This window comes from Eurytemora carolleeae, unplaced genomic scaffold, assembly GCF_000591075.1.
Source record: "Eurytemora carolleeae unplaced genomic scaffold, Eaff_2.0 scaffold653, whole genome shotgun sequence".
NCBI classification, from domain to species: Eukaryota; Metazoa; Arthropoda; class Copepoda; order Calanoida; family Temoridae; genus Eurytemora; species Eurytemora carolleeae.
The window spans coordinates 1-144,179 of NW_019396735.1; the positions used below are offsets into that span (position 1 = coordinate 1).

General features: G+C 32.1%; 6 protein-coding genes across 9 annotated transcripts in view; all 6 read right to left on the reverse strand.

Moving 5' to 3' along the window:
* Window positions 1-703: 703 nt before the first annotated feature.
* LOC111707936 (pollen-specific leucine-rich repeat extensin-like protein 2) lies at window positions 704-14,622 on the reverse strand. The gene is made up of 9 exons (XM_023481124.1): window positions 14,550-14,622; window positions 13,292-13,337; window positions 10,395-11,113; window positions 8,591-8,670; window positions 7,514-7,733; window positions 6,008-6,161; window positions 4,647-4,708; window positions 1,302-1,374; window positions 704-749 (listed from the first exon to the last, which is right to left on the reverse strand). Exons 2-9 carry the CDS (start codon window positions 13,318-13,320, stop codon window positions 704-706), a joined length of 1,383 nt encoding a protein of 460 aa, XP_023336892.1. The 5' UTR covers window positions 13,321-13,337; window positions 14,550-14,622.
* A 6,525-nt stretch (window positions 14,623-21,147) lies between these two features.
* LOC111707939 (transient receptor potential cation channel subfamily A member 1 homolog) lies at window positions 21,148-29,130 on the reverse strand. 3 transcript variants are annotated; one of them, XM_023481128.1, is made up of 11 exons: window positions 29,044-29,130; window positions 27,045-27,074; window positions 25,651-25,720; window positions 25,387-25,449; window positions 24,937-24,985; window positions 24,079-24,142; window positions 23,948-24,027; window positions 23,524-23,637; window positions 23,300-23,435; window positions 21,996-22,106; window positions 21,148-21,312 (listed from the first exon to the last, which is right to left on the reverse strand). In XM_023481128.1, exons 1-11 carry the CDS (start codon window positions 29,092-29,094, stop codon window positions 21,226-21,228), a joined length of 855 nt encoding a protein of 284 aa, XP_023336896.1. In that variant the 5' UTR covers window positions 29,095-29,130; the 3' UTR covers window positions 21,148-21,225. The 3 variants fall into 3 exon arrangements, with proteins under 3 accessions (XP_023336896.1, XP_023336895.1, XP_023336897.1); XM_023481127.1 differs by lacking the exon at window positions 29,044-29,130 and adding an exon at window positions 28,262-28,366 and having other exon boundaries at window positions 21,149-21,312; XM_023481129.1 differs by lacking the exons at window positions 27,045-27,074; window positions 29,044-29,130 and adding an exon at window positions 28,262-28,368 and having other exon boundaries at window positions 21,150-21,312.
* A 3,459-nt stretch (window positions 29,131-32,589) lies between these two features.
* Window positions 32,590-61,717, reverse strand: LOC111707937 (transient receptor potential cation channel subfamily A member 1 homolog). Its single transcript, XM_023481125.1, has 29 exons — window positions 61,630-61,717; window positions 60,289-60,375; window positions 57,823-57,947; window positions 57,457-57,542; window positions 57,021-57,085; window positions 56,730-56,832; window positions 56,365-56,485; window positions 55,270-55,336; window positions 55,006-55,064; window positions 54,363-54,465; window positions 53,651-53,749; window positions 53,212-53,282; window positions 52,986-53,048; window positions 50,869-50,943; window positions 50,656-50,732; window positions 50,246-50,286; window positions 50,032-50,088; window positions 49,503-49,539; window positions 47,149-47,221; window positions 45,914-45,981; window positions 45,769-45,847; window positions 45,180-45,255; window positions 40,468-40,583; window positions 39,975-40,031; window positions 39,612-39,685; window positions 39,047-39,097; window positions 38,329-38,426; window positions 35,094-35,189; window positions 32,590-32,601 (listed from the first exon to the last, which is right to left on the reverse strand). Exons 1-29 carry the CDS (start codon window positions 61,651-61,653, stop codon window positions 32,590-32,592), a joined length of 2,160 nt encoding a protein of 719 aa, XP_023336893.1. The 5' UTR covers window positions 61,654-61,717.
* Window positions 61,718-67,702: 5,985 nt separating this feature from the next.
* On the reverse strand, window positions 67,703-81,628 carry LOC111707938 (calcium-activated chloride channel regulator 1). Its single transcript, XM_023481126.1, has 7 exons — window positions 81,624-81,628; window positions 77,996-78,102; window positions 76,868-77,573; window positions 74,984-75,657; window positions 74,209-74,499; window positions 73,662-73,904; window positions 67,703-69,669 (listed from the first exon to the last, which is right to left on the reverse strand). Exons 1-7 carry the CDS (start codon window positions 81,626-81,628, stop codon window positions 68,447-68,449), a joined length of 3,249 nt encoding a protein of 1,082 aa, XP_023336894.1. The 3' UTR covers window positions 67,703-68,446.
* Window positions 81,629-81,805: 177 nt separating this feature from the next.
* Window positions 81,806-102,353, reverse strand: LOC111707940 (calcium-activated chloride channel regulator 2). The gene is made up of 4 exons (XM_023481130.1): window positions 101,894-102,353; window positions 82,576-82,676; window positions 82,208-82,336; window positions 81,806-81,905 (listed from the first exon to the last, which is right to left on the reverse strand). Exons 1-4 carry the CDS (start codon window positions 102,056-102,058, stop codon window positions 81,806-81,808), a joined length of 495 nt encoding a protein of 164 aa, XP_023336898.1. The 5' UTR covers window positions 102,059-102,353.
* Window positions 102,354-138,164: 35,811 nt separating this feature from the next.
* Window positions 138,165-144,179, reverse strand: part of LOC111707941 (DNA-directed RNA polymerase II subunit RPB1) — a 14,188-nt gene continuing 8,173 nt past the window's right edge. For both annotated transcript variants that reach the window (XM_023481131.1, XM_023481132.1), the window contains exons 5-6: window positions 143,067-143,162; window positions 138,165-141,235 (exon numbers count right to left, since the gene is read on the reverse strand). In XM_023481131.1, the coding sequence (XP_023336899.1) occupies window positions 140,278-141,235; window positions 143,067-143,162 (1,054 nt within the window). In that variant the 3' untranslated portion in view covers window positions 138,165-140,277. The remainder of the gene's footprint in view (window positions 141,236-143,066; window positions 143,163-144,179) is intronic.

Consider the following 144,179-nt stretch of genomic DNA (forward strand, 5'->3'; position numbering starts at 1 on the left):
GAGACCTGCACTAAAACTATGGAATAAGAAGACGAGAGCACTAAATATTTCTTCATACCAATTTTCTGACAGGCATTAAACCTAAACATGCATTGGAAACTTTTGTTTTTTAAATAAAATCTTAAATAACATTTTTATAAAAGTTTTTTTTTCAATCTCTAGCTATACAATAGACGCTGACACATATTATTAATTCTTATTTTTTTATTTTAAATGTTTTTTTTTGTACTAAAAGGTTCTTAAGTTCTTAACTATCTTAAATAAAGTCTTTTCGATGTTTAATAATTTTGGCGAAAACCCATCAAATGCATTATATATGTTAGAGAGAAGAAAAATGATTGAAAGAAATCTTCTCTGAAATCTTATGTTCTTATTTACATATTATTTTTAAAATTTAAAACCAACACTGTATAGTGTATGCAAGAATTTTTGCAAGTTTAAAACCAACACAGTATAGTGTATACACGGTTTTTTTGCAAGTTTAAAACCGACACAGTATAGTGTATACACGTTTTTTTGCAAGTTTAAAACCGACACTGTATAGTGTATGCAAGTTTTTTTTGCAAGTTTAAAACCAAAACGGAATAAATATTATTTTTGCAAGTTTAAAACCAAAACGGAATAAATATTATTTTTGCAAGTTAGTTTTGAAATTAGATTGATTGTTAAGTTAATTAAAAGTTAGTTAATTTTTATTTATAAATTATTTATTCTTATCAAATCTACATTCTCGCCCAACCCCGCGGCATCTTTGTGAAATAAAAATAATATTAGATACTTCTTTGAAAAAAGGAATTATTTTTTTGCAATAAAATTAAATTTTCTAATCCCTTTATCTTTCCAACCCAATATCGTAGACTTTTGGTTTTTTTTTAACTTCGAAGTCAGCTTAGAAATATCAAACTTAACTTCAGATTCCAAAGGAATTGAGTCTTTGCCACAAATTCTGCTTTTCTAAATCCTATATCTTCGGATTCCAATGTCGTAGACCTTAGATATTTCAAACTATGAATTCTGTTCAAATAATACAAGTTTGAAATATCAAAGATTTACGACATTGGGTTCCAAAGATATAGGGATTATAAAATCAGAGTTGTGGCAAAGACTCAATTCCTTTGTTGCAAAAAATCGATTCTTTTAACAATTCTTTAAATTAAATACTTCAAACAAAATTTATTTGAATTTTAAATTTTAAATTTTAGGGATTAATGGGATTTCAGGAAAGATTAACCAATTTTATTTTGATAAAAAGTAAAAAAAAAATGTTTTGAAACAATTAAAAAATGGGTAAACTTATTTACCTACTAATTTTGTCTTGGTGTTTGGACGTGACTGCTCTTCTGAAGAAAGCTTTACAAGAATAACAACATAAACCTGAAAAAATATCATGAATTAAAATTTTTAAAAATTATGAAATTAAATAAGAATATAAAAAAATATTCTCTGGAAAGGCATGAATGCAATATACTGATATGTACCAAGTTATACTGATTTAAAATATTATTATCAAATTCTTTTCCTCTGTTTTGAATAAATCGCATTCTTATTATTCATGGCATCAGTTTGCAGCTTTGCAAACTGATGCCATGCAAACTGATGCCATGCAAACTGAGACCTGCACTAAAACTATGGAATAAGAAGACGACAGTGAGACTAAAGATATTTTTACAAATATTCCAATGAACTTGAAATATACAGCAAAGGAATTGAGTCTTTTTTACAAACAAAATTTTTGTGTAAACCTTTGATATTTCACATTTAGATTGTTTGATCTAACATAAATCATGAGTTTGAAATATCTAAGGTCTACGTCATCGGGTTACAGAGATATAGGGATTAAAAAATCATACTTCGTGGCAAAGACTCAATTCCTTTGCAGTTAACACAGGATCTTTTTTATTTAACAATTTCAATCAACTGGTAAAACTATATGTTTTGATAACATCAAATACACATAATCTTAAATGATATAATCCTTTTTACCAATTTAAATGAACTGAATTTACTGTTTACTGAGTGAGAGTAATCGTTCCCTGTCTTGATGTATTTAAGGATTCAATGTTACCAAGTTAAAGTTAACAAACGCAATTACAATATATTTGACGCGCTGTTCAAATGAATAACGTGTTTTACATATCTATATCACATGATTAAGATATCATGTTACGTTTTTACAGCACAGTTAAAATAGATGCAATTTAGATGTCCGTCAATTTACAGCATAGCTAGATAAGAAATGACGTAATTAGGGAATACGTCATTTATATAGCATGATTAAGCTAATCATGCTACGTATTTATTTGAAACAAAGTTCAATTTTGTATTACAACTTTATGTGTAAAAACTTTACATTATATAGTATGGTATAGTTCAGTATATATAGTTTATAGTAAATACATTATACACATTTAATATTTTATTTTTAATACGTGAAGTATACATAATTTGTTTGCAAAAGTGACCAATTAAAAGCATGTACTTTTACTTAATTTCTACATTATGCCTACATATATAAATTAGTAATCTCTGGCTGTCTTTAGCTGTGTGTAAGGGTGTTTATAACACTCAAGAATGCTCTTAGCTTGGAATTCGGAAGAACAAGTTTTGGCAGCCCTCTTTATTGAAGAACTGCAGTCGATGAACTTAACAATAAAAAAATATTGCAAAATTTTTTTCATTAGAGCATGTTTTTTACACATTAATTAAATTAATATATATGTTTTTAATAACGGAGGAACCCCCCTCCCCCCCCCCATTCTTCCATGGTCTGTATTAACTAGGGCGGAAAGGTTTAAGCCTGCGCCTATCTCAGCTTGAAACCTAAGTTTAATATTTATTGGCGTCACACCAGCTCTCCTGGCTCCAGCTAGTGCCTATTGTTTGTTTCAGCGTTGAAATCTCACCATAACGAAACCTTTCAAACTCAAATATGTATAGTCGCTTTTTATTGCTTGGTAACAATATCCACTATATGTATTCTGAAGCAGAAATCCACTAGTCCCTGTATTAAGAAACCACAAATAAAAATCCTCAATTTTCAAAAGAAAATGTGGAAATCTCATTCTATTTTGATTCTTTAAAAAGGAAACTTGAGAGTTTTGTTCAACTTTACTCTCTTAAATACCAGGCTCGGCTGAATATCTTTTGGAAACTTGTAAAGTATTATTGTGTACAGTGTGTATATTGAATAAACTATGTTATTCTTGAACCCTACAGGAAAGGGTAAGAAGCACAGAGTAGATATTTATAGAGATTCAGCATACTGAGTACAGCAGGCGAGCGGGCAAAACTGTAAAATTTTAGAAAAATTTGGGTTTTTTTGTGTACATATTATGGAGTGTGCACGTAGTCGTACATATTAAGCTACATCTATATATATATCTATATATATATATATTTCAGTTTTTAACTTCACATTTTTATTAAAAAAAGAATTATACTAAACATAATGTTTCACGTCTATCATGACGATCCTCAGTAGCTACAATAATTGTAATCTCTGTTTGTTTTTTTCTTGTTTAATTTACAAATGTGTGTACTGTGTAGTGTGTACATGCCACTATCGTAAAATAGTTTTTTGTAAAATCAATATAAACAATTTTGTATACCTTAATATAATCTCGATACGGAGATAATAAATATCTAGATCTTAAAAAAAATCTCTGTTTGTTTGTTTGCTGTGGTTATAGAGATGATTTGGCAAAGGAAGATATCAAAATTATAGCTGAAGGAAACCATGAATGTACGAAAAACGGTTAATAAATTCTATACAGTCATCTTTGAAGTTTATCCTTTGTGGGTAACCCACAGCTATGATAAACTGAAATTAACAATTTGGAATTGTTATTCGAAATTCTTTTTTTTTACATTTTTCATTTCCCAAATTCAGTATAGAACTAGGATTTTTATCAAAATTTGAACTTAACGAAATAAATAATGGTGAGATATAACTTCTATTACAAGTTGCTGCCCTTTCTCACTGTATACAATTTGGGGATATATAAACGCTCATAAACACATATGAGGCTTTCCGGGGGGGTGGGGTGTTTGACTCCCCCTTCCCCCTTTATTTTTTAAACAATATGACCTCGAAATTTCTTTAATTAGAATAGTAACTACCTGAATTGGCCGGCATTGCCCGTTAAATAAAAAAATCGAATATTTTTGACTTTTGAGAAAAAAAATTATAATTGAAAAAAATTGTTTAATCTACTTTACCCCACCACAGGGAACCCACAAAATGTAGCAAATTTGGTCCAATAAGAAAAGTATTCAGATTCATAACGGTAAACTTAAATCTTTGTCTGCAGGTCTACTGCAGCCTGCAGGCAGTTCAGAAACAATGAAAAAAATACTAATATTTAACACTTTTTAAATAAGACCAATATATTTTAAATTGATTAGATGAAGGGTTTAAATGAACTGTTGTAGTAAGGTTGAGTACACAAAAATTGAAAACCATTTAGAATGATTTAGATAGATATTTATGTCGGCTAAAATCCCAAAATATGCGTCTTACATTGTATAATTTATATATAAATGGTATTGGGCCAGGGCTACAATTCTGGCTGTTTTAAATGGCTGGCCCTCCTAAGTTTTAAACATACATTAATTTTTGGAAATGTTTGTTCTTAAAGTTTAGTTACCTCCGTAATGAACATGGTTTATCGCTTTGTCTCCACAAACTGAACATGTAACACACTTCGGCCTAAAACATGCATTCTCTGTTTAATGTTCCAATTTAGAAAATATTTTTATTTATTTTTAATTAATTTACTCTACACTACATGATTTTAAGGTGCCATTTTGACTTAAATGTGTTTATGTGTACTGTACAGCTTGCAATATACTAATTAAAAGTAAGTCGGTGCTTGCAATGGACCAGTGACGACACGTACATGTGTATGAACCAAACTGCCATAAAAACTAATAATATCATAAAAAAAGAAGATATCCCATTGACTATTACAGGGTTATACACAAAGGATGAGACTTTTAAACTTCATAATGTGACGATCTAAAGGTTTGAAAATACTCTTCCGCGACAAACTAATTTGGCAAGGAAAGAAAAAAGATTTGCATAGGAAATAGTGAATATAAGAAAATGAATAAAACAAATTGCTAAACCCCTTGATTTAACTCAGGGAGGGGGGGGGGGTGATGGACTACTGCACCCCCTTCCCTGTAACCAACTATGTTGTGAATGGTATGTATTGTACATTATATTTTAAAGTATACTAGCCTGGGAACCCAACGTTTCACTGATTACCCGCACTTTGTCGTAAACTACGATTTTAACTATTTTTCCCGACAAAAGTCGATTCACTCGACTTAGAATTTCAAAACCGAGCTCAGAACATTCCCGTGCTCTTCCCTAGTTTCCCAATTAAATTTGAGGCGAATCGGTCCAGGAGTTCCTGCGTTATGATCGGACAAACAAACAAACAGACACCCAAACAGAGATTAGAACTTATGGATATATAGATATAGATATAGATATAGATACATAGATATATATTAATAGTATATCATGATTATATATCATATATATATCATGATTATATATCATATATATATCATTATATTAATAATGTCTTTGTAACAAGACATTTATTAACATTCCTAATTTATGATCACACCTTGAACGACATGATAACACCTTGAACAACATGATTACACCTTGAACGACATGATCACATTTTGAACGAAATGATCATATTTTGAACGACATGATCATACCTTGACCGATTCACCTCAAATTTTGAAAAGAGAACTAAGTAGAACCCCAGGGATGCTCTGAGCTTGGTTCGAGAATTGAATTCTTAAAGAAAGTTTAGTTTCCAGACAAAGTTGGGTTCCCAAACTTAGATATGTATAATTAAAATTTATAGGTTAGGTGCAGTAAAAAAGTAATATATAATAAGTAGCTGCTTGAATACAACAGAACTAGGCTGGCTAAAACATATTAAACTATAATGATGGAGTTAATCTATTTAAAAGTATTTACCTATCTTTAAACCTTGCTTTCTTCTTTTCATTCTTGGATGAGTTCCCTTCGTCTTCGTTAACTTCAGTTTCACATTCTTTTTTTAAAGCATTTTTAATTTCTTTTTTTACAACCTTTTCAAATTCTTTGGTTGTTGTCCCCCTTCTTATACACCCTGAAAATACAACTTTAAGGGAATAACATTTGAAGTGACATGAGGTTAGGGTTTCCATTGATTATTTTTATCGCGACCATTTCGTTTCATTTTCGCGAAAAAATGCGAAAATTTCGCAAAAAATAAGGCGAGCATTTCGCGATAAAAATAATGCTAAAATTTCGCGAAAAAATAATGCGAAAATGTCGCGAAAAAATAATGCTAAAATTTCGTATTTTCAAGAAAATCTATGAATTGTCTGATGTCTGTCTCCTAGCCGTTCTTGAATCTATACTTATATTTTGTGATAATCGATCAATTGGGCTCGCGGTTAAATCCCTCTTTGAAAACAAGTCTTGTTTTCTCAAAATTTAGTCTTTTTTAATGCATTTTCGCAACTTTTTCGAAAAACTTTGCATTTGTTTTTAAGAATTATGTTTTTTTTTGTGAAATTTTTATCATTTTTGCACGATTTCCATTTCTTTCGCGAAATTGCCGGATCATTTTTTCGCAAAATTTTCGCATTATTTTTCGTGAAACTTTCGCATTTATTTTCGTGAAACTTTTGAATTATTTGAATTCGAAATTTTCGCATAATTTATTTGCGAATATTGCGCATTCTTCGCGAAATTTTATTTTTTCGCAATCATTTCGCTTCATTTTTGCATTTCGTTCGCTCGCAAGAAATGCAAAAAATTTTCCATTTTTTCGTGAAACGCTTCGTTCGCTGGAAACCCTACATGACGTTCATGTTCCGAATCTCCTTTCAACCCTTGAAGTGCAAATTCACGCATCAATGAAAAGTTATGAAATTTAGATACATTATTTCTTTTGCAAAATAGAACAATGACTATCTGAACGTCCCAAATGTCAATTATTCATATATCATAATTAAAGAGCTAAAGTCGTCTAAAGTCTGAAAGGCATACTGTACACCAGGATAGGGTTTCCAAATTTTCCCTCAATCTCTTTCGCGAAAATTTCATTCATCAAACGAAAATGTGTACAAAAACAAAAATTTTCGTCAAATTTTTTTTACGAAATTCGAGAAATTTGGTCGAAATGTTTGCGAAATTCGTCCGAGACTTTCGAGAAATTCGTTAAAATGTTCGACCTTTCCTTCAAAATAATCTTTTTTTCGCAAAAATACAATCTTCTTGATGCAAAATAGAAAAATTTCAATTTTTATCGAAAGAAAATTGAACAAAAATTTCGCGAAAATGAGGTCGAAAATTTCGTCGAAAATACATTGAAATTCGCAAAACATTTTTAACGAAAATGAACGAATTTTGTGTAGTTCATATAGAGCTCTATAATGTACTTTCCCATTTTGAATCACAAATCGAATTGTTTACATCCGATTTTTTCTTTACCTTTGTATCTTGATGAATCAATAGATAGTTGCTGTAAAGGAGAACAGGGTGGAGACATTGACTGCTTTAGTACGGAAGCCGAATCATACTTTGAAATTTCTCCGCTAGGTGTCTCTGTCACATTTGTTTTAATATTTTGTTTGATAACACTGACGATATTCGGATTGGAGGAGGGGGAGGTAGGTGGCCGATAATGTGATATATCCAACAAATTATCTTCCTAAAAGTAAAAAGTATGGATATTACGGGGCGCAATGAGGAATTTGTCGGGGGGGGGGGCTTAGCATCCGATGGGGCCTGAAATTCCCCTTGGAAACCATAGATTTTATTAATTCAGAGGGGCCTGAGCCCTAATAGCCCCCCCCCCCGAGTAAGTCTGTTTCATGTAAAACATTTTGCTCTGAAACTATATAAAAAACGCTTAATCATTACATAATTTTCGTCTTCCCATTCCAGAGTTTTCTGGTTCTTACTGTATTTGTTCAAAAGTTTGATATAATTAACTAAAAACCATTTTTTCACACATTGTTTTTCGCCTTATCACAATTTTGTTGGGGGGAGGGGGGGGGGTTTTCCACTCAAAATTAAAAATATTACTTTATTTAAAAATATAAGAAATCCTTAAAACCTTCAGTAAAGTATTGGAAGACGACATTAAGAGATTATGAGTATTTAAAAATTCTATAAAGCAAACATTTTGTACCAATAATTTGAAAAGTCAAATTTTTAGTGAAATGGGTCTTTTGTGTACTGTACTGACTTTTGTACAGTGTACACTGCACGATTTTAATGCATTATGTTTTGCAGATTTTCTAAAATATAACTTGACTCTATAATACACAGGGTGTCCCACATCATCTTAGATCATCAATCAGTCTAAAATACGATTTTTGGGACTAATCAGAAAATTTCAGAAGAATAAATCATTTTGAAAAATTAAATAAGGCTAATGTAATAATTTTCTTGCGGGAAATACAAGTTTTTTTGAGTATTTGTTTATTTTGGCGTTAAAGCTTGGAGATCTAATATGATATGGGACGCTGTGTATATTAATAAATCTATAATAAATATAATAACCTGGATATTTGACTGGTTTAGCTCTGAAACTGACAGGATTTTTAAGATCAAATTCGATTGATGAACCTCGGAGAAGGGACCTGACAATATGTACTTTTAAACAAGTGCAAAAATCTTCGAAAAAGTTTTTTTGCATTTGTTGAAAAAAAACAATGAAATGATTTCTCACTATCACTAGGATTCCAAGCTAATTTCTCACTATCACTAGAATTCCAAGCTAATTTCTCACTATCACTAGAATTCTAAGCTAATTTCTCACTATCACTAGGATTCCAAGCTAATTTCTCACTATCACTAGGATTCTAAGCTAATTTCTCACTATCAATAGAATTCCAAGCTAATTTCTCCCTATCACTAGAATTCCAAGCTAATTTCTCACTATCCCTAGAATGCCAAGCTAATTTCTCACTATCACTAGGATTCCAAGCTAATTTCTCACTATCACTAGGATTCTAAGCTAATTTCTCACTATCAATAGAATTCCAAACTAATTTCTCACTATCCCTAGAATACCAAGCTAATTTCTCACTATCACTAGGATTCCAAGCTAATTTCTCACTATCACTAGGATTCCAAGCTAATTTCTCACTATCATAATTAGGATTCTAAGCTAATTTCTCACTATCACTAGGATTCCAAGCTAATTTCTCACTATCACTAGGATTCCAAGCTAATTTCTCACTATCCCTTGGATTCCAAGCTAATTTCTCACTATCACTAAGACTCCAAGCTAATTTCTCACTATCATTAAGACTCCAAGCTAATTTCTCACTATCCCTAGAATTCTAAGCTAATTTCTCACTATCACTAGGATTCCAAGCTAATTTCTCACTATCCCTAGAATTCCAAGCTAATTTCTCACTATCACTAAGACTCCAAGCTAATTTCTCACTATCACTAAGACTCCAAGCTAACTTCTCACTATCCCTAGGATTCCAAGCTAATTTCTCACTATCACTAGGATTCCAAGCTAATTTCTCAACTAGGATTCCAAGCTAATTTCTTACTATCACTAGGATTCCAAGTTAAGTTCTCACTATCACTAGTAGTCCAAGTTAAGTTCTCACTATCACTAGGATTCCAAGCTAATTTCTCACTATCACTAGGATTCCAAGCTAATTGCTCACTATCACTAGGATTCCAAGTTAAGTTCTCACTATCACTAGGATTCCAAGTTAAGTTCTCACTATCACTAGGATTCCAAGTTAAGTTCTCACTATCGCTAGGATTACAAGTTAAGTTCTCATTATCACTAGGATTCCAAGCTAATTTCTTACTATCACTAGGAGTCCAAGTTAAGTTCTCACTATCACTAGGATTCCAAGCTAATTTCTTACTATCACTAGGAGTCCAAGTTAAGTTCTCACTATCACTAGGATTCCAAGCTAATTTTTTTGCTCAAAACTGTAGAGATCTTTTAATTTCTGTCAAAAAAAAGGTTTCATGAATTTGATTATTTACTTGACCGACTGAATAGTCTCAAATTGGACAACTTGAAAAGGACTGACCCTTTAACTTCAATTGACCCCCCGTGTAAGTAGAGTTGTGTGTACCCATTACTGTTTTTTTCTTCAAACGTGTTAAATTCTGCCATCTTTTTAACTCTGCTATATAAAGCCGTGAGAACATATAACAGAGAAACCACAGTTAAAAAAAATGATCAGTATATATCTTTGAAATAGTGTAAACCTCTCACATTTCAAACTATTTGATCGAGAGAATTCATCACGCAAAATATCTAAGACTTCAGGCTGCAAAGATATAAGAATTATGAGTATGGGGAAAGCTATAATTTTCTTTATACCTGATATTGAAATATTTTGATCGTTTGGGTTTCTTGTTTGATTGGGTGGAGAAACAGGACTGGGACTGGGTGGCTGAACAGTAGAACTGTACGCTAGTGGAGAAACATGACTGGGACTGGGTTGTTGAACAGTAGAACTGTACGCTTGTGAAGTATAAACAGGACTGGGACTGGGTGGCTGAACAGTAGAACTGTACGCTAGTGGAGAAACAGGACTGGGACTGGGTGGCTGAACAGTAGAACTGTACGCTAGTGGAGAAACAGGACTGGGACTGGGTGGCTGAACAGTAGAACTGTACGCTAGTGGAGAAACAGGACTGGGACTGGGTGGATGAACAGTAGAACTGTACGCTAGTGGAGAAACAGGACTGGGACTGGGTTGTTGACTTCTATGTGACTGTACAGAAAACGTACTGCAACTCTGTATGGTAGATGGGCGAGGAGCAGGGAAATTATGTACATTGAGTTCATTATATCTTGTAGATATTGATATAACAGGAGTTCTTCCTGATGTCCTAGCTGATAGAGAGCTCTCTGCACTTGCATCGGAATCATCAGTTTCAGATTTCATTAATGGCGAGGGAGGGGGAAATGGATTAGAATAGGAATCAAGGTTGGATGGAGATGATGGTAGGTGATGAGTGCCGCCATCCTCTTTTTGTGTTTCAGATTTAAACCTTGAAATCTGGGTTTGTGGGAGAGAACAAATGACTGATTTCCTGAAGTAAGAAACTCAATTAAAATAAAGATTTAGATAGATTTCTAGAAATATTTCTATGTATATTTAGATATATTTAGATAGATTTCTAAGTAGATTTCTAGACATATTTAGATTAATTTAGATAGATTTCTAAGTAGATTTCTAGACATATTTAGATTAATTTAGATAGATTTCTTAAGAGATTTCTAAAAAGATTTCGTTGGATTTCTAGATAGATTTCTAGATATATTTCTAAATATATTTAAATAGATTTCAAGATAGATAAAATAGATTACTAGATAGATTTCTAAATATATTTCTAAATATATTTAAATAGATTTCTAGATAGATTGAGACAGATTTCTAGATAGATTGAGATATATTTCTAGAAAGATTAAGATAGATTTCTAGATAGATTTCTGTATATTTCTAAACATATTTAGATAGATTTCTGGATAAATTTCTAGATAGATTTAGGTAGATTTCTAGATAATGTCAAATCAACATTGCTCGGATTTATTAAAATCATCAATTAAAGAATGAAAACAGGTTTCAAGAAAAGAAAAATTGAAGATCTAAGTTTAAATGAATTATCAATAAAGGTTCATCTAACCCTCTGTTTAAAAAAAAGAAAGACATGTCCAAATTCACAACAGTACTCAATGAATTCCACTCTACATATAAATGAAATTGTCAAGATTAAAATATGAATTGTCCAATATTATATATTTCTAACATTTGTGCTTATCTAAAATTGGGTCTTTTTAAGCGCCAAGATTAAAAAAAAATTGTTTAATATTTTACATGATTAACACTTGTACGAGTTCATATGTGAAATGTTAAATCATCTTTTTTATTTTTAGTTCAATATAAACATACATTTAAAACCCCTTACCTTTTATTTGCCATAATTGTTAAACATCTGAAACCAACTTAATAATATAATGATCAATTCATAGATATTTCAAGTTCATTTCAGTTATTGATCCAACAAATTTATGTATTTTGTTAAATATGTAGAAAAGGCTTTCAAATCACGCGGTTTAACCGTCCTTATGACAGGAAGCTTTGACTTTCGACCACAATTTGACCTATTAAGCATATATTTTTATTATTTGTTATATTGTCATGACCAAGATAGAAGAAACCAAATATCGCCCTGATTATACTGGGGTGAGGTAGTGCCTCTCCAACCTCTTTCTATAGTTTAAACTTACGATTCTTTAGCACCTCGATAATAACTATGGAAAACAAAAAAACAAATTAAACTAATCCTAGTACAGCGTATTATAAAAGTATTTGAACCATTTGAACTAAGCACTTGAAAATTTGAATTGATTTATATATTTATATATATATATATATTTATATATTTATATATTTATGCTGTTGAAACCGGATCTTTAAAGTTTAGTGTGCACTATGTGATCACTCCAGCGTACTAAGTATCCTACACTGTGCGCGCGCCTAGACTCTACTGGGCCCGCGGTACCTAACTTATTGAGGATGGATGCGAGAAGTACAAAAATTAATTTTATATAAGACTACAAGGATTAACCCTGCATGACCTGGACGGATAGACTGTTGGGCCGGGAAATAAAGTTTACATTTATTTCTTTATTTATGTAATTAAATAAATCGCGTTAATTCCTTACAACTTAATTTTCAAAGTGTTTAACCCTTTACATGCTGGATGGGGGGGGGGGGGGGGCGGCAGAACTTTTCTTTAATTATCTAGATGTCTATTTTGAAATGACTTAACCCTATTTCTAATGACGTCTCCTCTTCGTAAAATTGATTAAATATTAACGTTAACATTACATGCATTAATTGGACTCTACTCTTTGACAATCTGCCAAAAAATGTAACTTTTATTCCAAGTCCAGTTATTTACCAAAAAATGTCAAACAACTAAAAAATGAGTGAAATGAGACAAATAAAATTGTGTTTTTGCAACAAACTTTGGTATTCAAATACTCACAAATTTTTGGCACAATGTCGTTGGCTTTAGATATTTAAAATTATGAATTGTTATCAATAAAATCTAAGTTTGAAATAATTAAGGTTTATAACATTTTAAGTATACACAGTTCGTTCTTTAAGAGGTGTATTTTAGGGTTTCAATGTAAAAAAAAGTCAAAGAATTGATGACCATTGTTAGCTCACATTATTTATCGTTTTAAAATATTGTAAATACATATTCTGTGGATAGCAGTCCTGGTTCATCTTCCTGTCTCATGCGTCTAAAAAAAGGAAACTTAAAAAAGATTTTTTCACTATGTATAAATTTAATTTTTTCTTTCCACGCGTTAGCAAATAAACCAAATATATAATAGCCATAATGTAACAATTTCCATCACCAATGTTTATTAAAAAAAAGTATTTTTGGAACATTTGATGGTAAAATGTGTTTAATGTTGTTAAAACCTAAAATGGGACCACCTTCACACTGACACTACCAACTGTTAAAGTTTACACAGACAGCATTTTTCTTTGTCAAACTAAACACTTTTTTAGATCCAATACAGGTGTCCTGCATGGAGCGGACTCTTGCATGGGGCGGACTCGACCACTAAAGTTTTAACCATTTAAAACACAATGTTAGACATAAGAAGCAATGTTAAAACATAAAAACCTATTTGTTGACATATTTTAATTTCGCATTTAGTTCTTTAAAATGTATTTTAAAGGGGTAAAGGCAATGCAAAAAAGGTTATATCCTCTTGAATATCGCCTTTCTTTCAATTTATCTAACAATTTATATTTAATTGAGACATAACTACTTTTTTATTTGTTTTTAAAATCAAAATACATGAATAAATATCGGAAAATGTCATAACCTTGCTTTTTATGCCTAACATTGTATTGAAATGGTGAAAACTTTAGGGGGAGTCCGCTCCATGCATGAGTCCGCTCTATGCATGAGACCGCACCATTCATGACACCGGAACATGAAAAAAGCAAAACGACATAAAAGTCGTCTTTTATCTTAGAATTTATTTGTGACATTGAGTCGTCTAACCACTTTAACATGTGTGATTCTTAAAACAATAACGACACAACTCTCCTCTGGAATTTCCAAAATGTTGTCTGTCTTTTTTGATCATTCAATATTACCGGAGATATTAAATTTTTGTTCAGATTTCAATTTTGATCAAATCAAAATTGTCGAAATTCGGTAAATCTCAGGAATGTCGACAGCATAAGACCATGTCTTGGAAATGTCAAAACTATGTTTTGTGGTATCTGAATCATGCATTTGCAATTTTATTGTTTTTTTACTATCCGAGTTGAATGTAGCAATTTTTTCAGAATTTGTATGGACGCTACTACGTTCTTCAGTATAAGTCGTTTTCAACAATTTTCTCCTGATAGACGCAACAGAGAAGTATAGCGATCAAAAGCGCTTATTTATACCCCCTTTTGTTTTTCGCAAACAATCCCTTTAATCATACTTAATTGGTTTGAAAGTAAGCTTGTTTAAAGTATGAAAGATGTTTCTCTTGTGCATAAACTCTGCTCACTGAACCACCCAACCAGAGCCTGATAACTTTGTACTTAGCTCAAACTGAGTTTACACGTCTGGGTGCGAACATTTGTGCAAAGTTTTGCAAAATGGGTGGGGGGCCCAGCAAGGAAAAGGGGGGGGCAGGGGAAAACTGTTCCCATGTACTAAATACACCAACGATTTTTTAAAATATATATACTTTGTGATATTTTTCTAGATCATGGCACAACATTTCTGATTTTACCCCCATTTCATAACTTAAAAACAGCTACCAATAAAATGCTCAAAATTGGTTATATTTCTTCATCAAGAAGTTCACAATCTTAGTTTCGGTTCGTTAATGGTTAATGAAATCGACGGCGTTATCTTTCGTTAAAGATTTAATCTCCTGTTCAACGAAATAACCAACCTTAAATTCCCTCCTTTTTTATGATTAAGAGAGTGATAAATGTAAATATAAAATTGAATTAGAGAACTATTTATTTGATAAATCTGTATGGATCACAGAGGGAGGATAAGTAATTATCCTCCCTGTAAAGAGGGAGGATAAGTAATTATTCTCCCTGTAAATAGGGAGGATACGTAATTATCCTCCCTGTAAATAGGGAGGATAAGTAATTATCCTCCCTGTAAATAGGGAGGATAAGTAATTATCCTCCCTGGAATTAAAAAAGGAGGGAATTTAAGGTTGGTTATTTCGTTGAACAGGAACAGGAGATTAAACGATAAATTACTACTTAACCGGGAGTTTTCATGAGGATAATTAAATTGAGGGGAAAAACACTTAGCCGAGGGCCTCCAAGACCTTTTTGGGGTTCTAAACCTCCCGGTTAAGTAGTAATTAATAGTTATAAACATTAACGGGTTTTGCCGTTCGTTAACAGAATCTTCCGTTAATTTTCGAAAACCTCCGTTTCGTTAACGGATCTTTGCCCAGCATTATTCACAATCTTAGTGTCATTGCAAAATTGAGGCACGTGACGATCGTTCTTTAACCAGACTGGCCGGGTCTGAATCTATGTATAGCCTGGGGGGGGGCGTGTGGCGCCACTCCATAGAAAAAGGCCTTAGAGAATATGTATAGGGTTGAAATGCATGTTCATAGCCCAATTTTATATGGCCAGCTCAAAGAAAGAAAAAAATTAGACCGATAGCTTTAATAGTTCATGTGCTAAGCAGGGTGGAAAAGAATGCCTATAAAAAGGGTAAAAAATTATTTTTTTTGTTTTAAACAAATATTAAAATGTGACACATGTTTCTACATGCATTTTTCAAGGGCTTTTCAAAAATATAGTTTTTAGATCTGTAGCTTTAGTCACAACCAAGTTATGGGCTATTTACGATATTTTTTTCACAGATCGTACTTTTTTCCGCCCTGTACCCTAATCTTATAAATTGAAAAACATATTGTTTAACAAAAAATCCTTTAAATTACTATTTTTTAAAAGTCACAAAATTTCACGGTGATAGTGTCAAAAATGAGAGTGATAGGTGAACAAACTACAGGGAGGAGCGCTAAACGCTCCCCCCCCCAGCCTGTTTAGGGTTAAAGGGACTGTTTTCATGATTTTAAATGACACTCCATATAAAGAGAAACACGTCCCGATTAACAAGTCGTGGAAACCTTGATCTGATCGGGAAGATAAAGTCATATTCGCATCAATTTTTCTATTGTAAAATGTATATACTCCCTGTTTTTAAACTCCATGGATTCAAAACTCTATGGTGCTCTTTTTTTCTGTATAGTCCCTGTGTTTCATGCCCCATAAACTGCTGTAGGCATCTGTTTTATTATTCAGCATTTATGTGCATTCGCTAGTCTTATTCTCATAGTTGAACTTTAAGGAAAAATAACATTTTAAGGAACTATAAGACGCAATTTCAAGTTCTTTCCAAAAGTGGTTTATGTCGGATTCTTAACGATACCTGGCCTCAGATCAGATAAAATGAAATTTTAAAGGTCACGTGTGAATCCGGCATTCTCTATAAAGATTTACATGAAATATCAACTACCGCCCCTTTAAATTAATTTAAGAAATGATAATAGAAGTTTTTATTTCCAAGGCCTGATCTAGCTGTTTAAAAGCTAAGTATATATCAGCAATTAAACGTTTATATGACCAACAAATTGCTATCTATTTATCTGTCTGTTCTTATATTTTCATCAAGATAAAAATCAAATCAAAAAAAAATAGAGATTAATTTAAACAAAAATTGAATATGGCAATTGTATTCGAATAAAAGTTAAAGTTCAAAATCTATTCAAATCTTTTAAAATCTTGGCGCGTGAGGTTTTTCAAATATTTGACATTTTCAGAACACTTGCTGTAGGCTTAAATCCAGACTTAAAAACAACTCATAAATGTCAAAATAAACAACATGAAATAGAGGTGAGTCTTTACCACAAACTATTAGTCTTTGCAATTGTAGAATTTAGTTATTTCAAACCATGAATTTAAAATATCAAAGCTTGGTAACCAAAAAAAGTTATCCTCTGTATACTTAAAATGTGTTAATCATGGTAAAAACATTCCAGTGGTTCTACTGAATTCCTCGAGGCAAATCGGTCCAGGGGTTCAAGAGTTATGATCACAGCTAAGCAAACGGTTTTTGTTAAACCCAATATCATAAAATAATTTTTAAGGTTATTTCATAAATTTATTCGTTTAACGTTTAATGCTGAATTTCATTTTATTGCTTTATTAATTCTTTATGTAATTTTTTTCTAAATCACGTTTACGAATTTACAGATAAATGGAGCAAAAGTCACAAAATCATAAAATATAATCTTGTAGACTGAAATTTGGGGAAGGACAAAGTTTCGTTAACGAAACGGAGGTTTTCGAAAAATATCGGAAGATTTCGTTAACGAACGGCAAACACGGTAATTTTTTTAAATCGTTAAACGAAACGGATTAGCCGTTTTTGAAAAAAAATAACGGTTGAAAACGAAAAAGATTGTATTCTAAAATAATATATTTTAATTTGTATGAAGCTTGCAATGAAGAATAGAGATGCATAGAAAATACATAATCTTAACAACGGGGAAATAATTGAAATTGACGAAAAAGTTTATTTTTTTTTATTTTTTTAGATTTCATTTTTTATCATATCGCACATCAATATTTCCAAATAAAAAAGGTATATTAAGTATATTATTTCTTTAAAATCACAGTGCTAGTAAATTCTCAAGTTATTCACTAGTTAGTTTTCTTAACAGCCCCTTCATTTCCAGTATATCCTAAACAAACGTTTTTAATATAATTTAGCACAACAAGATGCTCCATCTACAGGGTAACACAGAAAGGATGAGACTGTAAAGACGACCTTAACTTTTAAAATATGACGATTTCAAGATTAAATTATTTTTTCTACATTGCATGTGGTCTATTCTTTATAGAACTAATTCAATGATTGGGCAAAGAAGGAAAGAAGATTAAAGTTGCCGAGAATCATGAATATTGTATTATTCCGTACAGTCGTCTTTGAAATCTCATCCTTTATGGGTAGCACTGTGCCTCTAGGTTTAAGTAAAGATGAAAGATATCTCATTGTAATATTTGGTAATCCAGAGGCCGAATTTAAAGAATTTGAGTCGCGGCTTAAATTTAAGCAGCGGCTCAAACATGGTTGGTTCCACTTAAAATTGTATTTAATTTTTCAAGATGCCGGAGCTCAATTGAAACCGGTTTTTGGGGGATTTGAGACGCGGCTTAAATTCATTAAATTCGGACACAGACTTCTATAACAGTTTTCAAGAATTCATCGTTAAGTGTCGCTTAAGGCCTTGTCATTTTACTTTACCTTACTTACTCACGAATGTTTTTAAATTAAGAAAACATTTTTTTTTGTGGAACATTAAAATGTTAATTTTTGAACCACAAATGCTTCACAACGATGACTTGAATTATCGAGGAAATTCACTGTCATCTCAGAATGTCATGCATTATGAAAGCTCTACTAAATTCGTACCGGTCTGACCCTATCCTTGAATATACTGGGATTAATTCCGCCCCAAGATTGGATATATTTCCATATTTCATTAAAGTAAGAATAATAAAAAGGTATTTTGCCCATATCCGCTCCCGGCCTGTCCCTGGACTGGGATATAAGGGACTCTAAAGGAAAATGAAAGGGGGTATAGAATGAAACCTGAGAATCTCGGGTGTTAAACGATACATATAAAACATCTGATGTTTCTGTCCCGAGAAATTGATATAAAACTGTGTCAAAATTATACGAAAAATAATATATATGCAATTTTGTATAAATTTTGTAGTATTAAACAGATTCAACAAATATGCAACTAATCTGAAAACGACAATATCCCACAGGAGCCTGAGAATCTCAGGTTCACTCCTATCATAATTTTTTAATTTCTATTTTACATTTTTAATAAATACAATTGATAATAGTATTACATATATTACGTCACCAGAGTTTCATCTACTGGCAAAGCAGTATCATTGTCACGTGATACAGACGGAAATCACGTGACCAGTATAAAATAAAATTTTATAAATAGATGTATAACAATTCAGATTTATAAATAGATATGTAACAATTCAGATTTATAAATTAATTTATAACGATTCAGATTTATAATTAGATGTATAACAATTCAGATTTATGAATAGATTATAACAATTCAGATTTATGAATAGATTATAACAATTCAGATTTATGAATATATGTGTAACAATTCAGATTTATAAATAGATTATAACAATTCAGATTTATGAATAGATTATAACAATTCAGATTTAAGAATAGATGTGTAACAATTCAGATTTATGAATAAATTATAACAATTCAGATTTATAAATAGATGTGTAACAATTCAGATTTATGAATAAATTTATAACAATTCAGATTTATAAACATATGTGTAACAATTCAGATTTATAAATAGATGTGTAACAATTCAGATTTATGAATAGATTATAACAATTCAGATTTATGAATAGATTATAACAATTCAGATTTATACATAGATGTGTAACAATTCAGATTTATGAATAGATTATAACAATTCAGATTTATAAACAGATGTGAAACAATTCAGATTTATGAATAGATTTGTAACGATTCAGATTTATAAATAGATGCATAACAATTCAAATTTTTAAATAGATTTATAACGATTCAGATTTATAAATAGCTGTATAACGATTCAGATTTATAAATAGATGTATAACAATTCAGACTTATAAATATATTTATAACGATTCAGATTTATAAATAGATGTATAGCGATTCAGATTTATAAATAGATTTATAACGACTCAGATTTATAAATAGATGTATAACGATTCAGATTTATAATTAGATGTATAACAATTCAGATTAATGAAAAGATGTATAACGATTCAGATTTATGAATAAATGTATAACGATTCAGATTTATAAATATATGTATAACGATTCAGATTTATAAATTGATGTATAACGATTCAGATTTATAAATAGATGTATAACGATTCAGATTTATAAAAAAATTTATAACGATTCAGAATTGTAAATAGATGTATAACGATTCAGCTTTATAAATAGATGTATAACGATTCAGATTTATAAAAAAATGTATAACGATTCAGATTTATAAATTTATGTATAACGATTCAGCTTTATGAATAAATGTATAACGATTCAGATTTATAAATAGATTTATAGCGATTCAGATTTATAAATAGATGTATAACAATTCAGATTTATAAATAGATGTGTAACAATTCAGATTTATGAATAGATTATAAAAATTCAGATTTATGAATAGATTATAACAATTCAGATTTATGAATAGATTATAACAATTCAGATTTATAAATAGATGTGTAACAATTCAGATTTATGAATAGATATAACAATTCAGATTAATAAATAGATGTGTAACAATTCTGATTTATGAATAGATTTTAACAATTCAGATTTATAAATAGATGTGTAACAATTCAGATTTATGAAAAGATTCATAACAATTCAGATTTATAAACAGATGTATAACAATTCAGATTTATAAATATATTTATGACGATTCATATTTATAAATAGATGTATAACGATTCAGATTTATAATTAGATGTATAACAATTCAGATTTATAAAAATATGTTTAACGATTCAGATTTTGAATAAATTTATAACGATTATTGTTAAATAGATATATAATGATTAAGATAAATAAATAGATTTAGAAACGTTAACAATAAATTCAGGTAAAAAGATTTTACAAATAGATCCTGTGAGCATATTTTTCCACAAAAGTACACTTGAAACCTTTATCAACTCAATAATTAGGAAGATTTAAGGGCATGTGAATCAAGTTTGTCCATTTTTTCCCTGAAAGTTCCTATTAAATCTGAGAAGAAACTCAGACCTTCAAGATAATAAAGTTAGAATTAGAGGCGAGAGTAATTAGTTCATGTGTAATTGCTTGCTCATGTACTATGCTATCTTTTATTTAATTTAGTGAAGCTTCCCTTGAAATATTAATAAAGTCTAAACCTGATTACTGGCCAGTATTTCAGTATCTGATTCCGTCCCTTGAAATGTTTATAAAGTCTAAACCTGATTGCTGGCCAGTATTTCAGTATCTGATTTCGTCCCTTGAAATGTTAATAAAGTCTAAACCTGATTGCTGGCCAGTATTTCAGTATCTGATTCCGTCCCTTCGGTCAAATCATTTGTCAAATTTATTTCATCAGAAAATATCTAAAAGAAATATTCAAATATGAAAAAAACGGTTTATAGAAAGCTTAAAAAGTTCCATAAGTCCAAAAAATATATATGGCTTGTCATTAATCAAAACTTCTTTAAACTAAAAGTAATTTTTTAAATACTTCAACATTGTCCTTTTTTGGAGGAATTGCTCACAGTTTATCCATTTAGATAAAAACATAGTGCAGAGTCCGAATTTGATGAATTTGAGCCGTGCCTCAAATCCTCCAAAACCGGATTCAATCAAGCTGCCGCTTAAATCTTGAAACACGGAATTCTAAGTCGATAAAACCGTATTTTAGCCGCGGGTCAACTTCTTTAAATTAGGCCTCTGATTAACCAAAAAAAATAAAGGACCTGAATTCTGCCCACAAACTCAAATTTCCTATTCCCTACATATCTGCAATCTGATGGTGTAAACCTTTGATATTTCAAACTTATTTGATCTAACAGAATTTATGGTTTGAAATATCAAAGGTCATCGACATCGGTGGCAAGAATTCAATTTCTTTTGGGCTAATTTATACAATTCTGGTGTTCATAAACTAACGCCTTTAATTGTTTTAAAGTTTGATATCATTTAATTTTTCAGCTACTTTTAGCTAGTTTATTAAGATTTGTGGAGAAAAAATGGTCACATTTAAAAATAAAAATTAAGTAGATCTGAATTATTTTACCCTTGATATTATACTTCTTGGTCTATTTGGATAAAATTTCTCAAATCTTCTTAACAATCTTCGTCTTACAAACTCTGGCAGCATTGTCTCAACACTCAGGTTCAATTCAACCTTAAGGAAATTTTTTTTCTAATATATGTGAAGAAAATTTGATAAAAAATTAAATTTTTAGTCCACCCTTGCCTTGCTTTTTTGAGCAATGGTACAGTACAACTTGTTATAAAAAGTGTACTTTTGAAGTTCTTTCGTGGCTACAATATAGGAATGCATAACTATTAATAATCTAATAAAGGAGAGGAATATAATTTTTTTTAGCTTTCAATTTAATGTTGGTAACTTAGCTTCGTAAGTTTTGGACTTTTAAAGGGTTGTCAAAGGTCAGAAAAAGAAATGTTTAAAATGAAGAGTTTTGTAAAATTTCTCAAATTTGTGGAAAATTTGTAAAAACTTTTTAAATGTTCTGGAACCTTTTAAATGCTGTGGTACCTTTTAAAATGCTGTGGTACCTTTTAAAATGCTCTGGCACCTTTTATAATGCTGTGGTTTCTTTTAAAATGCTGTGGTTCCTTTTAAAATGCTGCGGTACCTTTTAAAATGCTGTGGTACCTTTTAAAATGCTGTGGTACCTTTTAAAATGCTGTGATACCTTTTAAAATGCTGTGGTAACTTTCAAAATGCTGTGGTACCTTTCAAAATGCTGTGGCACTTTTTAAAATAATGTGGTTCCTTTTAAAATGCTGTGGTTCCTTTTAAAATGCTGTGGTATCTTTTAAAATGTTGTGGTACCTTTTAAACTGCTGTGGTACATTTTAAAATGATGTGGTTCCTTTTAAAATGCTGTGGTACCTTTTAAAATTCTGTGGTATCTTTTAAAATGTTGTAGTACCTTTTAAAATGCTGTAGTACCTTTTAAAATGCTGTGGTACCTTTTAAAATGCTGTGGTACCTTTTAATATGCTATAGTACCTTTTAAAATAATGTGGTACCTTTTAAAATACTGTGGTACCTTTTAAAATGCTGTGGTACCTTTAAAAAGTCCAGAAACCTTATAAGTCTTAAAAACGAACGAAGCAACTTCAGAAAACGAAGAAATGTTAAATTTTTATCTAACATAATTTGTTTGGAGCACCGCACCGGAGCCAAATAAAACTTGGAAGCATTATTTGTCAAATTTTTTGGATAAAACTTATCATTCATCAACATGTGATGAATGATGCTACCAAGTACAAATTTTGTAAGATGAAAATTCGACATTTCTTAGAGTGCAGATCTGCCCCTAATGTTCAAAAAGAGGTAAATAAAACCTGCATTGCTAGGCGCTGAAGTACTGCATTCTCTTGAACAGATTGTATATCATCAACCGCCAGCCCAACAAGAAGATTTGTAATGATAATTGGCATAATTATTACAAACACAAAAAAGAAAGCAAAAGTAGATAACCTATAATAAACATTTGGTTAAAAACTATTTTTAAGGTTGAAAAATATTTTTTTTTAATTGTTAAATAATAAATCAACAAATATTTTACTCATAGGTAACAGAAGTATTATTGCCGCCACTTTCATCAGCAAAGAATAGATCTGCATATTCTAATTCTCCAATAGTCATCACAAACGTTTTCATTATGGAATACCAACCATTTCTGAAAATATTTTGTAGTTTTTTACTTTATTTTTATCTATAACCTTCATTATGTTAGACATAATTTCCAGTGACCCCCCCCCCCCCCAACTAGTGAGCTGCATGCCCGATTCACAATACAAAATGGAAGATATCGTCGTTTTTCAGTTGGAATTCTTGATTCTAAGTTCTGACAATTTCTTTTGTGTTCCTGCTGCATAAATCTGCAGAGAACACATAACAATAAATAAGAAATTTTCAGATAGAACAAAAAGAAAATCTTCAAGAACGTATTCAGACATTTAAGTTGAAGATTAATAAAAAAAGTTTACCCGAAAGGTGCTTGATCTGCGACTAAAGCATAGAACCCGAAAGAGAAAGCCAGAACAAACAAAGCAATAATTACAGAAACCTAAAACATAAAAGTAAATTTTCGCGCCATTTTTGTTTAATAAAAACAAACCTTGAGGAAAGTCTGAAGTACGTCAGAGAACATGAGAACATAGATTCCAAAAAATGGAAATTTCCTAAAAATTATTTTAATTATTATCTTATTATAATTTACTGTTGCAAAATAAAATCAGTTTAGTTTTTGGGCCATATTTTTTAAATATTTTTCAGGAACGAAGTAAATCCTGTCTATCGATGATTTAAAATTTAGAATTCGTAAAAAATATCATAAAAGACATGTTTTAAATATAAAGTCCAACAAAAAATACAAAACAAAAAAAATTAAAAATCTCTATTCCAAAGTTGAGGCTCATGACCCCTAATTCACCGTAAAAATTGGATTGGCAACGATTTACGAAAAACTTACATAAAGTTAAATCCCTTTAAACCATGACTCAAAAACTAAAAAAGGGATTGTATTCGTATTAAAAAAATTCAGGAAACTAGTTCTGGCGATTAATTTTTAGTATAAAAGGATATTGTTGATATGACAAAGGTACCGTTGTAAATCGGACCGGACAATCAGGTTTCTATAAACTACGTAAACAGTCCCTTTAATAACTATTAACTGTCCTACCTGAGAAGAGAGAGGAAACAGTCCCTTTAATAATTATTAACTGTCCTACCTGAGAAGAGAGAGGAAACAGTCCCTTTAATAACTATTTACTGTCCTACCTGAGAAAAGAGAGGAAACAGTCCCTTTAATAACTATTAACTGTCCTACCTGAGAAGAGAGAGGAAACAGTCCCTTTAATAACTATTTACTGTCCTACCTGAGAAGAGAGAGGAAACAGTCCCTTTAAAAACTATTAACTGTCCTACCTGAGAAGAGAGAGGATACAGTCCCTTTAAAAACTATTAACTGTCCTACCTGAGAAGAGAAAGGAAGTTCAACCAGGCTAATGTTACTGTAAACGCGCCTGTACAAATTTTATTTAAATTATTGCAATTTGACAACATTGATTTTTAATAAATCGGGTTTTTGTATTGTATAAGGAATGTATAAAACACTGGACAGTTTTTTAAATTAAAGCTCTTTGCTTCTCCATGTGTTTTAGCAGCCTATAGCTGGCCAAACGGCTGAACCAAATTGGCTGAAGGTAACATAGGCTAAAAACTCGGGTTTTAAATAGTTTATCCTTCATTTAATAAGCTTGGAAATACTAAAATTCCAAGAAAAATAGTTATCACCATGATGGCGATTTTTTAAAATTCCACTAACAACCCTGGACACTGAAAAAAACCATGGTTTGAGACCAAGCGCGGGTAAATGGCGGGATTAACTATGAGTAGCCAGGCCAATGCCAAAAATAAGAATTACCTAACTGCCACTGCCAGTCTCTTCTTAATCCAGTTAGGCTTTGGCAATCATCGAAATCAAAAACTAAAATACAATGATTTTTAAATTCTTATATTGCTGTTGATTTTGAAATTTTAAATATTTGATAGCAATTACAAACAGTATGTTAAAAAACAATGGCAGAAAAATTCGCAACCCTAGGGTTGCAATCTAGCATTGCAATCCTGGTTTCAGGGTTGCAATGTCATAATGCAATTGTCATAATTGTGTTTAAAAGTTTTTTACCTATTAAGAACCCAGCAATATAACAGAAAATGTCCATTAAATTGTCCCAGCTTAGATAATTCAGTTGCCGCTGAACAAATATATATTGGAATCATTCGTACTGGTAAAGCAATTAAAGAGACTGTTTATCTTCTTAATTCAATGCACTCTGTCTCAAATTTTTAAATAAAGAAAACCATTAAATTTGAAAGTGTCAGAAAGTAACAAATTACTCGTCACAAACTATATTTTCTAATACCTTTGTTTGGAATAAAAAGGCTAGAAAACTAGGAATTTGGAGACATAAATGAATATCAACATTCACTGTGCTAAATTTCAGGGTGTATATTTCTTACAAATAATAAAACCCATTTAAACTGTTCAAGAACTTTTATTTGGTAATTAATATGAAAGAGAAATTTCCATCAGATACGGGGTATACATCAGCTTATTTAGATAGTATATTTGAGACGAAGAAAATACAATGAAAAAATTGTCCTTTATGTCTCCACCTACAGATAACTTGTTATGAGGGTTCAATGCAGGCCATTCGGCACAACCTTTTCAATTTCTATGATATCAGGTTGCAAAGATATCGGAATTTAAAAAAAATTAAGATTGGTACAATTTATCAGTTCCCTCACAAGAAAACTAGGTTTTGAGGATAATATCCTGACAGAAATAATCGATCTTTCAGAAACATCTTTGGGATTAAAAAATTAAAAATGGTTAATTTTGTGTGTTTTTATAAAATGTAAACAATGTAAAGGTAAACATAGAGATTATAGAATAATGCTTCCCGAAATAAAAATCAAAGGGAAAAAATGAATTAGCAAAACAAGCTTAAGGTAAAAAAAAAAAATTTTTTTTAAAGAAAAATATCAATATAATTATGCCTTTTTTAAAAATAGTATGCATTTGACCTATACAGACAGGAAAGGGGTTGGCTTTATTGGATTAAAAAATGTATAAAAATCATGCAAACATTCCATTTTGAATAAAGGAACTGAGTTTTCCTCACACACTCAAATGTTCTCATCCCTCTTTGCAACCTTTTGGCATAAACCTTTGCTATTTTAAACTTAGACTATTTGATCTAACAGAATCGATAATCTGAAATTTCAAGGGTCGACGACTTCGGGTTGCATAGATTTAGGAAATAGAAAATCAGAGCTGGTGGCAAAAATCAGGTCCTTGGCTTCCATACTTAGAGATAACATTTAGAACTTTAATTATTTTTTAATTGTTTTAAAGCATGCTTCAAGAGAGAATGATTTTTTACAGAGTCATAAAAAAAGTCTTATTTTATCATTCTCTAATAATCCATTTTAGATAGATAGCTTTACAATAATGTAATCATTTTCAATTGTTCAAAAAAACTCTGTAAATTTCATCATCTTCCACATCAACCTTACCGGGCTACTATCCGGGTCGCTATCAATGTTCTAAAAAATCACACACAAAAAACTAAATCAACTTTCAAACAACACTTTCATCAGTTTTTACTGAGAAAATGTAAAACATGAACCGTTCAAAAAAATATTTCCTTTTTTAACAAAAAAGGAAAATATTTTTTTTCATACTAAGCATGACATCAATTTTTAAGAAAATAAATCAAAGATATTCTGATGAAATGAAATCAAATTGTAAACAGATTTGGAAATATTTATTGTCCTTTAACGTCTAACAGTAGCATATTACATATTTGAGGAAAGTCAGGCTGAGAAAAAAATTCTTAAAACTTACTCAGATGATAAATGTAAGTAAGTAACTTACTGTAAATGAATTGAGTCTTTGCCATATCCTCAAATTTTCAAATCCTTATATATTTGCAATCTGATATTTCAAACTTAGATTATTTGATCTATCAGACTTCATAGTTTGATATATCTCTGGTCTATCTCATGAGGTTGCAAAAATATAGGAAATTCAAAATCAGAGCTTATGACAAAGAATCAATTCCTTTTAACCCTAAATAGGCTGGCTTTATTTTTTTTTGTTCTAGCACTCTTATTTTTAACACTATCACCGGGAAAATTTTTGTGAAAAAAAACATCAGAAATAGCCCATAACAATTGTTTGTGACTAAAGCTACAGATCTACATTTTTGAAAATCCCTTTAAAATTAATGTGGAAACATGTGTCACACTTTGATATTTGTTAAAAACAAAACAAATATTTTTTTTTATTTTTTACCCTTTTTTAGACATTTTTGTCAACCCTCCCTAGCACCCAAACTATAAAAGTTATGAGTCTAATTTTTTTATAAGCTGGCCTTGAAAAATTGGGCTATAAACAGGCATTTTAATATCTATTCTCTAAGGCCTTTTTCTAGGAGGAGGGGGCACCAAACGCCCCCCCCCCCCCAGGCTATACATAGATTCAGACCCCCCAGCCTTTTTAGGGTTTAAGAGAAAACATTTAACCATATATTTTGAAAGCGTTATCAAAGAAACACAGTTGTTTAGAACGGATAAAGCATTGAATTTCTATACAAATAATTGTGGTTTTGACAACAGAGTCCTTAGTGATTATCACCATTAATTCAAATATCCTTAGATCATTATAAAAGCACAAAATCAGAGAAAAACGTTGCAAAATAAACCTGCAAAAACAAACTTAAAAGTTATACCTGCAAAAATTGCAGAAACTCTTTGACAATCCAGAATATGGCTTGAATCATTACAAGTATCTGAGTAACCCTCAAGTGCTCGGACTTCTAAAGCATCAAACTCGAACTATCTAATACTTTAATATCTAAACCATAGTTAAGCTTTATCTATAATTAATCTTCGGATTAATCTAATCTCAATTTGATATCCGGCTGGGCAGGAATAGCTGAACTGAAGCAATTAAGCATTGATCCTCAATTTAAAAGTGCTAACAGTGGACCTTGATATCAATCCATCAGGATTATGTGATCCAACACAAAAGATTTGGGTTTTGGACCATTAGGATTAGAAAATTTGTTTTAGGAAATATAATCAGATTAATCGTTATATGACAATATATGAAGATTCAGCTGTACGTATAGATCATTCAGGGGATTAAGTCTGAAAGATAATTAAATCTTTAAAAAGAATTAAATTAGTATACGGTTTAAGAGAAAACATTTAACCATATATTTTGAAAGCGTTATCAAAGAAACACAGATGTTTAGAACGGATAAAGCATTGATAATTGTGGTTTTGACATCATAGGCTATGATTTAAAAGTTCCATATCGAGTTTAAAAATTGGCGCGTGGTTCAAAGTTAGAACCCGATCTGGTGAGCTTAGTCAATTTTTCTAAAATTAGTCTCGACTCTGATTATCAACATTAATACAAATATCCTTAGATCTTCACAAAAGCACAAAATCAAAGAAAAACCAACTCTGCAAAATAAACCTGCAAAAACAAACTTAAAAGTTATACCTGCAAAAATTGCAGAAACTCTTTGACAATCCAGAATATGGCTTGAATCATTACAAGTATCTGAGTAACCCTCAAGTGCTCGGACTTCTAAAGCATCAAACTCGAACTATCTAATACTTTAATATCTAAACCATAGTTAAGCTTTATCTATAATTAATCTTCGGATTAATCTAATCTCAATTTGATATCCGGCTGGGCAGGAATAGCTGAACTGAAGCAATTAAGCATTGATCCTCAATTTAAAAGTGCTAACAGTGGACCTTGATATCAATCCATCAGGATTATGTGATCCAACACAAAAGATTTGGGTTTTGGACCATTAGGATTAGAAAATTTGTTTTAGGAAATATAATCAGATTAATCGTTATATGACAATATATGAAGATTCAGCTGTACGTATAGATCATTCAGGGGATTAAGTCTGAAAGATAATTAAATCTTTAAAAAGAATTAAATTAGTAAAAAAAAGGGAAATCAATTGAACGGTAAGAGATTACTAGGATTATAGAAAAAATTTCAAATTAAAAGAAGCTTACATACAAATAGGAAACAATTAACCAAAAAGAGGAAAAGACTGTAAAATACTATTCAAAGAACCTAAAAAAATGTATTTAAAGCAAGGTCTAATGATATTCTACAATTACAGGGACTGTAAGCGTAATTTTATGTGATACTTCCTGTCCAGATAACAATGCCCGATTTACGATTCCCTTTAAACCTTTATCTGATCAAAAATGTAAAAAATGTCGTCGATTTTTTAATTTAAAAGTGTTTAATTCTGATAATTTTCCACTTCTTCTATTATGAGCAAGTCACTTGAAATTACCATTNTATCAAATTAATAAATCCCACACTTTTCTGAATATTTGTATGTTCAACTTATTTATTTGTTTTTTTATTCTTTTTATCCAAATTATTTTAATATAATCATTCATGGTCAGAGAACTACTCCCACAGTTTACCCGCGCTATAGGTATTAAATTAAGATTAAACTAAAATGCCCGACGTTGCCTGTTGAATTTCAAAAGTAAAAATAAAAATATGTCTTCCCTGTGATACCGGCCATGGGTTACCTAAAATATTACAGCTAATTTATTAGCTATCCGTTTACCCGCACTTGGTTGTAAATCACTGGTTGTACCTGAAGTACCCGGCCATGCCAATTGAATTTTGAAAATTTCCCTTTTTTTCCCCCATGTAACCCCCACCTCACCCCAACCATGGATTTCCTCAGCAAATTTTGGAACAAAATCAAACATTTAAACCTCAATATCTTTAGAACTCGATGTTGTAAACATTTGATATTTCAAACTCAGCTTACTTGATCTAACAGAATTCATAGTTTGAAATATCTAAGGTCTGCAACATTTGGTTCCAAAGATATAGTGATTAGAGATTCAGAGTTTGTGGCGAAGACTCAATTCCTTTATATAGCCGTTTAGCCAGCTATAGTGAACTTTCTAAATGAGCGAATAGCTGTATTATATAGCTCAAGAAATAATTTAAATATATGTTAGATTTAATCATCTTTTCTTTTTGTTTATTTTAGCCAAAAAAATTTGTTGAGTCCAATAATCGAAACATATTTTTTGATTATCAGTAAGGTTCTGTAAGTTTCCAATCAAATAATTACTTACTTAGGGTTCTGGCTGTACTCCAAGATATCCTCCAGCTTGTATGGCCTGGGACTTAGCTGCATATATACAGTTAAACAGGCCAGGAATATACTGTAGAACATTACGTTGAAGTAGAATACATAACGTGCAAACTTGTTCCATTTTCTCCTAAACAGAATGTAAATTTTATTCAAAAAATTCCAACGGTACAAACAAATATATCCACAAATAAGATAAGGAAAGAAATGGACAGAATTTATTGTTTTTAAGAAAAACATACAATATCGATTTATTTAAGATTCATTTAATCTTAGTTCTTTTAGATAATTTTAGATAGTTTTGTGCTTAATATATGTTTTGTTGTGGATATATTTCAGCGTTTGATATGTTTTGTCAAGATATTTTTTGTAAGAGATATGTTATGATTTGATAGACTTGATTAGATATGTTTTTCGTTTGGATATGTTTTGTAAATTTATGTTTTGTATATATGCTTTAAAAACAATACAGGATGAAACCGGAAATGTGGGGAAATTTAATTTTTTTCCCATGATAATGACTGCATACAAAAAGTCAAGCACTCTGAAGGAGAAACTTTTGTGGAAATTGCGCTTAAATACATGACGGCTGAACTCGATGTCCATTGCACACACTTTTGTTTTGTGGTTTTACTCCTACAATTCGGTAAAGTTGTCCATTCTCGGCATCAAATTAGACATCAGTATCCTGCGAAGTTGATTTTTATGATCCTAGAATCATGATAAACCTAACCTGACTAATGATAAACATAAAGGATGTTGAAGTAGTCTTGTTCTTTTATNTTTTGGAAAGTTGTATTTTCAAAAATTTATTTAAACAAATTTAAACTACACCATTTATATATGTATTTATATCTTTGTGTGTAAATAAAGCTTTATAATAATAACGAATGCAATGAATGCAAAGGAATATAGTTTTTGTAACACACTTTGAATTTCTAATCCTAATATCTTTGCAACCCTAAGTCGTAGAGCTTAGATATTTCAATCAATAAATTCTGATAGATTAAAATTTAAAGTCCAAATTGAAAAATCAGAGCTTGTCACCATCAAGTTACACAGATATAGGGATGCAAATTTTTTTTTTGTGACTAAAACTGAATTCCTTTTCTATATTATGCTAAATGTATTAATTATTTAAGCTTTCAACCGCACGTTGCTCTGAATTCGCCATATTTTGTTTTAGTCAAAATTGTTAAACTTTGACAGCCTACTGGTTCATCCATTTTGACGTTTTTTTTAAACAGGCAGAAAAACAAGCAAAGTATATACTATCATAATCAGAAAGACCCGGAGTTAATTTGTAATTAATCAGACGACTTTACTTCTAATTTTAAAAATTAATAAAACGATAATAGACCCAGCCCTGCCAATTCCAAATGGGTTTTTCCTTTATTGTGCGTTTAAAATTACCAGATATATATTTATAAACTCCTCTCTGATAATTGATGAACTGTCAATTATTTACGGGTCTTTCTGATTATGACTGTAAATAAAAGAAAGAAGCTAATGCTTTTCAAATTTTATAATCCTTACATCTTTGCAAACTTTTGTTTCACTTTCATAGTTTAAATATTATGCTGCAAAGATTCGAAAACAAGAGTTTGAAAGGAGCGGAACATTAATTATAGTTCAATTTAAATTTTATGTTAAAAAATATGTAATATAATAAATTGCTTAATAATTTATTGCTTTGTAAAGGGCTACAGGGCAACAAAATCCATGAAACAATAATACAAAACTGAAAATGCAATGCACTCCTGTATGACGAGTCTATTAGCACCTGACTGATCCAATCAGGGTTCAGCCATGTGTTTGTTGTCTATTCTGAACCAATAGAAATTGCATGGCGGTAACATCTGTCTTTCTATCTCTATCTCTATGGGATGTTATTAGACTATAATCTGCACAATAAGAAGGGTATAAAATTAAATGTAAATATAGAAATTTATTTTCGGATCTTAGTAAAATGTTAGTTAAGAAACAATTGAAATATTTTTATGTCCCTTTGGAACATGCATGGAAAGTTCCGGTTTTACAAGAACTTTTAAATACAAGAACGAATAATTTATATGTTGAAGGATTCGATGATTACGTAATAACTGAAATGATAAATATGGTTTGTAATGAGTAATGATCAATGTCGTCTCTTTGTGCATAATTTTGCATATTTTTCTCTATTCTTTTGGAAAGCTGTATCTTTAAAAATGTATTTAAATAAATTTAAACTACACCATTTATAAGTGTATTTATATCTTTGTGTGTGAATAAATCTTTATAATAATAATAATGAATGCAATGAATGCAAAGGAATATAGTTTTTGTAATAACCTTTGAATTTCTAATCCTTATATCTTTGCAAGTCTAAGTCGTAGAACTTAGAAATTGCAATAAATAAATTCTGATAGATTAAAGTCCAAATTTGAAACATCAGAGCTTGACACCATCAAGTTAAAATGATATAGGGATGTGAAAAAAAAATTTTGTGGCAAAGACCTAATTCCTTTTCTCTATTATACTAAATGTATTAATAATCTAAGCTTTCAACTGCGCATTGCTCTGAATTCGCCATATTTTGTTTTAGTCAAAATTGTTAAACTTTGACAGCCTACTGGTTCATCCATTTTGACGTTTTTTTAAACAGGCAGAAAAACAAGCAAAGTATACACTGTCATAGCCAGAAAGACCCGGAATTAATTTATAATTAATCAGACGACTTTACAAATAATTTTAAAAATTAATAAAACGATGATAACAAGATAGACCCAGCCCTGCCAATTCCAAAATGGAGTTCTCCTTTATTGTGTGTTTAAAATTATCAGATATATATTTATAAACTCCTCTCTGATATATTTATAAACTCCTCCCTGATATATTTATAAACTCCTCTCTGATGATTGATGAACTGTCAATTACTTACGGGTCTTTCTGATTATGACTGTAAATAAAAGAAGGAAGCTACAGATAATCCTTTTCAAATTTTCTAATCCTTATATCTTTGCAAACTTTCACTTTGATAGCTAAAATATTACGCTATAAAGATTTGAAAACCAGAGTTTGAATTTATTGGATCAAATAACATTTCTTTAGTTATTAATGTTAAAAAAATAAGTAATATAATAAATTGCTTAATCATTTATTGCTTTGTATAAAGTGCTACAGGGCAACAACATCATAAAACAATAATGCAAAACTTAAAATGCAATGCATTGCATTTTCCAATAATGGTATGTTATTAGACTATAATCTGCACAATGATATACGGGTATGAAATTACAGGGAAGTAGCGGTACGCGTACTTTGAAGTGATATCTATACTCAAAGATAAGCCTTTTATCTGGTAAATAATGTGGAAGATATTGACGGTTTTCTAGGTTTAAAAGTATTTAATTCTGATAATTCCAATACATTTTCCTGCAGTATAAATGCGCCATCACTTTTGCAGAGAAACCACAATTGAAAATAAATAGTTTTCAAAATTAAAAACATTGATATCTAATTTATTTTTATTCAGACAAAGCTTTTGATTAAGGGTATTGTTGTGAATCGAGCATTGTTATCTTTGCGTGAAGGGTCACTTTAAATTACGCTGACAGTCCCTTTAAGATGGTGATAATTTGTTTCAGGTTCGAATACATTGAAATAGGGCTGAATGATAATCAAATCAAAAGTACAAAACCTTGAAATGCAATCTTTATCAGACCGTAGCAATTTATTAGCGTTTAGCTTTTAATCTGATGGTACGAAATCAGACAAGTTTTTTTTCTTTGTCATCAATTTTTCGAAAAGGGTGGTCATTTGTAATTGATTAAAACTATTAAGAAAATGGCGTAGGTCGGATTGAAATACGACATTTTTTTATTGTAATCTTCATGTGATGAAAATTTTTGATATAAAAAACATGGATATTCCTATCGTTTTTCTTTGAAGAGGCTGAGAAGGTACTGTTGTGAACTGGACATTGGCAAGATACTCTTCAGATGGAGATAGGGTCACTTAAGTGAACTAGGGTCTATTTGAATTCGAACCGCACGGGCAGCCGTATTACATTTGAATTTCCGGGCCGGGTCAACCTTTCCGTTCCTAGTTTGTACTGTATCGCCGGAAATAAATAAAGCAGACACTCAATATGACTAGCCGGTGCAACAAGGTTGACGCGGTCAGACTTTAGGTAGAATTTATTTTTACTAAAGGATCAGAGGTGCGTGACCGGATTGCACCTTGTGCCGGCCTATGTGACGTACAGCAAGGACTGGGCCAACCCTATCCTATGCAGGCTTGGTTTCAATTTTGATGGCGCGGCCTGACTTTTTACAGTACCCGCCCGGCCTATCTTAGGCCTATTTTACCTACCTCATCTAGCTTAGTTCAGTGTGTATAACATTCTGGAATATACCTTGAAATGTGCTGTATGTGTTTCATCTTGTGATTCATGCTGGTTAAGATGATAAACTGAATATGTATCATCTAAGAACTCATAATTCATCACAACCTTAGAATAAAAATCATGAGATCAAAACTTTTAAATTGTTCTCAACACGCCAAATCGGATTACCTCTCCTGGCATGTCGTATCATGTCAAGCTAAAGTAAACTACACATACGATTGAAATCTTATATAATCATAACTCCGCTTATTTAAATGTTATACTGAGAAAAGTAAACTTGATTTGTTTATCTAATATTTCTCTTACAGTGTAATATCCCAAAAACATCAAAATATCAAATGCCAAATGATCAAATGCCTAATTATGGAGTACAAACGCAGTACGTTTCAATTAGGTCTACAAGCTAGAGATGTAAACAAATCAGAGAAAAATCATAACAACGGATCGTACTGCATTGTTCATGTCAAAACCGGTTAAATGTCAACAACAAAGAGGAGATACGAGTTAAGGGAAGAGATGAAAGAGATAAGAGAACAGAAGAGTAGAGAAGAGAAGAAAATTAAAGAAAAGATGAGAAAAAAGAGAGAAAAAATAGAAGAAAAAATAAGAAAAGAGAAGAAAAAGAAGAGAAGAAAGGAGAAGAAAATAGAAAAGAAGAGTAGAAAATAGAAGAGAAGAGAAAAAAGTCAAAATGGATTGCGTGAAAAAGAGAGTTTGCAGTTTACAGACGTTTAATCATAAATAAATGTTTAAGAATACCTTAAACTTTAAAATTAAGTTAATTGTAAAATTGTATGATATTTTTGAAAAAAAGTTTTCCTAACTGTTTAACGTACATTTTTTTGATCATTTAAAGATTTTTGATCAATTGACTTTTGATATTTTTGCGTAATATCAAAAACAGGGGAGCTACAAGGTCTCAAAGTCGTACCATTAAGTCGCTTAAGTTTGACCTTCTTCTTCATGACTTGTTCACAATGAAGTACAATGTGCAGAAGAGTTTGATATTTGAGCGCAAGGACTCGTGTCTAGCACTACTCAATTAATAGGTCTTGTAGATTTATCAAATTTTATAAAAAATACCAAATATTGGTAAATTCACATTGAGAACTAAATCTAATGTGCATATCCAAGAAAAATAAATGCAACAGCAAAAATTGGCTTGGTTTGCAAGTTATTTAGCTCTAGTTCTATAAAGAAATATATGCAAAAAGCCCATTTAAGTTTCTCCCATGGTCAGATTTAGAGATAGAGTTTTCAAAACATCTATAAATTTTCTTACATTCATGATTAACAAATTTGGTAATTCGTTTATTAAATGCACCTGTTGGATTTTTACTATTTTCTACAAAATCGACCCATAATTGTTAAAATTATGGCCTTTTCAGGCTGAAAATGGGAAAAATAATTTTTATCTTTGCCTCTCATTCAAAAATCCATATAGATATATGCTGATCAAAATGGTGAATTTGTTTATCATGACTTTAAGATAATTTACAAACGTTTTGAAAGATCTAGCACTAAAGCTGACCGTGGGAAAAACTAATTGTACATATTTCTATATGCCCATTAAGCTAAATAATCTGCAAATAAAGCCAATTTTGCTTTTGCATTTATTTTTAATGGATTTACATGTTAGATTTTGTTCTCAATGTGAATTAACCTATATTTGGTAAACTAAAATCATTAAATGATCAGATTTGATATATCTAAAAGAATAATATTTGAGTAGTGCTAGTGAACTTAATCTTCTTAGTTTTTCAATTCCTCATTTTGATATGTATTTTTATTGTAATCTCTGTTTGTCTGTCTGTTTGTCCCATGCTAGTAAACTATAGAATGTCTTAACAAAGTGGTAATAAGTTTATGAAATTCAAAATAAAAATTTCAATGGCGAATATTAAAAAAACCGTTTTCTCTAAATTTTAAGCGTTAATATTTCAAACAAGAACAAGTTTGTGTTGAATGCATTCTGGTCTTAAATTGGTGCAATTGATGTTAAACCGTTTATACGCAATACGTACAATGTACATTAATTTTAAACGACGAACTCAAGGTCTTTTTGACCTTTGAAAGCCGTCAAGTTATAAAGACAAGGTTGCAAGACATAATGGGTTTCTAAAGTGTGATGCAACGTGTTTTAAAACACAAGTTGTCATTAAACAGGGTTACTCACAAAGGATGAAACTTCGAAGACGATTGCACTGAATTTCACTAAAAATGCCACAAAAAAGGCTATATTTAAATCAGAGGATTTAATTTAACCTTGGAATTGTAATGTTTTAAGCGTTTCATATAGTCTCTACAGTTTCATCCTTTTGTGAGTAACACTGGATACATATTTAAGATGTTAAAAACAATCTTTAATTCAATTATCACGTTTAGAAGGATACATGACAAAATTTGGCCATGATTTCAACCAGGACAAAAAGGATTAAAGAAAAATATACAGTTAAAGCGGGTACAGGAGGACGGTGAAAAGATCGTTCTTTTAATATTAGATTTTCTAAAAAGGGGTTTCTAATGAATCTGAGTTTTATGAAAATTATTTTCAATTTTTTTTCTTAAATGTTGTTTTTACTTAGAGAAAAAACGTAAATGTTTTCTGACCTAAGGTTTTCCGGCCAAAAAATATATTTTGTCCTAAAAAGGTTGTCATTGATTAATTTGTTAACGAAGGGTCGTCGATAACGGTCGAAAATGAAGGGTCGTTGTTAACAATCGTTAAAGATTGCTAACGATCGTCAAAAACTAAAAACTACCATCTTTCGTTTACGACCGTTTCGTTTTTCGTTTTTTTCTTTGTCGTTTTAAAACGAAAACAAAAACGATTCATTTCTGTCATTACAAAATAAATAGCATTAAAAATAATTAAACCGTCATTTTGTTTTATTGTCACCGTACTGCAGGCATACAAGATACTTCGGTTGTTAATAGCCTTTAGGGACCAGGAAATCCTTTTAGAAAAAACTATCATAAAAATGATTTTGACATTCAAATCTTAAATCAAATAATGATTTTATTTCACCTTGACAACTTTAAAAGTTTATTTTATAACCTAAAAAAAGAACAATTGTAATTATGATTTTATTATTTTGATGTTCTTCGTATAATATGTGAATAAACTATCTACACTTTTAACTGCTTTTCAGTCCCAAAGAGACTTAAATATTTATATTTAGGAAAACTCGTATATTTCCTATTTCCTTGGTGTTTTCTGTAATCTCTGGTTAAATGGTTTTACCTCTAGTTTTTTATCAACTGCAGAAACAGTTTTTGTGTTCTGAGTAAGCTTTGAATTATGCTGGTTTGTTGTGACACACTTATCAAACACAAGCTTGGCTGAAATAAGTAAAAATCAGTCAGTATATAATATGTACTTTTTCTGCCTTAATTAATTTTTTTGCTTTTTGTCCAAATTTTTTCAAAAAGTTTTACTAGAATTTATGGTACTTGACAGTAAAATTAGAATAGACAGAGAGTAGTTATAAGCTTTTGATGCTTGGGTTTAGCGGAGAGTAATCCATTCTATCCAGGTGTCTTTTGAAAAAAATCTTAACGAATTGAAACTGCTTTTTTGTCCAATAAAAAAACAGGTTCCTTTTTCTTGACATTTTTAATGCTGTTTTAGAACAGAAGCCAAGAAAGAAAGTTGTTTAACGTTCGTCTTTTTAAAGCGTTTTACAGTGTACCCAACAGAATGGTAAAGAAATTGAGTCTTTGTCACAAAATCTGATTTTCTTATCCCTATATCTTTGCAACCCAATGTCATATGATCTTAGATATTTCAAACTATGAATTCTGTTACATCAAATAATCTTATTTGAAATCTCAAGGGTTGACACCACTAGGTTGCAAAGATATAGGAATCAGAAAATTTGAGTTTGGGGCAAATACTCAGTTCCTTTCTCACCTATAAAACCGGTGTTATAACCTTTATTTTTTTAATATTGTATATTTACCTAAGTCTGGGTACTTTTTAATTAATAGCCTCAGAGGTGTTTCCCGTACATCTTGAAATTTTAAAAATTAAAAAATTGTATGAAATGAAAATTGAAAATTCCATTGTTAAAATTAATGTCTGGAAGGTATTCACAAAACAAAATAATACGGATATCAAGAAAATTCTGTGAAACCAGAAAATAAAAATAAATAGAAAATACAAAAATAAAGAAAATTCTGTAGAAACTAGAAAATAAAGCTTTTTGTTAATCCAATATTCTTACGTTTAACTGTATTAAATTGTATAAAAGATTTAGATTTTACGTATTTTCAATTATGACTCCTGATCTCATCTTCTTGAAAAGCTAATATTGAAAATAACAAAAAAAATTTGAATTTCTATTGTGTATTCGGATTAATTTGCTTTTCTTATACTTGTTCAAAGCACAAAACAGAGAAGCTACAAGGTCACAAAGGCGTACCAGTAATGTCGCAACAAATTCTACATTCTCCTTGTGTCAAGTTCACAGTGTTTTAAATTCTATAAATGTTATATTTTAGGATATTTTGAAATGATTAAAATTCCTGCATTTGTGCAGTACTCATTTCTTAGAGCACTCTCCCATTGATTACTCTCCAGTATAACTACAACTACATTTCTAAAAAGAATAAGGAGATTTTTATTAGTCACCCTCCATTAAAAAATAACGTGTTAGATTCACATCAAACCTGTAAGTTATGTAAGTATATAAGATATCCTATTTTTTTCTATTTTAAAATGTTTTGTATTTTGATAAATCTCTTTAATGTCACCGGTGGATTGACATTGAATCCAGAAATAACTTTTATTCCGAACCAACTACTGAAAATTAGAAAAAAGAAGATCTGACAGAATAGTAGAAGGTAAAGATTTTTGTCTATTACGAACTTTATCAAAATTATTTTCACCTGTTGTCATATTGGATTGCTACGTCTAGACCATTTCTACCGGTTATATCTCTTATTCTAAAAATCATAAGAATTGAAATTTTACCAAAGCAAGTTGGAACAAAATGAATTATTAACAAATTCAAGTTTATTTAAAGCATAAAAAGCATAATTCTGGTTTGAACAAGTATATTTACTTTCTGTTTGTTCATGCAAATATAATTATAGCCAGAACAAAGCGGAATACAAATAATCTTTTTCACTTTCCATGTTCCAATCTTTTAGAAAATCAATATTTGAAAATAAGACCATAATATTTAAGAAAAGTCCGAATATGAATCCAAGTTGCAATATTCAGACTAAAATAAGAGTTTGTAAAATTTATATGATAAAGGATCTTATTCAATTTGACACTTAAAACTCACCAAGATTTTGAGGGCATTTTACTTTTCTTTAACGTGGACCTTAGATTTCTTAAAAAATCCGTTTTAAAAAATTTGTCAAATCCACTTACTGAACTGATGCCCCGTGCTCCAATAGGAGTTCTGTGACCTCGGCATGCCCAAATTTGGCGGATAAATGTAGAGGGGTTGTCTTCTTCTTATCCATTGGATCAACTGGAGCTCGGGCCTGAGTAGTATCACATCAATTATAATAAATCTCAAAAGATAATAATTCAAAAAGTACAAAAGCAGCCAAAAATTGTTTCATATAGAAATACCCAAATAACTTTTCTTGGTAAAAAACAACATGGGATCATTTCTCAAGACTCTTGGATCATTACTCCAGACCCTGAGATCATACTATAAACCCTGGGATCATTATTCCATAGTCTGGGATCAGTACTCCATACCCTGGAATCATTAATCTAGACCCTATGATCATTACTCCATATAGCAAATATCGGCAATCCCCATATTTGTTAACCTGAACATACCTGGATATATTACGTTGTACATTGTCTGTAAATCTAAATGTGCTTATCATTGATTACACAAAACTTGTAATGCGATTGACTATAGCCTATATTGTTCCGTAAATATGTCAAACCTGTATTGTGATTAGCTTAACTACGCTTATAGATATATATCTCCGCAAATCTTGTAAATACATAAATTAACTTAACCTCAAACATAGATATCTAAATACACGTCAGTTGTAATAGACTCCGCTTAGATTACAGCAAGAGAAGTAATTGTTCCTCGTTTAGCGCATGAGTTAGAGAGATCGTGTCTGTGTTTGACATTGATAGTTTATGAGATTGTGTTCGTGTTTGACATGGACAGTTAATGAGATTGTGTTTGTGTTTGACATGGATAGTTTATGAGATTGTGTTTGTGTTTGACATGGATAGTTTATGAGATCGTGTCCATGTTTGACATTGATAGGTCATGAGATTGTGTTCGTGTTTGACATGGATAGTTTATGAGATTGTGTTTGTGTTTGACATGGATAGTTTATGAGATTGTGTTTGTGTTTGACATGGATAGTTTATGAGATTGTGTTTGTGTTTGACATGGATAGTTAATGAGATTGTGTTTGTGTTTGACATGGATAGTTAATGAGATTGTGTTGGTGTTGACAATGATAGTGAAGAGTTGTTTAACTGATTAGCTCTTTTGCCTGGTAGACCAACTAGAGGGATTGAGTTGTATCTGGATTCATTACTCTAGACACTTGGATCATTACTCCAGATCCTGAGATCATTACTCCAGATCCTGGGATCATTACTCCAGACCCTGGTATCATTACTCCAGACCCTGGGATCATTACTCTAGAACCTGGTATCATTACTCCAGACCCTGGTATCATTACTCCAGATCCTGGGATCATTACTCCAGACCCTGGTATCATTACTCTAGACACTTGGATCATTACTCCAGACCCTGGTATCATTACTCCAGACCCTGGGATCATTACTCTAGACCCTGGTATCATTACTCCAGACCCTGGATAGACCCTGGAATCATTACTCCAGACCCTGGGATCATTACTCTAGACCCTGGGATCATTACTCCAGACCCTGGTATCATTACTCCAGACCCTGGCATCATTACTCCAGACCCTGGGATCATTACTCCAGACCATGGTATCATTACTCCAGACCCTGGTATCATTACTACAGACCCTGGTATCATTACTCTAGACCCAATTATCATTACTCCAGACCCTGGTATCATTACTCCAGACCCTGGTATCATTACTCCAGACCCTGGCATCATTACTCCAGACCCTGGCATTATTACTCCAGTCCCTGGTAGCATTACTCCAGATCCTTGGATCATTACTCTAGACCCTGGGATCATTACTCCAGACCCTGGGATCATTACTCCAGACCCTGGGATCATTACTCCAGACCCTGGGATCATTCCTCCAGACCCTGGTATCATTACTCCAGACCCTGGGATCATTACTTCAGACCCTGGGATCATTACTCCAGACCTTTGTATCATTACTCCAGCACAAAACCAAAAAAAAAAATATTTCATATTCCTGAAAGTAATTTTACAAAAATCTATTTCTTGACTGAATATTTTAAAGAAAACCAATATCCGATACTACTCTTGTACAATGTACATTTTATGTCAATGTTTTCCAATTTACGCAAAACCACAATTAGATTTTTTTTTTTTAAATAAAAACAGAATTCTCTTGAATTAATTAGATTAAAATAGAAAACTAAAAATTTTGAATTTTTCATTTTTTATTTAGTCGTATTTTTTTTGAAAATGTTCCTTAGATTAAAAAATTTACTTAAACGTGATATTTTTGTCTACACTCAAAGTTGTTGAAAAAATGTAACAATTTTACATCGAACTAAATTACGTCATTTATAATTGTTCATTGTAAGTTTGTTTTACAAGTTTACACTGTGCAAGCTAAACACAGAAAATGTGCAAAAAGAATTTTAAGAAAGCATTAACTTATGAACAAAAATCAATAAAAGCACCAAGTTATAGAGTTTTCTTGTTAATTAGTTTATTATTTTATTATTATTATTCACATTATTATTTTGACAAATTGACTCATTAATCTTCTAAATTAATTGTGAACATGTTCTCTTTGTGTACATCGTAAAACAAAACAAAAATAATTCGCGGATTTTCACAAAAAAATTCGTGGATTTTCAAAATTTTAAAAATTTTAATGAAGATCGAATTTTGATGGAGACAAATCTTTAAAATTTTGATCGTTCATAAACCTTCCCTAGGGTCTCTAGATGTCCCACAAAAAATTTGGGCCCGATCGGTTCAGCCGTTTTGACGTTTATTGGATACAAACAAACAGACGAACAAACAGACAGAAAAACCAAATTTATTTATTGATGTAAAATGCTAATTTTACATAGCATTAAATGTCTAAGAAAGCATATCTTGCTTAAAAAAAGACTTCGTTGTACAGAACAATATTCTAAACTAAAAATAAGCAGAAAAAGATAAATTTCAAACGAAAGATATTTTGTAAAAAAATTTGCTTACCCAAACTTGATTTTATAAACCAATAAATCTATGAAAGTGCAAATTGAAAAGAAAGGTTAATCTTTAAAAAAAAGAGATTACAATTAAAAGATTGATCTTTTTAAAATCAATTGCAAAAGATATATCTAAAATTGTCCGTTGTAGTCCAGATGAGATGTCTACAGAAAACTAATATTCCATAATTACAGATATGTTACAAAGGAATAATAAAATTTTTAAATGACAGTTTAAAAATGGAAAAATTATTTTTAAAAGAACAAATTGAAAAGGGGAAGAATTGATTCATTAATAGATAAATTGCAGATTAAAAGGTTAATCTTTAAAAGTAAAGATTGCAGTTCTCCCACAAGCTTTGATTACCAACCCCTATATCCATGCAACCCAATGCCATAACCTTTGATGTTTCAAACTTTGAATTCAGTTAGATCAAATAAGTTAAGTTTGAAATATAAAAGGTTTACATTGTTAGGTTGCAATATATATGATTAATCTGGAAATATTTCCAGGAGGAAGATTAATATTTAAAGGACAAATTACTGAAGAAGATAAGAAAAGATATATTGCAAAGAGAATATTTATAGCAAAAAACACACTGTAAATAAAAAATTCTCACTGAAAGGTCTGATGCAAAGGGAAAATAAAATGTTTAAAAGACGGTTTGCAATGTTACAAATGACTATGAAAGGAAAGATTACATGGTGCAATGTATTTTAGTTAATTAATTACAAAAGAAAAATTGTTCTTAAAAGGAGAGAAATGGCAAATAAAATTGTTGTTTGAAAGAAAAAGTGGCAAATGTATCTTACTAAGAAAATACATACAAAGGAAAGACAGATTGCAATGAAAAGATTAATATTTGAAAAGACAGATTGCAAAGCGAAGATGGATATTAGAAAAATCAGATTGTAAAGAGTAGATGGATATTGAAATGACAGATTGCAATGGAAAGATTAATATTTGGAAAGTCAGACTTCAAAGAGAATATGGATATTTGAAAAGACAGATTGCAAAGGGAAGATTGATATTTGGAAAGACAGATCGCAAAGAGAATATGGATATTTGAAAAGACAGATTGCAAAGAGAAGATTGATATTTGAAAAGACAGATTGCAAAGGGAAGATTGAAATTTGAAAAGACAGATTGCAAAGGGAAGATTGAAATTTGAAAAGACATATTGCAAAGGGAAGATTAGGTCAAATGTTCCAGAAAAAACTCGCCTTTGAATCCAACCCCTGTTTAAACATAAATGAAGATTCAATACACCCTCTAGGTAGTCCAGTTCGCTACAATTTGACTAAGGTTTATTATCAATATCAAAATATTACTTAATCAAACAAATTTTTAAATAAAAAAATTGGACCATTTAAATCTTTACTAATTCAAATTTTCTTATCTCTTCATCTTTGCAACCTGATGGTGTGAATTTTCGATATGTCAGAATTCAAAGTTTGAAATATCAAAGGTATGCATCATTGGATTGCAAAGATAAAGGGGTTGGAAAATCCATTTTTAACATAAACTTTCTCCAAAATGAATTTTTTTTAAATAATAATAAAGGAGTTTCCACTAAACATGACAATTTCGAGTGGAATTTATTGATCCTTTAGATTTTTTATTCAATTTCCTTTGTAGATTTTTCAATGTATAAATAACCATGCATTTTTAAAAGCTTTTTTTTAACCTAGTTTAACCCTGGAGCTCAACATTAAGATACTTAAAACTAATTAATTATTAAATTAAAACTTACATTGATAAGAAGTTTGGCACACTTGACCCATCCGCTTGCTGCAGCACAGTCTAGTGGTGTCCAAAGATGATAATTCCTACATAACATATTTTCTCAAGGAACATATAGACATATTGTCACGTTACCCAGCTTTATTCACCATCCACTCAGAACCAGCTCAGCACCCGCTATTTCGTCGGTCATTGTAAAGCTAACCACTACAGAACGCACCAAAAACGACGTTTAAAGTGACAATGTCCTTCACCAGGGCGCTATTCAACTACCTTTCTTTGATCAAGGATGAATAAGATATTCACATTATTTTAGCTAAAATTCAACCATTTTAATAGTGGTTTTACTTTAAAGTGATTTGCTGATATATGCTGCAGGAGGAATGAAAAATTAGCCGACTGCAACACGTTTAGAAAAAAAAACGAAATCTTTTCTATTTTACCCAGAGAGGTTGAAAGATATCCGTTGTAAATAAGCATGTCACTTTTGAAATGGAGGATCACTTGAATTATGTATACATTCCCTTTAATATTGCCAAACTGCAACACTTCAAATTCAATCAAATCCAACTTTCAAATAATATTTGATAAAAACTAACCTTGCAACAATATTGGCATCTCCAGATATTAATGTTGAAACTATTTCATAATGTCCATGAATACAGGCAAGATGTAACGCTAAAAATGAAAAAAAAATCCTTATTAGACTTTTTGTGACGTTTAGAATTTTAAGAAATTTTATACCTGTATTAGATTGGCAATCTTCATCATTAACAGCAAACTTATTTAACCCTAGTAACTTGGTGACTAGCCTAAACAAGTTTAATTTAACACTAGTAACTTCGTGACTAACCTAAACAAGTTTTATTTAACCCTAGTAACTTTGGGACTAGCTTAAACAAGTTTTATTTAACCCTAGTAACTTGGTGACTAGCTTAAACAAGTTTTATTTAACCCTAGTATCTTGGTGACTAGCGTTAACAAGTTCTATTTAACCCTAGTAACTTGGTGACTATCGTTAACAAGTTCTATTTAACCCTAGTAACTTGGTGACTAGCCTAAACAAGTTCTATTTAACCTTAGTAACTTGATGACTAACGTAACAAGTTCTATTTAACCCTAGTAACTTGATGACTAGTGTAACAAGTTCTATTTAACCCTAGTAACTTGGTGACTAGCGTTAACAAGTTCTATTTAACCCTAGTAACTTGGTGATTAGCGTTAACAAGTTCTATTTAACCCAAGTGTAACTTGGTGACTAGCGTTAACAAGTTCTATTTAACCCTAGTAACTTGTAGACTAGCCTAAACAAGTTGTATTTAACCCTAGTAACTTAGTGACTAGCCTAAACATGTTTTATTTAACCCTAGTAACTTTGGGACTAGCTTAAACAAGTTCTATTTAACCCTAGTAACTTGATGACTAGCCTAAACAAGTTCTATTTAACCCTCGTTACTTGGTGACTAGCGTTAACAAGTTCTATCTAACCCTAGTAACTTGGTGACTAGCCTAAACATGTTTTATTTAAACCTAGTTACTTGGTGACTAGCCTAAACAAGTTCTATTTAACTCAAGTAACTTGTTGACTAGCCTAAACATGTTGTATTTAACCCTAGTAACTTTGGGACTAGCTTAAACAAGTCTTATTTAACCCTAGTAACTTCGGGACTAGCTTAAACAAGTTTTATTTAACCCTAGTAACTTGATGACTAACGTAACAAGTTCTATTTAACCCTAGTAACTTGGTGACTAGCGTTAACAAGTTTTATTTAACCCTAGTAACTTGATGACTAACGTAACAAGTTCTATTTACCCTAGTAACTTGGTGACTAGCGTTAACAAGTTCTATTTAACCCTAGTAACTTGGTGACTAGCGTTAACAAGTTCTATTTAACCCTAGTAACTTTTTTTTAAACTAGCAAGTTCAGTTTAGTTCAATGGTACCTTTTAAGAAAAAGCATAATAGTTATTAAGATTACCTATTTCTTCCATGAATGGCCGAAACCAATAGTGGTGTTTGCTCATCTTCATTCTTAGCAGATATATCAGCCCCTGGAGCATTGTAAATTTAAAAGAGTGATACCAATATCTAAGTTGTAACCTCTATTTGTTTGTTTGATCATAACTTTGAACCCCATGGACCGATTTGCCTCAAATTTTTTGGGGAACTTGGGTGAGAGCAACGGGAATGTTCAAGGGTTGATTTGAGGTTCTCAGTGAGTGACTTTTATATCGAAATTTTAGTTTCCCGGTAAAAATCGACCAAGTTTGGGTAAACGACGGGATTAACTTTGATCACCATGGGTAGCCCTGGGTTCCCAAGGTAGTTTAAAATAAAGGATTCTAAATGTAAGTACAGTTGTGCAATTGAAAGACCACAGTGAAGCAATCTTTAGGTCACTCGATATTATTTGTATTGCAACAAGAGTTTCAAAATCAATTTTAAAGTGAAAAAGGATAAGGTGCACACTGCACAGTCTCATGATTAGTGATGTCTCAGAATTGTGTGGAACCTCTTAAAAGTTCAAAAACCTTTAAAGTTTTTAAACGCTTCAAACTATGCTCCATTACTACCTGACAATCTCCTTCCTTCCAATCAACTCCTTACCAATCCAAAAACATATCTTGATATGTGTAACCAATTATATTCAGTATCGTTAATTAACTACGGGCCAACCACTCAACAACCAACCAACCCTGGTTAGGCGGGTCCAAACTGCATAGTAAATTGCGATTGCTTATTTGTAATTTCTCATGCTTTGTAGTTGAATAAATATATGAAAAAAATATACTATAATCATTGGACTATTTTTAATTTAGCTGTTCCCTTTCACCCAGTGTTATAAATATTACATCAGAAGGAGTGCCAATGTACGCTTGATTATTTAAAGGTAGAACTTGCGTAATCAATGCATAATATAGCAATTAATAAAGGTAAATTATTCAGTACGTTTAAGCCGAAAATTGAGGTACTATGTACATTGTGAGGTATAAATTATTGGCACGGTACGGTTTTTTCATTTAGATTGTACATTTAAACATACTCATACGATGTTGTATTTTAAACCATAAAAATATGTGCAAAACTAAAGGTACACTTAATTGAACTAAAAGTTTTAAAATTAAAATTTATTTAATTTTAGGTCAATAATATACCATTTTCAAACTAAAAGCTTCAATCAAACCATTACAAGGCTGTAGTGATGGATCCACATCAAACCATTACAAGGCTGTAGGGATTGATCCACATCAAACCATTACAAGGCTGTAGGGATTGATCCACATCAAACCATTACAAGGCTTTAGGGATTGATCCACATCAAACCATTACAAGGCTGTAGGGATAGATCCACATCAAACCATTAACAAGGCTGTAGGGATGGATCCCTTTCTTTTTAGAACGGTTCTTTTCGTTAATAAAGTAAAGAGTACGATATGCAGAAACTTTCATAAGTTTTTTAACGAAATGGTAGTTTGAATTTTTTATTCGTCGTTTAGTTAACGAAGGTATGGTCAATTTGATTTTGAACTATAGGTAACGATCGTTATAGACCGAAACTTTATTAACGATCGTTAACGACACACCTTTTAAAGGCCAAAAATCTTTAAAAAATCAGACGGTCAGTCACAAATATCTTTTTTTTTTAACAATAAACAACCATTTATAAGGGACCATCCATGTTAACAAAAATTGCATACAGTTCTCAAGCAAAATAGTTTTATAGATTTTTGGTGTCTTTTTATTTATATTGACTATTGAGTTGAAAAAAATGTTTATTGCTGTAAAGTTTGTGCTTACAAAGTTTGAAGTGAAAAATGAAGGATAAGAAAGAAAAGTGTAAACCATTAATATACATAGTAGAAAGTTAAAATATGGAGGAGTAAGCTAAACTTTTTCAATGTCGAAAGATATAGAAAACCATACGTGACAATTTAAGGGTAAAAAAGGAACATTTAGGGGTCTTTCAATAACAATATGTTAAGAGAAAAAATTCAGTAGCAATTACATTATGATAAATATATGCACCCTATAAATAAAATTGTGTACAAGTACAAACAAATAGATAAATATATGTACCCTATAAATAAAATTGTGTACAAGTACAAACTATTAGATAAATATATGTACCCTATAAATAAAATTGTGTACAAGTACAAACTATTAGATAAATATATGTACCCTATAAATAAAATTATATACAAGTACAAAAACATAGATAAATACAAATGTAATGTAAAGAAGGACTAAAACTCTTAAAATAGAGTAATTTTAACCCTATTTAGCCGGGGGGGACCAAAAATCGTTCTTTAGGAATATACCCTGTTCACTAACCTGCTTCTATAAGTATTATTGCAATCTCGTAAAAACCCTGAAAATGGTCTGATTTAGATTGAGATAAGATTATTTACAGAATTTGAGCTGCGTTGCTGAACAACCTCCTGCCGATTCAAATTTGAACTACTGATGCAAAGGACTTGAATCGGTGATTCAACTTTGAACCGGCGGTAGGCAGTTGAGCCAGGTTTAGACCTAGCTCAAATTCTTTAAATTCGGTGTAAATATGTGTAATGAAAAGGCCTGGCTAATAATTTATAATTTTTCTACTTAAGCCAATTACATGTTTCCAAAAAATATATCTTAAAAGAAATGTTTGTAAAAAATAAGAAACCATTGTAATTTGTACTTTTAACGTTAGATTTGCAATTTGTCTTTTAAAAGATCAATTTTCCCTTTTCAATATGTCCTTCCTAAAACCATTTGTTTATTCTGTAACCTTTCATTCCAAATATTAATCTTTGCAATTTCTCTTTTCAAATAATAATTTTGTGAGAAAGATCAAATTCCTTGAAATTGTGTATACCTTAATACAAGCAACATGTAAAGGAGTATTGTCCCATCTGTCACAGAGTCCCATCAACTATACAAAGTTAGTACCCTATATTTGATTGGGGGGGGGGGGGGGGGGGGTTTCTGGGTCAAATTTTTCAATGTAGGTATTTTAAACAAAGTAAATTATACATTTTATAAAAGCCTAATCATTATAATTTGACATGTTTTGTAATTAATTGGCTAACCTGCTGAACATCATTGTACTCCAAAAGCAAGTTTACGACATCTAAATGAAAAATATATATTTTTAATATAAAAATTACATAAAAGGTGTAAATTTTACAACGGTACCCTTATAATGTATTGAGATGTGTGTGTATAAACTTATTGAAACCCGCTTGCATTGTGTTAAGTTCGTGGTGTGCAGCTGAATAACATTCGATAAGTTTAAACACACTATTCTCTGTACTAGACGAACACACAATGGTTTTAAGGGTAGAATGGGCATTGAAATGGAGTGTAGGTTGAAATTACACTAACTGTCCCCTCATTGATGTAAGGTATCGAATATTAACGTTTATTACATTTTATACTAAACTTCGTGTACAAATATACATCCTGCAGGGGTTAATAAATCTGTCTTAAATATCTAAACCTGGATGATTTTGTTCAACTGCAAGATAGAAGCAGCTTCGATCTTCTTTATCCACAAGAGTTAGACTTGCTCCATAACTAAATATAAACAGTAGCTAGCTGGATAGATAGATAGATAGATATATAGATAGATAGATAGATACATAGATAGATATATAGATAGATAGATAGATTGTTATATGTATATATAGTCAGCTGTTAAATATCCACTTACTTGACAAGAACCTTTACAGCGTCTGGGTGACCTTTCCTCGCTGCCAGGAGAAGAGGGGTATTATTGCTTTCATCTCTTTATATATGTATTCTAATTAATTTTGGAAATCTAGGGAAACGGAAATGATTATTGACCATAATTGTCTATTCTCTATGTCTTTGTAACCTGATGTTGTAGACCTTATATATTTCAAACCATGAAATCTGCTAGCTTAAATAATCAAAGTTTGAAATAACAAAGGAGTTTACAATTAGGATTCAATGATATTGGATTAAAACGTAAAAAATTGTGGAATTGTCTATTCTCTATATCTTTGTAACCTGATGTTATAGACCTTTTACATTTCAAACCATGAAATCTGCTAGCTCAAATAATCAAAGTTTAAAATAACAAAGGAGTTTACAATTAGGATTAAATGCTATTGGATTAAAACGTTAAAAATTGTGGAATTGTCTATTCTCTATATCTTTGTAACCTGATGTTGTAGACCTTTTATATTTCAAATCATGAAATCGGCTAGCTCAAATAATAAAAGTTTAAAATAACAAAGGAGTTTACAATTAGGATTCAATGCTATTGGATTAAAACGTTAAAAATTGTGGAAACCTCTATATTGGTTCATTTTAAGTATCTGGTGTTAAATGAATAAATTAAGCTAAATGAAGGCTATATACGGAGGCCAATGGGGCTCAGTAACATAATAAAAAAAAAACATTTAAGTTACAAAACATTTAAGTTACAAAATATATAAGTTACAAAATATATAAGTTACAAAATATATAAGTTACATAAGAAGTTACAAAAGATATAAAACAGTTTGTTCATTTGAACATTTCATTTAGACTATTTTTTTGTTCATTTAAACTATAATTTATATTCATTTGAAATACTAGCCTCACCGCTAGGCCCCCTTATTTGTCCTAGCCGCAACGCTTGGCCCAGAAAGTGTCTTTACTTAACCTAACCCTGAAATTATACATAAATTTGAATTATTTTTTGGTTCAGTTGAACTATTATTGGAGGAAGAAATTGTATTATTTTAGGGTTAGGTTAGACAGTTTCTGGACCGAGCGCTGCGGATAGGACAAGCTATGGGGCCGAGCTCTGCGGCTAGGGGGCAGAGCGCTGCGGCAAGGACAAGCTGGGGGTCCGAGCGCTGCGGCTAGGACAGGTTAGGGGGCTGAGTGCTGCGGCTAAGACAGGCTAGGGGGCTGAGCGCTGCGGTTAGGACATGCTAGGGGGCTGAGCGCTGCGGCTAGGAGTTCAAATGAACATAAAAATAGTTTAACTGAACCACAATTGAACTATTTTATGGCCTATTCGAACCCTTTTTGTCATTAAATATATTGGAATATGAGCCAAAATACATATTATATATATATAATACATAATATATAATACATATATATTTTGCAATTTTTGTCTTTCGATAGATTGTATTACTGCATATCTATATCTCTTGTAACTTATATATTATTTGTGCTTTATATCCGAGGCAAAGCTAATTCAATTTATGTATGAATTTTACTACAGGGTTACCCAAAAAGGATCAGACTGTAAAGACTCTATAAATATGAAGCTTGATTTTTGGTTTTTGCGTTAAATTGAATATTTTAATGGTTTAATTTTGGTCTTCAAGGAACCCTGGATACAAGAAAATTGACTTAACAAATTCCTTATACAATAGTCTTTTTCTTTGCGGATAACCCTGTATTTTGTTTAACTGATGTAAATTTATTTAAACACTCATCTAAAACTCTCATTTTCTAATCCCAGTATCTTTTTTTCCTTATGGAAAAAATGTTGAAGCTTCAAACTTTCCCTTTTTGATCAAAATGCATTCATCAGTTATACATCAGTTATATATACCATGAAGACGACTTTCGCTTTCAATTTGTGATATCTACCAAGCTTTCCAACAGCAGAGGTACACGTAACATGGAAAAAAAAAGAAACTATCAGTTTACAGGTTCTCTTTGTTTACTTGTAAACTTGTAATTTGAAAAAAACTTGGTGGAACCTAAGAAAAGTTATAAACTTTGTGCGAGTAATCACGCCCACGCCAAAGTATAAGGTTACAAAAAAATATTTTTTTAAAGTTTTTAAATATATATTTCCTGACGTCTATTTCTGCTCCTTTTCCTATAAGGTATGCGATGATAGCAGGGTTATTGTGAGCACTAACTCAGAAGGTTTTAACAACAAGCAAAAACTTTATAAAAGTAAGAAAGTTTTCAAGTTAGAATCTCCAAAACGACGAAATTCAAAGATTATCAGTGCTAAATGCTTCCTATTCACAGAAAATAGTTTTTAATATAAATAAAAATGTTAAAAATTCAGTTCCTTGCTACGTGCAATGCAGTTTGATTCTTCCTATTCCTGCTTTGAATGTCAGCTTCGTTTTTCAGTAAAATCTAGAAGAAAAAAAAACAATTCAAAATTAGTTTGACTTGAAATATTTACCAGGGGCAAGGTAGTTTCTAACAGTTTTATATCCTCTACTTTTGTATACTTGCCCCCCCCCCCTCCCCTGAAATCTTCGGAACTCTTTTCAGGTATTGTTCTGACTTTGGCTGCTAACGCAAGTTGTACAGTACTCGCTGTATATATCTATCTATCTATATTTACCTTTACAATATCTAGTCTACCAACTGTACAGTACTCGCAGTATATATCTATCTATCTATATTTAGTATTTACCTTTACAATATCTAGGCTACCAACAGTACAAGCTAGGTGGAGAGCATACATGTGCAGTATATATCTATCTATCTATATTTACCTTTACAATATCTAGGCTCCCAACAGTACATGCTAGGTGGAGAGCATACATGTGCTCCTCATTGTGCACACTTGCTTCAGCACCATTTTCAAGAAGGATCTAAAAATTACAATAAAAACATTTTATTATAAAATTCTGAAAGTGTTATCATTATTTGTTACAATGTAGATTTACTAAAAAAAAGAAAAATCTTTAAATTTTAGCATAGTTTAAAATTCTGCACCAACTAAGCCCAAGAAGACGACTGATAGACAAGGGTTACCTATGATTTAAGATAGTCAACTGTTAGTGAACATAAAGCACCAGGAATTGTGCTGATTAAACCAATTTTACTTTTTGCTCAATAAATTCACATAAGACTGCCACTATGGTTTCATTAGATGAGTATAGATAGAAAGACAGATGTTACCACCATGCGATTTCTATTGGTTCAGAATATGCACAAAACACATGACTGAACCCTGATTGGATCAGGCGCTAATGGACTCGGCATACAGGAGTGCTGCTGAAATGTTGTCTCCCTTTTCCAATATATTTTGGGCCACCCTAATATTTACAAATTGCACACCAAAAATAATTCTCATCTATATAAAAGTAGATGAATCCAACATTTTCTTGGAAATATACTCAAAAATTCGAACTTTAAATTTTTTATTTTTACCAAAATATTGTGAAAAAACTAAAGATAGTTTTCTTTATTAAGATATTCAACCTTGACGTTCTCTATGTTCCCAGCTTCTACTGCAACTTGGAGAGGGGTTTGCTGGTTTATATCTGTATAGGAGAGAATTTCATCCACCCCATCCACTCCAACCCTATACATTATCTATATCTGTATAGGAAAGAACTTCATCCACTCCATCCACTCCAACCCTATACATTATCTATATCTGTACAGGAGAGAACTTCATTCAATCCATCCACTCCAACCAAATACATTATCTAAAAATATTTAGCAGAGAACTTCATCCACTCCAAGTTTCCAACTCTAAACACATCATCAAGGACGTAAATAAAGAGACTGTTTACTAAAAAGATCAAAGATTAATCATAAATCAATATCTAGCACAAGGTTTTGCCAAGTCCATGAAAGAAATATAATCTCCAAAATCTTAACTTTGGAGGATCTTTTAACCCTTTCTCTCCTACTTTTATTTTCAATTTCAGCGATAAAGCCCCGCAAAAAGTGATCAATTCCCTTTCCATATGCATGCTTAGCGCATACCCTTACACTTAAATGTGTTTACAACCCCACCCCCTCTCCCCTTCCTTTCCTCCCTCCTCCTCATTTTCCTGGTGGATTTTTTCTGCCTAATGTAAATATCGAAATCCCAAAAATGAGAATAAAAACTTACAATGCTTCCAATGATTTCAACAGTAAACTAACCAACTCTGGTATATCATGAGCACATGCCTAAACACAGCAAAAATTGTCATTGATTGATTGAACCCTAATCGGCGTAATTTGTAAAAGTTCTCTGTAATAGTTTTTAACATTTCTCCAAATAAAAATTGTTAAAACAACTTGAAAATATTAACTTTTTGATTCGTTTCTGTCCAATCAAGTTATGGTTTAAGAAAAAAGTTTTTGTTTCTAAGCAATAAGCTTAAAAAAATACCTTATGTAGTGCAGTACTTTTCCTTTCATCGCAACTGATAATATTTGCTCCAGCTTGTAACAACAAACTATATAAATATATTTAGGTTTTTTCTTAAATAAAAAAAAATATAGAAAGCGCAACTGATTTAAAGGGGTTGTAGGCATAAATTTCTATTTCAATTTCAATTTGTAAAATGGCGTGTCTGTTTCACAACAGTACCTTTGAACCTTTGACTGATTGAGGATTGTCAGACATACAATTTACGGAAAAGAGTGATATTTTTGAACACTTTATTTGCAAGCTGTTTTATTTTATAATTTACTCTCTAAAAATAAATATTTGCACTCGATTGGTTGAAAACCGCTTTGGACATAAATTATTCGAATTTTCGTGGTATCGTCAGCTTGAGCTGAGTTGAGTTCACAAGCTCCCATTTTTCGACAATTCGAAAACTATTTGAGAGATTAACACACAGAGTTCTTTGGTCTCAGTGCTTTTAATATAAAAGATTATCATAATCTATATAATAAAACAAGACATTCATATATATATATATATATGTTGCGTATAGCCGCCCAAACGCTCGACCGATTGGGCTGAAATTTGTTGAGGACACTTAGGGGTGCCCGGGAGGGTGCCTTAAGCTAAAAAATTCGAAATTTGTTTCAACATTTCTAAAATTTTTATTTTAAATATATTTAAATTTTTTTTTTCCTTTCAAGGGCAACGCCGAGAGTGAGACTTTCAACTAGTTACTCTAATAAAACAACGTTGCTATAGGACAAAGCTTGGACCAATAAGAGATTTTTTAACCCTATCCTTGCTGATTTACTTAATATCCTTTTCTTAAACCTTCTTTTCATGCTTCACGATAAATGTATCCAATTAGTGTATTTTTAAAAAGAAATCCTAAGTTTTATGTATGAATTAGGTCTTTGTCACAAATTAAAACTTTCTAATACCATCGCTTTGCAACCAATCTAACATAAGTCATAGCTTGAACTATCTAAGCCAGGCATTCTAAGGTCAACGGCACTAGGTTGCAAAGATATAGGGACTAAAAAATCAGAGTTTGGGGCAAAGACTCAATTCAGTAAAAAATATTTAGTTCACCGTGCGCACTCCTGTTGTCCATATGTACAAGCAAGATGAAGAGGCGTGAGAGCTTGTTCATCAGTAGCTTCGATATTAATGGCAGGGCTCAAAATCAGCTCCTCCGTAGCCTCGATATTCCCTTTACAAAGTATGCGGTGATAATCAGAAAATTGTGGAATATGAAGACAACTTTATAGCAATACTTAAGTATATATAATTTAGTTTTGCAAAAAAAAATTGTGAATGTTGTAGAATTGAAAAATATATTTAATAAAAAAAAACATTTCAAAGAAATTAATTGCAATTTTTAGATTTCTGAAATTGTGTAAATGTTTTTGTCCATGTTCAAAATAAAAATTTTGAAAAATATATTTTTATTATACCTCTCATGCATGCATAATGTAGAGGTGTGAGACCATAGTTATCTTTTTCATTAACTCTAGCTCCAGATTCCAATAGATATCTTATCACTGGATCAGCTGATTTCTGTAGAAGTATAAACATTCTTTAATTAAAACATGATTTTTATATGTCTTTCTGTTTAACATTTACCCCATTCTTTAGCAGAAAATGGGATAAAACCTACAAAAAAAAATAAAATGATTAAAGCATCACCTAAAGAAGTTAAAAAGTAAACTAATTGTTTTATTTGGAGTATTAAAAATAGACACTACCTGATTTTTCTCCGACACGGTTTCAGTTTTATTTTTAACTTCATTCTTGTAGGACACACCCATATCTGAAATAACGTTTAAATTAGGATTTTTTTTAAAATGGAACTGTAAGAGAGGAAAGAATTGTCTTTTTCCTGCTTTATTGATTCTGGCAACTACCTTTGCTTACTGTGAAGTGTAGACGTTTTGAAAAGTGACCCTCCAACATGTCATGTCCGATACACAATGGTACCCTGTAAACCTTGGTCTAGGTAAAAATGAAATGAAGAGGGCAAACGTTAAGAAACCCATGTTATGTTGGAAAAACGCCGATACAACAAGATACAATAAAACCGGACCCGCTGGGAAAAAATGTTGACCTATGAATTAGATGAGACTGAAAGAAGATAAAAACTGTCAAAATATTTGTTTTATTTGATGAAACCTAGTTATTTACCTATTCCTAAAACTTCCTTAATTGAAGAATCAGTGAGATAGGTGGAAACCAGGGCAGGTGTTTTTTCAGACTTTGGTATCTTAAACCTAGATTTAGAAACAAAAAATATTAAAAGTGAAATAATAAAAGTAAGTCCATCCTTGATATTAAAATCAGATTTATATCACCATAGTTTCAGTAGAAGTAAATATTTCCATTTACTGATAGCGCCGATTGAAGGATTCATAACTATAATCGGATAATGAGATAGATAGAAAGATAGATGTTACCGCCTTACTATTCCCATTGGTTCAGAATAGACAATAAACACATGACTGAACCCTGATTGGATCAAGCGCTAATTGACTCAGCATACAGGAGTGATACCTGGCAGCATAGTGGAGAGGAGTAAGTCCATCATCACCCTGGATGTTAACATCAGCTCCGTTTTGAACGAGAACATGCATAACATCAATATGACTGTAGCGAGCAGCATAGTGCAGAGCAGATACCTTAAACAATTAAAAATACAGTATTACCCACTAAGGATAAGACTTCAGAGACGACTGTCAAGAATCTATTTAGCCTTTTTCTGATATGTAGGGTTCTCTACAGCTATACACTTGACGTTCAAGTTGCTCAACTATTAAAAGACGGTGTTAGGTTAGATCCCCAGCGCAACTTCCCCAGTCACAACTTCCCCGAGACATCTTCCCCAACAGCAATTTCCCCAACAACCAATTTCCCCAACACTAACTTCCCCAGTCACTAATTTCCCCAACAACAATTTCCCCAATTATCATCTTCCCCAACAGCAATTTCCCCAACAACCAATTTCCCCAACACTAACTTCCCCAGTCAGTAATTTCCCCACTGCAACTTCCCCAACACTAACTTCCCCAGTCACTAATTTCCCCAACGCAACTTCCCCAACAACAATTTCCCCATGCAGTAAAACAGCAACTTCCCCAACACCAATTTCCCCATGCAGTAAAATATCAAATATTTTCGTTTTTAACCTTACTCCAATGAACAAATGCGCAATTTTAAAATAAAAAAATTCGCAAATTTTTGAATGTGAAAAAATCAGTTGGATTAGAGTCGACAATGTTGGCAGTTTATATACTGTCCTCGAAGAAGAGAAATGTTCTGGTGGATCCTAATAAGTATGAGTACAACCTACAATCAATGTCAAGGGACAAATCTAAATCATTCTGGAACTGTGGGGAGAAAAGGAAACATTCAAAATGTGTAGCAACAGCCGTTGTGAAGTGAAGTTTCTGTTGGGGAAATTAAGAATTTTACTGCATGGGGAAATTGGTGTTGGGGAAGTTGCTGTCGGGGAAATTAGTGACTGGGGAAATTAGCGGTTGGGGAAGTTGCTGTTGGGGAAATGAATGACTGGGGAAGTTAGTGTTGGGGAAATGAGCGGCTGGGGAAGTTGCTGTTGGGGAAGTTGTGACTGGGGAAATTTTGTTGGGGAAGTTGCGCTGGGGAAATGACCTAATGACACCTAAAAGACTATATTTTAACAGAATACAGAATTAAAAGAAGTGTCAAGTATATTAAAAAATTGAGGTTGTCATTAAAGTCTAATCCATTGTGTGTAGTTCTGTATTTCAGAATACTACTATGGCTTGCATATTGTAACATTGTATATCATTCCTTAAAGATGTATAGCTGATGATATAAACTCAGTTTTTGGCTCAATTGATTTGTGAACAATTATACATTGTCTTACAACGTACTTAATGAAATATTTTTTCAGAAATTTGGAAATTTTAACCCCTGAGAGATTAGATGATTTTAAGGGTTCAGTCCTTGGATATGTCCAAGCCATTAAAAGCTGTGATAGGAGAGCTTTTAAAAGCGTCATTAACAAACCTTACCTTAAATATTTCTTTATTTTTGGGCCGAGTTGCCATGTAGGATTTACTTTAATGTAATATAAATAAATTAGAACATTTTTGCCCGCCTATTTTATACACATGCTTTTCTGGAGTGAGGGGGGGGGGTACTTTTCTTAATAGCTACTTATTTTTCTTTACAAAAATAATTTCAATAATTTCTATCCCAAAAAAAAACGTTTAACACCTAGGCTTATTGATTGTGGTTCAGTAAAATACGCATATCTAATTCTCTGGGTGTTTGTGATCAGAAAACTTTTACAGCTTTGAAAAACAATCTATAATTAAGGTTTAGTGGCATTATATAAAAACTAGGCTTTTAGGGCGCTTCGAGACCATCTTCTATTTCAATTGTAAACATTTTCTCTTTGTATACATACATTGTAAAACAACGACTAAAAAGTTCGCCTATTTTATAAAAAAAAATCGTGGATTATTTTAAATTAAAATAAGATCGAATTTTGGTGGAGGCAAATTTTTGAAATTTTATCATCTAAAAACCTTCCCTGTAGTCATGTGAGGTCCCAAACAAAATTTGGGCCAGATCGGTTCATCTGTTTTGACGTTTTTTGGATACAAACAAATAGACACCCAGACAGACAAACGAAGTATATATGTACTAGCCTAAGAGGGCGCTTCGCGCCCATCTTCTAAATTAATTGTGAACATGTTCTCTTTGTGTACATTGTAAAACAAAACAAAAATAATTCGCGGATTTTCACAAAAAATTTCGTGGATTTTCAAAATTTTCAAAAATTTAATGAAGATCGAATTTTGATGGAGACAAATATTTGAAATTTTCATCATTCATAAACCTTTCCTGGGCCCGATTTGGGCCCGATCGGTTCAGCCGTTTTGACGTTTATGGGATACAAAAAAAAAAACACCCCGACAGACAAACAAACAGACAGACAAGCCAAATTTATATATAGATGTATAGGCTAACCTTATTTTCATCTAGTGTATCTAGTTTGACAGTATCCTGGGATTGAAGAACATCTTCTATCCCTCCAACATCTCCACTTCGAGCCAACTAGAAGAATTTTTTTTCTTTAGGTTCGTCAAAGTAAACAATAGTTCAGAATTTCTATTCTATAACTCAATTTAGAAAATTTCTCTACACCATGAGACCCAAGAAATTCCTGAGAAATTCTTGAGAAATGCTACTAAAATATTAACATTTCTTTTATCCTTGAGTTAATTTAGTCTTATACTCTGAAGGGAAATTTAACGGAATTGAGTTTTTGACTCAAATATTCTCCAAACTCAGTTTTTTATAGTTCTAAAAATTATTTGGAGAATTGGTTCAGAGATATTCCAAAAAAAATCCACCATTTTGGTAAATTCTGTTTAAATTCTAGGAAATGGGTCCAGTGGGAAATTTCGGAGAAGTTCTCAGGATTTGGTCACTATTTTGAGAGATGTTTTAGGGGGAACAATACTGGAAACACGGTTTCTAAAAACTTCAGAGAAAATCTGAAAATTGTGTCATTTGTATTGCTTTCATAATGGTTAGAGTTTCAGCTAGAATTAAACTAGAATCAGAAAATAAATAGTGGAATTCAGTGAAGACTTCGAAACCATCAAAAGTAAGAATAAGCATTTTAATATCTAATTTCAAAAGTCAAGATAAAAAAATTTGTTTGGTATTTCATGTTAACGGTTAAAGGCTTTTTTGTCATTATAATGAACATCAGCATTTCTTAATAAAAAAACTGTCTCTAAATTTCCATGTTTATTGGGACACCCTGTGGCAGGATTTCTTTTGTTTTTGCTTTTTACATTTTTAACTAAATTTCAGATTTTAAGATACAGGGTGTCCCACAAAACATGACACATGGTAAATAGTTTGGAATGTCTTCTTCCATATGGTGTATTAGATATCAAAGACTTGTTGCAGTTTATTTTGTTTTAAAAAATCTTTTCCCAAATATATTTCACTTTGAAATCAATTTCAATATGACTGCCATATATTATTTGTATTGCTCTGTTTGGTATCAAACCATGTTTAACAAATTATGAAAGAAGACATTTTAAACTATTCACCTACTGTCATGTTTCGTGGGACACCCTGTACCGCAATTTAGAGCTGAAGACGATTTCCAAGACAATTGCATTTTCATTATCACATAAACATACAGTGCTAGTCATTTTGGAGATTTTATGAGGATGCAAATATGTTTATAATAAAACGAAAATAAGACCTAATGCTTTCGACAATGTTGAAAGACGACGTTTGAAAACAAGTTCAAAGCTAAGACGACATTTATTGAGTTCATTTCTATACCTGATACAGTGATTTCAACGTCATGTTTCCTCTAGGCTAGTTTTTTCTAGGTTTTCAACATGTTCTGTTTTGGAACATTTCGATTTCTTAAAATAAGATTTGATAAATCTTCTCTCCATTGTTAATAAAAACAGTAAAAATCTTAATTTTAAATATAAACATCCTGTGTGTAAAAGAAAAGCATAAGCAATTTATTGCTTAATTTAACCCTAGTAATTGAATGTCTTAAGTTCATTAACAATCTTCCCTCCCCCCAGCCCCCCCGTTATGTTATAGATTAAACCTAGAACGCAAATAGCTGAGGACGTGAATAATATGACAACAAGTTATAATAAGCAGTAAAACATTAATATTATTAATTTTACTCTTTCTTGGAATTAGAAATTTAGAATACTCGACTAATAAAGTTACGATTGAAAACGATCAAGTAATATGAGAGAGCATAAGTGATAAAAACTGATTAGACTATAATAAAAAACTGTAATAAAAAAAGTTTGAACTATAATAAAAACTGTATTAAAAAGCTGCTCGGACTGTAATAAAAACTGTAATAAAAACAACTTGGACTATAATAAAAAATGTTTGGAGTGAAAATAAAAAAATGTGATAAAAACTGCTTGGACTGTAATGCAAAAATGTAATATAAAAAATGTTTGGGCTTTATTAAAAAACTCTAATAAAAAGCTGCTCGGACTGTAATAAAAAACTGAAATAAAAAAATGTTTGAACTGTAATAAAAAAACTGTAATGAAAACAGCTTGGACTATAATAAAACTGTTTAGACTGTAAAAAAATTGCTTAAACTGTAATGAAAAACTGTAATACAAACAGCTTGGACTGTTATAAAAAATGTAATAAAAACTGCTTGGACTATAATACAAAACTATTTGAACTGTAATAAAAACTGCTTGGGTAAAATATTGTTACCTGTAGAGGCTTGTTCACCATTTTGAAAAGTCTACAATAATATTGTGAGAAAGAGATGAATCATTTGGTGTACTGTACCGTTCTGCCATAGATTCCTCAGATGCATACTGTACAATTAGCTCTATCCTGCTTAAAAGTCAGGCCGGTACTTCAAATGAGCCTGAGTTTTCAAGGGGTATTTCACCTATATTTTAAAAAAGGATTGCAGATTCAAAGTTATTCGGTTGGTCGTCTTTTTTACATCATAATGTCTAAGCGGACACATTGTACAATTCTTTGACATCAATTATGTAAAATGTTGCAGTACGGTATTTTTAACCGTAAGCATTAGCTTGTTGGGATAAAATCTTGACAATTAATCATTAAACAAAGCAAAGCAAAAGTTCTTTAAAAGATGCAATACAAAATTTAGAAATGTCGGTCTAATTTCAGTACATGCAGGGTGAGACTGTAAACACGACCAAAAACTCTTTAAATTTGACGATTTCGTGGATAAGTGTTCTACATTGAGTACAATCTTTTTATGGCTTATTCAATTATAATGAAGAAAAAAAGAAATAAGTTTAAAATTGCAAGGAATCATAAAGAAAACGTATACCGCAAATTTTGTACAATCGTGTCTGAAGTCTCGTCCTTTGTGGGTATGCTCAAGTTTAAATATGTATATCAAAAATTATAGTGTATATAACATACATAAATCTTATATCAAGAACAACAAAAAGCCTTATCTTTTTTAATACAAGTTATATTAGTAAATGATATGTTTTGGCAGTTTGTCCATTAAATCTCTAAACATTTTGGAAGACGACATTGAAACTAATCTTAAACTGTAAGGAATACCTGAAAGGTACAGGGTTACCCACAAAGGAAGAGACTTCTTTCTTTCTTTTCCAAAGCATTAAATTAGCCATTGAAAGACTTAGTTCAAGGCAGAAAACCTAAATTAACCTTGGGATCGTCATATCTTTAGAGATTATGGTCGTCTTCACAGTCTCATCTTTTGAGGGTAACCCTGTTTATGAACAGAAAGTGAACAATAGTGTCTATAACTATTCAGCTGGCTCAGTTATAGTCTAGTAATTGTCTTTCTGTGTAATCATTCAGCTGTCCAAGTCTTTGAAGTTTATCAGCTGTCTGACAGCTCGAATGACTATCTCACTATACTTTATAAATATATGTCTAACTGTACACATGGTTAACTGACTAAATGCCTATCTGTCAGCTGTCTAACTGTCTATTTTTTCTAAAAATTTAACTATCTGAGGGTCAATCTTTAAAAATTAACTGTCTAACTTTCTAACTGTCCAACTGTCTAACTGTCTATTTGTCTGACTTTTTAACTGTTCAACTGTCTAACTGTCTAACTGCCTGACTGTTTAACTGTCTAACTGTCTAACAACTGTCTAACTGTTTAACTGTCAAAGTCTCTATCCGTCTATTTTAACTATCTAGGTGTCTAACTATCTGACTGTATAACTGTCTAGCTGTTTATCTGATTAGCTATCTAACTGTATAGCTATCTAACTGTATAGCTGTCTAACTGTCTAACTGTCTGACTGTCTGTCTGCCTATAAGCTGTGGCAGGATAAATCTTCCTTTGATTAAGAGCGTGCAACAAGTCCAGGGCAGGAATATTCATCTTCTGGAAAAGATGTATTTCTTGTCAAATAAAATTGAAAAGCATTTTCTGATGAATTAAGTTGGAGACTTTTTTTGTAATTAAAAAACAGTAAATAAGTGTAAATACTGTTTGCTTAGGCATTGTTTGGATCATTAGGATTTTAGGACTTTCTTAAAGAGAAGCTGCACACAATTCTGAGAAGGTTAAAGTGATTCAAATTGACCTTTGTGAAAGTTTGCTTTTGTCAAAAAATGTTTACCATAGCTGACATAAAAAGTAAAATAAAAAGTTAGCGATAAACAATTTGTAACTGAAAAGAAAAATGTTTTCTGAATTTTTCCTGAAGGGAGCATTGGAAATAAAACGTTTTAAGAATGAGAACTTAACTCCCCTGGAATGAAGATTAGGAGCGTGCACCAAGTGAAATTGATATCTTTGTTTCAAATCATATCTTAATATCCTGACCTTCAGTCCGAGGTAGGTAAATACAAGGGGTTAATTTTACATGGAAAATTGGGAAATTGGGGCGGATTGAGAAATATTTGGGAGAATGGGAAGAATTGGCGCGGATTGGGAAAGATTTTGGAGGATTGGAAAGAATTGGGAAGGGTCGGGAAGGATTGGAAAGGACTGGGGGAGATTTGGGAGGAATTGGGGGTAGATGGGGAAGATTTAGGATTGGGGAAAGTTTAAGAGAATTGAAAAGATTTTGGTATGATAGACAGGAGCATTGGGAAAGATAAGTATAGATAGTAGAAAGGGATAGGTTAGGATAAAGAAAGATTTGAGAGGACTAGAAAGGATTGGAAGAATTGGGGCGGATTGAAAAAAGCTGGAGATACTGAACAGGATTTGGGATTATTGAAAAGGGATTGGAGAAGATTGAGACTGATTGGGTAGGATTGGAAAAGCTGGAGATACTGAACAGGATTCGGGATTATTGAAAAGAATTGGAGAAGATTGAGATTGATTGGGTAGGATTGGAAAAGATAAGGAAGGATTTGGGAGGCTTGGAAAAAGAAGACTTGGGAGGATCGGAAAGGATTTATAGAAGGATTGGGCGGGCTTGGGGATTGGAACAAAATGTGGAAGATTTGAAAGGATTGAGGAGGATTGCATGAAGATTGGGAAAGATTGGAGAGGATTGTAAAGTATCATAAAAGATTGGGAAGAAATGAAAAGGATTGGGGAGGATAAGGGAGGATTGGGGTAGATTGAAAAGGATTGGGAATGAATGGGTTAAGTATTTGGGAATATTGGGGAGAATTGGTAAGAATTGAAGAAAATTGGGAAGAATTAAAAAGCATATGAGGAAGGATTGGGAAGGATTTGCGGGAACTGGGAAAAATCAAATTATACAAGATTAAAAATATTATTAAGAATTACGTGAAAGAGCTGTATGTAAAAATTATGAAACATAAAAAAAATTGGATAAATTAATTATTATCTGTGAACAAAGCAATTGTACATTTTTGACTTATACATTTCAGGTAATATATTAATTTTTAGGCTACCGGTAAAATTATTTTCTTTTAAACACTTTCAAATATACATATAAGATTGTTTCAATGACGTCTGCTCACTTGACTTGAATAAAAACATTTTTAAGTGCAAAAATTGGACAAAGGAATTGTGTTTTTGCCACAAACTCAGATTTTCCAATCCCTATATCTTTTCAACCCAATGTCGGTGACCTTTGATATTTCAAACTATGAATTCTGTTAGATCAAATAATCTAAGTTTGAAATTTCCAAGGTTTAAACCATCCCGATGCAGAGATATAGAAATTAGAACACTTAATTTTATGGTAAAAACTCAGTTCCTTTAACATTAATTGGAATGCAAAAAAAGAAAGAGGAATGAAACAAATGATAAAAGAAATGAGGAAGATGACATAATAGTGTAAGGAGTGGATGGACCCCAAATGATATCTTAAGATTATTTATCAGAGTCCCATATCTCACTTTAATCTGAGAACATGAGAGGGGATCTTCAATATTAGCATTTATATCTCACACAATCGACCTTCAAATATGTCAGACGCTTATTTTAGGTTCAATTTATACAGGGTGTCCCAGAAATATGTTATTTTAGGTTCAATTTAAACAGGGTGTCCCAGAAATATGTCAGACGCTTATTTTAGGTTCAATTTATATAGGGTGTCCCAGAAATATGTTATTTTAGGTTCAATTTATACAGGGTGTCCCAGAAATTCTGGTCTATAATTTAAGACTCAAAGGTGATGTATCTTTATTATTGATATAAATCTGACAAATATTTTTAAAATTACATTTTTTATTGTTTGTACACCCTGTAGGAAAGATGAGAGTAAGATGGATCTAATAGGAAATCTTCAATCAGTATCTAATCATGATGTTGTATATTGCAATATCGTTGATGCAATACAAATATCAAATTCTTTGCTTCCTTCGACCTCTAAATATTAACTAAATATATTTATTTATTTATTTATGGAACCAGATTGTTCTTAAAATTGCACGAAAAACAAGTTTTATATTAAACTAAAATTGAGCTCTAATCTTTCAGGTGTTCAGGTCACAACGGTATTTCTGAAACACTGCGAACTAACCAGGAGGAGAAGCTAGGTCAAATTCAATTTACATTAAAGTTAAGACTTTGAAACTCCATTGTTCCTCTACTTCTGATTTTAAGCCCAAGCGTAAGAAAAGCAAATTTTTTCGGTTACATATTATAAATTAATAGCTGAAGGACCCGGCGTTGCCCGGGGAAAAAAATTGAAAAAAAAACTTTTGAAAAAAAATTCTATTTTTGGTTATAGGCAACATATATATATATATACTAATGTCTTGTTTTATGATTTAGAAAGTATTATTGTTATTTTCAAAAGTCTTTTTTTAAATGAGTTATGAAAAAAAAAACATATAATATTTCAATTTTACGTTAATTTTACTTTAGTTTGACGTGGAAAATCAATTATATTAATTGTTTTTAATCAGTGTATGTTTGTAAGCTGTCTTGGACTTCAGATATTTAAAACTATAAATTGTGTCTCATCAAATAGTTAAAGTTTAAAATGTAAAAACTTTAAACCATCAGGTTACAAAGAAGAAATAGAAAATTTGAGTGTATGGCAAAAACTCAATTCTATTGTCCATTTTGCTTTTTAACGAGTTATATTTTTTAAATTCTAAATTAAAATATGTGTTAAACAATTTGTATCATATATTATTGTAAAATGAATTTGTTAGTGCTCACATTTCTTTAAGACTCAATTAAAATATGTTAAAATAATCAAATATAATTGTAAAATAATGAAATTTGCCAGCTGATGATGTAAATATTTCAAACTTAGATTATTTTATCTAACAGAATTCATGGCTTGAAATATCCAAGGTCTACGACATTAGGTTGCAAAGATATTGGGATTAGAAAATAAGAGTTTGTGGCAAGAACTCAATTCCTTTCTCTTGATGTCACGTTTAACTTAAAACTTGGTTCCTTCAATTATCTCTCTCTCTCTCTCTCTCCTTGTTTCTGACAGTAAAATTTTCAAAATTTTTATAAAATGAATAATATTTAAAAACTAATGAATAAAGGTATATAATGTAACATATACATCACAGTTATGTTTCACAGCCGGGAGGGAGGGGGGCACTGTAAAGGGTTATTAAAAGACCACAGCATCAGTCCTATAAAATAGTGTTCACATGGTCTGTTGTTATTTTAGGAGTTATGTTCTATGATTAACATGAACTATACATATATGGTAGGATCACTTTAATATCATCATCGATCAGATATAATCCTGGGTTTAGCTTTTCAAATTGTCACCGTAGCTAAGATCTATTTTCACCAACATTTATCTAGCTCTACTGCTGGTTTAAAGGGACTGTAAGCGTTATCTTAAGTGAACTTGCATTTGTAGTGAGGCATGTGTCCAATTCACAATTGTACCCTTTAAACCTTTGTCCAGCAGATTGAGTGCAGAGAAACTCGAGATTACTGTGTATACTGTAGTCTCCGCGCTAGTGTACACTGGCGCGGTTTCTTGACACTTAATTTCCCTCTATATAAATAAGAATTTCAAGGAAAAATCATTAATCAAAGGTTTAAAGGATATTGTTGAAAATAGAACACGCCACTCTATAAATGGAAGGTCACTTGAAAATATGCTTACAGTCCCTTTAAGGTACGTATATACAGGGTAACTATAGTTTAGAACAAGGGTTAGATTAGAACATGAAATTAAACTCTCAAGTTTCTCATCCCGTCAAAATAAAATAGTTCCTAGACAAAGGATTCAGTCCGTTTAGTTCTCCTGGTCTGATTTGGATGATGTCTCATGGTTCCATGAATACTATCTTCTGCTAAGACGGGTAGATTACTCCTGTATCCACGTCCTAGTGTAGCTGTGGCGTATACAGGACTATAATCTCGAAAGCTAAAATATCCTGTATTGTGGGACCTACGTAAACTGGCCGTATTGATCACAACTGGGTTGTCAGGTCGGAGGGAGGAGGCGCTAGTATTCGACCTCTTGATCCCAGAGCTTGTTGCCACTTTTAAGGATTTTGACGTAAGTCCAACATTGTTGTGGCTTCCACTGCTTGTGTCTGATCCATTGGAATCATCAAGGGTACTGCTGGTCATTCTAGTTGATCCTTCCTCACTCCCACTCGGTATATCTTTCAAACTTACAAAACTACCGTTAGTGAGGACTTTGTGTCTGTATGGATTAGTCTTGGTTAGAGTATGATTCCTCCTGCTGATGGTGTTAAGAGTGCTATCAAGACTGGTGTTATGAGAGCTAGGGCTGCTGGAGGTTACTCCTACTTTATCATCTGTCTTAGGTAGAGAATCTAACCAGGAGAGGAGGACTTTAGAACTTCCATCCGAGCTAAGTTTAGTAACTTGACCCAGATTAGATTTATCTTCAGGTTCCTTGTATGTAGTTGTAGTATTAGGAGTAGCAGGGATTGGAACCGGTGACATACTACGCTTTCTCCGATTGAGCAGAACTAATGCTATCAATATGATAATGATTACCACTACCACCCCGCTGACAATACCGGTCGCTATATAGATCTCAGAATTTGAGCCTTTTAATTCCACCAGATTCTCGCTTAGTTTTAGAAACTTTTCCCTTAGATGCTTATCATCTAGAGAGTCGTTGGAGTTTAGTTGATGGGATTGAAGGTAGGATAATATGTCGAGAGGATCAATGGGTGCTGGAGAGGAACCACTCTCTGTTGTTGTTGTTGTAGATGATTCTAAAATGAAGACGGATACTAGATTACTGATTGTGCCCCGGTTCCCCCGATCATCAATGGCAACAATAGCATAATAAAAGAGCTGATTAGGCCAAGGAACCCCAACGGTTGATGTCTGGGGGGTCCCGTATACTCCTGGAATAGGAACACTCTCAGAGTGAACCAGGATACCCTTCTCCGAGAAGGTTGAGTCTGCTAGCATACTTGGATCAGTGTGACATCGGATTTCATACTTGTGAGCTGAAATAATAGAAATAATTAGAACCACTGAGTGTGGGACGAAGCGTAGTAATAATTTGCTTGAAATCTATGACAATTCAGCAAAACATTAAAATTGCATGCTTTGATTAAAAATCTGTTTTTCTCTTCTGTCTAGGCCTAGCTAGGGACAGTAAATGCTTTAATGCCTCCAAAGCTAAAGTTTCAAAGACTTAATTAATCGGTGGGAGGAACTGTATACAATAAAAGGTATGGCTTAGATCTGTGGGTAGACGAGGGAGGGGGAGGAGGGAATAAAGGGAGGGTAGGGGGGGGGGGCTCAATTGTTCATGTCTGGAAAAGGTTGTTTAATGCATCTTGTCCAAGTTAGATCTGTGGATACAAAGACAAGGTTCAAATAAAAATCCAATTTGTAAGCACAGTCTTGACTTTTCAGTTCCAACACTAACTCTGCACAATGATTCTCACACTCACACACTTAGATAGAGACAAAGATTGAAGGATAATAGTCTTCTTAAAATGTATATTTCCTAACAATAGAGTTAATAGTAGGAGTTCCTAACCATGGCTCCCTAAGCCTAAAAGGTTCCTAGGCTGAAAATAACAGTATATACTATCCAAGTTATATTTCTTAAGTCCTATAAAATTATAAAATTCTAAGATAAAGATATCGATCGTAAAGTATTTAACCTAAACAAAAGAGTCCTAAGTTTTGCAGTATTACTATAGTTTACAGTTCCTAAATTTTATAGTTCTATAGAGCTTACAGTTCTTAAACTTTACAATTCCTAAATTTTACATATTAAACTTTACAGTTTCTAAACTTTTCAGTTTCTAAACTTAACAGTTTCTAAACTTTACAGTTTCTAAACTTTACAGTTTCTAGACCTTACAGTTTCTGAACTTTACAGGTCCCTAACTTTACAATTCATGAAGTTTAAAGTTTATAAACTTTACAGTTCCTAAACTATACAGATCTTAAACTTTACAGCCCCAACACTTTACAGTTCCTAAACTCTACAGTTCCTAAACTTTACAGTTCCTAAATTTTACAGTTCCTAAACTTTACAGGTCCTGAACTGTACAGATCCATAATTTTACAATTCATGAAGTTTAAAGTTTCTAAACTTTACAGTTCTTAAACTATACAGATCTTAAACTTAAAGTTATAGAAAGTGCACAGTTTTGGAACTGTGTAAAGTTTAGGAACTGTAATGTTTTAAGCTGTAAAGTTTTTGAACTGTAAAGATATAAATAAAGAAATAAGGATAGATAGATAGATAGATAGATAGAAAGATAGATAGATAGAAGGATAGATAGATAAATAGATAGATAAATGTAGAGAAGGATGAGTATGAGATGTTGTATGTAAATCTACTGATTAGACGTGCACCATCTCATATCCTAGTATTCCATACTGTTCATCTATTCATTAATCTCTATACCTGGTTTATAATAAACATATATTCATCTATTTATCTATTTATATATCTTTCTATCTATCAATTTTGTATCTAATGTGTCTATCTGGCTATCTACATATAATATATCTATCTATGAAGAAATATCAACAATTATTTTAAGATTTATTTGCAAGATGTTTCATGCTTTCGTAATCTACATATTTATATAAGTACCTACAAACTTTATTCCTTCCCACCTATAAACTAACTTCCTCCCTACCTATATATGTACATTGTAACGTGTACCTATATATATGTACATTGTAACGTGTACCTATATATATGTACATTGTAACGTTTACCTATATATATGTACATTGTAACGTGTACCTATATATATGTACATTGTAACGTGTACCTGCGTTAATATCTTACTTAATCTTGTACTCATCTGGCTATTTACATATTATCTATGTCTATTCCTTTTATAACTATATATCTATTAATACTTGTCTATCTATTTATACTTATCTATCTATTTATACTTATCTATCTATTTATACTTATCAATATATTTATACTTATTTATCTATTTATACTTATCTATATATTTATACTTATTTATCTATTCATACTAATTATCTATTTATACTTATCTATCTATTTATCTTTATCCATCTATTTATACTTATCTATCTATTTATACTTATCTATCTATTTATAATATAGTAGAGCACAAGTGGAATAAGTTTTTTTACAATATGAAAATTAACAATGTGACTTTAATCAATTATAACTTTCGAAAATCCATCCTTATAGATAAATTTTTTTTTGAAAATTTACTCAAAACATAATGATAAAAAATATATAAAACCCCACTTGAGATTCGAAAATAAAAAGTTAAAAACAAGCTAAAGCCATTTCCTGGTTTAAAGGACTGTACTGTAACTTGAAAGCGTAATTTGAATTGACCCTCCATACAAAGATAACATGCAATGCTCTTATTTACAAAGGTGTACACTGGTAAAAAATCGTGGAAGATAACCTCGTTTTCTCACTCGAAACGTGATTAATTCTGATAATTTCTGCACAGTTTCTTAAAAGCAAGAAATACGCATGGTGACTTGTGCAGAGAACCCACAAATGAAAATAAACAGTTTTAATTAAGAAAAACATGGATATCTAATTCATGCTTGATCAGACAAACCTGTTAAGAGTTAATTGGACATTGCCATCATTACATGAAAGTTCAATTAAAATTACGCTTAAGACCCCTTTACCACACATGTATTTTTATTCGTTGAAAGAATAAACTGTATTATTGATATCCTAAAATGAAACTTCGGAATTGTTTTTGTTTATAAAAGTGGCCGTGTATACCGAAATGAAAGTGTGCGGTTTTGACCATATGCTAGATTTAAGAAAGTTCATAAAACCATACACTACTAATACAACTAGCCTTTGTGTTCGCAGATTTGAGGAAGCAAGCTTCAATTAAAGGTTGATTTTTTCAATGAATTTACAAATTTCCTTTGAACTATTAGAAACAGGACGCTTTGCTTCCTTTTTTCTAGTAATAATTTGAACTTTTAAATGTTGCTTTCTTTTTCGCATCTTCATCTTAAAGCTATTTCTTTTTAGGTCATACACATGGTCCCAATCGGTTCATCCGTTTAGACATCTATAAAAACAAACATGTTGACAGCCTATACAAGACCCCCAACCCCCAACCCTATCTCATTTTTTTTCAATTTCACGGAAACCATGTAAACCCTCTACATATGATCAGCTTTGTAGAGCAAATTACACTTCAATCTTGTAAAATGAGGTAAATTTAGAACTGAAAATTTGGATGCATCAACCTGAAGACTCAATACCGGAAAGTGGGGTAAACGCAATCAAGATAAGAGGTCTCGAGCTTTGCAATAAAATGTGGAACAACGAATAAAATTGTATTTCTAAAAATTACAGGGAAAAATATGTAAAAATGGAATTAAGTCTTTGTCACAAACACAATTTTCAAATCCCTATTTCTTTGAAACCCATTGTCGTAGACCTTACATATTTCAAGCTATAAGTTCTGTAAGATCAAATAATCCAAGTTTTAAATGTCAAAGGTTTCCACCATCAGGTTGCACAGATTTGTTCAGACTAAACTTTAAGGGTACCATGTGAATCGGACGTGCCACTTATTAAATGGAAGTCACTTTTTTGTTAACAGTTTAAGTGGATTAATTAAAAAGAGGATTTATCTACAAGATATACAGAGATGACCAGAAAAATGTGGAATAGGAAGACGATATTATGGCTATCTGTGTATTATGTTTATTGGACTATTTAAAATCATAATTGGAGTCTAAAGTCGTCTTTCCATTCCAGAGTTTGCAGGGTTCTCACTATATTAAAAGTAAAAGTGACAGGTGGGAATTGGATTATTAGCTGGGGGATTAAGGGGAATTAAGGGATTTAACGATGAGAAGCTAGCTATGATATATACCATCAAAAATAGATTGGATTTATATTACTGGGAGGTCCCTGGTTAATTAAAATTAATTGTGACATTTTCGGAAGCTTTAATCAAAGAACAGATATATAAAAAGCTTCTCTCACCTTTTCCAAAATCTAGATCGCCTCCAGGAGCTGTCCAGTCGAGGCGGATGGCGAGTGTTTCGTTGAGTACTTCCGCCATCTGTAGATCAGATATTCGGCAGGGCGGAGAGATGTCTTCTGTTAGCGGGTAACCGTGGGCCAGATAAAAGGATTCCCCGGCAGATATTCGTTGAAAAGTTCCTGTTGGGGCGGAGATATTCCCATATTCAATTCTAGATCCACAACATTCGGACACAGATTCTACTAAATAAATATTATAAAAAATTTGCAAAAAAGACAACTAATTTTACTGTTTGATTTTCTGTGATGTTTTAGTTGCAATAATGTAATAATATAATCATAATTTAATCTGATTTAATTTTGGTTTTGAAATATAATTTTGGTTTTAAAAAGTAAAATTACAAAGCGAAACAATTCCGTAAAGGGATTGAAATGTATTTCAAAATAAAGCTTACAATAGTTAATCTACATGAATGCTTATTGATACTTTTCATTACTTTCTTTCTGGAATTCCTTTTTTATTCGAAATTTACGTGTTATTATCTACCTTGAGCTTGATGTTTAGCTTGTCCAGCTTCGCCGTTGTTATCCGTAACCAGAACCCGGATTGCATAGAAGCCAGGAACCATCCCGTATCCGGGAACATACCCGGAGTAAATTCCATCCCCGGCTGTAATATCCGGGTACCCTAGACCATTGTCATGCAGGTCTAGGGTATACAACGCACCGTCCTGTACACCACCTGGTATGTACAGCTCAGCGGTTGCTTTTGCACCAACTATAGGAAGACCGTTTCTCATGATTTTGCTAAAGACAACAACCGGTTCTTTGGTCGGATCTAGAAAAAAAGATAGTATAAATAATTTGCACAAAATTAGCATGAAGACTGAATATATTTTATGATATAAAAGAAACAGTTCATGTTCTTTCACGTCCTAAGAACATTATTTAGGTATAAATCAAACAGGGGTTCCAAAAAATGTTTTATTAAAGCTATTTGGTTCGTCCCTTAAGTAATATCTAAATTGTTTAAGAACCTCTATTATGTTAAACTTTAAGCGGACAAAAAATATTTTTTGGAAGAGCACTTCGAATTTGAATGACGAAAGCATTAAATTAAAACTATATGAATTCAAACAAATTGATTACTCTCCACAAACACTAATTTGATAGCCTATATATATTTGCACACATATGTTGTAGACCTTTTTAATTCAAAACCAAAAATGCTGTGGAATCAAAGTATTAAAATTCAAAGGTGTTCACCATCAGGTTGCAAAGATGTAGGGTTCAGAAAGTTTTTTTTATGAATTTATACGTACCTGGAGTTTGATTACTGGTGAATATATCCACATAGATCCCGGAGCTTGTCTCCGACCTTGTGATCACATCCACGGACATCTTAGTGTCAGGGAACACGGAGTCATGGTAAAGCTTGGCGTGGTAGGACCAGATACCGGAGGGGAGATGCCCAGAGAACTTGAAGTAAACCATCCCGTCCTCAAACTTGGAAAAGATACGCTTCTTCCCGGACGGATCTTTTACCTCAAAGAATTCAACTTTTTCCTCGTCTGGCACATTCAGTGTGATCATCAGATCTGTAGGGTCCTCCCTGTCGTAGTTGAATGTTCCCGCAAATGCTAAGGAATTGTAATGGGTTTCATGAAGTTTCTCAACGGTCTCACTCTCAGTGTTTGAAATAATACTGGCCAGTATCTCCTGGAGGTGGGTGAGAGGATGAAGTTTAGGACTGTTCTCAACAACGGAGTAAACTCCGCCAAACTCCGCTAGCGGAATGTAGGACGGATGGATGGTGGCAGGGTAGGTTACGATAAAGATCGGTATCTTCTTCTCTCTGACTTGGTTCAACACTCGCGCATAGTTTGGAATCTGATTCTGAACCCCGCTGATCAGTATCACAGCTTCATTGTGTCCGATACTGCTCAGGGTACCCTTTAGAGCACATTCAACACAAGATGTGACGTCATCAAGCACTCTACAGGGATTAGAATATTCAATGAATGTTAGTAATTGTTTGTAATAACGCTTAACTACAAAGTAATACATTTCAAAATGGTTTAAGACGTTTTTTTAAAAGTTCTTTTCCAGATAACAATTACCTAGACAGGACATTTGATACCTGTACCTGTCTATTTAGAAAATAAGACCAAAAATGTATCTTTTCTTTATAAATAATTTTACAACTTTGAATATATTCTGAAACAACTTTCTATTCATGAGTTGTGAGCCCTTGATTTTCAAGTTCAAATATTTCATTAATGCAATAATGAAGTGAATTGCAGATATTACATATATATATTGAAGATAATAGAATATATATATTAAGGATGTACATAAATATCTGAGTAAATGTTAACATTTTGAATTTCAAACTTTATGAGTTTAACGTAAACAAACTGTTCGAATAACCTTTTTTTTATTTTCAGAACATTTGTTTGGGACACCCTGTATATTTAGATTATTCAAAATGACTATTCCTAAACATTAAGCTCTCAATACTATGGGACGTTTCATAATTTATGTTCTAGGTAAATGACAATCAATTAAGAGTTAAGGAGGGGAGTGGGAGGGGGGGGTTAACCCTTAAATTTCTGATATCATGACCTATGGGTTCGACCCCATTCTGTTTTTGATTATTTTGACATCTTGTAAACGCGATTTAAAGGGACTGTGTAAAGGAAAAATGAAAGAGGGTATAGAATGAAACCTGAGAGATTAGAAAATTAGAGTTTGTGGCAAAAAAAAATTTCTCTCATACGTAAAGTTTAAACTAGAGGAGCCACAAAATAACAAGGTCTCAACAGTAATCTCACATAAATATCTAGATTTGAACGAGATTAAAGAACTTTTAAACATGACAACTCAGTTTAGTGTCTCTGGAGTCTGAAATGTTAAAAGAAAATCCCTGGGAAATGCAGTCCATTGGTGTTATACAAATACTCTTAAAATCAATTAATATACCGTTCAACAACTACCAGATGTTCACATTTTTCTAAGATGTGGGGGGAGGGCTGGCAATAATTCATTAATATATTGGGTAAAAAATCTTAGATCTTTACTTTTACAATCTTTGTTTCAAAGAAAAATTAAAATCTTAAAGGACGAAAAACAGCTAAAAATTTGGGTTTCACTTTAAAAAGATGTTTTTTAGATATTTTCATTAATTTTTGAATATTCTAATTTTCCTGCGAGGAATTCTTCCAAACAATCCATCTCTGTTCAGTTCAGTCACTCTTGTAGTTGGTAAAACTTCTTTCACTGAAGATCCAAACGCCAAAATATTTAACCGACTGCCTACCGGAAGTAGATCAATAAACCGGAAGAGGGCACGTTTGACGTAAATCCACCTGTTCCCCTCGGCCATACCGCTAGACTGGTCCAGGAGGATGTTGTACTTTGTTGTTGAGGAGAGAACATATTGAAACTTGATCCTGTATCCCCGGGATGGAAATCCAGACTCAAAACTATCCTCGGAGTCGAACCCGTACTTGAGTGTTGGTTCGGTGAAAAACTCTGGAGAATTAGATCCTTCTGAACCTTGTAAATCCGCACCCAGAGTAAATTCATTCCTGGAACCCGACCCGGGTATTTTATGAGTTTCCTCTCTCCGGGTCCGCCCCAGGGTCTTGGTTTTCTGCTCAGCCTGAGAAATAAGATCGGACGGGTTTACTCCATCTGGTTTCTCCCTTAGAGCACTTCCGTTACTCGGTCTAACACTGCCCGGGGTTGTACTCGGAGATTCAATATAATTTAGTACCTTCTCTTGTTCATTCTTCCACTCCTGTTCCCGGTTCTCCACCTGCTGTTTCTCCTCTATCTCCTGGTCCTGTACCCGGAGTATGGATTCTAATCCGCTTTCACCCCGGCAAAGTAGGTTCTGTTTACTCGGAACTAAATCAAATGGCAAATCATAATTTCGCAATGTTATTAGCATTCAGAATACGGGTTGTGTGTAGGCTGTTAACAAATGGTCTACCCCATAAACTTGAACCGGAATGTAAAACATTTGATTAAGAATGTATTCATGCGGGTGTTTCTGATATTAAGATGAATTCCTTGCATTTAAAGGGATCGCGACGTCATTTTCAGTAACCTTCCATTAAAAGAGTAGCATAAGAAATGATCGAGCATATCGTCATTTTCTTTTGTTGAAAAGTTTTAATGCTGAAAATTTCCTCTATTGTTTCTGATGCTGAATGCGCGAGTCACTTTTAAAGAGAACCCGAAATTTAAAGAAATCAACTGTCGGGCATGCCACTCTTGAAATGGAGGGTGTTTTTAAGTTACGTCTACGATCTCTTTAAGAAAAGTACCTGAGCTATCATAGTCATCTCTCCTGCAGAAAAGAGAGTCGTCCTTGCTCCGACAGGACTTGGAGATATAGCTCTCATTCCCAACCCTATACTCAGCCGGATACATCCTGAAATTAATATTTATTATCATTATTTGTTATTACTATTATATTAAATATGAATCGATGTTTGTCTCCAATTACTGAGTTTGAGCTGGAAAACTGATTTATCTATTTAGGGATTAAAAAGTCAATTGTCACATGGTGTCCTAAAATCCGTAAAATTTGTTGATATATTTGGAGAAAAAAAAAATTTTGTTGTATTTATTATTCTTTTTATACCTATGGATATTTTTCTATGCATATATACATGGCCCGTCTGCTGGTTTGCTTTTACCCAAAAAATATGAAAAGTGCTTAATCTTTCAGTTCCAAATTGTATTGGCCTTTAATGATCCAAGGAAAGGTTTATGGCTTCGATTTTCTCATTTTTAGAAACCTACAAACGATAACAAAAAATCTCATTGTTTAAAAATGGTTTGAAGGAAAATGTTTTCAAACAAAAGATCGTGTTAAATTTAAAAGAATGGCGTTCAAAAACTAATAAAACAAATCTAGAAATTTGAAATGTTGTTAGTCTCCAATTACTGAGTTTAAGCTGGGAAACTGAAATATCTATTTAGGGATTAAAAAGTCAAGTCTCGCATGCTGTCCTAAAATCCGTAAAAAAGAAATATCACATATTTGGAAATGAAAATTTTCTTTGTATTTTTATTTTCATCCGATCCATGGATATATTTGGCTGCTTAGTTTGGTTTGGTTGTTGGTTTTCAAAAAACGTCAAAACTACTTTTTAAAAGGAATGGGGTCCAAAACGCTTTAAAAGTCGATATAGTACCCTAATAAAAAAATATTTAAACTATAAAAAAACCTGATAAAAAAACTATTCTGGACATCTGGTACTTGGGGTCCGGATTATAATCAGAAGAGATAATCCAACTCCATTCCATCTTTAATCCTTAACTTTCTTACACTTTCTCATCATCCTTCCCACATCCTGCCCTTAATCTCTGCCCTGATACAGGGTGTCCAATGTTTAGTTGAGAATCCACAAAAAAACTGTAAATTAATAAATTCTGAAAAGAGAAAACTGTAAAAAATTATCTAATTTCCAATAATTTTTTAGTTTAAATGTTGTAAAACATCGGTTAATCACCCTGTTTATATGCACATCCTATTGTACACCCTGTCCGCAATTGAACTGGATGGATTCTCATCATTAAATCAACTTTTTTCCCCTTCGGATAATCTCTTCCCTTTGAATCTTCAGCACTCTCAATATTTATTTTGTTTTATGACGTTTCTCCTTTTCAACATGTTTTCTATGCTTTCCAAACTGTTGAGAATCATATCGATAATTTTTAGACTTTTTTTTTAATGTTTGAAAAAATTGAGCGTCAAATCTAATGTCATAGTTTTCCCAATAATTTCGATATAGTCCTGTTCACATCTAATAGATTACAGAAAACAATAACATTCAGAAAAAAACAATTTTACGGGGAAAAACTAAAAGATAGATAATGTGTTTGACACAAATTCAAATTTTCCAATCCCTAAATCTGTGCTACCTTTAATATTTTAAACTTATATTATTTGATTTAACAGGATTTATAGTTTGATGTAACAAAGGTGTACAGCATTGGGTTGCAAAGATTTAGGGATTCAAATATTAGAGATTTTGGCAAAAACTCAATTGTTTTGGCCAAAATACATTGAATCAAACTTTCTTCTGAGAAGATAAAAATTTATGTTTTTCAGCCAAATTATCAGTTTTGTGTTAAAGTAAGCTTATCCCTTTCCAAGTTGTCTCTACAATTTCAAGGCTGGTTGGAGGATTCCCACAACAAGCAGCATAATTATAGTAAAGTAGAAATTCTGACAAGTTTTTGCTCTTACAAACATGAATCTCTTAAAGTAAAAAATTATATAATGTTCATAACTTTTTTGCAGATATCGAGATCTCAATCATAATTAACTTTTTACAAATCAACTAAAAATTGTATTTATAAATCTATACTTTTCATTATTGTATCGATCACTATTAAATTGCGCGTAATTTTCTCTTTAAAGAACCTTTTTAATAATTGAACCCCCATTTAAAGAGCAGCATTGTCCAATTCACAAAAGTTTTTTTTCATTCCTAATCTGAGTAAAAATGAGGAAGATATCGCCTCCCTTTTCTCACAAGTTCCTTCATTGCCTCTGCAGCGTAAATCCGCGAGTAATTTGTACAGCTAATAGATAACTACTAGCTGATAAGACCAGCGTTGGCCGAGGGGAGAAAATATTTTGAAGAAAAAAATAAAAATAAAAATGAGCGTCCACACAAAAAATCAGCACATATTTTCCAGCCGTTTGGCCGGCCAGCATAGTATTTACATATGAATGTCTTGTTTTCTTATATAGATTACAAATAAAAAAAGGAATTGAGTCTTTGCCACAAATTAAAATGTTCTAATCGCAATATCTTTGCAACCTAATAGTGTAAACCTTTGATATTTCAAGTTTAATATTATTTGATCTAACATAATTCAAAAGTTGAAATAAGTTCTACAGTATTGGGTTGAAAACATGTAGGGATTTGTATTGCAATCAGAGTTTGTGGCAAAGACTCAATTGGAAAAGCCTCATTAATCTTTATCAAGACAAAGGTTTGAAAGGTACTGTTTTGAATCGAACATTCTCCTCTCTTAAAATGAATGATCACTTGAAATTACGCGTCCAGTCCCTTTAAGATGGTATAAAATGTCCCAACTATCCTCCAGTCCCTTTAAGATGGTATAAAATGTCCCAACTATCCTCCAGTCCCTTTAAGATGGCATAAAATGTCCCAACTATCCTCCAGTCCCTTTAAGATGGTATAAAATGTCCCAACTATCCTCCTGTCCCTTTAAGATGGTATAAAATGTCCCAACTATCCTCATCTTCTTATCCGTCCTGAACCCTTCTCTTCTTATACGTCCTGAACCCTTCTCTTCTTATCCGTCCTGAACCCTTCTCTTCTTATCCGTCCTGAGCCCTTCTCTTCTTATCCATCATGAACCTTTCTCTTCTTATCCGTCCTGAACCTTTCTCTTCTTATCCGTCCTTAACCCTTCTCTTCTTATCCGTCCTGAACCCTTCTCTTCTTATCCGTCATGAACCCTTAAATTCTCATCTGTCCTAAACACGTTATATCTCATCTGTCCTTAAACTTTCTATTCTCTTCTATCCTGAACCCTTCTATTCTCCACCTTCCTGAATCCTTCTCCTTCATTCTGAACCCTATTTTTCTCATCTAACCTGAACCCTTCTCTTCTCATCTAACCTGAACCCTTCTCTTCTCATCTAACCTGAACCCTTCTCTTTACATCTATACTGATTACTGAACCCTTCTCATCTTTTCCGTCCTGAACCCTTCTCGTCTCATCCAGCCTGAACCCTTCTCTTCTCATCCGTTCTGACCCCTTCTCTTTACATCTATACTGAACCCTTCTCTTCTCATCCGTCCTGAACCCTTCTCTTCTAATCCAGCCTGAACCCTTCTCTTTTTATATGTCTCTTCATATCTACTCTAAACCCGCCTCTTTTGATCCATCCTGATTACTTGCCTCATACTCTTATTTTCTAATCCCTATGTATCATGCAACCATATCAAAAAACTGTTGATATTTTAAACAATGAACTTTACAATATCAAATAGTAGAAGTTAACATGTCAAATAGCAAAGGTTACAAAGATATAGAGATAAGAATATAGATTTTGAGGCGAGCATTCAGTTCCCTAACTTTTATTAAAAGTGTCTACCTTTATCTTCTGAATTGAGGATTGTATCCTTGTGTCCAATGAACTCTATAGGCAGATTCACGTATAAACCTCTTCTCCCACAACCCCTACAGTATATTTAATTAAAAGTTTTTTTTAAAAATTATTAGAATAAAAATGTAATATTCCTACAATAGAATGGGAACAAACTAAAAAAAAGCTATTTGAAAAAAAGTGTAAACCTATGTTGCAGAGCCCAGGTGTATTTAAAGTGAATACCAATGTTGCAGAGCCCAAGGTGTATTTAAAGTGTATACCTATGTTGCAGAGCCCAGGTGTATTTAAAGTGTATACCTATGTTGCAGAGCCCAAGGTGTATTTAAAGTGTATACCTATGTTGCAGAACCCAAGGTGTATTTAAAGTATATACCTATGTTGCAGAGCCCAAGGTGTGTTTTGAAATCCAGGATTTGAACTTCCAATGAGAATATCCAAATCTCCAGAACTCTTTCCATAGGTGGTGGTTCTGGGTCCTCTTCCACCATCCTGTAGACTACACCTAAACAGTACAATATTTCATCCCGTCTCTTTAAAGGGACTGTTAAACTTATTTCAACTGATTTTTTTATTTAAAGAGTGTCTTACGACCATTTTCAAATTAGGAATATCTTTGATAACTCGAGTGCATATTGGCATGGGGTTTTCTGTACTTTATTTTAACACTTATAGAAGCAAGGAAATCTACGTCATGATACAACAATGATGAAAAATTATAATAAAGATAAGAATAAACTATACCTTGAGAAATCCCAATGTCTGGGTACAAGGACCTGGACTGAACGAATCGGGACTTGTCTAACAATATCGTCCACATAGCTGACAGCTTTGTCCAGCAAAACCTGAAAACATGGAAAAATTAATGCAAATCAAATATCTAAAGATACATATGTGCAAATATCGAAAGGAATTGAGTCTTTGCCACAAAATCTGTATTTCTACTGTCTTTATCTTTGCGTGCGAATGTCGTAAACCTTAGATATTTCAAACTAAGAATTCTGTTATCAAATGATCTAAGTTTGAAATATTCAAGGTTTACAACAAATTAGGTCGCAAAGATATGGGATTAGAAAATTTGAGTTTGGGGCAAAAGCTCAATTCCTTTAGCAACAAAAAGTACGTTTTTATGCCAATGTTTCTCATCTACATTTATATGTAGTAGTAATCTCTGTTTGGATGTTTGGATGTCCAATTATAACTCAGGAACCCCTCGACCGATTTGCCTCAAAATTTGATGATGTAACACAGCAATTCTAAATTAAGTGGGTCGACTTTTCTAGGGAAAAAAACTCCAGGCAAAGCTGGGTTCGCAAGCTAGTTATATACATTTCTAAGAGTAAAATATTTGATTTTATGATTGTTAGAATACACTACACAGGCGTAGATTGAAGTTAAAGCAGTGTAAAACAGGCAGCGTGCATAGTTAGTGCATATATCGACTGTGTTCCTTATTAGTTATATAGGATCATAATATTGATTACTGCGGCGCCCATAATAGGTGCAAATATATATATATATACGTACACCCTAGTGTGGTTTAAAACTAGCAATTATAACTTTTCAAGTCTTTTTTTGTATTTAAAAATGTATTTTTTCAATTTGTGAACCATTTTCAAACTTTTGAATGCTTAATCTTACTTTTTATGGGACACCCTTTAGTATTATAAAATATACTAAATAAATATTAAATACTAAATAAAGCAAGCTTCACAAAATTTTTAAATTATTCTTAATGTTTATTAAACTTACTTTATTGGTTTGCAGTTTTATATTTAAAGGGAGTGACTGCAAAATCTCACGTGATCCCGAATTTTAAACCGGGGTTTCCAGGATTCAAAAAACGAAGATTTAAAGGGTACCAATGTGAATCGGGCATGCGAAACTCCCCAGTCACTGGAAATTTCGCAAACCGCCCCTTAAATGTGCCTAATAACTGTGACTAAATATTCTAAATTAAAGCTAGATTGAATTTTCGTTTCTTGCAAATATCAACTGTGAATATGCAAAGATTGGCCGAATGCACTTGCATTAAGGAAAATATTGCAATCTAAATTTCAAAAATAAACATTAAAATCTCGTCTAAATCGATTTCTGTAAAATGTTTAAGCCATTTGGCTGGATGTTATAATTTAAGATAAAAAAAATACGCAAAAGAAATCCTTATAATCAAAAAACGTTAAATTGCAATTCAACGTTTCATTGATCAATGGAACGTTGACAAAATCACCGATGAGCAGAAATATATCCTATGGTTTCCAGCGATCGAAATCACTTTTCGCGAAAAAATGCGAAAATTTTCGGTCGTATTTCGTAAACTTTTTTGCTAAATTTCACATTTTTTCGCTAAAATAAATGAAGCGAAAACGAAGCGATATAGCTGCAACAATTAATTGCTGAAAAGAATATTTGAAGTTTTATTATATCATATAAATTATTCTTATTCTTCCCCTTTCACCTAGACAACGGATTGCAGGGTGTAAGGATGTGTCTGTATGAATAGTTGAATGGTAAGATTAGGCTTCATGTTGGTTAGTTTTTGAGCGTATATGTGGTTGAACACGTGTATTAAGCTTGGACCACACTTTAGCCTTTGCGTAATTATATACGCAATACACCTTAAACATGCGTACGCACTAATCCAGAACACAGATAAAAAGGTTGAAAAAAGCTAATTATTTAAATAACGAAACAAGCGCTATTGGGATAACATCTACTTGTTAAAAGATTGTTTTTTGAAATATAAGATTTTTATTGAACAAAATGAGCACAAAGCTTATTTTAGGTGGAATTAGTGGTACGACTTTGCGAGCTCGTGACTTTTAGGCTTTTCATTTTACAACCAAGAGCAAAAAAACTTGAGTAGAGATTTTAAAATTATTGTTATCAATAGCTCTTTAGGAGAGGAGTTTGTCTGAAAACATGCTAGATTTTAAACTAAAAAAATAAATGAGCTTTTGTTTAATGTGGGTTGATTTCTACGTTGTTTTTGCAAGTATGAAGGTATGAAAGAACCACTCTGTATTTAATGGTGTAGCCACATGTTGTATATGTTTATGCAGAAAAATAAAGTATTTGAAAATGTGTACAGGGTGATTATGTGAAAAATATGTACAGGGTGAAAATGTGAAAAATATGTACAGGGTTATTATGTGAAAAGTATAAAGTGACCAAAGAACGTGAGGTGTCTCAAAAAATTCCAATTTTTTTGTGTTTAGAAAGCTTATTTTACTGCATTTTCTTTAGATATTTTTTTCTATAAATTGAATAAAGAGACCGTTAACGCCATTTTGAATGAGCATAAAAAATGACATGCTCGATTAACAACGGTACCTCTACATCTTTATCTGAGCAGAACTTGGGAAGATTTCATTGTTTTTCTTTAAAAAAAAGTCCTCAAAACACTCAGAATAATAAACATTAATTAGAAATTATCAATTTTTAAGAGAAAGACAAAAATATCGTTCTTACTCAGAAGAGGGGTTAAAGGGTGTCGTTGTGAATCATGCATGTTACAATTTCAATTACATCAAAGGCCCCATGTATGGGACACCCTGTTTGCACAGTATGTGCAACAGTATATTCACGGTATATTATATAAATGCAAGCAGTGCTGTATGGGAGACCCTGTTTGCACAGTATGTACAACAGTATATTCACGGTATATAATATAAATGCAAGCAGTGCTGTATGGGACACCCTGTTTGTACAGTATGTACAACAGTATATTTACGGTATATTATATAAATGCAAGCAGTGCTGTATGGGACACCCTGCTTGTACAGTATGTACAACAGTAATAAATCCAAAATCAATAATTTGCTCTTGGTTTCCCAGAGCTAATGCTGAAAAAATCATTAAAGTGTAAAACGTCCCCGGCCAATTATCATTTGGAACCCTCCCCTTCCTTTAGTATCTTTATTTTCCCGCTATTTCGTTCTTCTTTATATCACTTTTTATATTCCCTGTATTTTTTCCGTGTTGTATCTCTTGATTTTTTTCACTTTAAGTTATATTTTCTCTTTTTTCTCTTTTGAATATTTACACTTCTAATTTTGCTTCATCTATTTTTTTCTTTTTTCCCTTTTAAGCTCTTTTCCTTTTTTTCCTTTTTAGCTTTTTTCCTTTTTGGATTTTTTTTAATTAATCACTTTTTCCTTTTTATTTCTGCAACCATTCCTCCATATTTTTGTCTTTAATTTTGAAAAATCTTGATTTTTATTCACGTTTTCATTATAGTAAAATTTGAGAAAGTTGAAAATTGATATAAAAAAATCCTTAAATAGTTTAAAGATACATGGTTATTGTGTAATACCAAAATTGTTTCATAAGAATTGTGAGAGTAAAATTTATTTTTAACAATAAAAAGTGTACTTTATATGTGAGGTAAGAATTTAAAACTTTTAATTTCACTTTCCATGAAAAATGAAAAATTTCTAATAAGAAATGTCAAAGATATGCATATATATACCTACTAGCGAGTAGTCTAGGAAATGGTAGGAGTAAAGATTAGATGATCACAGAACCTGATAGTCAAGTTTAAAAATTTATTTGTTAAAAATATGGACTTAAAAAAGGACATCTAGGGCCATCATGATAAAGGTTGAGCACGTAAATATACTTTTAGAAATCTGGTCACAACTTCAAGCAAGGTTGTATAATAAGGTTGTTTACTCTCGATGTGCTCAAATGTGCGGAAAAAGTCGTCTCCTTAGCATAATCTCCTATATAATCAGTGACGTAATGAGGATTTTATCTATCTATGCTAAGGAGACAACATTTTCCGTACTTTTGAGCGCATTGAGAGTAAGCAACCTTATTATACAACCTTGACTTCAAGACTGAATATGCATGATTTAATCTGCATTGGACTTTTCTTAAACATTGTTTTTAAACATTTTTTTTGTTGTTGCTGTGATAATATTTTTATTTATTCTATGAGATTTCCTCATAGATGAGAATCTTTAGTTTCTCATCGACCTGCCCTCTCAAGAAATTGTCGTGCAACTTCTTTAGAGATGTCGGAACTGATTACTCATAGTGTTATTTTCACATCATTATATCTTTGCAACATGATGAAGTCGATATTCATTTCTTTTTCAAACTATGAATTCTGTCAGATCAATAGTCAAAGTTTGAAATATATCGTACTGAAAATATGTTAGGAGAATATCATCAGAATCAGTTTCTTTCCAGAATGTAGTTAATGAAATCTGATTTGTAAAATTATAGGGCCAAAAATGGCACACATAGCATTCCAATCCTAAAATGGAGAGTCACTTGAAAGTACGTGTACAGTCCCTTTAAAGCTACAGTTGGCCCATCGTGTCTGAGTATGTACAGAGTGTCCCAAAAAACATGGAAATTCAGTGACGAATTCGATATCGTCTTAGTTATGAATTAGCATTGTAATACCTAATTTCAAAAGCCATAATATTATTATGTCTGCTAAAGTTTATTTTATGAAATGGGTTAAAGACTGTAAAGATGTGTTTAAAATGTCACTGCAAGATAAACAGTGAAGGTGGACAAGTTTACTCTGATTTTATACTGCAATTTTCTTGTTACAACCGTATACAGTCAAAACATGCACAAACAAAATGTGAACAAAGCAGACGAAAATCTTACAGATTACAGCTTTCTCAGTAGGTATCTTTTTACTAAATCAAAGAATTATTGAAAAATACTATATTGAATTCGTCACTAAATTCCCAAGTTTGTTGGCACACCCTGTCCTGTATATATTTGCCAGATTAATCCTATCTGCAAAATGTCATTTTTTGCTCGAGTAACAAATTCCAAACGAAAATTCAATTTATTTGGAGAATGAAGATGTATCTGAAGTGGGGACGTGAAATGCGCGTAAAAACTGGAAATGCGTAAAAAGTGCGTAAATGTCGAGATTTCTTTTCCTCTGGAAAACTACGCTTGTTTCTTGTCTAAAGTGTCACTGGGTTAGGGGGGGGAGTGGGGGGGAGCTTNGACGGGGGAGGGAGGTTCGAATGCAAAAGCAGGAAGACAAGTTCTTAAATTCTATGCAAGGCATGCATATACGTTAAACCGAAACAATGCGCATTCTAGAAAAATCTAATTGTTTCTAAATAATAAACATTATTCAATATAGAAACAATATGCATAGAAATGGGGAGAATCAAAAGAAATCTAGAGAAAGGAATTGTAAAGAATGTTGGAAGAATTATTTGATATAAAACTTATCAAGGAACTTTACGAGAGAGGGAGGAAAATGGAAGATATGGGAAAAATTAAGATGATTGGGAAAAGGGAGATTTTATAAAAAAAGAGTCATGGGAAAGGGACGATTTGTAAAAAGAAAAATATAAAAGATATAAGTAAAAAGAACCAGGATATATATATATATGGGAAGGGAAATCTATGGGAAAAGGGATTAGGAAGATATTTAAAAAATGAAAGAAAAATAAAGAAAAGGAGAAATATGGGAAAGAAAGATATAGGAAAGGAAAATATGGGAAAGGAAAGATATGGGAAGAGAGATGGAAGATATAGAAAAAGAAAATGTGGGAACAGAAAGATTTGGAAAAAGGAAAGGAAGATAAATAAAAGGTATAGGAAAAGAAAAGAGAAGGAAAAGGGAAAAAATTGTAAACAGATGATAAAGGAAACGAAAAATTATGGGGAACGTAAAAAAAGCTGAACTATAGCCAAAGTTATATATATATAGGATGGAACAAGGGGAAAAATATGAGAAACAGGGAGATTTTTAATAACTGGGGAAATTAATTTGTATAGGGGGGGGGAGATATTTAAAGAGATTTTAATAACTGGGGGAAATTAATTTGTATGGGGGGTAAGGGAGAGGGGAGATGGGGAAAAGGGGAGGGAAGTACGAGGGGAGGATTTCAAGAATAAACGGAAATAGATAATAGGGAGCAGGGTTGGGATCAAATAATTAATATTCAATTCCAGGAACAGTTTATATATTCAAGACTTATTCTAGAGGTCGTCATATTGGATTAGTTTAAATACAGGGCATTGTTAGAATTTATGAAGAATGCCGTGTATTCCATTGTATTCACTTTTTATAATTTAAAATATTATTACAAGCATTATGTAGTCTAGGCCATGGGCCTTTATTTTTACTAAATAGATACTAAAAAAGGTGCCCGGCATTGCCCGTGGAAGTTCAAAAACTAGTCTAGTAACACGCGACATAAAATTATATTCTTACATTATAAAGTTTACACAGATATATGTACAATTTTTGAAATAGGTTTAAGAATTTTCTTTAGTTTGCATTTACCCAAAAGTTTAAAATCAACGATGTTGCATCAAAAGAACTGATACTTAACAAAAACTCTAAACCTTTGATATTTCAACTTTGGCAATTGTTTTTAGTAGAAGTATAAGTAGTTTAACACTTAATCGACCCCCCCCTTATCATAACAATAATCACCCCNCACCCACTCGTTTCCTATATGACTTTTCTTTATATCACTAAAGGTTAGAGCGTCGCTGCGTGCAATTTATAAACGATTTATTCTGGGAATACGAAACCGTTTTTATTGTAGGTATTTTCAACCATTTCTAATGGTTCCCGGGTCCCCAGGTCAAACATACAAACAGACAGACAACAGACAATAATCACAAAATGACACTTTTCAAATATCTATCTAGGCGTATTTAGTGGGATCCATGCAGGCTACACAAACCCTTTTCATCGTAAACGTTGATTATTAAGCCACGAATGAATTTTTGTGAATAATAACAAAATCAAACTTACATGATATTGATCAAATCTTCCTATTCCGTAGTTGTATAGGGCTAACTGTATAAGAAATCCTATCTATGTGCTCTAACTATCGAAAACTCTGATAAAATCTAAAGAAAATTTGGATTTTTTAGGATCTTAAGAGATTTCCGTAGAATTTTATAAGAGCTTCAAAGAATCTACAGTGGTTGGCGATTAAATCAATACAATGAAGACGACATTTTAGTAAAAATGCTTTGATCCCAAACAAGCGTTTTTCAAATTACAAGCTTACAAGTAACCAGAGAACCTGTTAATTGAAAACGTTTTTTTTAAATGTTAAGAGCTTCTTCTGTTTAAAAGCTTGGAAGAAACTTAAAATCTTCATTGTATTGATATGTACGACGACTACTGTTTAAAATAAAACCTGTGACTTAAAAACAGCAAGATAGAAATAGCTAAAAAGTTTTTAATTTGGTCATATAATGTTTTTGAATTTAAATGTGCAGCAGGGGTGTTGCAAAGCTTCATGAATACTTATGTAGCCGACACCATATACTCATATTAGGAACACTAAAGTTTATGAATTTTATCAAATTTCATTCAGAGAAAAATTTCATAATTTCAGGAGTTTGTCTTTCAGGAGTTTGTCTCGTCAGGAGTTTGTCTCGTCAGGAGTTTGTCTTTCAGAAGTTTGTCTTTCCGGAGTTTGTCTTTTCGGAGTTTGTCTTTCAGGAGTTTGTCTTTCAGGAGTTTGTCACGGCACCGAAGAAAGGATGAGAAGAAGAGAAGGAAGAGAAAGAAGAATATGAGGGAAAAGAAGTATAATTAGAAGAAAAAGTAGAAAAAGGAGGTATATGATAAGCCAGAGAAAAAAGCAAAGAGAAGAAAAAGAATGAAGAAAGAAGTCGAATAAAAATGCAAAGTAAAGAAAAATATTGACAAGAAGAAAGAATGAGAGGAGAAGATGAGAAGGGGGCGTCTTGTTTCCGACTTTGATTGCTTAGGTTATTTGTCTGTTTGCAATTGCACGATGTGAGCTGGCATTTTTATTGCATACGGTTATACTGGGTAGACCATACAGGTATGTATACATGACACAACCCCCCTATCCCCCCCCCAACCCTTCCCTGCGGGGGCCTTCTCACTCTGTGCAAAACTATAATGTTATAAATTTTGAATACTTTAAGACTAAGTATTTGAGTCTGGCATAGCAAATCATTGAAACAAAAGAATTTGTATTTCAGAAAGTTTCTCTAAAACAAAGAGTTATGAGTTTTTTAACTGGTATCTATGAAAATATTTCAATATTTTAATAATCAATACATGAACAAAGTTAAGTTAAATACATATTGTCTAAAACCTTTTTTACTGTACACCCTCTGGCAATATATAGGAATGGGGGTTCAGAAAATTAACTATTCTGCTAAAATTCGTCAAAGATAGCGTAAACGACTTTCTGTACTTTCAGGTTGAAGATATAGAGCACAACAAAAAAAGTATTTAATAGCAAATAGGAAAAAACTTCATTTAACGGGCAAAACTGAGTTTTAAAGGTAAGGCTCACTAGATTTTAACCAGGACTAAGGGTGTAATGCAAGGAAAGTTAATTGCGGTCGTGTATACTCTGCGTACACATTGAAACCAGTTCTCTTTGGGCGAAATTTGTAAACAAGAATAGATGCATCAGTGTTCGTCTAGTATTCGAGGAGGTTAAAAGCATTAAATTTTGATAATTTTAATAATTCACATAATAGTTTCCTATGACCAGAATATTTCATTGATTTTTTTATGTGAAAGATGGATTCCATGTAAGGCTTTGACATCCGTCTTGTGTTTACATTACCGCCCAGAGACAGTACACTGCAGTACAAAAGATGTGTACACTTCTGAAATAACTTTCCTTTCATTACATCCTTGACCAGGACCTTTTATTTACAATACGTTGCCTATCCCTAGCTCTGGGTAGGTTTATAAGCTAGGCCTAAATAAACACTATTTGATTTGAGATCCTTGTCTAATCTTTAATTTTGAATTCCTCCCCGGCTTATATACAGTAACATATATACTTCAATGCCCTTATATGGAAGTGTTTAGGCTTAAAATATATCTAATCGTAAACGTATTCAGAACCGTATATATTATATCCATCTAGAACTGCAGTATAAAGTGATCGGAGGGGAGGAGGAAGAAGGGGGGAACTTAGCTAAAGAAAGCATAGGATCCAGACAGCTATGAAAATTATGCATTAATTCTTAAGACAGCGTTGATTTTTAAGAGTCACTGTGACTTAGCCTTTGGTTTAACTTTACCATAATTCCTGTATGGCAGCTGTAGAGTAGTTCAATTGTTTTGTATAATTGTATAACATACATGTGAAAAACTGCAGAGCTCTAGTTTCTAGTTTCAGTTTAAAGAAGTAATTGGCAAAAGCCTGATTTAAGTGTGAGAGCGTTGGGGGGGAGGGGGGGCTAGATAACTTAAATACAATATAGGAGGTGGGTGTTGCTAAAGTATTGAAATAGAGGGGGAATGTAGAGGGGTGTCTGAAAGACCATTAAGAACGGACCTAACTGCATTGAAGCCAAATATAGGCCTGTGTATGCAAATCCATGCTTGCACATATTCAACCCACCCAGTATATATATATATATTACTTGTGCAGGTTGTGCTATTCATCCAATATATATATATACATATANTATATATACACACACACATTACTTGTGGAGGTTGTCCTATTCATCCAATATATATATATATTACTTGTGCAGGTTGTGCTATTCATCCAAGATATTCTAAAAAAAAATATTTGTTCATGCCGTCCAAAATTAAGGCTTTTTTCGCAGTTTTACAGTGATAACCAGGAAACTCTGAAATAGAAAAACGACTTTTAAAATCAAGTTATAGCTTTAAAAATTTCAATGAGCATGAGACACAGCAATTGCCCAGATTTAACTGTTCCCATTTCAAGTATTTCTATAATATGGTCTTCCTACTCCATTTTTTTCTGGTCATCACTGTAATATGGATAAAATGTCATCCATTTTCAGTTTTCTATTGTCTCTTTCTTTCTTCCTCTATCTATCTATCCAAGTGTATAAAATAAACAGAAATAACTCACACGTATCAGACATCAATCATCAACTTTTCCTCCCTACGCCTAGCTTCTCACACACACCTAATATTAGGCAGTAAGCAGTAATCATCCTTTCCCCCCTCCCCCCCCCACACACACAGACAACCCCGCCCTCTTGATATAGCAATCAAACAGTCAAATAAACCTTGATTTTATTTCTTCCTCTTCTTCTCGAATTCCATCCTGTCTATCCAATACTCATCCTGTCCATTCCTTTTATCCCTTCAATCAATCAATTAATTATAGCGGAAGAATCTATCTCAACGTCTGCCTATTGTTGTCATTTAGCTTTGTGCAAGGACGACCTTCGAGCTCAAATGATCTTAGGAGACTTAAACGGATGATGAAGCGGTATCGTAATCTGTCTAGCTTTATGTAACAATCTCTGCAGCTCTGAAGAACAAGCACATTTTGCGCGTACAAGATATAGATCCAAAGAGACCCCACAGCACTCTGCTTGGCACTGCTTTACACTCTGGTTCAACTGCTTTATGCCTAATAAAGCCGGTATGATCTTTATTAAGACAAGTTCTACGAAGAGAAATTTAATAAAATTCAAGATTTATAACTTCGTGCTCAGAGATACACTCACAATACACTATCAGGACAGACACTGGAGAGATATGAAGAATCCGATGATATATTTATTTTTAGTAACTTTTTCATGATTAAATGTATTTTAACTTTAACTGTTAAATTTAAGACCTCCAGTCCTTATCCTTGTCAGCGTGTGTGTAAATGTTGACAATGGACAATAATTGAAAATTCAATGGACTATTTGTGTCAATTTAATAAAATAGATTTTGTCCAATTTAAACACATGTTTCACGTTATTCTTTATCATACTCTTGCAATTTAAATAAATGTTTTAATGCAAAAAAAATAATAGATTTATGCACAAATTTCAGTCGCAAAGCATTATAAATTTAACATTTTAAATATTTAAATTTCGTTGGGGGAAAAAGCGGTAAAATAACAATTTGACTCTTACGCGATAAAATACAAGCAAAGTAGCGTCCAGGAGATAAAATACAAGCAAAGTAGCTTCCAGGAGATAAAATACAAGCAAAGTAGCTTCCAGGAGATAAAATACAAGCAAAGTAGCTTCTAGGAGATAAAATACAATCAAAGTAGCTTTCAGGAGATATTCTAAAGAGGGTTAAAATTAAGGTGGACCTTCATTTAAAAAGGGCCATATCTAAATATATAACGGTAATCTTAAAACCTGTTAAAAAATTATATCATTTTTTTTAAAGCTTAAAAATGTTTAATTCTAATTATTTTCTCAATTTTTTCGATAGCAAGCATTCCGCATACTTCTATTGAGAAACCACTTATAAAATATCAATTTTTTCAAAACGAAATCATGGATATCTCTCTCAATTTTGATCAGTCTTAAGGGTACCATTGTGAATCAGACATATATTTTGAGACTCACTTAAAAGTACGCGTACAGTTCCTTTAATGTAAACAATTTAAAGAATTTCTACAATCTACATTGAGAACTATATATCTATTTAATGTGCTGTAAGTGCTTCTAGATTTTATTTATTACGAGTAAACTTAAAGACACAAATTGACTGATAAATCAACATAGTTGAGCGCTGAGTGGACCCATTAGATGTCTCCTATTATCAACAGATAAATCTAAATTTGTTTCCCCCAGTTTGGAGACAATTTCATGCACCGTCAGATTTCTCCAGAGGGGGGGACCGTCGGACTTTTCCAGAAGAGGGGGATGATTTTAAAATTGACTTTACATTTTATACAAGAGGGGTCAAATTTAACATGATGTATAAATACATATAGTTTTTTTGAAAACCTTACATTGGGAGTTTTGAGGGACAATTCTCAACATATTTATTGTGTCGCTCAGTTTCTACCAGTGAAAAATTTGAAGAAATAAAATTATAACACGGGTATTCTTTTTAAAAATATGTTATGTATGATATATAATTTTGGTTAGGTTGGCTTGAAAGAGCAATATGGTAGATTTTCAATTTAGGCTTGCTTAGTCAGTATTAAATAAATATAAAGGTTTAGGCAACCAAATAGATATTTATATAGATAAATATATATATTTGATGTTTATTCACAGAATAGATAGCCAGATAGACAAACAGATATACAGACAGATAAACAGACAGATAGATAAATAGATAGATAGATAAATAGATAGAAAGATTTATAGATATGTAGACAGACTGACAGGTATATGGACCGATAGACAAAATGACATTAAGACAAATATAGACAGATATGTAGACAAATTGACATAAATAATACAGATATACAGACAGATGGATAGATATACGAACAAACAGACAGATATCTAAGAATGTGTTCCCATCTATTTGAATAACCTTGAATGATTGTTATACTAAAGAACGATATGTAAACACGTATTCTAACAGACAGAAACTTCCGAACACACTGTTGCGCCCCCCCCCCTTTATTAATACCTCCCTGCCCCCCCCTGTCCAACCCTCAAAACTAGAAAATATTGTCCATATTCTCTGTGGTTCACTGTGTAATATCACACTGCGTCATAAAAGCAATAAAACTAAATATGCACAGAGGTTCATACCTTCGCTACGCATATTCGCGTAGGATATAATGAAAAGAAATGTTACGCAATCCAGCCAATAAAATAGTATTATGGATGTTGGACTCAAAGGATGCAAGGATATAAGCTTTCAATGCTCTCTTTTTATGCTCAAGGACAAGGAAGGTTTAGTCTAAGATATATCTCTGTATATGTAATATATAAATATACAGTGATAACCAGAAAACTGTGGAATAGGAAGACGATAATTATGCAATAAGTAAGTGTATTTGATGTTGTTACAAAACAAATAGTTATACTAGACACTTATTAATTCACCTATTGAGTGAAATAGGTCTTCTTACGCTGCACAATTGCTGATTTTTATGTTCATTGGACTATATATGTTTAGTAGTAAATTGGACGAGTCGAATGAATCAGATATCAGGCAGAAAGATAGAAATACTAACTGCAAAGTGAAAAGGCAAGAAGGAAGGTATTTAAAACATATTTGATATCAGTTTATATAACTAGGTATTATTTAAAAGGTGTTTGTTAAACAAAAAACGCCTGATAAAAAATGCAGGCAAGGAACTAGGCAGTAAAAAAATCAATTAAGGTTTGAAGAATATCAGTAAATAGGGAGAAGGCAGGAATTAGGAAGAAAGGCATAAAATAGGAAGCTAGGCAGGAAAAGAAATCAAATAATCAAGTAGGAAGGTTAGAATGAATACAGGAATTAAGAAGCTAGGCAGGAAATAGGAAGAAAAGCATGAAATAAGAAGCTAGACAGGAAAAGAAATCAATTAATCAAGTAGGAAGGTTAGAATGAATACAGGAATTAGGAAGTAAGGCCGGAATTAGGAAGTAAGGCATGAAATTGGAAACTAGGCAGGAAAAGAAATCAATTAATCAAGTAGGAAGGTTAGAATGAATACAGGAATTAGGAAGTAAGGCCGGAATTAGGAAGAAAGGCATGAAATTGGAAACTAGGCAGGAAAAGAAGTCAACAAATCAAGTAGGAAGGTTGGAAAAATACGTGAATTAGGAAGCTAGGCAGAAAATAGGAAGTAAGGCATGAAATAAGAAGCTAGGCAGGAAAAGAAATCAAATATTCAAGTAGGAAGGTTGAAATGAATACAGAAATTAGTAAGCTAGCCAGGAAATAGGAAGTAAGGCATGAAATAAGAAGCTAAGCAGGAAAAGAAATCAATTAATCAAAAAGGAAGGTTAGAATGAATACTGAATCCTCTTAAAGGGCGGCTCCTCCAGCAATCTAAGCATAAAGAAAGTGACGAATCATTCAAATGTAATTTTCTACAGCGCATTCAAAACAGATACATAAATAGTTTTAAAGAGAGATTAGAAATATGTATATTTAATATAGGGTATGTTAGTTATTAGAGATTAGAAACATGTATATTTAATATAGGGCATGTTACTGATTAAGAGAAAAGGATTAGAAAAAAAATTGCCTTAACTTTTGATAAGAAACAGTGCATTTGAAAAAAATCCTCTGAAAAAATGTAAAATAAAACAATAAAAATGATGAAACAATAAAAAATCAATTTTAATTTTTTTCGTACTCGTTTTGTAGACTGTAGAGTGTAGACTGTAAAATGTCTATATTTGAGTTGTGACAAAAGAAACCCTCTTCTCCCTCTTCTCGGTTGAAAACCACGAATGCATAGCACAGTTCTCACTGAAGACCCCGTGAGATAATCTAAAGTCATTCAAGTTCCTCTTCCATACAACAACACTATACAGGGTGGAAAAAGAAATTTGAGCCAAATTTTAGACAAAAAAAACTTTGAATAAGATATTTAAAGTTTCCAAGAAAAAAGTTAAATCTTTTTAAAACTTTGTTTTTACTTTTTCAAACACACTGTTGAGTGTACATCTTAATTAAACGTGAGTCTTGGGATTCAGATTAGAGAAACAAAAATAGGATTTTAAAAAGAACTAGCTAATCTTCTAGAGAATAGATAGCAATCACGTTTCTCAAAATTAATCTTCACAGAAAACATTCTTATTTTCTGCACTTTTTATAAGGCAAAATAAAGCTTTCTTACCTCTCATCAAAAACCCCTCTCATTAGAGATCTCCTCTTCTTAGAGACCCACTCTCATTAGAGACCCCCTCTCATCAGAGGCCCACTCTTATCCGAGACCCCTGCACGGACGTGTTCGTTTACAGAAAAAATTATTGCAATTATGAACTCAGAGGTTGTGAGCTCAAAACAGATCAAAACCCAGGTACAAGATACATTTTCTTCAGTTAAGTATGTCCTGCCTGCGTCCAAATAAACTCAATTGAAGGTGTACTGAGAACTAATAGGACATCTAAATCACCGTGCAATAAATGAACTAATAGGACATCTAAATCACCGTGCAATAAATGAACTAATAGGACATCTAAATCACCGTGCAATAAATTAACTAATAGGACATATAAATCACCGTGCAATAAATGAAAATGTTGAACATTTGAAAGCGCATTATCAGAAGGATAAAAAAGTAACAAAAAAAACATCTCAAAGAGAAAAAATTTAAATGTTTTATTTAGTAAAAAAATTGTCTACGTGTAATGTAGTCAGGAAAATGGAAGTGTCCTAACTTTGATTTCTTTGGTTAACTGGTTAACTGGTGCATGTCTCATGTCATGTTATGTCTTACAAATTTACTTGAAGTGACATAAAAAATCATGGTTTGTGGTTTTTTAACATTTGCATTGGACACATTTAATATTCTAACAAAAGTTTTAAAACATTATTGATATTCAGCAAATGTATTAAAGATTTTTGAAATCCAACAAAGGTATTACATTACATTACAGATTTGTAAATCCATCAAACTAATAAAGATTTAGCAGAATTTGGAAATCCAAAAATATAAAACAAATTTTGAAAATCTGAAACATTTATTAATTTAGTTTTTGGAAAATTTTAGAAATATAAAACAAATTTTGGAAATCCAACTAATGCAATAAAAATTATGAAAATCCTGCAAAATTAAATGCAGATTTAAGAAATCCAGCGGAAAAGATACAGAGGAATGCATGCAATCAATATTATCCCCGGCTCAGGTGTTAAATTTCAATCCAAAACTTGTTCAAGCTGAATTATTGCATGAGGAAAATTATTTGTTCAAAATGAAAGTTTTTTTAACATTTTAGATTTGGTTTACTTTCCAATTCACTCTTTCTTGATTGAATAATTACATAATTTTGGCTAAGAAAGTATTATCTACAACATTTTTATTTTCACATACAAAAATGCTAGTATCTTTAAGCCTTTCCTTGCACTACGCGTACAGTCCCTTAAAAGTTAAGGTTGCAAGGGTTCTTATATATAGTAATGATGTTGTATTGAAAGTAAGTGGTTTGATAAGGTTAGTGCCAATATTTTGAACTATTTATAATCATACTCAACAACTTGTAGACTGTAGGTGGTTTAACACCATTAACACTTCTTACAATGCTTACTATAGGTTAGAATGCGAACAGACGGGATAGGAAGAATATGCGTGAGTAGGACGGGATAGGAAGAATATGCGTGAGTAGGACGGGATAGGAAGAATATGCGTGAGTAGGACGGGATAGGAAGAATATGCGTAAGTAAGACGGGATAGGAAGAAAATAAGATGAGGGAAAGAGAAAGGAAAAAAGTACAGGATAGGAAGGAAAGTAATTATGAAGATAGGATAGGGATAGGATGTAAAAAAAGAGGAAAGGACGGAATATGAAGTGAAAGAGAGGAATAGGCGAGAAAGAAAGGAAAGTAGATGATGAGGCGGGATAGGAAGTAAAGGATTAGGATGTAAAGAATTGAAAAGGACGGGATAGGAAAAAAAGAAAAATGATGAGATATAAAAGGACGGGATATGAAAAGGGCGTTATGGGATAGGAAAGTATTGAAAAGAACAGGACGAAAAATAATAAGATATACAAGGACGGTATTTGAAAGAACGTGACGGGATAGGGAGGAAATAGAAGAACGGTAGGGGATAGGACATTACAGGACATAACAGAACAAAATAGGATAAAAGGACATGCCAAAAGGACGGGACGGAATAGGATGGGTTATAAAAGGACAGGACAGAATGGATATAAAAACTTATGAAAGACCGTTATGATCTAATATTCTAAAAGTTTATATGGCGGCCTATTAAGCCCCGACCAGAATTTTCCCTCATAAAATCTCAACCCTCAAAAATTAAAATGCATTAAGTCAATGTTAAAAATGATGTTTTAGTGCTTTGAATAAGCTTAAATTTTTTTCACTATTAAAGCATTAAACAAAATAAATGCAACCTTAGATACTAAGCATACTCAGCTTGTCTATGAATTGAATGGAAAATTCGAAAACATAGCAAAACAAAGTTTAAAGATTATTTTAATGACATCGTATCTTATATAAGGAATTCAATTTACAATTGTGAATCGTTCTTAGGTTTTTTTTATAAAAACGGTTTCTCTAGAAATTGCGTGAAATTTAGCGTTGAATGCGTAAAATATAATAAACTTTTACAAACTTTCAATTTTTCATGGATTTTGTTTACAAATGACTGATTTATATTGTACAAAATCTAGGTGGTGAAGAGGAGGGGGGGGGGGAATTACATACACTCAAATGAATTATTACTTAAAAGGAATGAATGTATAGGTTCTGCTAATATGCTTGATAATTAAGTATAAATTGCACTTCGAACCATGGACTAAACAAATTGAATGGTTTGATTGACTTCAAACATTGATTCTGCTGATTAATACGCTTCAGGGGGGAGTGTGTTCAAATTTATATAAAATCAAAAATATTGAAATAGTTCTGAAAATATCAAAAATATATTTTATTCACGGTGAAATACTTGTTATTGAGCGAGGTCGATTTTAACAAATTTTGAAATGTTAAATGCTTAAACAGGATTTGTAGGGAGCAATGAGCATAAAATCTAAACAACTTTAGGACGTTAATAGGACAAATTTGGCCTTAAAAAGAAAACAAGATAAAATCATGCTTACATGGGTATCTACAGATTCGCCGAAAGCTGCTGATTACGGTTCTTTTTGGTTTTGATATTTTAAAGATTGAATCAATTGAGGCCCAAAAACAGATATTTCTGAATTTTAAAACAAAATTTTTTTCCTTAACAAAATTTTACGATTACGTTTTAGAGTGTTATGCTCTAAGACAATCTCGTGATATTTCTCCAGAAAAATAATCGCATACAAAGAGTGAGCTAATAAAAATTTTTCGTTATAAAAACTCGTTTTCGTCTGTGAAAGAGAAAATCATCTTTTCTAGGTGAATCAAGTGGAATTTCCGAAATCGACCTCTCTTACAGTGGTTAAATGAAATCGAATAGGATTCGAATTCGTGAGAGAAACTTTTTGGAATAATTAATTATAAAATACATAAGGCGGGGAGTGAATAATTGAAATGATGAGTTTAAATGGATTGAATATCTCCGAAAACAGTTTGGATTAAATGGATTCGATTATTGTAATCCATTCCGATATTGATGGCACAGTCAGGATTTTCTAATAATTTACACCCTGTGCCCCTGCTAGCAATTTTTTCATCACATCCTGGGGGAAAATATTCAGTATAGCAGGGGACATATATTTTCTTATTCCTATGTTGAATTTTAAAATCAAAGTGTTGACAGAAAATTTGTAGATTTTAAAATGTTAAAGAGACTGCCGATTTAAAATGTTAAAGAGATTACTGCCGATTTAAAATGTTAAAGAGATTACTGCCGATTTAAAATGTTAAAGAGATTACTGCCGATTTAAAATGTTAAAGAGACTGCCGATTTAAAAAAATACTTTTAAGTTCTTAACTCTTTTCTGGATTAGGTATGATGAAGTTATTGAATTACAAAATTAAATTTCAGAAATTCTTTTCTGGTTTTTGCTGCATAAATGCGCGATGATTAGATTAAAATTATTTCTTATAATTCTGAAGTTTTCTAAACTCATTTAATTTCCAGATATTTTTTTTATTTATTTATTTTATTTTTTTATTTTATTTATTTATTTTATTTATTTATGTGTCAGAGCAGTTTTTTATCTAGCCTGAATAAGCTTTCAATCTAAAGCATTTTGTCAGAAACATCCAACAATTAGAGTTTTCCTATTCCACAGTTTTATGAATCCCACTGTAGAGAAATTAAATTTTATGAATAACAGTGTTTTGAGAGGGAACACACAGATGGAACCATTCTTAATTGCTTTTGTTAGATGGTATTAAAAAATTGGAAGATTTCCAAAAATGTTAAAAATTTCAATAAGTGTGCTGGGCTGCCAAGCACCAACAAGATTCTATTTTATGGACAGATAAATCATAAAGTTTCAGCTTCACTATTTACATTCAAAACTTACGAAGAGGTTAAAAAACGAGACAATTTTTCAGGGCGAATCAAAGAATTTGTGTAACATATTTTGAACAGATTTTACGATTACAATAATTCATATTATTTACATTTTTAGTTGCCATTATTTGCAGCATTATGTTGCCCAGAACAAATTAAACCTCAATTTTTGCATTTTTGAAGAGTTTAGTTTTGTCAGATGATGCATATTCATGTATGAAGGGATGAGAGATAAACGTATTTTAAATCCCCTCCACACACTGATTTATGTTTAAACTAACCTCTAAATTGTCAAGGAACAGTGTACAATTGTACGGTTGTTGAATGTCTCCAATTTTTACTGTTAGATCACTTGCAGTACAGTGTTGTGTACAGTACAGTACAGTTACTACCAAAACCAATTTGGCGGTTTGTTTTACACGCATATTGTGTTCACTCAAATACATTATTTATCCAAACATCACTGTTTCGTTAATATAAATATGCCTGGTTTCATTCACGTAATCGTCCGGAAATCAAGAGCGCACCGCAACGTCTTTCCTCCTGCGCGACCTAAGAGGAACTGAGAAAAATCTACGCGCTCCGAAGACGCTGCAACTAACCGAGCTCCCGGGTCTAACATAGGATAGATACGTGCATCGTGCACTTGTTCAACTCTTTAATAAAACTCCTTCAAAGGGACTGTGAACGTTATTTTAATTGGTCCTCAATTTAAAAAGACTGGCATGTTCAATTCACAATGCTATCCTTTAAGCCATTTTCCGATCATCAATAAGAGAGATATCCTTATTTTTCCAGCTCAAACTTGAGTGCATTGGCAATAAATTCACACATGCACTTCATTCTCAAGTTTTCCGGCAATCAATTTTCATCAATATTATTGATCATATAAAGGTCTTAAGGCCACTTGCAATTACTTGTACAGTCCCTTTAAAGCTCTCGGATGAATACTGTTTAAATGAGTAAATAAATGTATACACGATGTATATGCCGCCCTCAGCTAAATGTTTTTTATTGTATTACAATATTTATGCAAAATTCTCATAGATCAAAAGTGTGTGTACATATATATATACAAATATGAATTGGGTATACAGTGTGTTCCAATAAAATTTCTTTACAGGTTGTTTGGGATATTCACAATAAGCTCTACAAGGAAATCAGCATAGTGTCGAGATCTTAAATTTTATTTTTTTTCTCCACATCTCTAATCCTTATATCTTTGCAACCCAATGAAGTAGACCTTAGATAATTCATACTATAATTTTAAAAGATAAAATAATATAAGCTTGAAATATTAAAATTGTTTATTAACAGTTTGCAAAGATAAAGAGATCAGAAAATTTGAGTTTGTGGGGAAAAAACCTTAGTTGATTTATCAAAATTTTTTATACACTCTGTTGAAGTTTGCATACCTTAAAGCTACTGGTTGCACGAGCAAAATTAGAAGTTGCAAAATGATATTCTTTGTAGTTTTATTGTTTTAAACTGAAGAAGGACGCCCCCCACCCCCTCCTCCCAACCCCGAAGCCTAACTCATAAATATATATAGACTGCCTAATAAAGCTTACTCCTTTTATTTGGAGGGTTTCGCCTCAAGGCCCTCGTGTGCAACATGTTACGAACTTAAAGTTGTAAAAATAAACAATAATTAGAATTTAAAATGCATGGTAAATGCCATTTTTTGGGCAATAAAATTATTAATTATGATCTTTTTAAACCACGAATATGGAACTCCATATAAGTTCATTAAGGAATTGAGTTGTTGCAACATTCTTACATTTTCTAACCCCTATACCTTTGCAACCTGATGGTGTAAACCTTTGATATTCCAAACTTAGACTAATTGATCTACCATAATTATTAGTTTGAAATATCAAAGGTCTAGGAATACGGGTTGCTAAGTCATAGGAATTAGAAAATCTGAGTTTGTGGCAAAAACTCAATTCCTTTAGACAGAAATTTACAACTCTCTTGTTTTCGCCAAAAAACAAACAATTTTATACAAAAGAAATGTGCAATATTTTCTTACAACTTGTCTAAAATCATGAACGTACCGTACTTCTCTGTATAATTTTAAATCCTGAAAAAATTAGGTATTCTTGAAAGCTATAATCTTATATGTTAGCTTGCAGCTAGAAAATACACGTTGAAAATGTTAGTTACTCTTGAAAGCTCTTACCTTGTATGATAGCTTGCAGCTAGCAAATGACAACATTCATCTTACAAAAGAAATGACCATTCATTTATGTTTCTTTTTTATATTAATCGTTATGCTAAATCTTACTTAAATTTTCCTGATTTAAATTAATAGTTCTTATGTTATAAACCTAAGCTTTTGCAAAAACAGAAGAGGTCAGTTTCCCCTCAAACGATAAGTGATCAAACGACAAGTGATCAAACGACAAGTAATCAAACGACAAGTGATCAAGCGACAAGTGATCAAGCGACAAGGATCCAACGACAAGTGGTTTAAGTTCTTTCGACAAGGGATCCAACGACAAGTGGTCTAAGTTCTGACGACAAGGGAACCAACGACAAGGGATCCAACGACAAGGGATCCATCGTCATGATCCATTAATTAATAGATCAAGAAAACTTTCCCATGTGACAATGGATCCATAAATAAATTATTCATTTGATCCATGGGGAAACATTTGAAAAATGTTGATTGACATTTGATTGAGTATACATTGGATCCAAAAAAGAAAAGGTTCTGCAAGGTGCCCAAAGTTTGGTTCGATGTAAGAAAAAATTATGAAATCTAATAAAGAAAGAAATTTGATCGAACAAATCGGCACTTGTGGTGAAAACGCAATTCTTTTGTTTCTCAATTTTATGAAGTTTGCAAAAATATATTCTCGGCTGGGGGTTCAAAATAACTTTTACCTAATTACGACGAACATCTTAAACTAAACCTTAAAGGGACTTTCGTTATGTGGTAACTTTAAGTGACCCTTCATTTAAAAAGGGTCAATTCCGATTTACAAGAGTACCCTGCACTATAGTTTAAGTATAAGTAAATATTTCCTGCTAGTGTAGAGCCGATATAAGGATTCATATCTCTAATTGGATAATGAGATAGATAGATGTTACCGCCATACTATTTCTATTGGTTCAAAATAGACAACAAACACATGACTGAACCCTGATTGGATCAGGCGCTAATGGACTCGGCATACAGGAGTGCCTGGAAACCGTAATATGATTAAAAGTGAAACCTTAATATGACAATCTATCTACTTTTTACTTTTTTAGAATCTGTTCAAAATGCAGATTTCTCAAATCTTTTGTCGACAAGATTTAATTGATAGCTAGGTAGTTGAACTACTGAGTCAATAGAAATACGGTTCAGCTACTTCTCGCTAGTAATGGAATCTGATTCCTGATTTGATTTTGAAATAGTTTTTATGATTTTTTAAAAATCTGGTTATCAAATTTTAACAAGCAATTGTAATCTATATACGGTTGTACTTCATACCTAATTTGATTTATAAAGATTTTTTTAAAGCCTGCCGCATTTTATTTCAAACAATGAAATAATTTTGCAAAAAGGTTTGATTGTCTAGAGCAGGGGTAGGGGTAGGGGGTGCAGATACTGTAAATTTTGCAAAATTCAAGATTTATTGCAAAAATACTGATCTTGGAATCCGACCCAACTTCAGGTTGTTTCTTAAACTTTGGCCTTAAAATCTATCTTGTTATGCTTAACCTAAACAAATGCATATTTCTAACGTATTTGAACTAGTGCTGGGGACATTTATACTTTTTTAATCATATTCTTAAAGGGACTGTTAGCGTAATTTCAAGTGACCCTCCATGCAAAGATGACAATGTCTGATTTACATCGATTGCCTTGAAATTTGTAAGATGCTGTCTTTTTTACAGTATTTATTTATGATAATTCCTATGGGTTTTCGTGTAGAGAAATTGAAATTGAATAAAAAATAATAAATTTTATAAAATTATAAACATTGATATTTAAGTCATACTTGATCAGACAAAGCTTTTAAGGATACATGTTGTAAATTGTGCATTGCCATTTTTGCTCGGAGAATGGAGATTGGAAATTCAGATTAAAATATGGACGATTTTTTAATTACGGTTGCTTATGTTTAGGTTCAAACGAAAATTTGAAATTTTTTTGTTCGTTTACAAAAATGTCCGTTAATTTTAAAAACTGTTTAATAAGAATCATTGTCCAGCCCTAATTTTAATCAAGTCAATCATATAAAAGATAAAGAGTTATCCTGACTTTATATGATCTTGGCTAACGTATCTGTGAAACAAATTAACATTCACCCTCTATGGGAAAAAATCATCTTTTGATGACTCTTGAAAGGTTAAATTATACAAGAAATATTCAGAAAGCTTTTAAATATTACTTAAAAGTACAAAAGCCGAATGGTTAATATTTTGAAAAAACTTTGCGGGAACAGTTTCTCCAAAGCAAAAAAACAATGAATGGAATTGAGTCTTTGCCGCAAATTCTAATTGTCTAATCCCTTTATCTACGCAAACCAATGTGATGAATCTTAGATATTTCAAATTATGAATTCTGTTTGATAAAATAATCTAAGTTTGAATCATTAATTGTGTACACTTTTAGGTAGCAAAGATATAGGAATTAGAAAATTCGAGTTTGTGGCAAAGACTCAATTTCTTTATATTGTATTTTGGCATAATGATAATTTTAAATTTTATTTTATTTAATATTCTGTTTATGTTTATCACATTTTTATTATATTTCTCGAATTAGTTTATATTAAATTGTACTTTTTTCATATTTACATTTTGTGTTTTAATATTTGTTTTTATAATAACAAAATCATTCTTTGTTCTTTTCATTAGCAGATTTAATATTAAAAATAATCGACATTATGTTATGTAATTAAACCTAAATTAAATTTGTTTTCAATTAAAGTGAACAAATAAGTTTATTCTAATAGTAAAGAAGTTGACAATCTTAAAAGTAAACATACACAGTCGTCGTCGTAAATATCTATTCAATTAAGACGACTTTCGATTTAGATTTTTGATTTCTATCCATCTTTTAAACGTCATGGATACATTTAAACATGGAAACAAAGAGAAGTTGTCAATTAACAGATTATCTTTGTTTACTTGTAAACTTGTATTGATATATAAATGGGTATTACAGCCACACTAGACTTGTTTCCTTTAAATGGGTTCGTTTACATGATATCGATCAAAAACTGTCTCATCTTAATCTCAGGCTATCATCCTTCTCCTAGTAGAGTAGTTCAGGTTTTAATCATGTATATAGGGTGATCCAAATTCATGAATTATATTTTTAAATGTTAATAATGTTACATAAGAGCTCAAGTTTTGACAATAATTTAACTTACCCTTTGTATGTTTTAACTGATAATTGGTTTACAAATGTTTTTGGGCCACATTGTATCAAATATTAACACCGATTAAACCGATTCATCATGAATATATAGACTAGAGGGGATGTAATTCCTCTAAACTTTGTTGTATTTTAATACGGAAGATTTTTAGAATATTTCGGAGCCAAGCTTAAAGTTTATAATTAGGAAGCATCAGGGGGCGGAAACGTCATGTGTGTGTGTCTGTACCAAAAGAGTGTGTGTAAAGTTTACCGTACATGTAGTATATTATTTATATATTTAAGTCAATACTATAAGCCAAATGTTCATGCAAAGAATATAACTTGATTACAACAAATATAGTCGTTATTCAAGCTTAATTATAATTGAAAACATTTTTCTGCAGTATCCTTGACTGTAATCATGTTGTGTGTCTGTACCAAAAGAGTGTGTGTGAAATTTACCGTACTGGTCTGCAAAGCAGTGCTTTCTCATGCCAGACCAGCGCCATTTCCTTTCCCTTTATTCCTAGTCCCTAGGAAGCATTCATAAAGATGTTTTGAGAAGGCAATTTTAGATTTTATACCAGCTAGGAGGAAATAATAAATTAAGAGACAATCATAAACGTGATATTTGGGAGGCCATCATCAATTTCATTTCCAGGGGGCAATCATAAATTTAATATTTAAGAGGCAATCGTAAGGCTCATATTTAAAAGGCAATCAAGGCAATCAAGGCAACAATAAAATTTGAACGTAAAATGCAACCATAAAATTCATATATAGGAGCCAATTATAAAATTCATATATAGGAGGCAATTATAAAATTCATAACTAGGAGGCAATTATAAAGTTCATATCGAGGATGCAATTATAAAATTCATATGTAGGAGGCAATTATAAAGTTCATATTTAGGATGCAATTATAAAGTTCATATCTAGGATGCAATTATAAAATTCATATCTAGGAGGCAATTATAAAGTTCATATCTNGTTCATATCTAAAGGCAATATTAAAGTTTATGTTTCGGCGGAAATCATAAGTACACATTTACACATAAAGTTCGTCTTTATCATTTATTTATTGTGAACATGCTCTCATTATAACATTGAAAAACAAAGAACAAAAAATTTCGCGCATTTTATTAAAAAAAATTTGCGGATTTTCAAGATTTAAATTTTTTTTTCAAAAATAAAAACTTTGAAACAGAAATTTGTTTAATTTTTATCATTCATAAACCTACCCTGGGGTCGCGCGAGATCCAACAAAAAAATTGAGACTGATCGGTTCAGCCGTTTTGATATTTTGTTAGATACTAACAAACAGAAAAACAAACAGACAAACAAGCCAAATTTATATATTGGTGTTTGTTCTCTGCTATAAATGTATGCTCTGTTTCAAATGTTGTGCTCCATGCTAAAATCTACAATTATATCTATAATTCAAGACATCAATTTTCTCTTTTGAGTTGGAACCCGCATATTTCTATAGCAGATAACATAAAACCAATCATTTACTTATGTTGCTGTCAACATAAGTGTATATTATTGATTTACCTTAGTTTAGACGTTTATGAAACAAACGACCAAAAACCACAACATTTTTCAGGTTGGAAACAATTGAGGAAAAATAACGGTGAAGCAAACTTTGTTACTTTTTCACAGGCTTCATATTTATTATCCGGTGTGGTTTAATTCAGATTAAACTATTTCATGTGCGTTGATCGATAATATCATAGTGATTTGATCTCACGTTGGACAAATTAGGAAACTTTAACGACTCAATTTAGTAATGCAAATAATAAGATTTGGATGATTTGATACGAACCAAGTACAAAAAGGGAGGAAATGAAGTCAAATATAGTATACTGTATAAGTATATAATAAAGAATATTATAAAATATAATATATTTAAAAATATGCCCTTTAAATTCTACAATTCTCCTTAAATTTTACAATTCTTTTTAAATCCTACAATGTACATTAAATCCTATAAAACAATCCTTAAATCCTACCTTACTCCTTAAATCCAATACAATACACATTAAATCCTATATAACAATCCTTAAATACTACAGTCACTCCTGTATGCCGAGTCCATTAGCACCTGATCCAATTAGGGTTCATGGTCATGTGTTTGGTGTCTATTCTGGACCAATAGAAATTGCATGGCGGTAACATCTATCTTTCTATCTAGCTCATTATACAATTAGAGTTATGAATCCTTATATCGGCTCTATACACTAAACGTAAATATTTTCTTCTACTGAAACTATGTACTTCTTAAATCCTACGGTACGGTAATTTCAAGTGACCCTCTATGAAAAAATGGCAAAACCCGATTTACAACGGTACCCTTGAAAGCTTTGCCTGATAAAGTTTAAATCAATGCCTTTGTTAATTTCAACTGTTAGCGTTTATTGCCATCGCGGTTTCTCTGAAAAAGGAACTTGCGCATTTCTTATTAATCACTAAAAATTACGCAGTCCTTCATAAAGGAATTGAGTCTCTGTCACAAACTATGATTTTCTCATCTCTCCATCATTAAAAACCCCAATGCCGCCGTAGACATTAGAATTTCAAACCATGAATTTTGTTAGATGAAAGAATCTAAGTTTGAAATATCGAAGGTTTACACCATACGTGGAAAAAATATAGGTATATTAGAAAATCAAAGTTTGTTACAAAGACTCAATTACTTTGTAATCGCCTTGACTCTTACAATACTCAGTTTACAAGCTTAATTTCAAGTGACCCTCCATTTATAGATGCCTATGTCCAATATACACGAGTACCCATAAAAGCTGTGTAAGATCAGTACTCCTTAATCCTCGTGCCCTCACTAATTTGACCCTCCTAGATGAGATCAAGAGATGAGTTCAAACACGAGAAATTCTTCAACCTGTCCACCGAGCTGATTATTCATTGATTTCTCCAACCTTTCCCTCATTTGTCCTCTCTCCCTCCCGTCCTACTCTCCTTCCCTCCCCTTCTCTCCAACCTTTCCCTCATCTGTCCTCTCTCCCTCCCGTCCTACTCTCCTTCCCTCCCCTTCTCTCCAACCTTTCCCTCATTTGTCCTCTCTCCCTCCCGTCCTACTCTCCTTCCCTCCCCTCCTCTCCAACCTTTCCCTCATTTGTCCTCTCTCCCTCCCGTCCTACTCTCCTTCCCTCCCCCCCCCTCTCTGGAATATATGCTAAATTAAGAAAGTAAAATGATCTACCATATTTACCTCTAAAGTAACGGGAGCTTAAAATCAAGATAATTTCAAAAAATCTTTCGGTTAAATAAATATAATAAAAATTAAACCAATACTACCAATGTTTCTTATTAAATCACTAGGTTTGGTTTCTTATTTTTGTTTAGATTTACAGTGCGTATCATATATAGAGCTATATCAGGGGCTTTTATAGGGGGCTTAGAGGACTACCCCCCTTCCCCCTACAAAGTCCTGCATACACCCCTAGAGTAAACCAAACCAACTAAAAGAACCCCAAACCAAAGTTAAAGTCTAATAAACAATTTAAAACCAAATCATAACAAGTGGTGTAGAGATCTGTTTTTATATAAAAAGCGGTTTGGAGCTGTAAAAAGTTAAAAACTGAATTAATGGAAGCGTGTAAGAAGAAGAAAAAAGTGAAACTAAAACGTTTAAAAATAATACAGAAATTTATATATTTCAAACTAAGTATGCTGTTAAATCAAATAATCTAAGTTTGAAATATCAAAAAATGAATTCCTTTTTGTCATTTGACAAAAAATGTTTAACCTTAGAAATAAGCTACAAAAATGTTGCTACTACAGCACCTGGACCAATAAAATTATAGAATAGAAATACAACATTTCAGTAATCTGGTCAGCTGCTATGTATTTAATGTTGTTTAAAAGAACAAAATTTCACCAGCAGATTGAAAAACAACTGAAATTTGGTAAAAAAAAACACTGAACGATTGCTATACTTTTGATTCATTAGACTATTCAGAACAACTTGAGAACAGCTTTGTCTTCATGTCTCTCATCTCTCACTGTATACTATATCATATAAATAAGGTCTAAGACATGGGGTTGCAAAGATATAGGGATTGGAAAATCAGAGTTTGTGGCAAAGACTCAATTCCTTTAGTTGCGAATCAGAAAGTGTAACTCCTAAACTGAAGGGTCACTTGAAATTACGTAGAATGTCTCTTTAAAAAAAGTATCAAAGTTTTGTAATAATTTAAAATATATATAGTTTCTATCCTGCCAAATTAAACCTTCAGTCCTCTCCCCTCATCTCTCGCTCCAGATTTCAAAACAATTTTCCGGTTCAAATTTGAAAATAAAAATTTTCTTTTTTCAATAAAAGAACTTGGTGGAGGGGATCGATGATGGTTTAAATCCTGTCCGACGATCTATCATGAGCGTGTGTTGATATTTCAAAAAGTTCATGGTAGAATATCCAGGATTACACGCTTTTCAGTAAATATTATCAATCGGTTTCTACCACACTAAATATCATCCCAGTGTCCCAATAATATGTATAACTTTAATTTCTTTACAAAATTCCTGTCACAAACTACGCTACAACTAAATGTGTATATAATTCTACATTATCTATAAAACCTGCATATGTTGATGAAAATAAGTCTTTATAAATGTGTTAAATTTAACTTTGAGACACCCTGAATAATATATTAAATACCATACTATAATAAATACCATGTATACAGTAAACCCCCTTTCTCCCCCTAACGAACAAAGAATCTTTTCCGTTCTAGTATATTAGAACAATTGGAGTAGATATCACATGAGTACAACGTAGCAACCTTTTATGTCATCAAGCTAAGTATAGATGTAAAGAAGTAATCGCTGCATGTTTGTTTATCTGATTATATATCCGATCATAGCTCATGAAATTTTGACAGATTTGTCTCAAGTTTTATTGTTTGAAAGTTTGTTTGAAATACGGAACAGATTGTTAGATTGTTTTTGAGAAATCTTTAACATTCTGTTAAACATTTCGAATGGCTATCTTTTGCTGCTATAACGAGAAAAATATTAGGGTTTCTTGACACAGTTGTGGTGTGTTGTATTGAAGGTGTATTATTGATCATGATAAACCTAGTATAGACTTCCATCTGAAGAATTAGGTGCCAGATATTGACTGATCTAAACCCAAATCAAAATTCAGGGGCGCTGGCTTCTAACATGTTTAAACAAGACCAATGGTTGAGACTGAATGAAAGGGAATGTTCGTGAAAAATAACAACTGGGGGTTAAGCTAAATTTTACTTGTAAAGGAATTATCTTTTCATAAACTAAAATTTTCCAATTCCAATATCTTAGCAACCTGATTGGGTAAAACTTTTATATTTAAACTTATTTGATCTAACAGAATTCATAGTTTCAAATGACTAAGGTCTACGGCATTCGACTGCAAAACTCTATGGATTAGATTATTTCGATTATTTCTATCCGAGGTGTATATTTGCCAGTTAAAGAATGGTATGCCAGGTTCGAAACCTTATCTGATAAACGCCATGGAAGATATCTTTTCTAACAATTGTTGCGTTTACGTTTCTGAAGCAGAAAACCGCAGGTCACTTTATATAATTGAAAATATGTTAATATTCAAAGATTTAAAGGGACAGACCGGCTATGTAAGGTATAATTAAACTGAGTATATGCAGTGTTGTGGACAAATTCTTTAGGATTCATTTTAAAGATCCTGAGTTTGAGCACAAAGTCGACGTTCAAAATCGTACTTTTGGGTGGATACGTTTACAGAATTTTTTTTAAATATCAAATAACGACGACGAAAAAAATTCAACAAAATTCTACAGTAAACTAATTAGCTGTTTAGGAACAGGTTAAGAAAATAAAAATTAACTCTTATCATCGAAAATAAGTAATCTTATTCAATTATTAGTTTCTATAATTAGTTTCTGCAGATTTACTGGAATTTTTATTAAAAAGACGACATTTGAAGAATTCAAAGAAATCTGCGAACAAATTCATAGAAAATAAGAAATTCAATATAATGATGAAAAAGGAAATAATTCTAATTTCGATTTATTGAGAAATTTCTTTTGAGAAATACGTTCCTAAACATCTAATTAGTTTGCTATAGATTTTTTACTATATTTTTCGTCGTCGTTAATTAATAATTAAAAAAAAAACTATTCTAAAAACGTTCCCACCCAAATTCATGATTTTGTACGTCGACTGTGTGCTCAAACTCGGTAGTTGTACATCGTGGAAACGTTTTATATGTCTCAAATGAATCCTAAAGAGTTTGTAAATACCACAGCTCACTCAGCTACATTGGCGGTCTGTCCCTTTAAACATATTTTTTTCACACACACATCAGGAAAAAATTTGCATTGACCAAAGATTCGTTCAGAAGTTTCCATTTGCCATCATGCCCGAAAGTATCAAAAATGTTTCTCAAGCCGAATACATACAGATTGCCAGGTTGTAAAATCATAATGATAAGAATCTTTAATAAGAATATGTTCGTTAAAAAATAAGTATGAAGTCATGGCGCTATTTGACTAAGTTGTCTAAGCATTTCGAAGAGAGTGGAAGGAAACTTATTTCCGATATTTCCAGGCCCCAACCCAAGGAAAAATCCTAACAAATCAAGAAAGATTTCCTCTTATGTTCAGGTGTTCAAGTTAAGCATGGCAAGAATCATAAATAAGAAACTAAAAAAGCTTTTAGATGTTTATGGAGAAAATAGGGTAATAAGCTTTGTTAAGTATCTTCAAATGTATGGATCAGCTGTACCTTACCTTAAAGTGACTTAAACCTCAAATTCAAGCAACTTGAATAGCTGAGGTCATAAAAAAAACTAGATGGAGATTACAATATAATCCCAGCCCTGCCGACCCTAAAGAGAACACCATTAAATAGAATAAGTAGATGGACACGAATAAGAACCTTAGTAGAGTTTAGAAGGTTGATAGAATCTATGTGTCTACTGTCCAGCTAGCTGCAATGGGTCGCAGATGTCCAAAATTAACTATTAAATCATTTCCAAATCCGAATTTTTTGCATGGACTAGTTTCATTATAACCAATATTAGGTACACTTGAATTTACAAGATTTTATTGCAAATATTGAGAGCTCTAGAATTCAAAATGTAAGTAGGAACCTTTTTTATGTACACCTTAGATCATAGATGGCTAAAAATTAATTTGTGCTGAAGAAAGGATTCTTTTTGCGACACAAGAAAAAACCTAAAAATTCTGATTGGAAGGGGGTTAAAAACCTTTACCCCCCCCCCCCCTCCATCTTTAAAGGCCTATCATTGGGTGAGAGTTTGAGTCTAAGACAGATTACGGCTCATTAGTCTAAATCTGGAACATAAATAAATCTACGGTGGCAGGTTTCATCGCTTCACGTAGATCCAAGGATCCAAGTTCCTTTCCAAAAAAATCTACATTTTAAAGAGACGTACTTTCCATTCATAGAATTGTATGTCCAATTCACAAAACAGTACCCTGTAAACCAATCCGTCTAATTAAGAATTAATGAGATATCCATGTCTCTATGGCTGAAAATTGATTACTTTCAACTGTGGTGTCTGTAATTGTACGAGTTCAACCTTTTCAAGATTAAAAAACCACAATACGTCCCTCATTGCGGCTCGGATAAAGTTTAGAGGATATAGTTGTGAATTATGTTTAAACAGACCTGCGATTATTGATGGTTTGAGTTTGAAGTATAATTAAATATAAAAAAGTAAAAAACAACCAGAATCGTTGGTTAATTAGGACATGAATTACGACCAATTACAGATCTGTTTTAAATATCTTCGATTAAGACAAAAGGGTAAAATTACTGGTCCAACATTGCGATCTTATAGATTTTACCTTTTGTACAAACAAAATACTTTTAGTTTTTCATCAAAACTCATTAAAAAAAAATTAAATTATGCAAGATTTTGATCAAAAATGAAATACTCTTTTGTGTTAGGTATAAATAGGTAATTTGTAAAGTTCAGTCATATTTAGTTTAGCGTAACGGGCGTCTGGGTATACTAATCACATTCAGAATATTCATAGTTTTAGGAAATTTAAAACATAGTTCCAACACACAAGGTTGAATTTTACCCCCACACATAATGAGCATGAGCATGGTTTGGTTTAGCAAGAAGTTATGAGAAAGAGAGGGGGGGGATAGTTTGATATCAGCGAGAGAGGGAGGGGAGGGAAGTTTTTTTTACAATTTTGGAAAATATTGATTTCTTAACTTTCATTGCAAAAATGAGAGCGCTATAAAAAAAAACGTGAAGGGGCAAAAAAAGTCGAGCATTTTTAGGTTTTAGCTCAGGTTCTAGTTTATATCTATATATGTCATTGTAATGGGTATAATTGTTAAGTGCAATAAAGTTTTTGTCGGGATTTTTTTCTACTTTTTTATGATCAAATCGAAAGTATTTTCACCTCCAACGTATAGTGAAAAAAACTAGAAGAATTAAAAATCTCAGCAAAAACTTTTCGTACGCATGCTACCCAATACAATAGCATATAAAGTTTTCGTACGCATGCTACCCAATACAATAGCATATAAAGTTTTCGTACGCATGCTACCCAATACAATAGCATATAAAGTTTTTTTTTAAATTTTCCTCATCTTAGTTTATAGGAGGTCGATGAAATTACTTTATCACCCACACCTTACAAAGAAAATTTGAAATTTAAAATTTTAAGAGCAAAGTAAAAAAAAATACTTTTTCGTTCTTTTGTAATTAGTAATTGCTTTCTCGCTCTACAGAGGGAAAAATAGGTGTAATAAATTCCCTCAAAATTGAAGGATGTCAAGGCCCATCATCCATTTTTAGGATTAAGATAAAACTGACCACCTTATATTACAATTATAATTATTACCCCAAAGCTGGCAATGTGCTAAGAATAGGTAGAACCAAATATGGTTGTGTAGTTGTAAATACTTGAGTTTAAGTAAATGAGTGTAAGTATCATTAGTCTAATTGTATTTGTTATCTATTGACCCTGGGCCCATTATCTATCTATCTTTGTAGTGCCGTATACTCCTAATATTTAACAATAACATAAATAAAATTAGCTGTTCCAAAAATTGCAATTATTTATGTTTATTAAGGTTTCTGAAACATAAACAACTTGAATATACGTATTACGTACACGAAAAAAAGAGGATTTTATTATAGATAAAAATATTCCTTGTATCTTTCGAATGTAACTTCGAATATAGAGCTTGTATTTTTTATTGCAACGAAGTAAGTTTGCTTATCTCACACTAGGGTATAAAATCAATAGTAGGGGAGCTACGGGGTCACAAAGTCTAAACAGTAATATTGGAAAAAAATACATTTTTCTAGATTGTTGAAGAAAATAGGTTTTTTTTCCAAATTATGAATCTTCATAATAAGGTTATTTTGGTATGCTATCGCCAATGGTCGCCAATGGTATGCTTGTAAGCCAATATGTATTTTTTTCCTAGCACTGTAACTTTTGTGACATTCCTTCCGAAAATTATATCTTTTATCTAATCTGCCTTATTCTTATCTATATCTAATAATAGATATGCATATTGTATCCAAATAGAGATCCAGATTACTGGGAAAAGTGGAATCAGTTTTCAAAACTATAGGTCGACTTTGAAGTGTCGCAACAACTTAGCACTTTTACATAACAAACTAACTAGTAAAGTTCCGTAGCCCTAAACATGTTTATTTAAAAATTAAATATTTATTCCTGCTCTTATTTCAATGGGAATGTTGATCAAATTATAATATGTTGTTTTGATCATGGTTTAATTATTAAATAAAGTTCTTCGATTATTTAAATTAACGAAATGTTTTTCTTTAAAAATCGATTTTTTCTAAATTAAAATTTTTTTTCTACAGGCAATGCCGGGCACTTAAAAAAAGAAATTGCATTATGTTTTCTAACTATAACTTGAGAACATTTTATTGTGCTAATAAAATTAAGAAATGGTTTTTTTTAATTATAGTAAGAACCAACAAACATTTAAATCTGAAATGTTTCTAACAATTTTGTAGTTTACAGCTAAACTATTTAGAAAAAAAGTGTTCTAAATATGTTTAAAGAATTATATGTTGAACTACAGCATTTAAAATCTCTTTCTTTATTCTGCAATTTTCTATTTTCCCTTTTGCATAATTATTATGCAATTTTTATTAAAATTGTAATCTCTTATTGTCTGTCTGTTTGTATGTCCGATCATAACTCATTTTCCCCTTGACTGATTTGCCTCAAATTGGGAAACTCGTGAGAACCACGGGGAAAGTTTTGTTTTGAGAGTCTAGGTTGAGTGGATTGACTTCAATAGCAAAAATTTTAGCTTCCCGGTAAAATCGTTCACGTCACGGGTAGCCGTAGTGCATTTGAATTTCCGAGCCGGGTCAACCTTTCCGGTCCCAGTTTGTACTGTACCGCCCGGACATTGGGTAAATAAAGCAAACACCAATAGGACTAGCCGGTACAACAAGGTTGATGCAGTCAGACTTTAGGTTGAATTTACTTTTACTAAAGGTTCAGGGGTGCGTGACGTGCGAATAAATGGCGGGAGTAACTATGAGTAACATGGGCAACGCTGGGTTCCCAAGCTAGTTGTTCATAAGTTTTAACTTGAATTCTTGAAAGCAGAATGACGATAAAATACATCATGATGATATTATTGAAGAGTAAAAAAGAAACTGAATCTACGTCATGGTTCTAGGGAGAGACAACCCTGTGTAAGGTGTATGACCGTGAAACTGCATAAAAAGATGCCTATTGACTGCCTGACTTGGTAACTTTAGAGAAGTACAGTGATAACCAGCAAAATTTGCTATATAAAGACGACATTTAGACAATATACTGAAGTGCATTTGATATTGTTATAAAGCTAGGGAAGACGACGCTGAAGCAAAACTGAAGCAAATAGCATTTAAGCTATTTAGTCACTCATTAAATGTAATTGGTCTGTTTACACTGCACAATTTCTATGCCTCATGTTCATCGAACTATTACAAGTCATAACTTGAGACTAAAATTTGACCTCCTATTCCAGAGTTTTCTGGTTACCCCTGTACCTGAAATCACACTGGTGTACTGTACTGCAATGAAAGGTATAGCTAAAAAACAAGTATTTTATAGTTTTATAGTTAGAAAATGTGCATGCCTATAATTGCAACACAAATGTTGAATTAAGCACCAAGGAATTTAGACACTTCAAAGGCGACCCAGTCTTTAAAAGTTTTGCACCTTTTTATAGCACTTTGAATCTATGTGTGCTGCCTCCTTTCAAATATGTTTTCCAAAATCATAATTTTTTTTCTTTATACTTTCCTAAATCAAGAATTGTACGAACCAAAATAACAGCACTTAAAATAAAAATAAATCATATTCTTTGAAGAAAAAACATTACATATTATCAATCCTTGAAACTGAATGCAATAGCCAGAAATAATATAATGTTAAAGTTAAAGTCAGAAATTGGTCTATTTCGTTCAAAATATTTCTGTAACAGAAATGACAGAAAGAAAATTGGATTCCCAGAAACTCAGTTTTGCAATCTTCTTCTCTCAAAAGTTTCCATCAGAGGTGACTGCTTGGTTTTGGTTTGATGCGCCAGCTTCTTTGTGTATTCAGTGTATTCAGTGTATACCTAATATGTCCTTTAACACATTGACAAACTGCCTTATGCAGCACATTTCAATACAGGAGGATGATATAAAGATAGATAGATAGATAGATAGATAGATAGATAGATAGATAGATAGATAGATAGATAGATAGATAGATAGATAGATAGATAGATAGATAGATAGATAGATAGATAGATAGATAGATAGATAGATAGATAGATAGATAGATAGATAGATAGATAGATAGATAGATAGATAGATAGATAGATAGATAGATAGATAGATAGATAGATAGATAGATAGATATTCCTTTCATTCTTTCTATACATTATAGTTTCGAACCAAATGTTCACAATTTGGAACTGCCCGTTGGTAGTTTGATATTATGAACTAAATGTTAGATTTTTTAAAGAGTTTGTCGGACGGAATGAAATTTTTTTTTAAAAATTTGCCAAGAAGGAAGGCAGACAAACTTCTATACGCATATTTACAAATGCGTCATTGTCATTCTAAACCACCAGGTTTTTCTTCCCTTCGACCTTGGTTTCTTACAGTGCTAGGTTCCTGTGTATGTCAGCTCTGATTGATTTTTACGCGGAAAAAGCGTCTCAAGATCCTGCCTGCGTAGACCTAGACATATAACTTAGCAGACGGATAGATATAATTGTCCAGTCTGTACAATATCTTCTAATGTTCCAATCAACATTATGTTTCTTATTAGTAATATTAGAAAGAACGGATAAAAAAAGAAGAAATGACGAAGAGAAAAAGAAAGGACGGATAGAAACAGATTTAACGGCAGAGAGGAAAAAGGCAGAAAAAAGTAGAAAGGACAGATAAAAATGGGCAGATAAAAAATAAATCAACAACGGCGGGAAGAACAGAACGGATAAAAAAAGAAAAAAGGAAGAATATAAAAAGACAGACAGAAAAAAAGGAAGTGCAAAGGGAAAAAGAAGAATTAGGACGGATAAAAGGAAGAAAGGACGAATATAAAAAGAAAAAAATGAATAGAAAAAGAAAGGACAGATAAAAAAGAAGAAATGACAAATAGAAAAAGAAAAGACGGATAGAAAAAGGAAGGACAGATAGAAAAGAAAGGACGAATAGAAAAAAACGGACAGAAAAAGAAGAAATTACGAAGGGAAAAGGAAGAAAAAAGACGGATATGAAAAGAAGAAATGGACGTATATAAAAAATGGTCAGAAAAAAAAGAAAGTGCAAAGGGAAAAAGTACAGATATAAAAGTAAGAAAGGTCGATTATAAAAAGAAAAAAGCCAAACATAAAAAGGAGAAAGGTCAATTATTAAAAGAAAAAACAATTATGAAAAGAAAAAAGCCAAAATTAAAAAGGAGAAAGGACAGATATAAAAGAAAAAAAAGGTCAATTATAAAAATAAGAAAGGATGATTATAAAAAGAAAAAAAGCCAAAATTAAAAAGGAGAAAGGACAGATATAAAAGAAAGAAAGGTCAATTTTAAAAATAAGAAAGTATGATTATAAAAAGAAATAAAGCCAAATTTAAAAAGGAGAAAGGACGGAAATAAAAAGAAGAAAGGTCAATTTTGAAAATAAGAAAGGATGATTATAAAAAGAAATAAAGCCAAATTTAAAAAGGAGAAAGGACGGAAATAAAAAGAAGAAAGGTCAATTTTGAAAATAAGAAAGGATGATTATAAAAAGAAATAAAGCCAAATTTAAAAAGGAGAAAGGACGGAAATAAAAAGAAGAAAGGTCAATTTTAAAANGACTATTGACGGGGGGGGGACAGACGGAAGGCAAGATAAATCTGTATAAGCAAGTGCACCTAGTTGTATAAGAGTCGGTAAATGAAGGTAGAATAAAGTATCTAAATGATGGGTGGACTGGGCGTATTCATATCTCTAATATATATCTCTGCTCAAACTTCAGGGTTCACCCACATTTTCGGGATTTCTAGGTTTCATCGTGATTTTTCATTTTCAATTATTTCCAAAATAGTGTTCACAGTTATCACATTTACATACCATATATATACATAGTACATACCATACCGTGCACTCCTTTTTGCATAATAAGAGAAAACGAAATAATTTTACTGTTTCCAATTTTGGGCCAGATGTAAGATAAGAAAATTTTATGAGGGTTTATTCTTTTTAACATTTATTTGAGTTAATGAACAAGAACTCGTTTTAGATTTCTTAGATATAGATATATAACATCACACAACAAATATTACTTCCACAAACCCTTGCATATCGGTATACCCCCCCCCCCCCCTTCTCTTTGGATAAATAAAAGGGGCCCGTGCCTAGCTGCCTGAGGCTTGGTTTAATTTTACTGAATATACAACTGTTTAAATAACGCTGAGATGAACTGATGAATCTCTAGCCTAGAGGCTAAATCAAGGTGCGATAGAATAATATATTTACTTAATAAAACATTTTCTTATTTCATATATCAGGGGTAAATCATCAACCTAGAGGCTATATCAAGGTACCACCCCCATCATTTTCTATTGTATCTTTTAAATACAATTCTTTCTATTAAAATTGGCATATTGCAGTTTTTTTTTTCAATTTTTTTAAGAAAACTGATAATGATCCCATTGTTTGTATTCTATCTTCAGTCTTTTTTTGTTGCTTTTAGTTGAATGGAATGTAGAATCTGAAAATGTATAAAATCTTAGTTATAAGATGAATATACATGAGACACGGTAATTATGCATTGTAAACTGACTCAATTCACTTAATTCATTATATAAAAATTAACTAATAGTAAAACCATTTGCTTTGTAACAACATCGAATTTAATTATTGCTTTAATGTCGTCATTAACACCAAAATATCCTTTTACCCACCTCAAACTCCTATTTTCTATTCATTCAATAACTCAGATTTTGGCTAGAACAACAGCAGGTTGCCAAAATAAAGGAATTCAAAAATGTGTGTTCGAGTCAATTTTATCTTCTCCTTTAAACTACTATAGCTCCTGCCACATTAAACCCCGATCGGTAAACTAAGATCTTCTCTTTTGTTAGCTTAATTGATAAATAACCCGAGTATAGACAAGTAAATTGTTTAATTACTCATGGTTTAAAGAATGAATTAATAAATGTACGGATGACTGGATACTTAGAAGTAGACAGGCTAACTGCATGCTAGTGTAATTATGCAGTTTCCCAGGCCAATAATTCTCAGGCAGTCAATACTGCCTAGACCGGGTCCAATACCTTTCAGTTTAATTCAATTTGATTTCCAATTTCCTTTATACTTGATTTGATGCAAACGACTATTGACAGAACGCGAGTCACGAAAATTTAACACATAAGAGTTATGAATGCAAAAATTATCTTTTTACATATACTTTAAACTTTCAATATTAAATAATGTTAATAATGTTAAATAATAAGGCTTATTAAACTATTTTTACAAGAAAAAAATTACTTTGTTATTTTTTTCCTATAAAATCTTGTAGAATAATTTTTAGTTTTTTGGGGGGAAAATTTTTAGAGATAAATACAGTTGCATCAAATTTAAAATTTGTATAGCAACTTAAAATGTGGAGTTTGCTATTAACATTATTTCTGAAAACAGTTTTTATCCAATCAAGGGCTATCATTGTTTATCAGGCATGTAAAGCTTTAAATTTCGAGTCATTAAAAAATGAAGCCTGTACCATTTAGAATATTTTCAATCTGCACCTAAACTATTTCCGTGGTGAATACAGGTGTTAAAATCATTATGAATTCTCTCCGCGGGCTAGTTGTGCGCGTGTACAAGTAATGAATTTATGCTAACCAGCACTAAAACAGGTCCGACGTCACATTTATCTGTTTTTAGGTCGGTAATTAGATGACAAGACGGGGCCCTCGCCCCCATTTAAATGACAAAAATCAATGTTTACAATCTGATAGTTGTAGTTAGACCGTGCCACCCAGACTCAAGAATCCTGCGGAATTTTTCAAATCCAAAATTAATCACAAACCACCAATGGGCTCGAAACATGGAACAATTTCAAACCATTGGTTTCCAAATTTACTCGCGTGAAAAAATATACTTTAAAGGACTGTATACGTCATTCTAAGGGACCCTTGGCCTCCATGATTCCCTCCAGTATACCCTTTAAACCGTTATTTTATCAAGGATGAATGAGGTATCTTTATTTTACTATTTATCTAATATTTATCTATTGTGGTTTCTTTTTAAAAAGTGCGGATTTAAGTAACAGAGACGTTGTAGTAATTGTGCAGATTTGGGTAGAAGAACGACGATGTCATCCACATTTTTTTGCTCAAGCAGAGGTTAATAGGGTACCTTCGTGAATAGGACAAATATTCACAAAAATCAACAAAACGTTTTGGATCTTTATTTACAAAATACGATCATTATTAAGAGATGTTGAGATCGCCCCTGGATATATTTAGCATTTGTAGATCTTAAGATAAATGGAGTAATGCTTTAAAATATGAACAGAAAAGAACGAACCTCAGATAATAAAATATCTAGATTTTTGACAAACAAAAATAAGAAGAATCTATAGTTAGTATGCTTCATTTTTCATACAGGGTGTCCCAATAAACATAGGAATTCAGTGACGAATTCGATATCGTCTTTTGAAATAATTCTTTGATTTAGTATTTAGTATTGCAGTATACAAACAGAGTAAGCTTGTTCGTCTTCATTGTTCATCTTGCGGAGACATTATAGACACATCTTAACAGCCATTTACCGTTTTCATTAAATAAACTCTAGCAGACATGATAATATTATGGCTTTGGAAATTAGGTATTATAATGCTAATTCATAACAAAGACGATATCGAATTCGTCACTGAATTCCCATGTTTATTGAGACACCCTGCAGAGTGAAACCAGAAATTACAATGAAGGTACATACTTTAAAAAAGTCCAACTTACACGAGCCACAGCAATAATGCAGTGTAAACAGACCCATTTCACTATAATAGTAATTTAATAAGTGTCTAGTAAAACTATTAGCTTGGTAACAACAATATTACACGTAATACACAGCAATATTGCAGTGTAAACAGACCCATTTCACTATATTAGTAATTTAATAAGTGTCTAGTAAAAACTATTAGCTTGGTAACAACAATATTACACGTAATAAAGTATTGCTATATTGTTGTCTTACTATTCTATTGGTTTCTGGTTATCACTGTATACAATTCAAATTCTTCGCATCATTTTATAGATTTATATTAAAATTAAAAACATTTTAATGTTCTCCTCAATTCAATAGCTCTTTAATAAAAAGAGCTGTATCTAAAGTAGGGTTTGCAGCGAAACAGGAAAAAATCGTATCGCGAAAATTTCGCGTTTTTGCGAAAAAATGTTTTTCCCAAAAATTTTCGCGAAACTTCGCTAAAAAATGCTAAAATTTCGCGAAAAATATGCGAAAATTTCGCGAAAAAATAATCAAAAAATTTTGCGAAAAAAAATAAGTAAAAATTTCGCGATAATAAACGGAAATGATGCCAAAAACACGAAATTTTCGCTAGAAATGTGGAATTTTTAATGGGCCGGCTCAAAGTCATGGGTGAACTTTTGTGGATGGACAGAAACTTAAAAAGATAGTTAGAGAAATCAAATTCTCTTCATAAAACATTTAGTAAAGTAAAGGAAGAGAAATTATTAATATGACATAATAAAACTTCAAATATTGAGCTCTTAGAGCAAAGAATTCCAAAAGTTTTCTTGCGCAATTAATTGTAGCGAAATTTTTTTATTCCCGAAAATATTTTCACAAAATTTTCGCATTTTCGCGAAATTTTTTTCCGCGTTAATTAGCATCGTTTTCGAATTAACGAAATACAAAGAAGATTTCAATCTTAAGTGCAATTCACATAGTTAGACGTGAGAAAGGTTCAAATTAATAAAATTTTGATTCCGTTCTATTTTCAATTCTATATTCTTACATCCCCCCTACTCCCCTGGTATTAGTACCAGAAGTTGAGATCTCCATTTCTTCTGTTGATTGCTATGTTTATTCCTGTAGACTATTAATCAGTTTCTGGTTTTTACCCAGCACACCTCTACTCCCGTCATTTGTCTGTGCTTGGCTCCTAAAGGGTTGGATGTAATCGCTCTATTAAAGGCGCAACTAAAAGGTTTCATGTTGAAGCATGGAGCACCTCATTCTAAAGTATCATGATCCATGCCTGTACAACATGTACTGTATAAACAGTCCGTTGTACTATCCAGTCAGGCTACCCTGTGTAGAGTTTACCTAGCATGTGTTATGCAACAAAAGTAGCCTGCCAAGACCATTGTGGGAGTGCAGTTACCATTTAAAACGTTCTGACTTTTAAAATGAGAAAAAGTCTCAAATATTTGGGTTCACTGGATAGGCTGGTACAAGAAAATGTGTAAGTATTACTAGTTCACTAGACCTGTAAATCCTCATACTGGTTTGGATCATGCAACAATTGACTCATGTGAATGTTTATTTCTATTTTAAGAGATACATACTTTAAGTATTAATGTCACGTGGTCATAAATAATCAAGATGTCCTATTTCGAACAACTTTTAATGTTGTTGTACTTTTTACCTTAATTTCACAAAAATGTTTAGTGTTTCGAATACCGCAGCAGTCCGCCCTTAGTTTCAATGTAAAGGGACTCTAATAGGACCTTCAAGCGACTCTTCATGCAAAGATTGCAATGAACGATTCACAATGTTACCCTTGAAATTTTTATCTAAACTATAATGTGGGAGATATTGTCGTTTTTCTAGGTTTAAAGTGGTTTAATTTCAAAAGGGTTTAATTCTGATAATAATGTTTTCTTGAAGTGTAAATCATGACACTTTCGTAAAGACACCATAATCAAAATTATTGATATTGAATACATACTTTATTAGCTTTTAGGGGTACCGTTGTGAATCCGTGTAATTACCATGTTTGAAATGGAGGTTCACTTAATATTACGCTTACAGTCCTTTTAAACAACTGTTTACAACCATTATTATGAACCCACAAAATCTGCCGTAAAATTAAGTTTGATTTTAATTGTAAAAGCTAAATATAATGAAAAGGGTGCCGAACTTTTATGATGAATTCTTTTAAAAAGAAATTGAGGAACATTTTAGCAAAGGTTTATGCAACATAATTTGATTTTTCAACAAATGTTCTAATTTTTTGCAGATTCTTAAAATTGACAATTTATTGGTATTCCGAAAATGGGTCTGTGATTACAAGGAGGGGGCGTTTTTCGACTGCTGGAGAACTAGTTTTTGCGTAACAACAATATTAAACAGTAACACAAATGATAAACAGACATTTGGTGCATCTCTGGCGTTAGATTAAGATTCGCCGTATACTAACTCATGTTTGTTTACATTAGATCGGCTGCCTTTATTATTGTTGTTTCTCAAAAACTAGTTCTCCAACAGTCCAAAAACGTCACAGCAAAGTGTACGGAAACCCTATTGCCCCCTCCTTGTATTCAATTCTCCTTGGTAAACTACACTCAATAGGTGTGTTTCATATTCGTTTGACTAATTTCGAGCAAAACTTGAGTCTTATTTTCCTCTTCCTATTTTTATGGATCAAACTGCTTAGATATACCAGACCAGCAAGGTAAGATTAAGAATGTATTTTCTCTCATAAAGCTTAACTAATTAAAATCTTATATCCTTTATTCAATGAAGTACATTGAGAAAACAAAGAGAAAATAAAGATTAATTATAATCCACAATGTGTCCCCCGAAATATGACAAATAAAATACGACCAAATTGAAAAAATAATTTTAAACAGTAAACAGACATTCAATTTATAAAATGTATTTTGTGAGCAGTTTTGTTTCAAATATAATTAATATCTTGCTTGTTAGGTTTGGTGGGACATACTGTAATTATCTGCCAAAAATTTAATGCTTTAAAGTAATTGTTCTTCTTTCCATGGGATGCCATAAATCTTTCCAGAATAACATATATTAAACTTGGGTTTCTTAAAAAGTATATGCATGAATTATGAATTTTCTCTATTATTTTAGCTTTGTTATTTTTCGACTTAAAAAATACTGCAGCGTGATGTGTATTTTACTTCATAAATTGTTTATTACATGTTATTGTTTTTTCAAAAATACCGCGGCGTGTGGGGTGTGTTGGCCCATATCTATCTGTACAAGTAGCCGCCTCCCTAAATTCACTTTCTTTTATTCATCTCTGTATATTGTATACCCTGCACTGTAATCTAAATTATTCACATTCTGGCGTGAAAGTCCAATGATTTTTCAAATACTCCTTTAAACCTTAAGCTATGGAGTGGAATTCATAACATAGAAGTAGAGAGGATATTGTTATACTAAAGTAAAATAATTTTAATATAGTTAAATCAACGTGAAACTTTGCAATTGTGTATAGTGTACTGTGCACATTATTTATAAGCTACTAAAAATGAGAGCATCATATGAGAGCATCATATCAACATAAGATTGTTTAAATGTCGTCTTCCTGTTCCCAAATTGTATAGGTTCCCCTGTAGATACACGTAAGTTGAAGCTTGGAATAGGTATTATTGGAAATTCTATGGTCCTGGTGACACTTAAAACTATAGGCCCAGTCTCTTTTACTACATAATTGCATACATCGCTGTGCATGAAGGCATAAAGGCAGACCCTGCATGAACTAGTTATGCAGTTTATATAATTAATACTTGGCATACCTCACTATGCATGTAATCTACTTCTGCAGGATCCAGCGATCATAAATAATAACAATATGTGTTTTCAATATCCGTCCAAGAAAATCTGAATTTCTCGATTAAAAAGACGCAATTTCTAGTGACCCATTAATTCAAGGATGCTTTGATCGAGAAAAAAAAAGATTAATGGCTTCTTGAAAGTTGATTCATTTCTCTTTAAATTGGAGGGAGAATAAGACATTTGAAAAGACACTTGAAATTGACCAATAATTTAAGTTTTAAGTTTTGATGTAGTAATAAAGTAAAGAAAAAATCTCTTTTATTATAACTCTTTTTAAGCACCTTTCGAGGTACAATACTGGTTCAGAGCCTTTTAGACGATTTCTCTTGTTTTCTAAAATTGTATATATTAATCATAAAGCATATTTTGTAAGAATAGATTTGGGTTTGAGTCTACTGAATTGAAAACCTTGGAAAATTAAAAATCAAATCACGGATTGTATGTGAGGGAGGGACACGCCTTAAAGCTTCAAATATTTATGTAGATTGAAATTCTTTCTAGTGTTTGGATAAAAGAACAAGTGTCTACTAATAAAAAGAGGATTTAAAAAAAACGGATTTTTGTTAATAATTTTACTTAAAAACTAATTTCTATAAGAAATGTTTTTAGAATCAGTTCAATTTCTTTTATCAAAAACAAACATTCTGTCTTTGGGATGACAGACAAGTATATTGTTTAATGATACTAATATTTTTCTGTAATTGAAAATAATGTACTCGGTCACTTACTTTGTCATTAAGATATCATTACATTAATCCAAAAGATTTAGGACTTTCACTAAAAAGTATAAATTTGTTTTTGCCAATAACATTTTAAAAGCTATAAAAGTTAAAATTAAATGCTTTAGAATTCTAACATAAGCATTTAAGGATACAAAAAGTATAAAATTGAGTTAGTGAGATAAGATCAAAAGCCAAGGCCTGGCGATACTTGATGCAACGTTTTACAGCAGTCTGGATCTACGTGCAGTCAATTCGTTTTGTTTGTTTCATGTTTAATCGTTGACACTCCATTATCTCTATTTAATGTGTGAACGATCCATGATCTCTGTTAATTTCATGTTTAATCGTTGACACTCCATTATCTCTATTTAATGTGTGAACGATCCATGATCTCTGTTAATTTTTAAATGATCCATTATCTCTATTTAATTTGTGAACGATCCATGATCTTTGTCAATGTTTGAACGATCCATGATCTCTGTTGATGTTTGAACGATCCATCATCTCTGATAATGTTTGAAAGATCCATCATCTCTGTTAATTTTTCAACGATCCATCATCTCTGATAATGTCTGAACGATCCATGATCTCTGTTAATGTTTGAACGATTCATCATCTCTGTTAATGTTTGAAAGATTCATGATCTTTGTTTAATTTTTGAATGATCCATGATCTCTGTTAATGTTTGAACGATCCATGAGCTTTGTTTAACTTTTGAAAGATCCCTGATCTCTGATAAATGTTTGTGCGATCCATGATCTCTCTTAAACTTTGAACGATCCATGATCTCTGTTAATCTTTAAACGATCCATTATCTCTGTTTAATTTTTGAACGATCCATGATCTCTGTTAAATATTTGAGCGATCCATGATCTCTGTTTATGTTTGAACGATCCATGATCTCTGATAAATGTTTGAGCGATCCATGATCTCTGTTAAATGTTTGAACGATCCATGTTCTCCTTTAATCTTTGAACGATCCATGATCTTTGTTTATTTTTTGAACGATCCATGATCTCTGATAAATGTTTGAGCGATCCATGATCTCTGTTAATGTTTGAGCGATTAATGATCTCTGTTAATGTTTGAACGAACCATGATCTCTGATAAATGTTTGAGCGATCCATGATCTCTGTTAAATGTTTGAACGATCCATGTTCTCTGTTAATCTTTGAACGATCCATGATCTCAGTTTAATTTTTGAATGATCCATGATCTCTGTTAAATTTGTGAGCGATCCATGATCTCTGTTAATGTTTGAACGGTCCATGATCTTTTTTAAATTTGAACGATCCATGATCTCTGATAAATGTTTGAGCGATCCATGATCTCTGTTAATGTTTGAATGATCCATGATCTCTGTTTAATGTTTAAAGGATCTATGATCTCTGTTTAATTTTTAAACGATCCATGATCTTTGTTAAATGTTTGAGCGATCCATGATATCTGTTAATGTTTGAACGATCCATGATCTCTGATAAATTTTTGAGCGATCCATGATCTCTGTTAATCTTTGAATAATCCATGATCTCTGTTTAATGTTTGAACGATCCAAGGATAAAAAGATAGATTTCTATCAATAAATGGATAAACATAAGTGTCTGGGTATCAAACAATATTATAATTTTAGCGGAACCGTCTCCTGCTGGGGGGCTGCAGACCCATCCTTTTACTGGGTGTCCCATTAAACATGGGAATTCGGAGACGAATTAAATTTATCGTCTTTGATTTTCGATAGTTAATATATGACATAAAGTGCATCTAAAAAAAGATTGAACGTCAAATGAGCTTTCCGAAATATGGTTTACCTTCTTTATATCTTTAAAATTGACGGAGATATTCAACATTTTAACAGTTTTGTTAATTCTTAACTGGAATATGGAAAAAATTTCCTAATATCTCCGTAAATTTTAAAGGTGTTGACCACATTTTGGAAATCCCGAGACTACTAGTTTTCGGCATTAAATGTTTTTACTGTGATATTACAAAATTACATTTATGAAATAATCCCTTTTGGAACAAAGACGATATAGAAGTCTTCATTTAATTTCCATTTTTATTGGGACACACATGTATATACTAAACATTCTAGAGACAAGGTGTGGTAGAAGGGGAGGGGTACGTGTAAGGAGGCGGGTTTGGGGGTCTAGAAAAAATATCCCAGTTATACAATTTATGTTAATTATACCTATTGATAAAATATTAATCAATTTTTCTATAAGTTGGGCCTTTTATTAGGCAAATTCCCCGGAAATTTATTTAATTTAGAGGAACATTAAAACGAAACGAAGTTTGATTAGAAAATAAGAAATTTGAATATGCAGAAAAACATTAACATTAATAATAACAAACTACGCGTACAGGGGAAAGGTTAACGGAAAAATGTGTTTTTCTAGCATTAGTTTTCAAAATAAGTTAACTATGTGTATTCTTTTATATTCCTTATTGTTTAACTGTTAAACAAACTAATAATTTAGGACTATATATAAGTAAATTATGTATGTATGTATGTAGTTATGTAGTTATGTTTGTATGTATTGTCTTGTTTGCTAGATTTAAATGTTGTGAAGGGTTGAACAATGAACAATAAGTTCTCGTGCTGAGGTAGTCTATATTTAAATGGATTTTAACAATGCGGTATTTTATAATGGTTCAGAGGATTCTACACGATATACAAAACATATAATTCTTGATTTTAATGGTATAGATGTCCTGTTTGGATGGTCAGGGATTCTTCGCTTTCGATCCCATTTCAAACTGTAGATATGTTATTGTTTTACCACCATTTCCTTTTTTTATTTCCTTTTTTTATGCATGAAAATAATTTTACAAATATATATGAGCTATATTTTTATAGCTAGATGTATCATCGATGTGATTCGAGAAATAATAGATAGATTTATTAAGCATATTCTTACAAGTCTTTTTTCCAATCTGGAAATAAATCTGGTCTTAATTTTTTGTCATTTTTTGCAATGGAGTTGTTTACATTTGTGTAAAATAAAAGTAATGGGAAGCTTTAATTTAACAAAAATTGCAATTAAACTGTGCGCAATATTGGTTTTTCAAATAATCGATAAGAGTTAACAGGACAGGTTTAGAATTAGATAAGAATTAACAGGACAGGTTTAGAATTAGATAAGAATTAACAGGACAGGTTTAGAATTTCTATTTGAAGACAAATCATTTATTTTTTGACTTTAATAAAACATTTTTCTTCTTAATTCCGAAATATTTTTCCTGCTTTTGTATTTTTATAATCAAATATTTAAATACTCTAAATACTTTAAAATGCAAGTGTTATTTTAACTTTTTTATTGTTAAGAATGACAAGGCACCACTTTTCCCCCGTCTAGTGGCTTTAAAATGGCAACTGATAATTCCTTAATTTTGAATAAATTCATGTGCAAATCAATATATTTTAAAGAGTTTATTCAAAAATAAGGGTTTTATTCCAATATTCAATGCTTTTTTAATAATGTACAAAATAATTCAATAATGATTAATATTTTCAAAAATGTTATATAAGGAACTTAGTTTTTGTCACAAACTCTACTTTTCTAATCTCTATATCTTTGTTACCCAATGTCGTAGACCTTTGATATTTCAAACTATGGTTTCTGTCGGACGAAATAATCTAAGTTTGAAATATCAAAGGTTTACATAATCAGATATAGGGATTAGACAATTTGAGTTTGTGACTTTATCTAGATCTATTGTGTGTTTAGATATTCCATAAAAAAAAATATCAATAAAAAATGTAACTAATTTTTATATTTTTTGGGGGTTTGCTTGAAGTCCTGGAAGTGAAGATTACAGAGACAGTAGAAAAGAAGTGGTCCACTCTCCACTAAAACCCACTATTTCATCGGTCAGAGTACTGCAAATCGCCGAAAGCTTTGTTTAGGGTGGGTAGGTGTACTGTTGTTTGCCACATTTTGTTTATAAAAAAACTTTTATTGGGAACATTTTCTCTTTGTAACAAACCAAAACAAAAAAAAGTTCGCGGATCAATTTAATGAAAATCAAATTTTGTTTAAGGCTAATTTTTAGAATTTTGATCATCCATAAACCTTTTCTGGGGTCATGTGATTTTGAAAACAGATTTTTCCAAATGTTTTTCCAGTTTCTCTTCAGAAGGACTTGCGCATTTCTACTGCAGGAAATATATAGGAATTATCAAAATTAAACAATTTTAAAACTGTAATTTCTTCCACATGCCTAATCATATAAAGGGTAGCGTTGTAAATCGGACATTGTCATCTTTGCCTTTAGGGTCATTTAAAATTACACGTACACTCCCTTTAAAGGGACTGTAAGGGAAAAATGAAAGGGGATATAGGCTGAAATCTAAACATTTTAGGAGTTGATCGAGACCAATAAGAGTTCTATTTGACGTTCCTGTCTCGAGAAATTTATATAAAACTGTTTAAAATTTATACGAAAATGTATATATATAAAATTTGGTGTAAAAATCGTAGGTTTAAACAAATAATATTCAGCAAATGCTTGATGAATCTGAAAACGACGATATCCCAGAGGAGCCTGAAAAACTTAGATTTGCTCCTATTATCATTTGAATTTAATAATTTTTAATTTTTAACAGATATAATTGAAATTATAATTACTACGTCCGTATCACGTGACCAGCACTCCCACCAATGGCAGTGCAGTATCATTGTCACGTGATACAAACGGAGACACGTGAAAATGATACTACTCTTATGAGTCTCGAAATGCTTAGGTTTCAGTCTATACCCCTTTTCATTTTTCCTTTACAGCACCTTACAGTAACAAAAAAAATTTAAATACAATAATATTTCATGAAATATTTCATGAGTTCTTCTTATTGCTACGCTTTTTGTCCTATCTCTGTATACTAAATACTAATACCTTTTGTCATCTGAAACAAAGCTGGAATGAAATAGTTTAATTTATCATCATTTGTCTGGACAAAGAATCCTAATTTATAGTGTTTAATTCATCCTCTGACACCTTGGGCTCAAAACCTGTTGGTTTTTGTGAAATGAATGAGATTTATTCAATGAATTTAAATCTTGGGTCCCGGGTGTACAAAATGTACAATCTTGGGTCCCAGGTGTACAAAATGTACAATCTTGGGTCCCAGGTGTACAAAATGTAAAATCTTGGGTCCCCGGTGTACAAAATATACAATCTTGGGTCCCTACTGTACAAAATGTAAAGTCTTGGGTCCCGGGTGTACAAAATGTACAATCTTGGGTCCCCAGTGTACAAAATGTACAATCTTGGGTCCCCGGGTGTACAAAATGTACAATCTTGGGTCCCCGGTGTACAAAATGTACAATCTTGGGTCCCCGGGTGTACAAAATGTACAATCTTGGGTCCCGGGTTTTCAAAATGTACAGTCTTGGATCCCGGGAGTCGCTTCTTTCAGAACTTTTTTTTTCATTTACAACATGTGTTGGTGCTACCAACATTTAGTTCACTTCGAATTAAAGTAAGTTAAAATATTTTGAATTTCTTATATGTAACCGGTGCATTTGCTTTTCACATATTTAAAAATTAAAACTAGAGAAGTGACGATGTCACAATGTCGTACCAGTAATGCCGCAAATATTTGATTTATATCATCTGTCTAGTTCAGTGTGCTTGCTTTGCTATTTGCATATATGATGATTCCGGTTGTAAATTGTACAAAACTACTAATTGTACTCTGCAAGTCTGATTCCATAGATATCTAAAAATACCTTTATCTGTAGAATTATATCTTGGGTGTAAAATACGTTCTTCTATTTACATTAAAGTTTTTGGTTCCACTGTGTAAAAATGCTATTTTATTTCTTATGCAAGATTTTTCCATGATTTTTGACAACTTAGATTCTTGTGACCTGAACGCGTAGAAGAACGGTATCGAAATACTTGTGTTGGTGTCTCTTCTTTTTAATGTTCTGTGTAGGGGGGAGCGGGCTGTATCCGTATAGAATTTCAATTGGTCAACAGTAAAAACAGGATTATCTGTATATTTTTATGTAAGTAGTAATCTTGGTTTGCCTTTCTTTCTATCTAACGAATTCGATAATGTCTTTGTTATGAATTAGCATTGTAATACCTAATTTCAATAGCCATACTATTATTATGCCTGCTAAAGTTTATTTTATGAAAAGGGTAAAAGACTGCAAAGATGTGTCTATAATGTCTCCGCAAGATAAACAGTGAAGACAGACAAGTTTACTCTGTTTGTATACTGTAATTTTCTTGTTTTACTAAGTACAACCGTATACAGTCAAAACATAAACAAACAAAATGTGAACATAGCAGACGAAACTCTTACAGATTACAGCTCTCTCAGTAGGTATCCCTAAACTAAATCAAAGAATTATTTAAAAGGACAATATCGAATTCGTCACTGAATTCCCATGTTTATTGGGACACCCTGTATCTTGGAAGAAACCCCTGAACTGATTTACCTCAAATTTATAGATTGGGCAACTCAGTAGAACCACGAAAATGTTCTTAGCTTTGTTTCAAAATTCCAAGTCATGAGTGTGTTGACTTTTAAATAAAAAATCCAGACAAAGCTGGATTCCCAAGCTAATATTATTATTTATCACTTTGGAATGCACATTAAGAGTAAATTTCCAAAATCCACCAAACCTTGAAGAAACAAAATCCTGCAAATCATGATTAGTCCGGCCATACATCAAAATGGTGGCCAATCAATCAAGTATTGAACCAGATTAGCAGACAATATTTTAAAACTGGAAAATGTGAAGAATACTCGGTCCTAAACGGAAGTGTAAGTGGTAATCTTCAATAGACGACATTGAAGCCAGAGATCTGATCGCGGTAAGGCATCTTCCGTAGATGGAGAGATGTAGACATATCGATAAAGCTTCAAAGCTAGATAGATAGATACATTATATACATATACGTTCAAGGTAAGTATACTTTAGGTAGGGGTATAGTTTTTGTGAACATATTTTGATGTGGCGTATTAAGTTTAGTTTTATCAAAACACTTTTTAAATACTTTAACTAAAAAATGCATTATATCATTTCATAATTTACAAGTCTATGGATATTAAAAATAGACAGCCCTAATCTATTTGGAAAGGCTAAGCTTATTTTCTAACTAATGTATTTAAACCTTTTCCAATTCCTTATCAGTCAAAACGTATATTACAATAAAATTTAAACAACCCCCNAAGAAACCTTTGTATAAATGCCTTGAATTTGTTAAAGATACTAAGATAGATAGATAGATAGATAAGTTAGGTAGATATATGTTGCACGATGTTTACCTCTAAAGGAATATTCAAAGTACATATATGGGGATGTTTGTTACTACTCCTAAAAAATTAAATTTGCAACGTTTATTGCCTAGGCTTGCATCACTAGGGCTGGGGGACGTTCAATATATATATGAAGCAGAGACCGAATATAATGAATAATTGAGCTAGGTCGCTGAACTATATATCTGAAGTGTGGACGTGCAGTTTACATCTAAAGGACATGGGCAAATTCTGAATCCCCGATTCAAGCAACGTGGTTGAACTGTCTCTAGACCTAGCTGAAATTCAATAAATCTTTGTCTGAATTTTAATAATTTGAAAGGTTTCTGAACTACCTACAGTTCAATTAAAATCTTGATTCACTGATTCAAATCCTTAAGAATCTTAAAATAGAATAGGCTATTAAAGATTATTTGAACTGAGCCCGCGATTTAAAAAATTCGGTAAAATACGGCTCGGGTCTCTGCTGTCGTTGGACCTTATTTACTGCTTGAGCTTTCGGATTAAAGCTGCATTTTATTTTCCACAGAGTTAAATTCAAAAAACCGGTTTAATATTCTATTTGGCGGATTTTCATAGTAGGAATATGCGCATTCCCAGTTTTTATGAGAACAAGACGCAACATTGAGCCTTATTCTCCACTAAAACCAATCAAGGTCGGTTTTATTTTCATTGGGCTTAACTCCTTAAGTCGAGCCAAAGATCTTGCAGCTGTCAATCACGTGACACAAGCTGTCGTTAGAGTTGAGTCGAAGATTGGGTCTTAAAGTTGGAATTAAGGAATCACGACTCCAGCCGAAGCTTTTAAATCGCGGGCTCTGGCTTTAAGCGATTTAGTTAAATACAACCACAATTTTTTTTTCAAGACAATATCATTAACAATATTGCTCTTGATAAAGGTTTTAGGTTGTAAATCGGGCAACATGAGGGGTTACTTTAAAACTACCTGAACAGTCCCTTTAGTCGGCATTTCCTTTAAAAATCTCTTTTTGTTGTCTCCAGAAATACATTCAGTTCTATGAAATGGAATTTAAATACTTTAAAATAATTCTTTTCAAGACAACAGGTGTAGAACATTAATTCTAATTTGACAAATAAATTTCGGGGATTTCTTTTCCTTATTAATGTATCGGTGTACGGTGTACACAGATTTCACGAAAATTCAGGAGAATTAATTAATAACGTTTATCCGGCTATACTACCAGTAATTATCTGATATTTCACACTTTTACTTCTGTTACTAAAATGCGAAAAACATACAATAAAGTAAACAGTGGAATTTTTGTCATTTCTTTTTTTATTTTAATCATACAAAGATTCATCTCGATAATTACTGTGAGCACTTTTAATCCTGAACAAGCTGGGAAAGGGGGGGGGGTGCACCCCTTCATCTTCCATTTTTTTCTACCACTCTTATTTTGACAATATCCCATTGAAACTTCTCGACGAAGTAGTTCTCGAAACAAAATGAATAATTTGCTTAAGTCTTAATGCTGCGCTTTACATTGAAAGCCCATGGTTTAAAAATCCCAGCAAAAATGTATATCATATCTTCTTGGGATTGAGAGTTAGAAACTTTTAGAGGTTTTCTTTTAGAATAATCTGGCTTTGCTCGGTTTGTGAACTTGCTAAATATTTTATCTTTTTTTATTTTTTTATTTTATATTTAAATGTTTAATTTTTATGTTTTTCAAATAGTTTAATTTGAGATATTTTCGTAAAAGTTCAATCTAATGCTTAATGATATTTCCTTGGATTTTATGTAGCCTTAACCGTTACAGCTTTAGATACCTTTTCCTGGATTAGATTTAGGAAATGTCAAATCCAAATACGATTCTAAGGATTTTCTTCCGGGGGCGTATACAAGAATTTTCCAAGGGAGCCTATTCTCCCTCGCACCCTGGAAATTAATCNTTCTCCACTTCAAGTTTATAGTTGAGAAAAAAATGCTCAATTTCTTTTTCGATGAATAGGGTTGAGTGGAGGTTTCTCAAGGGACTGGTTGGTTGAGAACATTTTTCTTACGTTGTTTTTGATCTTGTTCTAAAGCCTTCCTTGCCTCATTATTAGACGAAAATATCTCAATCGGGGTTGTGTTAAAACATAATTGATTCAAGAGCAGACTATACAAAATTAAGAAAAATATCAATCTTTATTAGAACATATATATAGGAACACAAATAGAAATGGAAAAGCACATTCATGTTCATAAATTAAAGATGAAAAAGAAGATTTATACTTAATATTAAATATGGCATCTGCTAGTCTACAAAATTACAAAAACGAAAGCAAACATTTTAATTACAATGTTTGAAAAGGAAAATTTTTTGATCAAAATGTCTTATCAGATTAGAAATTTTTTAAAGCGTAGTGTTTATTTTTAGGACTTGTAAATGTTGCTGTATTTGTCCATGGGTAACTATTGAAATTGATCTAATACTTCCAAGATGTCAAAAAGAATGTAAAAACTACATGATTTCCAGGGTAGCAATAAGTTTAAATGTATTAAAATGATATTGATTTACTCTAAATAATTTTTTGTATGAATATTAATAAAGCTTTTCACTGTATACAAGTTACTGATAGAAAAATGTAAAACGAGATTGCATCATAAAAATCATTTTAAAAAGAGGGATGTGTGAGAATTAAAAAAGTGATTATCATACAGTGGCAACCAGAACAGAGTGGAATAATTATCGTCGCCTTCTTTTTTCTTAATATTTGGTCAAGACTTTAATCTACTTTAACTAATAATTTTCTCCTAATTTTCTTCAAATATGTTTTTCAAAAGTTTAAATTTTATTTAGTATTTTATATTGGCAGTTCAGTGAAGAAAGATAAAAGAAAGAAAGAAATAAAGAAAGAAAGAAAGAAGGAAAGAAAGAAATAAAGAAATAAAGAAAGAAAGAAAGAAAAAAGACGACTTTTCCCCTCACTTTTTCAGATTAATACTGTATAAAACATAAATCAAACAATATAGCAAAAAAACGTGATAATATGAATTGTATGAATTACACTGGTTGGATTACAATAATAATGACTAATTGAAAGGTTTAATTATCCTCTAATGACCCTGTAATAGGAGGAACCAACCAGACCAATATATATAATTAAATCTGCAGATTTCTCAATATAATCAATGAGAAGAGACATCGTGAGAAATCATACGGTATTCTGGAAAATCAATAATACATGGTGTCCCAAAATATAATGCATGGTGTCCCAAAATATAATGCAGGTTGTCCCAAAATGTAATTCAGGGTGTCCCAAAATGTAATGCAGGGTGTCCCAAAATATATTGCAGTGTGTCCCAAAAAATAATGCAGTGTGTCCCAAAAAATAATGCAGGGTGTCTCAAAATATAATGCAGGGTGTCCCAAAATATTATGCAGGTTGTCCTAAAATGTAATGCAGTGTGTCCCAAAATATAATGCAGGGTGTCGCAAAATATAATGCAGGGCGTCCCAAAGTATAATTCAGTGTGTCCCAAAATGAAATACAGGGTGTCCCTGAATAAAATACAGGGTGTCCCAAAATAAAATTCTATGTGTCCTAAAGTAAAATGCATGGTGTTCATAAATAGGATGCAGGATGTACCAAAATGTAAAGTGTCCCAAAATATAATGCAGGGTGTCCCAAAATATAATGCCAATAGTCCCAAAATATAGTGTAGGGTGTCCCAAAATATAATGCATGTTGTCCCAAAATGTAAAGCAGGGTGTCCCAAAATATAATGCAGGGTGTCCCAAAATATAATTCAGTGTGTCCCTAAATGAAATACAGGGTGTCCCTAAAAAAATAAAGGGTGTCCCAAAATAAAATGCTATGTGTCCCAAAGTAAAATGAATGGTGTTCATAAATAAGATGCAGGATGTTCCAAAATGAAATGTAAAATGTCCCAAAATATAATGCAGAGCGTCCCAAAATGTGATGCAGGGTGTCCCAAAATATAATGCAGGGTGTCTCAAAATATAATGCAGATTGTCCCAAAATATAATGTAGGGTGTCCCAAAATATTATGCAGGGTGTCCCAAAATATAATACACCCTGTATAATTCAAGGTTTCCCATAATGAAATACAGGGTGTCCAAAAAAAATGCTATGTGTCCCAAAGTAAAATGCATTGTGTCCATATGATGCAGGATGTTCCAAAATGAAACGTAAAGTGTCCCAAAATATAATGCAGAGCGTCCCAAAATTTGAATCCCAAAGTATAATGCCGTGTGTTCCACAGTATGATGTAGGATGCCCCCAATATAATGTTTGATGTCCCGTAATATTATGTAAAGTTTCCCAAATCGATGTCCGAAATATTACAGGATGTCTCAAAATGGCATGAAAGGTGTCCAAAATATAATGTAAGATGTCCCAAAATATTATTTAGGGTTTCCTAAATGATACCGGGTGACCCAAATTTACAATGCAGGGTTTTCTAAAAGTATAAGTTTCTAGATAAAAAGTAATCCCGTTAAATATATAAATGTTGGGTTGTTCCTAAGGGATAAACTTCTAGTTCTTAACCAATAAAAAAGTTCTTAAGGCTTAAGAAGATGTTGTTTAGACTTAAGAAGTTTAGTCTTTATATTGTTTAGACTTGATCTTGTATAGGCTTGATCTTGTTTAGACTTGAGAAAATCTTGTTTAGGCTTGATCTTGTTTAGACTTGAGAAGATCTTGTTTAGGCTCGATCTTGTTTAGACTTAAGAAGATCTTGTTTATGCTTGACTTTGTTTAGACTTGAGTATATCTTGCTCAAGATGGATTATATCTTGCGTAAGCTTGATTATATTTTGCTCAAGCTTGAGTATATCTTGCTAAAGCTTGATTATATCTTGCTCAAGCTTGAGTATATCTTGTTCAATCTTGAGTACATCTTGCTCAAGATTGATTATATCTTGTTCAAGCTTGAGTATATCTTGCTCAAGCTTGAGTATATCTTGCTTAGGCATGACAAGAGTTTTCTAAGGCTTAACTATAATAATCTATAGTTTTAATGTTGGATAAAATACCTATCCTCCCGGTGGGAAACATATGTGGGGGAGAGGAGTGCAGCATCATAGGAAGATTTATGATTAGGATAGTCAGAGGAGGAGGAGGAGGAGTAGGAGGGAGAGGATAGGTATGAGGAGGAGGAGGATGGAGAATAAGATTGAGGAAGAGAAGAGATATAAGGTTTGGGTGTGATCGAGTGAGGATAGGACGGATAAGAACCTTTCCGAGCTCCTAATCCACCAGAATGGTAGGTACTGGACGGATGGTTTTCCGGGTAGGTTGATTCAATTGGAGCACCGGAGTGAGATGTGTCGGAGTAAGAGAACGAGGAGTGATGGGCAGAGTAGGGTTGAGAAGTAGGATGTGAGTAGGAGGAATGTTTGTTTTCGGAATAGGAGTAGGGATTAGGATTAGGCTTAGAGTAAGTTTTTGGATAAGTTTCGGAGTATTTGGAGTGATAACTGTCAGAGTAAGTGCCTGGATGAGAATCCAGATGGTTGATTGGATGAGAATCCAGATAGTTTATTGGATGAGAATCCAAGTGAGAAGCTGTTTGGCTCTTTGAAAAGATGGGATGAGGTTTTGAAGGATGGGTTGGGATTGGAGGGATCCCAGGGTTGGTTACAGGAGTGTATCTATGTGGAGAAGGAGTAGGAGCAAGGTATGGTCTAGGAGTACTAAATCCGTAGATACCACTGTATCCCTCTTCAACGGGTTCAAACAGAAACGGAGGATGGGAGTTTTCAAATCCGGAGTTAAATCCTTCTCCAGGGTTGGAGAAAACTTCATCCTGAACCTCTGAACCAGGAAATCCATCTGCAGAGTCAATTCCGAAGAGTTTAAGTCCCAAGGGAGGGAAGTTCAGCTGAGCTGAGGATGGTTGGAGAGAGTTTAAACCCTGAAACCTTTTCTCCTCCTCACGCTCCAGTTCAAGATCAGGATTCGGTTTATTAAACCTAAAAATATAATTTGATAAAAAAATATTACTTGCCTCAAAATCTAATTTTCTCAAACCAATACCGGAGTCAACCTTTAATATTTGATCAGATTTCACTTTTGCAAAATTAGAACACTATATATACTCTGACAAGAGCCAAAAATAGCTTTTGTGGACGTATGTCGTATATCTCTTTTCAACGAGAAGAAAGAATTGTCACTAAGATATCAGCATATTTTAAGTAAATTCATAGGAAAAACGACCATTAATTTTGAAGCTAAGAGGACAAGGAGGAACATGAAAGGTAAGAGGTCAAGGAACATGAAAGGTAAAAGTACAAGGAACATGAAAGGTAAGAGGTCAAGGAACATGAAAGGTAAGAGGGCAAGGAACATGAAAGGTAAGAGGTCAAGGAACATGAAAGGTAAGAGGACAAGGAACATGAAAGGTAAGAGTACAAGGAACATGAAAGGTAAGAGGACAAGGAACATGAAAGGTAAGAGTACAAGGAACATGAAAGGTAAGAGGTCAAGGAACATGAAAGATAAGAGTACAAGGAACATGAAAGGTAAGAGGTACAAGGAACATGAAAGGTAAGAGGACAAGGAACATGAAAGGTAAGAGTACAAGGAACATGAAAGGTAAGAGGTCAAGGAACATGAAAGGTAAGAGTACAAGGAACATGAAAGGTAAGAGGTCAAGGAACATGAAAGGTAAGAGGGCAAGGAACATGAAAGGTAAAAGGTCAAGGAACATGAAAGGTAAAAGGACAAGGAACATGAAAGGTAAGAGGTAAAGGAACATGAAAGGTAAGAGGTAAAGGAACATGAAAGATAAGAGGACAAGGAACATGAAAGGTAAGAGGACAAGAAACATGAAAGGGAAGAGGACAAGGAACATGAAAGGGAAGAGGACAAGGGACATGTAAGGGAAGAGGTCAAGGAACATGAAAGATAAGAGGACAAGGAACATGAAAGGTAAGAGGACAAGGAACATGAAAGGGAAGAGGACAAGGAACATGAAAGGGAAGAGGACAAGGAACATGAAAGGTAAGAGGACAAGGAACATGAAAGGTATTAGAGCAAGGAATATGAAAGGTAAGAGTACAAGGAACATGAAAGGTAAGAGGACAAGGAACATGAAAGGGAAGAGGACAAGGAGCATGAAAGGGAAGAGGACAAGGAACATGAAAGGTAAGAGGACAAGGAACATGAAAGGTAAGAGGAAAATGAACATGAAAGGTAAGAGTACAAGGAACATGAAAGGTAAAAGGGCAAGGAACATGAAAGGTAAAAGGACAAGGAGCATGAAAGGTAAGAGTACAAGGAACATGAAAGGTATGAGGGCAAGGAACATGAAAGGTAAGAGGGCAAGGAACATGAAAGGTAACGAGTTCAAGAAGCATGAAAGGTAACGAGTTCAAGAAGCATGAAAGTTTAAAGATAAAGAAACATGAAAGGTATGAGGACAAGGAAAATAAAAGTTTGAAGATAAACGAACATGAAAGGTGTAGGTGTAAGTGTAATGTACTTGAAGGAATTTATGCTAAACTTTAAAGTTGAAGTGGTGTTGTGTGGTGAAGGGATGATATTAAATTTTATTGTTTATTTGTAAACAAACAAACAGATACTTAAACAATATATTTGTTTGTCTAAACATTGTCCAGAAACCTTTTGGACATTAAACCTGCCTTTTGTAATATCATTATCTAAACTTGTGATTATATTGTCTCTTACATGGGGATTAAGTTAGGATTAGGGGATTAAATTAGGATTAGGGGATTTCGGAACCATGTGAATACTTAAATATCACCTTTAACTTGTCTTATAAAAGAATTAAACGAGGTTTACCTTGTCTCTGGAATAGGATTAATAAACCTTGAATCATTAAAATCAAATATATCTCTTCCCTGTACCGGAGATCCTACTCCTTCTACCTCGAACCGACTAAAGTAACAATAGTAATAACAACTAGTTGAAGTGCCCGGGGTTGCCCGTTGAATTTTAGAAACACTTTGAATTCAAACTTTTCATTTTCCTTTACGAGTTCTCTGCGAAAATGGCTTTCGCATTTCTTACTGATAAGAACCAATGCAGAAATTCACAGAAAAACAACGATATCTTCCACATTTTTATCAGATACCGTTGCAAAGCGGGCAGTGCAATCTTTGCATGGAGGGTGAATTAAAATTACGTGTACAGTCCCTTTAATTCGTTTGCGTATAAGGATGGCTCACTTTTTTCAAAATACAGTCCCTTTAATTCGTTTGCGCATAAGGATGGTTTACTTTTTTCAAAATACTCCCCGGCCGTGTCACCATCTTTGGGATTAGAAACACAACCAGAGCTGGGAACTTTTGTGATATATACCCAGAACCCCAATAATCCCTTGATCTGGATATTCACACTGGGCAAATCTAACTTTTACGCTGAATCTGGTGATTTTGGATATCCTTAATTTCTCTGTTCTCTCATTGGTTGAAAGCAAAATTTCCAGACTTCTGATTGGCTGTTCGTTTTCCACAGACGACATAATGCTTTAATAAAACTTTAAGCGATAATTTCTATCTCGTCTTTGTCTGTTGAAGCTAAAAGACTAATAATCGTTTTATTTCTATTTTTACAAGAAACTGAGTTTTAGCCACAAACTCTGATTGATATTTCAAACAAAAAACTCTTTTTGTTCAAATAGTCAAAGTTCGAAATATCAAATGTTTACACCATCAGATTCCAAAGATATAGGAATTAGAAAATTTGAGTTTGTGGCAAAAACTCAATTCTTTTCCGAACAGAAATTCAAATTTAACTAAATCCCTAATCTAAAAATCTCAAAACAAGATTTTATATTCTCCAAGAAAGAAAAGAATTAATTTGATAGAAAATTGGCGAAGGAGATTTCAAGACAATCGCCACGGATTCAGAATTTTGGCGCGAAAGCCGAGAAAACTTCTGAACTTCTTTTTA

What these genes read in the sequence shown, in the direction of transcription:
- LOC111707936 (XM_023481124.1), bottom strand. Translation starts at nt 13,320, where the DNA reads ATGAACCAGGACTGCTATCCACAGAATAT. An exon ending in GACTGCTATCCACAGAATAT is followed by an intron (nt 11,114 to 13,291) that starts GTATTTACAATA and finishes TTCTTACTTCAG; the next exon opens with GAAATCAGTCATTTGTTCTC. An exon ending in TCAAAATATTTCAATATCAG is followed by an intron (nt 8,671 to 10,394) that starts GTATAAAGAAAA and finishes ACATATTGTCAG; the next exon opens with GTCCCTTCTCCGAGGTTCAT.
- LOC111707939 (XM_023481128.1), bottom strand. Translation starts at nt 29,094, where the DNA reads ATGATTCAAGCCATATTCTGGATTGTCAAAGAGTTTCTGCAATTTTTG. An exon ending in AACTTCCTTTCTCTTCTCAG is followed by an intron (nt 24,143 to 24,936) that starts GTAGGACAGTTA and finishes AATAATTTTTAG; the next exon opens with GAAATTTCCATTTTTTGGAA. An exon ending in CAAGAAGTATAATATCAAGG is followed by an intron (nt 21,313 to 21,995) that starts GTAAAATAATTC and finishes TATTTCTTTTAG; the next exon opens with ATATTTTCTGATGAAATAAA.
- LOC111707937 (XM_023481125.1), bottom strand. Translation starts at nt 61,653, where the DNA reads ATGACGTTGAAATCACTGTATCAG. An exon ending in GTGCCAAACTTCTTATCAAT is followed by an intron (nt 40,584 to 45,179) that starts GTAAGTTTTAAT and finishes GATACTACTCAG; the next exon opens with GCCCGAGCTCCAGTTGATCC. An exon ending in TGAGTACTGCACAAATGCAG is followed by an intron (nt 39,098 to 39,611) that starts GAATTTTAATCA and finishes TAAAATTTCAAG; the next exon opens with ATGTACGGGAAACACCTCTG.
- LOC111707938 (XM_023481126.1), bottom strand. An exon ending in AGATGACTATGATAGCTCAG is followed by an intron (nt 77,574 to 77,995) that starts GTACTTTTCTTA and finishes CATTTGATTTAG; the next exon opens with TTCCGAGTAAACAGAACCTA. An exon ending in AGCTAAACATCAAGCTCAAG is followed by an intron (nt 73,905 to 74,208) that starts GTAGATAATAAC and finishes ATATTTATTTAG; the next exon opens with TAGAATCTGTGTCCGAATGT.
- LOC111707940 (XM_023481130.1), bottom strand. Translation starts at nt 102,058, where the DNA reads ATGTATTTGAGTGAACACAATATGCGTGTAAAACAAACCGCCAAATTG. An exon ending in AGACATTGGGATTTCTCAAG is followed by an intron (nt 82,337 to 82,575) that starts GTATAGTTTATT and finishes TGTACTGTTTAG; the next exon opens with GTGTAGTCTACAGGATGGTG. An exon ending in CCTTGGGCTCTGCAACATAG is followed by an intron (nt 81,906 to 82,207) that starts GTATATACTTTA and finishes AATATACTGTAG; the next exon opens with GGGTTGTGGGAGAAGAGGTT.